The sequence below is a fragment of the Malus sylvestris genome, chromosome 4 (genome assembly GCF_916048215.2).
Source record: "Malus sylvestris chromosome 4, drMalSylv7.2, whole genome shotgun sequence".
Lineage (NCBI taxonomy): Eukaryota > Viridiplantae > Streptophyta > Magnoliopsida > Rosales > Rosaceae > Malus > Malus sylvestris.
This window is the reverse complement of record NC_062263.1, coordinates 24,044,935-24,189,113: the sequence shown is the minus strand read 5'-3', so window position 1 is coordinate 24,189,113 and position 144,179 is coordinate 24,044,935. Positions and strand designations below refer to the sequence as shown.

The following is a 144,179-nucleotide window of genomic DNA, read 5'->3' as shown; positions in this document are numbered from 1 at the left end:
TCATTATTCCGTCAACAGCAAAAGTATCCCATATCATCAAGGTCGAACGTACTCTAGATTTGATGGACTTGTTTTGACCCTCAAATTTTTAAGTCGGCCTTATACTCTGAAGGGCACCAGAACACCCTCCAGCACAGTTCAAGAATAAGCATGTGGAAAGTTACTTCTTCAAAAGCAAAAGTATCTCATATCATCTCTTATCCATTTGCTTCTCCTTATCCTGGCAGTTGAATGAGAGACAAGGAGAATGAGAACAATCAACCGGAAGCCGACGTCAAACCTCTGATCCTGGGTTGCTTACTTGGAAGTTTGACTGCTTACCTTGTCTGTCACCTCTTTCGGCAGATCTCCTAGCTCGGCGACTTGGGGGACTCCTACTATAGGGTTTGTATCACACTTGACTAAGCCCGAAACTACAACTAAGCTTCAAGTGAAATTGATACATTACCTTGTGCGTCAACATCAGCTAAATACACCATTCCCGGATGGAGGAAAGGTACTTCCAGAGAAGGGCAGATGAAGATCAGACCACACTTCGGTACTTAGAAGTTTCGTGATTACTCAAGGGATTGGATCTTGCAAGTCCCCAACCGAGGAGTTTCCCTCACTCGGGAACTTAGGGGAGCACTGTTTGTACCATACTTGACCAATCCCGAAACTACCGAGCACCGGCCAACGTTATACTGTCAAGGACCCAGAAGAGTTCCCCTCCGACCAGGAGGCCAATCACTACTCGACACGTGTCAAGATTAGAAGCCAATCAGAGCGCAGCACGTGTCAACATCAAGAACCAATCATAACATGACACATGTCAATGTGACAAAGCTACAAGTTTTTCTATAAATAGGGGTCATTCCCCCACAATATTTCCTAATGCCATTTTGTGTTAAATCATTCACAAGAACTCACTAAATTGAGAGCTTGATCCTTTGTACTTGTGTAAGCCCTTCACTACTAATAAGAACTCCTCTACTCCGTGGACGTAGCCAATCTGGGTGAACCACGTACATCCTGTGTTTGCTTCTCTGTCTCTATTCATTTACGTACTTATCCTCACTAGTGACTGAAGCAACCAAGCAACCAAGCGAAGGTCACAAAACCTGACACTTTCTGTTGTACCAAAGTCTTCGCTGATTTTGTGCATCAACAAACGCTTTTGATCAAAGACATAAGCCTCACGCGCCCACGAGGTATTCTCTACATGGGGGGGGGGGGCTAGGTCAACGGATCTCTGATGCCTAAGCGTTTAGGGCTTTTTTAGGGTTTGCAAAAGCTCTGAAAATTTGGTAAAATATGGGGCATTTATAGGGATAGGGCCGGCCATAGTGTTTAATGGAGAGATATTCTCTAAATATTCCCAAGATATTAAATAGTAAATAATATCTTGAGATAATGGATTAATTATCCCTAATTGATTTAAATTATGATTACTTACTTGATTGGAGTCAATCTTCAAATGAGAATGTATTAAAGATAGGATTTGGGTAATTAATCGTTATCTTTAATTCCTTGCTAAGGGCAGGTGAGTTGTGCGCAGTCATAATTCAGCTGCTGGGACCTCTAGGGATGTGAACTGCGCGTGGGAGCATCTGAGAAGCCTGCCCATTTATTGAGGGCAATCTTGTCTTTCTTGAATAAAAGTCCATGTGTCGCCTCTAGAATTTTTGGGATTATTTTAGGCTCCACAAATGTCACCACACCTACTGTGCTGCATGCATAGAAATGGCAGTAGGTGTAGAAATCACAAGCTGCTTGGGTTTGTAGAATTGTTTCCCAATTTGAACTTGATCTTCTTTCTTGATTTGGAGAGAGACTTCTTTTAAGAAAAGGAAACCAATTGCCCCCAATACCTATTTAATTCTGTCTTAAGCAGGGGATTAAATAAATTTGGAGAGCAATCTTTATTCCAACAAGGAAGAGAAGCCGGAGGAAAATTTTATTCCCCCACCCCTAGCGTTTTTCTTTTATTGCCCTTACAAAGAGTCATCTCTCGTTGTTATTCTTCTTCTCTGTGTCGTAGCAAGGTAAGAAAAATTTGAATTTTCTTCTTCTTGAATTTTTTGGGAGTCTTGGGACTTGAGAAATTGGCTCGGTGGGTGCCGAGGAGGTGTGAGTGGTGTGGCAAGGATGCCACTAGGCTACAGGTGGTGCGGCAAGAGGGTGGGCTCGGCTTGGCTGAGGTGTTGGCGATGCTGGGGCGTTAAAAGGTCTACTCGGGCCGGACCTTGAGAGCTGATGGGCAGGGGCCCATGCAAGTGAATGGTGAAAGGGAGAGAGACCAGCGTGGATTGATTCTTTGGGGTCTAAGACTTAGGCCGAGAGGCCTGGGCTTGCTTTGGGGTGCTCTAGGCATAGAAGAATGAGAGATGAATGAGGCGCGGACCTCTTCTCTCGTTGGGTTGAGTGGCATAGGTAGTATGCATAGGGGCCTGAAGCCTTCAGGCTGCGCTATGGAAGAGAAAGCTGGGCCTTTATGGCCTAGCCGTGGCGGTATGCTGGGTCGTGGGGCCTGGCGCTGAGGCGCTGGGCTCGGTGGTCATTTTTTTTATTTATTCTCTCTTTGCGAGCTGCCTTCTAAATATTTTTCCTCATACTTTTTGTAAAGATTTTGAGATGTCTTCCTCCGATTGCAAAAGTGACGAATATTCTCCACCTTTGTACCGTCAAGGTGGTTCTTCCGGTAAAGTGGGCTACTTCAAGGATGCACATATCAAGATTAATTCAGACGAATTGTTTTAGGATTTTCTTGAGGTGTACAAGCATGCTTTTCCGTCAGGGGTTCGCATTAAGCGGGTGAAAGATGATAACGGTCATGAGCCATGCGACGAGGGCGCCAATGCTAGGAAGAAGGCCACCAAATTCCATCCGTATTACTTTGTGTTGGGATTTACTTTTCCCATGTCGCGTCTTTTCCAGGCGGTGATTTTCTCCATGAAATGCGAGTCTGCTTAATGCTCCCCAAATGCAATTTGTGCGATAGTCGGACTCTCGAACTTAAACAGGTTATTTGATCTTGACTTGACCATAAATGAGTTTTGGTACTTCTTTGAGATCGGCCACAAAGAAGGTGTAGGGCAGCTGAGGTCTCGCCATAGGATGCTCGATGCTTCTAGCAAAGGTGATCATGAGTGGGTGAGATATACCTTGGAGGTGAGCGGAGAGTGGGAGTCTGACTCTTTTCCTGAGCTGCATGTCCCGACTACCTTTATCAGTGGTAAGTGAACTGCTTCATTCCTGTCCTACTTGAATTTTTGTTAAGCTACTCTATGACTTCAATTTATTGATCATCTTTCTTATTTTGTGTATATTCGGAGTTTGGCTCAACTCCAAAGACTTCGGCAAATATGAAGAAAGTGCACGTCGCCTTGGGCATTCCTGTTTAGTACTGCGAGTGGTGCTGGCTACTCAGCTCTCTTCATTGGGAGAAATGTAGTCTGCCTCCGAAGAAAGAGATAAAACGGATAAAGGATGAGGCGTTGGCTCTCCCAATCGTTGTTGTTAAGCCTGCTGTCAATGAGGGTGGAAAGAAGAGATCTTTCTTACCTACGTGTGAGCCTTCGACTGAGAAAAAGCCAAGGACTTCTTTTACTGCTCGTGGGAGCTCGTTTGCTACCGAGAAGCTTGTCATTGATCTAACTTCCCCCAAGAGGGTGAAGAAGACCGTTGAGCCTGAGCTTGTAAAACCTGCTACTCCGAAGGTGACCGCATCCATTGCAGAGAGTTTTGCTTAGCGGAAGGGTTTGGTGACGCCTCCAATGTCTGGGTTTGTATCGAAGAGTCCGTCGGGTGCAAAGTCTGGTTCCGCTTCTGAGAGGCTCGTCGCTATAAAGAGCGGGAATGTGGATTTTACTGCTAAGATGGTGCCTGGGCCTGCTCTTCATTTTGTTGTCACTGACTTGTCTGTTGAAAAGGGGAAATCTGCTTGCACGGGCAGTTGTGAATGAACCATAAAGTCTAAGGCTAGAGAGTTTCTCGAAGTTTATGCGTTGCTGAAGACTGACCTGCTTAATGACGTCGATGTATACGCCAAGTTTGTTGACGGTGTTGGGAAAGTTGTCATCCGCTCAGACTTTTTAGCGAAGCATCATGCCTACTCAAGGAGGTCATCCCTGATCGCTACTATGCATAAGATTTTGATCCTGACAGCTGAGTCTATGCGCATTGATCAGGATGCTGTCAATTGTGCTATGGAGGCTGAAGTGGCGTTGGTGGCTCAACTTCACTTGGCTGTTGAAAAGATGGAGAAGCCCGAATCTGAACTCGTCATTTTGAAGGGGTCTGATGTCTTTGCCTCCACTTCTGTGCAATTGAAGATCGTTCATCAAGAGATCGTTGACTTGAAGGCTAATCTTAGTACGACTCAAGCGATGTTGGAAGTTGCAGAGAAGGAAGTCAGTCGTGTTTCTCCGGTGGTCGAGGACCTTGAGCGTGTCAATTCGGAGCTATGATCTGCTTGTTTTGCCAAGGACGATAAGTACACGGTACGTTATTTGATAGCGAGAACCTGAAAAAAAGAATTGGATGAGCCCTATGATGCTCACACTGGGCATGTTGAAGAGAATGTGCAGCTGAAGAATGAGAAAACTGGTCATGAAGTGGCGCTTGTTTCTTGTCAGGCTGATTTCTACAAGCTTGGCTATGTAAACCATCTTCAAGGCAGGCCGTTGGATTATGAGTTTTCCGAGAATGACTTCGAGACCTTTTCCATTTCTCCAGTTAATCTTCTTAATTTCTCCTTTGAGGCTGCCTTTGGTAGAGCAGTTGAGGGTTACGCAATCCAAGCAGGGGCGGCTGAGGATGAGCTGATGGAAGCTTTGGTTGCTAAGAGCGATGCGGCTGCTGAAGGCGTGGCAGTTGAGGAACCAGTGGTTGCACAAGCTACCAAGAATTAGTCTTTTTGCTTAGACTTAGAATTTTTTTTTCTTCTTTTCCTTTTAGGTTCTACTTATTTAAACTTTATTGGCCTTCGAGCCGGTTTATCAATTTGCTAGAAATTTAATAAACATCTTACATTGCTTTGTTTCAATCCTTTTATTTCGCCATGTCTTTTGTGAAACTTTACTGTATGATGGGCGGCTGGGTGAGCTGCTTCAACGAAGCAGTTGATTTCACGTCGTCACTTAGGTTTTAGTTTCAGCTTTAGGGCTTCGGGAACTTTGTATGCTTGAGACGACTTGCAAAACTTTGCCGTAGGACGGGTGGTTGTGTTGGCTACTTCGACAGAGCAGTCGATCACACATCGTCACTTTAGGCTTTAGTCTTGGCTTTAGGGCTTTGGGAGCCTTGCTTGCTTGAGGTGACTTGCAAAACTTTGTCGTAGGATGTGCGGTTATGTTGGCCACTTTGACGGAGTAGTCGATCCCACATCATCACTTTAGGCTTTAGTCTTGGCTTCGGGGCTTTTAGAGCTTTACTTGCAAGAGGAAAAAATGCGAGATTTTTAACTTATAGAACCGTCGGTCGGACTCACGTTTTCGCAAGAAGTAAGCGAATTCGCGTAGCTACTATACTTGTGAATCTCAGCTTTAGGTGGCTTCATAAGCTTTAGTCCTCTCGGGGCGTATTACGAAATAGGGTCAGCGGCCGAACACGTGCTTCTCGTAGAAAGTAGAAGAGTCCGCATGACCACTATGGTTGTATTTCGGCTTTCAAGTGGCTTCTTGAGCCTAGGCCCTCCCAGGGCGTGTTGCGAAGTTTTAACTTATAGAGTCATCGGTTGGACTTATGCTTCTCGTAGGCAGCAGATGACGTCTGCGTAGCTGCTATAGTCGTACCTCAGCTTTGTCCCAGCAAAACTTAAATTGTAGACCGTCAGCCAGAAACGCTACTTTTGAGCAAATAGGCGAGTCCGCATAGTTATAGCAGGTGTAAGTCTTGGCTTACAGATTTCCTTAGACTGTTAGTCGTTGGGTCGTCAGCCGGGCATCTTACTTACAGAAGCAGACGACCCACGTAACCACTTCAGGCGTCATCCCTAGCTCTTAGAGGCATTTTAGGCGTGAAGTGTATGCGAAATCTTGCCTCAGAGGCCACATCCTTTCGAGTTATAACTTGATTCCGCAGGTCGCGTAACTAGTATTGCACACTTTAAAACCAAGCCACGTTCATAGAGACTTGCATGTCGAGGACAGACCATCTTGTCATGCGAACTCTTTCGTAGGCAGGGGTCCTGCACTTAATGTCTTTTTCGATTAGAGACCTAGGATCCTGCGAAATTAAAACCTTCAGTTGGCTAAGCCTATTATAGGGGAATGACTATCGTGGCCAATTCTGGGAGTCGTCCAGCCCAGGTAGTCACTGTATTTAAGGAAAACTGAGCAGTCGTACCACCCATCTACATCTGGATATGTTGTGGAAGTTTACCCTCTCGTATTGGAGAGTGGACCCTAGACGGGTGTCAAGGAATTAGTTTACCCTTTTGCACTGGATAGCTTACCTAGATGGGTGTCGGGGAATTAGTTTACCCTCTCGAGCTGGAGAGCTTACCCGGATGGGTGTCAGAGAATTAGTTTACCCTCTCACGCTGGAGAGCTTACGCTATGTCTGCAGGGCAGATGGTGTCTTTTGCTTGTCACAGGGTTTGTCAGCTTGTTTACGCATTTGGCCCAGGCTTGTGAATAATTCCTTCAATCTTCATTAAAAATATAGGCTTTTATTAACTTGTCGTAGTCAGTGATGGCATAACAACTGATAATTCTCGACATGTAAGGTCTTATTCGTCGAGTTGCTTGAGTCTTTGAACTTTTTCGTCTTGAACAAGGTCTAAAGAATGGTAGGAGGTCACACGTAGTACTTTATCAGGTTGTAGGCATTCCACTACTTGTCGATTTCTTTGTCACTCATAGTGATGAGGGTGTAGCTACTCTTTCCGCATACTCAGCTGATTTTGTACGGACATTCCCATATGGGAACCATCTTTTTGGAGTTTTCTCATCGGACGGTGATGAAGGTTTTTCTGATGACTAAGTCTCATGGCTGGAACTGTCGGATTTTTACCCTTTTGTTGTAGCTGGAGAGAAGCTGCTGCTGATAGGTTGCAATATGGGTGATAACATTCTCACGCTCTTCCTCTACCAGGTTTAAGTTGGTGGCTATCTCCTTCTTGTTCTGCTCTAAATTTGGCAGTACAGTGTTGATGTTTGGCATCACAACATTAGGATGAATGATCGCCTCAGAACCATATGCTAGGGAGAATGGAGTTTCGCCGATTGCTCATCTCTTGGTGGTGCGATGTGCCCATAGAACACTAGGGATCTCGTCTGGCCACTTGCCCTTCTTGTCTGAGAGGGTCTTCTTAAGGCAGTCGATGATGGTTTTGTTGGACTTCTTGGCCTGCCCGTTGCCCTGCAGATACCAGGGCGGGGACATGTGTTGCTTGATGCCATATTTTTTTAAAAACTTCCCCAAGTCTTTGCCCACGAACTATGGACCATTTTCTGTGACGATGAAGTGTGGGATGCCGAAGCGGCAGATGATATTCTTCCATATGAAGCGTTCTATGTCTGTTTGGGTAGTTGTAGTCATAGGTTTGGCTTCGACCAATTTTGTGAAGTAGTCGGTCGCTACGATTATCGTGTCTCTGCCCTCAGTAGTAGGTGGCATTAGTCCTACAAGGTTAATCACCCATTACATGAATGGCCAATGGCTCGTTTGCAGGTGAAGTTCACTGGCAAGTAGTGCAGGCACAGGCTTGAAGCGCTGGCAGCTGTCGCACATTTGAACATACTCATTAGCGTCTTGATGCATGGTTGGCTAGCAATAGCCAATGTTGAGAGCTTTTTTGCGCCAATGAGCGGCCTCTAGACTAATTTCCACAGACACCTTCGTGGATTGAGCTAAGAATCTTCAAGTCATCAGAAGGCGATAGGCAACGAAGATGTGTGTAAAATCTCGTCCCCAAAATTTCAATATTTTTTTACGTATCTCGTAGTTTAAATTCATATTTCACGATTACGTTATTTTTTATTATTATTAGTTAATTTTAATTCCGTTTATTTTAGGAATTTTAATCGTTTGGTTATCGAATTTGAAGTTTCATAACCAATCTTTAACATTCGTCGACCTTTCTAAGTTACAACTAGTGTTTTCAAATAGATCTTGAAACCACGAACGCATAGGCGGAAGCTGTTTGCGAGTTTAGATTATAACGGTATACTTACGGATGTTTGAAGTTGTGATACTATAGATTTTAGGAATTATTTAAACTCCCAATCAGATATTTGGGTTAAGGCACCAATTAGTTAAAAGAGGGAAGAGACCAATCAGATTTTAGAAAGGTTAGGCAGCAGCCAATCAAAAGGGAAGAAAAGAAAAAGAGGGATTTTTCCTCTTCCATTTTCGTTGACCATACACCCACGACAACACCTTGGACCGGTTCTAATTTCGGCCATTTCCACCATATTTTCAGGTGATCTTTAACCATCCCACACCTGCCACATCTTCCATTACCTCCCATCTACCATATCCACACAATTTTGAATGAACTTTAAGCCCAAAAACTGTATAAACCGTGTGGGTGCACGAAGGTTTTTCAAGACGATTTCGCTGTTCCGGCGATTTTCACTACTCACCACCACCCTTAATCAACTTCCCTTGGACCAAAGAACAAGACCCAACTGATTGTAGAGGCGTTGGAACACCAAGGAAGTTGAATCGAAGAACACCCACCTTAGGGTTTCCGACAGGTGCGAGTCAATTTGGAGCCTTTTCCGGCCAAATTGAACTTGGCCACATGTATAAAGTTTACTCTACTTATTGAGATCCTTATTCCTGTAAAATTTGGGAATTTTTGGAAAAAGTTTAGGGGCGGATCCTTTCCGGTCAATCACGAGCAGCGAACTCCCTAAACTGTAGAATCTCATAAATGTAGCGGAATGAGGTTGACCTTATCCCCACACTTTCTCTAATGCTTGGACTGGAAGACATCAGCTCAAGGCACTTTATTTACTAAAAGGGTCTTGCAAAGAAAAATCTTTGTCTAAAAAAGGAAAAGGCAATAATGCAACTTTTGATGTCCATTTTATTAGGGTTGCATTGAAAAATTTTCCAGCGAGTTGGGGTGGCCAATTGCCACGTGCGGCGGCGCGTGGGCTGAGGCACCCACTGACCATCCTAAGCTAAATTTGATGCCCCGATTCTATATTGGTCATCTGATTAATGAAATTTCGTCGGTTGAGTATATTTTCATTAAGGTCTACCACTTGGATATTTAGGCAAACGACGATCCGACCGTTGGATCGCTACCAAACGTTGAAGTATTATTGTACGTAAAATTTAAGGACCTTAGGAACTTACTAATCGAAAATCTAGTGGTTGGATCTTATGGAGCAAGTGGCGTGGGATCATGGACCCTATCTTTGAACAACGGTCCAACTTCTCTTAAAATGTTTTTATGAGAAACCTATTGAAGTTGGGGTTATATGAATTATGGAAGGAAATCTAAATGTGGACTTGTACTTTGTTTTAGGCGGTGATAGAGCGTGATGCCTTGATTTTCATGCTAGGGTGCATTAGCGCGTACTCCAGGTGAGTGACTTTAATATATGTGATATTGTTATTACCTTGAAAACTCCCATGCTAGTATACTTTGTGTATACCGCATGAATTTCTAAAATTAGGTTTTATGCTAAATAATTGTTTTTATAAAGTTACCATCGATCTATTTTATGAAATGTTATGTGACTTACTTATTAAAATGTTTATGAAATGTGTTTGAAAATATATATTTGAAATGTTTGTTAAATTGAGGGCTAGTAACAGACTATAACCCTGCTTGGTTAATCCGCGATAGGGGGTCACTAGTGGTCCTGCTTGGTTAATCTGCGATAGGGGACCATATTTTCTAAGGATCGTGCTTGGTTAATCCGCGATAGGCGATCCTTATGGCCATAAATACATAGAAGTGATCATGCTTGGTTAATCCGTGATAGGTGATCACTGCCTAACAGTTCCGTAGGTGTGACTCTGCTTGGTTAATTTGTGATAGGGGGTCACTACCTACTTGGTTAATCCGCGATAGGGGACTATGGTCCTGCTTAGTTAATTCGCGATAGGGGATCATACTATTTATGGATCGTGCCTGGTTAATCCACGATAGGCAATCCTTATATCTTTGGTATGGCCACACACACACACACTTAGGGGTGATCATGCTTGGTTAATCTGCAATAGGTGATCACTGCCTAACAGATGTGTATGAGTGACTCTACTTGGTTAATCCGCGATAGGGGGTCACTGCCTACTTGGTTACTACATAGGTGGTTTTTCTTAGTTAATCCGCGATAGGGGCCACTTTCTATTTGGTTACTTATGTAGGCTTCGGCCGAACCAGTGCCCCTCTAGCACTAATTTTTAATGTATTTATGAATGATGGTTTTGAGAATCTTGTGGTTGAATTAGAAAAGCTGTTGGATGTCTAGGTGACTCATTCGGAGATTTCAAAGGATTGGTATTGATTTCTTAAAAATGTTTTATATTCAAGGTATATAAATTGTGATTGATGTTTGGTGTTATTATTGTTATCACATACTTTGTATTATTATCACTTAGCTCATCCGGGTTGTTGTTTGCTGGTGCACCATTTCGATGGTGTAGGCACTGATCATACAGGTAACAGGTCTGAGTAGACTTCGATAAGTCCATAGGTGGGAGTAGCAGTGCAGTTATCAGAGATTTGGAGCGTTAGGTTACCCTTTATCTTTTCTTGTACTTTATCTTTTGGGACTTTCTTTTGAGCACCTCGAACTTGTTCTTAGTCTAGTGAAGGTGGTGTTTCTTTTTGGAATGTACAAATTTGTAAATATCTTGTGTTGATCTTAGCCACCTTTATATTTTTTTTGGTTTATCAGTTAAAGTATTTCATTCTGTAACTTATGCCGTATTTAACGAATGTTATTTTTCCCTTGTCATGTGTCGATCCTCAAAGTATGCCGGGATCGGGGCATGACAATGTGGTTCTGAGAATGATCTATGAACGAGGATGCCGTTCCACATGTAGTAGCGTGCTGCCTTCATCTGGAGCTTTCTGAACTCTAGTTTGTCTGCGGGGAGAGTTTCATTGACTATGTAGTCGATGATGGGATCTTGCCAACTCAGAGTTGTGTTGATTTACGCCATCTCGACTGCTGGTTCCTTATCTATGCTCGGCTCCTCCAAATATTTGACTGGGGTGGAGCGCTTGCAATGATGGTATAATGCGAAGCCTAGGTTTGCTAGTACGTCTGCGTGGGCATTTTCTGCTTTTGAAACCTGAGTGGGTGTGTACGCTTGGAACGTTGCTAGCTATTTTTGTACCTTCTTGAGGTATCAGGCCATACTTGGATGCTTTGCTGCCTACTCCCCCGAGGTTTGGTTGGTGATCAGATGGGAATCGGAATATATCACGATCTTTTTCACCGCTAGGTCTTTCGCCAATTGGAAACTTGCTTGTAAGGCTTCATATTCTAGTTCGTTGTTTGACGCCTTAGAGCTTAAAGGGATCACCTACTCGAGCATCGAACAGTCCGGAGTAGTAAGAACTAGGCCTGCTCCTGATCCCTGGTAATTGGATGATACATCGTCGTGCAAGTGCCGAAAATCACCTGCAGGTGGGGTTGGGCTGAGTTGCTGCGCTCGTTCGAACATCCGTAAGTTTTTGTGCCTTTAACATTGTGCATCTGGATTGTGCAGAATATTGCATCACGACAATGATTACGTATGCCTGAAGGTATAGTTTGTGTTTACGGGTTGCAACAACTAGCGCCAAAATCAATGTTTTGATTTTCAAGTATCTGGTTTTCTCATTGATGAGAGCTTTTGAACTATGGAATACAATTGGTCGTGCGCCCAACTCTTCTCATAGGAGGGTAAAGCTCATTGTTGTTTTAGATATTGCCATATAGATGCATAGATCCACCGCTGCTTCCAGCTTGGATTGCATCGGTCGATAGGTCGTGAGAGGAATCAGCTGAGTGCAGCTGCTTGTCAGGTCAGACCTTAGATCTCTTTCAGAGTGATGGGGGACTTCATATCCAGGATTACTCAGATCTTTTTTAGATGTGTGTTTTGCATGGTCTGACCGCTGCTTAGGGTCAAGGAAGATGTGCTCGGCGTCTTCTTCAAGTTTCCATCCTGATTCATCTGCCAAGGCATTGTCGACCTTAACGCCATCTTCTTAACCTATCTGCTGTGATTGTTATTTGGTGAAGGTAGAATCGTTTTTCTACACTTCAGCTGCTACTGCTGGGGCCAAAAACTTCTTCTTCGACTCCTTGAGAACTTGGTGTACGACTTGGGTGTTGTGCCTCCTTTCGTCAGGGATCGGTCCCTACATTTGCTTCCCAGCTTGTTTTTGTCATTGAGCGGTTTGTCACCTGCCTTCTTCTCAGTTGGCTCTACGTCTTTACACGGTTGCTCAGGTGACTTCTAGGACAACTTGGCCTCATCCCAAAGGGAATGCTTTTCTACCAAAGCATAAGAGTTTGCCAGGATCAAGTTCTCGCCTATAATCAATTCTTCGAAAAATGGGTGATCTGCTGGGAGCCCCTTTCAGAAAGCTAAGTATGCGATGCTGTCATCGCATCTGATGATCTTCGCCTTCTCTGCCTTGAATCTCTTGACATAAATGCGGAGTGACTCCTTTGGGTCCTTCATGTTAAAGAGGTGGTCAAACTTCTTCTTGATCGAGAGGTAGGATGAATATTCCTTAGTAAAAACCAAGGAAAGTTCGTTGAAGTTCTTGATTTAGAGTGGTTGCAAGGTGTGAAACCAGTCTTGCACCTCATCTTAGAGCGTAGTGGTAAATATTTTGCACATGAGAGCGTCATTGTTGGCGTAGAGGGTCATGGTGCTTCGGTAGTGCATCAGGTGCTTGTCTAGATCTTCATCTCCTTTAAACAAGGTGAAATGTTATGGGCTGAACTTCCGCGGTGGCTTCGTCTGCTCAATCTCGTATGTAAAAGGTGACCTACTCAGGTTGGCCATGTCTCTCTGAAAGGAATCGTCAGTAGTGTCAATGCGTTGAAATCCGCGTAGCTGTTCTGCTACAAGCCTTTGTACTTCATCTTGGATTTGTGCTTGGTGGGGCAGCGGAGCCTCCAGTTGCCATCGGCGTTGACCTGCCGATCTATGTTGCTCTTCAGCATATCTTGCTCATCTGTGCCGTGATTATAGTGCACGTGGTTCGCCATGTGCTGCCCGCCGTCGCTCTTGGTGGGGGTTGCAAGTGGAACTTAAGCTGGATTGTTCTCGTGCTCTCCTCAGGGCGTCACGTAACTACCAACTCTATTGTCTTATAGAATGATCACTTTGTGGGCCTAGCCTCATATGGACACTTCTCCTAGAATGTCCTAAGTGCTCGTTGGAGTATGGACCCAACCTTGAATGCACACTAACTAGTGAGCTGAATCGGAAAGGAACGCTTCTCTACACATCTAGGCGAGAGAAGACGTTTTCCTGAGGTCCCAAACAAGAGTGCACACTACCTGAACACTCCGTTTGTGGCGAGCTGAACAGCTCTTTGTCTGGACGACGCTAGAATGAGTCACGTTCTTCTGCCTTTGTCCTGCTTTGGGACACCTTGTCTGGGGCGCTTTGCATGTCGATGCACTTGAAGAGTTGGTTCACCAAAATGGTCTGCTGCGTGCGGGCGTTCGCCAAATTGACGACCTACTGGGGCAGGTGGTGCTCGCCATTTGGATTGGAAGAGCCTGGAAAATGGGTGTCTCCTTGTGTGGTAGAAGTATAATGGACTGCATATATAAAGCTTGAGCCCAAAACGGGTCTTCTTGGTCATTGGGCTGCCACATTATGGCCTGCTGGCTAAGTGGCTTGGGCTTGGGCCTGTTAAGCTGTCTGGCTGGTAGCAGCTGTTGCGTTCTGGGCTCGGGTTTGGGCCTGCTGTCGCAGTGGGCTGGACCTCCTAACCTGGGCCTACTAGGCAACTGCCAAGTTTTAGGCCTCCTACCTTTAAGCTTGGAAAAGGACCTGGGCCTCCTATTTAGGGTTTGGTTAGGTGCGGCATTGCAATGGCAGTGACGGTGGAAGTGATGTCGTGACCTGATGGCATTGCTGTGGCTGCTGGGTCACGGTGGTGGTGGTAGTGGCACGGCTTCGTAGCGGTAGGGCTCCTCCCTCCGTCGCATTGAGCCTTGAGGATCTTCGTCGTGGGGCTATGTCCTCATCTCCACTCTCCGATCCAAATCCTTACACGTACAGGGTTCTGTTCATCGTAGTTTCTGAATTTCCTACCATTGCATCATTTCTACAGGGATTGATCAAGAAACTTTTCTCAAAAAAATTAATTGATACGACGTGTGAGAAATTCAACGTAATAGAAAATTCAAGAAACAAATGCGAGAGGCTTCTTCGGGTATTTTGAATGAACTCTCTATGACAACACCAATTTGTCGATGTAAATTTCCGCCGTCTTCAGTCTTGACGAAAATGCACCTGTAAAACAATCAACATCTTTGATCGAAGACCTAAGCCTCACGCGCCCATGAGGTTAGGGGGTTAGGTCAACGGATCTCTAATGCCTAAGTTAGTTTCTCTGAGAGAGTAAAGCATTTAGGGCTTTTTTAGGGTTTGCAAAAGCTCTGAAAATTTGGTAGAATATGGGGTATTTATAGGGATAGGGCCGGCCATAGTGTTTAATGGAGAGATATTCTCTAAATATTCCCAAGATATTAAATAGGAAATAATATCTTGAGATAATGGAGTAATTATCCCTAATTGATTTAAATTAGGATTACTTACTTGATTAGAGTCAATTTTCAAATGGGAATGTATTAAAGATAGGATTTGGGTAATTAATCCTGATCTTTAATTCCTTGCCAAGGGCAGATGAGCTGTGCACAGTCGTATTCAGCTGCTGTGACCTCCAGGGATGTGAGTTGTGTGTGGGAGCATATGAGAAACCTGCTCATTTATTGAGGGCAATCTTGTCTTTCTTGAATAAAAATACATGTGTCGCCTCTAGAATTTTTGGGATATTTTAGGCTCCACATATATGTGGTTCCTTAAGATGAGACAAAAGAAAATTTATGCATAACTAGTCTCTAGTTGCGACCTATGGTTTTAAAGAGGCTATTCCTTTATAAAGTATTACTTTTGAGAGGTTTTATTGTATTATACATTTTACTATTCGCTCGGCAGATGTTGGTAGGGCTCGACATGTCATGCTCGACAAGCCTCAACAGATGAGGACATAATCCCCAAAAGCTTCATAAAATGCCTCACTAACAAAAACCAACTGAACTGAAAAAAAATTTGCATGCGACACACGTTGTTTCCTGTTAAAAAAGTTTGCATTTTTACACTAAAACACTTAGGATATTATTTAAGGGATCGCCACTATGGGTGATTTTCGGGTGGATTGAAATATGATTTTCAAATTCGGAATTTCAGAATTAGAGTAATCTAAAAAATTTAGGAACATAATTTGGAAATTTATATAATTTATTTGTTTTTGAATATTCTCAAACTTTTCTGTACATATAATTTATTATTCTTTCTTAATTTTTGGTATATGCTTATGTATAAATTCAATCAATTTTTTTAGTATACTAGTATGCTTATCCTTTTTAATATACAAGTGTGTGTTCAATATATGAACAAAAGGCACCAAAAATAACAATAAAATATGAAAGTTGATTATAAAATGCATAAGTTGAGTAAATAACTATAAAAATGAGAATATCATAACCTTTTTCGTCGGAATAAGTTTGAACTCTTGAGAACACTTTGAAAAAAATCGAATTGGAAATTTAGAATTATCATAATCTCTAAATGCATTCTTATTTCCCTTCCAAATTTTCTAAGGGAAAACTAATGAAAATGACTTGATAACTTTGAGTTTTAATGATAAGGACAAAATAAAAGGTAAAATGAATAGTACTGGGTTTGACTTTTTATTGTAAAAATATAATTTTTCGTTAAAGTAAACAGTACTGCGATTATTTCGTTAAAACTACATTTTTCTAAAGATACTTAGATTTTCGAGTTCAAATTAAAAAATTTATTTTCGGCATCAGAAATATCATTCCAACTTGCACCCCTTATCGCCACTGTTCACCACATCAACCGAACAATAATTTGAATGAAAGCAACGTTACCACAAAGTCAGTTAAGACATATCGTACAAGCATATAATATTTACCAAATGACAAAGGAAAAGAGAAGCAAAAAGCAGAGGAAACCTTGGCTAGGCTAAAGAACTCCTGGGCCTCCTGGCTAGGCTATATAGGACCCTAGCGTAGACACCCGAATCCTGCGCCAAAGATTGGCTGACTTACATGACGACATCTTTCTCCACCTCTCCTCCTCCTCCTTCATTCAAAACCATCAAATTAATAGAGAAATCCAGAGTCTATCTTTCCCTGTCTATAAATATGTACCCAAAAGCACTTATCCCTACCAAGTTCTAGCTAGCAACAAAAGCCCAGTTTTAAGCAACAAAAGCCCAGTTTTACTGTGCTTGCCTAGCTAAATGGACTACCTCACTGCCACTGACTCTAACTCAAATAATTTCGCCAACTCTTTTTCCGTGACAAAAAACAATCGTGGTGGTGGGAAGAACAAAAGTAATGGAGTGAGGCTGTCCACTGACCCACAGAGCGTGGCGGCTAGGGAGAGGAGGCACAGGATCAGCGACCGCTTCAAGATCTTGCAGAGCTTGGTTCCTGGCGGGACGAAGCTGGACACGGTGTCCATGCTGGAGGAGGCTATCCACTATGTGAAGTTCCTCAAGACTCAGATATGGCTTCACCAGACCATGATCAACTTTGCGGAGGATTACCATGATCCTTCGTCGTCATCATCACCACCGTCCATGTTGATGGATATTCCAGCTCATGATCATGATCTTCATCCAATTGGGTGTCTTGATCATGATCTTCTTCCAACTGGGTGCTTTGATCATCTTTCTCACCAGCTTCATCAGCAGACTCATGATTTGTACGCTCACGGCGATGTCATTAGTACTGATGCTTCAGTGCAACCACCGTCACCACCAGCAGTTAATATTCCAATAATGCCCGAGTACAATTGCTTCCAAAGGTCAAGGAACAATTGGTAAAGAGGGGACGGGCGAGCGGGTTCCCTTCGCATTGGTTCTTTTCTCATGGAAAACGGTTTGGTGCCTCACACGACCATTGACGAAGAACTAATTTCGCTTAATCTTAATTTGTTTTCATCAGAAAATAGCTAGCTTAAGTCTCTGTCTGTCTCTCTCTTAGGTTATGAATTAGTATGTTGGGGAGTTAGATGTGATTAGATGGTAGTAGTGGTGTGTTTCAATAACAAAAATGTTTCTTTTAACTAATGTTACTTTGTGTTGCTCTAAAAATGGAAAGGAATGTTCTCTGTGTTTGATTGGTTTCTGTCTTGACTGATTTAGATTAAGTGCAAACATGGTGTGCTGATGAACCTAGGAATGATCCTAAAAGTGTGGATTAGCTTAAATATCCAGTGGGTTTTAGGCTGAATCAGTAGATCATGTTGCTAAATATGCTTCTGGGTCAGTACTCATTAGTTTCCTCCGGTATTAAGGGGGTTCTCTTGTATCAAAATGCTGTTGCAAACTTGCAACCATTTCATATCCCCACCTACTATTTACAAGTTTTTAGTTTTATTTTTTATATTTTGCTAAGAAGTGTTTTTCTTACTAAAAGATCGATTTACGAGCATTGGGTTTAGTTTTTTTTTTTGTTTTTTTTTTTTTGCTAACTTAGTATTTTTCTTGCTAACTAGAATGATTGGACGGATAATAGAATTGTTGCACAATCCATATTCTATCATGCCATAAAATTAAACCTTACATTTATAAGGAAGCAAATGTAATGGAAAGTTGTTTTACTGTTTTTGAATTCGTTTGTACTTATTCTGCTAAAGAGAGAAAAAGGAATATACAAAAAGAGAAAAAGGAATATACAAAGAGTAAATTAGTCAAAATTATTAATCAAACAAAAATTAATCACTGATATGGTTTGTTTGGAACGTTTTCGGAAGAGTAAAAAGTGTGTTAACAAAAAAAAAATTTATGATTACGTTTATACAACCTAAAAGCGTTTTATAAAGAAACATATGCACTTCTTTGTGAAACACTAGAATTTTTAATTAATATTTGAGTTAATTAGGGTTCACCTTGCCCAGCCATATCTTTTTTACTAAACGTTGAATCCTTTATTTTCTAGTTAAAATTTGAGTTACATTTGTAATCATCTGCAATATCGATGTTTGTTAAATTTTTTTAATACAACGTTATATTTATACTAGAGGATAAAGTAATAAATTGTTAATGAACTAGGTTGTTATTAACGAGTATCGTTTACTTTTCCTTCAAATCCATGAATTAAAATTCTAGTCAAATAATAAAAGTGATAAAAAGTTCCCCAAAACTAACATGAATAAAATGAAATGCTTTGGTAGTGTGTAAAATCAATTTAGGCACTCGAGCTACTTAAAAAAAAAAAAATTAGCAAAACCTTTTATGAGCATAAATGCTTCTTATATAAGAAGTACTAAACGAAGAGTTTGTGTGGGAATTGGTAGCAATAAAGAGTTTGTGTGGGAATTGGTAGCAATAAAGAGTTTGTGTGGTTTGAAGAACCCTGTAATTTGCTTAGCAATATTTTGTACGAAAATGTTTTATAATTTGCCTATGTATTATCAGTTGAGGATAGGTTATATTGTTATGCAGAACACTCTTTTTCCTTCAATCGGGTTGAAATCTTCCAAAAAGATTTTATCAAAGTTTATTTTGCACGCTATTCTCAATTTGTACTTTCCTTAAAAAAAAAAAAGTAGTACTTAATGAGTCATCAACACATGAGAAAGCTAATTAAATGCACCAAGCACGTTGGAAAACTGGTTACCGTACCTTTTTAAATTTGTTGTTTTAATGTTTTCTCTTTTTAATTCTAGTTTGTCATACAATCATTTTTAGAATCTCTCTTACCAAAAGGATTTTTGAAATGTGGAAACTAGATTACCAAACTTCAAGCATCTCTAACCATGTTATTTGATTTTATAGGAAAGTTTTAGCTAAAATTATAAAAAGTTATTTTAAGAGCGCTCCAACATGTTGTACTCTAACGATCTAATTACATTCTATATTTTAGAGAATCATAATGACTATAAGTCAATAATAGGCCAATAAAAATTATGTATTTATTTAAAGTAATATTAAAACAACTAGCGCTAATTATGGGAAGCATGATTGGAGTTGATTGTTTGAAATCCTCCTTAAATTCTAGTTAAGAGCTCATTTAGGGAGTCCATTGGAGATCTCTTACCATTTACTTTCTAATGCCAATAAAAAAATGATGTTCATTTCCTCTAATGTTTTCGGGTGCATAAGTTTAATTTGTAGCTTCAATCATCTAAAAAGTAAAAAGAAAACATGTTCGATTCCTAATATCAAAAATATTTTTGACCTAGGCGAAGTTTTTCTATTTTGCATTCCGATGTCAAAACAAAGTGGCGTATATTTCATGTAATTTGCTTTTTGTGATTATGTGAATGAGTCAATTATAGTAAAAATAAATAAAAGACGCAATTGCAAGTGGTCATTTACCACAATGATGAAAATAAGTTAAGTTAAAAAACGCGATTGATTCCTAAACCGTAAATCCATTGGGCCTATAGTATGCCCAGATACCCACATATGGCCCATACAGTTGTTCGTTTTTTACGTCCACCAACCCCTTCCGTAAGAGCCACTGCCATGCTGCTGCCCTCCACATTTTGCAAAGAAGGGAGAGAGCGCATCAATGGCGCACTTCTGTTCAGGTACTTACCCAAAAAATTTCAACTGTTAAACCCTTATGTGGTGGTGTACATGTTTGATGGCTCACCACATGTTTGATGAAAGTCCTCACTGAACATCTGCATCATTCTGAGGGGCATTATATTTAGACCACGAAGATTACAACATTATATATATACATATACTTAGTCTCCGACGTTGTCACCGCCATTTCGCGGTTTATAATTATATGAAAGTATAACACCAACAAAAGTAAAAGTTCAGAAAAAGTAAAGAAGAAAGTTGAAAACAAAACAATTTGTGTCTATGGAGAAAATGAGTGCGAAGAGGAAGAAGAAGATGTAATAGGTGGAGAGAAATGGCATGTACAGTTTGGGTCATGGATGGCCCTCTTCCTACTCATATCAAGTTTTGAACAAAACACACAATATGGACCCCGAAACACTCTGTCTTCTGAAACAATCTCGTCTCTGCTATAGTCTTGCATGATATACGTGCTCTCTTCTTCCAAGTCTTCCTCCTCCTCATCGTCCCATTCGGCACGGGTTTTGTAAGAATATCCCATCATTGGAAGAATCGCCAGAAGAATTTTGTCAATGCTGTCCTCTAACCAGTTTCTTCCTTCTTCCCACACGATTAGGAGGATAACAACAACTCCTGCTCCCACTCCATAACCCACTCCAGTATATATGGACTGCCAATCAACTTTTGACACTTTGTTTTGATCTGTTCGTGAGGCGTTGTTATCACTGCATGTTAGACTCAAAGGTGCCCCACACAATCCTTTATTGCCAGTGAACGAATCTGGTGAAAAAGATTGAATCTGAGTGCCAGTTGGAATTCTCCCCTCCAGTTGATTGTTTGAGAGATTCAGGAAAGAGAGGAAATTAAGTTTGACAAGCTCTTGTGGAATTGTTCCGCTCAGTTTGTTGTCTGAAAGGTCCAAGGACTCAAGCTGTCGTAGGTTACCCAGTGATGATGGGATTGTACCTGTGAAAGCATTACTGGACAAGTTTAGGCCATAGAGTGATTTGAGCTCTCCCACTTCCTCAGGTATTGATCCAATGAAATTGTTGCAGGAGATGTCAATCGAGGTGAAGACTGTTAAGATCTTTACCAATTCCATCTCTAGACCTTTGGTGGTAACTGTTATAGCATCCTGATAATATACCTGACTGAACTGCAGCACTTGAAATCGGAGGTGATTAATCTTTGCCATGGCATAATCTTCGTCAGCCATCATTGCTGACCAGGTTATCAAACATGTTCCTGGTATTTCACCACTAAAATTGTTGCGAGCGATGTCAACAATTTGAAGCTTTGGCCAGGGGCCACTGGTCGTGTTACATCCAATTTGTCCATAAAAATGGTTGGATCGCAAAACAAGGACACGCAAGGAGGATATATTCTTCAACAAGCGAGGAAAGGTATCCATTATCTGATTGTTTCCCATGTTTAGAACCTCTAACATTGTGCAGTTGGCAAGAGATTTTGGAAATAGACCTGCTATCTGATTTCCACTGAGGTCGAGAGTTTTTAAACTACAATGCTGTGGAAATCTATTAGGGACAGAGCCACCAAGTCTGTTTCTCCTCAGATTAAGTACTGCCAGTGTCCTGCTTATCTCAGTCAAGCATCGGGGAATCGTTCCACCTAGAGAATTATTGGACAAATCAAGAACCTGAAGATATGGCGCCTTGCAGATTGATTCTGGAATGATCCCGTGGAAGTGATTGCTTGAAAGAGAGAAGAACACAGTGTAAAAAATGAAATCACCAATTTCAGGCGGAATGCTAGAGCTGAAATTATTGCTTGAGTAATCCACATAAGCGGCAGATGGTGTAAAAATTGCGATTTGTCCCTGAAGCTGGTTGGAATGAAGGTCAAGCATAGACAAACTAGAAGTGAGATTGAGTAAAGGACCTTGTAGGGTTACCAGAGAGTTGCAAGAAAGATTTAGTTGAACAAGATTACTGAGCCTCCAAATCCAGTTGGGTATCTCACCATGAATCTGGTTTTGTGATAGGTCCAAAGTGCTTAATTTTGATTGATTTCTCAAGAAACTTGGGATTCTTCTCAAATTGCCAGCAACTAACTTCAATGTGGTAATATTTGGAAATGAAGAATGAAAGGCATTGGTGTCAGTGTAATTAATAGACAAGCTATTGAATGAAAGATCAAGACTCGAAAGATTTTTTAGCTGCTGAATATCATTCAGAAGAAAAGAGCCAGTGAAGTTGTTTGAAGATAGTAAAAGAATCTTAAGCCCTCGGAATTTCAAGATAGACTTCGGAATTGGCCCTTCCAACTTGTTGCTACTCAAATCAAGTGTGTCCAGTAAAGATATAGCACCAAATTCAAGCAACTGACCAGAAAATTCATTGTTAGAAAGCTGTAGCTTCTGCAGCATGGGAAGAGAAAACACAGATGGTGGAATAGTCCCATTAAGTAGATTGTGTCGCAAGTCGAGATTCACCAGACTAGTTAGGTCTTCCCAGCGTGAGGAATTAATCTGACCCGTTAGCTGATTGTAAGAAACATCTATTAGGGTCAGATTCTTGGCCATACTGAAAGATGGAACTGAACCATTGAACTTGTTCATCGACAAGTCCAAATAAACCAACTTTGTAAGGTCTTCCATGGACTTTGGGATTGATCCAGTGAAATTGCAATATCCAATATCTATTTTGGACAGCAATTTGAGGTTCCCAATAGACTTCGGAAGCATCTGGCCTGAGAAATTTGCCCCATTGAGAACCAGCGATCGAAGAGAGCCATTCTTCGGAAATTCTGGTAAGGAACCTTGAAGCTGCGGATTACCGGATAAATCAATGGTCTGCAGTGTCCGCACCTGGAAGATATTCTTTGGGAATGCACCATATAATCCAGAATTCATGATTTGTAAGGAAGTCAAATTTGGGAAATTCGAGAAGAACTCCGGAACTTGAGTAGACAAATTGTTGCTGTCAATACGAATAACGGAGAGCGACTTAAGCTTCAGTAATGAAATATGAATAGGGCCTGAAAGGTTACAAGTGGACAAGCTCAACACCCTCAAGTTTGGCAATGAAGATGATATCGCTTGGCACCACTCAGTCCCCTGTGCTGATATATTCACCCCATCAAGATGAAGTTCAACAAGCTCAGAAAAGTTCCTAAGCAGCACATCCAATTTCGGATTCTCAAGATTCAACGAAGGAGTTCCGGGGAAATAAAAGGTAGACAAATCAAGAGTTACCAACCTTTTCAGGTGCGATATCTCAATCGGAACCTGCCCTGCAAAGCCAGCATTTGACAAGTTCAGATTACTCAAACCGGTTAGCTGCTTGAATTCCGATGGAATCTGAGTGTAGTTGAAGAAGTTGTAAGCCAAATTCAGGTACTCGATTGACTGCAGACGGAAAAGAGAACTCGAATTATCAAGTCCACCCGTAATCGCCTCACTGCTCAAGTCCAGGTTCGAAACACAACCCTTTTTGCAGGACACTCCTTCCCAAGAGCAGTGATCCGAGCCATTTTTCCACTTGGCAAGTTTCTTAGACGTTGCAGGGTCAAATGTGAGGCCGTTCTTCAATTGTAGCAGCAAAGATTGCTGATCGCCGGGACATTGGCCGTAGACGAGAACTACGTTGATGCTGATGGAACAGTAGTAAAAGGGTATTAAGAAAAGCCATGAAAACAGAGGAATTTTCATTGAAATCTCTGAGAAAAGGAAGCAGAGCGGGCTAGAACTTTCTCAATGGATACATGAAGGTAAAGATCCATGAAAAGACCCTTTTGGGCCTTGGATTCGGGTCCTTGGCCGGACGAAAATCCAGCGGAGTTAGCACGGAAGGACGAAGAATTCAGAGGAAGAAAAAACGGAGAGAATTGTTGGGATGGGGATCTGAAAGAAGAGTCCCTGAAACGCGTGTGCCCGTTTGTATAATGTTTGACTCGTACGCTCTTCCTCTGGGCGGCCTTAGATTACTTGCGGCAAGTTGCAAACATGGAATATTCAAAGCTCCCAAATGGTGTTCGTCTCTTCGCGGATTGGTTGTTGACTTTCTTGTTTTGTATTGTGGAAAAATAACCATTCCCTTTCTTGATCCAATCAATGCGTTTGGATAAATTTAAGGAAGTTATAACAAAAAACCCATCACACTGTTTAATTTAACGAAAAATCACATTTTTACACTAAAAAGTTAAATTTGATACTATTCACTTTACCCTTTATTTTGTCCTTATCGTTAAAACTCAAAGTTTTCAAACCATTTTCATTAGTTGTCCTTAAATTTAATTCTTTTTATTGAAAAAAATAAGAAGTTCATGGAGATATTATTGCAATGGTGGGGCTCTGTGTATTATAACGTTTTATCTCCGCGTTAGGAGAAGCTCACTTGTAGTCATGTTGGGAAAGATCGGTGAAACTAAAATTTTAATTTGCAAACTAAATGATGTGTCAATCATAGGAAATAAGCATATTGATTAACACTTATGTAATATAATCCAATCATCAGCCATTACATCATTTAGTTTAAGATGAATCACTTGGCTACTTAGTACTACAGTCTAGTGATATTCTTCTTCATTTGTAAGTGAGAGGTCTTAGGTTCGATTCTCAATAAAGACGAATTTGAATCACATTATTATTAGCCCATTATAAGGTTAAACCCATCATATTTCCCTTGTGTAGATAATATCGTTTGTTAAAAAAAAAAAGATGAATCACTTTAATTGGCCCAAAATTTGATACATAAAACTAAAAGGATTGTTTTATTGATGCAGAAAAAATTTCTTAATGACAATGGACCAACACATACTCAACAAAGTACATAATAATTAGGTATGTCATTAACCAACACATACGCAACAAATTACATAACAATCAGGTATTGAACTCATCACAAGTTAGTCGAACCCTCATGAAGTCAAGTGAAGACTACTACTATAGATCAAAAGCTAATTGATTTTTTAAAGTTTAAATAATTCTGGGAAACATAATCATAGAATCTCATGTATTACCCATTAACAAATATTAACAATAATATAGCATTGTAGCATAATTAGAAAAATAATTAGAAGAATCAGTCTTCAATTCCGGCTAACTGTGGCTGTCTCTCAAATAGTCTTCAATTCCGGCTAACTGTGGCTGTCTCTCAAATATTAATCAATTCTTGTAATCGTGGTTGTTGCAAAACCAGACCGTCATCATCGTTAAATAATTAGATTTTTAAAGTTTTTTTTAATAAAGAAATAGACTTCATTTTGGAGATAGGAAAGACTCACATAAAAATTTCAGCTTCTTTCTAGCTATCATTGTGTAATTTGCTAGCGGCAAGAATTGAACACATACTGTATGAAATACAAGACTGAAATTCGAACCCGTCTATTGAGCCACCCCATGATGGGTATTAGATTTTTAAAGTTAAGTAGGATTCGTTTGCATGTTTCAACAACAGTATTTTAGGGCTAAACTAATAAAATGTAATATGCTACCCTGAATCGTATTGCTGAAAAGTATGTACATACGTTATTTATACAAAATATCTTCACTCTTTTGGTTTTCAAATTGATGCTTTGCGCGTTAAACGATGAACATGCGAATTTCTAATTTGGAATGCATCATTTTCTTGGTAAGAAGTGTTGATTTCGGCACCCGACGGATTAAATAATTTAGAAAGTGTGAAGTTATTGACAAGTCGGCCATCTCGAATTGGATGTCAATTCTTCGAAGAGATGGATAAATTTTATTTTTGTTCTTGTAATTATGGATGATTGTGAAGCTGATTTCAGTGTCGTTGTTGGTAAAGAGCGAAAGTCATGCAATTTTGTCGGTATGAGAAACAAGTTGAAGTTTTTTTTTTATCACAACTCCAAGTGCTTCCTCAAAAAGTTTTTTAAAGTGTTTCACATTTGACAAGTTCTTCAAAAAAATGCTTTTATAGCTCATAAACACTTTTCAGAAGGAATTGTAAACACTTTTTTAACTTTTCTATCAAATACAATCAGAAACAATCCCAAACATGCCCGGACTCATATTTGCACCAAAACATACATCCAAAAATCAAAAAATAAGGTTAATGATTGGAGTTTCATACCAGTTTAGCAAGTACAAAGGATTAAAAGTAGCAGGTGACCCTCTGCCACAGTGAGGCAGATGAGTGAAGCTCTTGTATGATGATATGGATTCAAGTTCCGTCAGTGACAAATCTAATTTCTAACTTAACGACAATATCGTTCAACTAAAAAAAAAAAGGGATTAAAAGGAGTCGTTTGATATATGTGGTCCCCCATTCTTGGAGTCTATGTAGTTCCCCATTCTTGGAGTCTATGTAGTTGTTAAATATTCTGCCTAAAAGAGTCAAAAGGGTCCCATGCAATGCGATGTGTCCTACCCCAACTGCCCCGGTTTCCCTTTTAGACTAGCACACCCTGAGTCTTCCTGCCCGTTAGGCAAAGGTAGATAAGTTGTCACTACCAAGTAACAACGGACTTGAAATTTCAACTTATCAGTTAGCTCACTCATCTGCAAGTCCACTCTAAGCTGTACAATTTTCTTCAATTTTGATCCGGTTGGTTACGAGGGGTAATTGTCTTTAGAGCTCTGATTGTAGGTTTTAAGTATTAGATTGTGGCCGGTGAAGCGATTAACCGATCTAATGGCGAGAAAGTATAAGTTTTAAATTATGATTTTACGTCTTAAAACAATTAGTTATGCCAATAAATGAGATTAAAGTCGAAATAAATTCGGTAGAAGTTGAAGCTTCACATTCATTCAAACTTCACAAAAAACTTTTGGAAAGATGTAAATATTAACATTAAGATTACATGACAATATTCGACAATCGAGCAAGTCACCTACAATTTTGCCTCAAATTTACTTTATTTACGAGTTTGCCACCATGCTGATTTCGGTGGCTCAATTTCACTTTATTTACGAGTCTGCCACATGCTATCAGTTCTGCTGATCTTGATGCACACGCTTTGATGATCGCGGGAAGGGAAAAACGATGGTAAAGCCAGCCTTTTCCATCTGCTTCTCAAACCCTCCTTGCCTCCTCCGTCTCGCAGACCCACGACACAGACGGTCTCGCCTCTGTCCTATCCTCCTCTCGCCTCCGTCGTCTTACTCCTCCTTTCTCTGTCTCTGGAATCCTAGCGTCATCTTCCTCGCATGCAAGGCTCTGGCCTTCTCAATTGAAACCAAAACGTGTTTCAGGTGCCTAACACAATCTCTCACTACTCACTCACATCAGTTGGTTTTTGTAATTTGAACTTTTCTTTCTGATAAATTTGTATGCTTTCTGGATTTTTTATGGCAGTTTTGGACCTTTCCTTTTCTGAATTTGTATGCTTCTCCGGTTTTTTTATGGCAGTTCTGCGGAAGAGCACGAAAAAGAAAGAACTAGTATTAGAAGGTCTTCTCAAACAGTACTTCGATGATGTGAGTGCCTTTATCCTTTAACTTGCTCAAATTTCATGTTTTTCTGTGATTATATGAGTAAATTTTTGTATTTTGTCTTTGGGGTTTGCCAAATTCAATGGTGGTATTTATGGGTTTGGTATTGATTTTCAGTTAACAATAACTTTGGGGAAATTGATTGAGTCTGCATTCAATGTAACTTTTCATGCAGTATGCTGATGAAATAGAATTCGATTTTATCATTCCCTTGTTTTTTTTTAAATGCAGTTACATTTATATGATGATTTACATCATATATTCATCTTTTTGTTTTTAATTCTTCATGCAGTCTAAGCCATGAGGGATTTGTTAGACCCACAATTGATAACAATGTACAGCGGCACCAACGGTTTTGGACAAGGAAAAGTAAGTACCAGTTTGCTTCACTGTTCCAAAGTATTATGTAGAGATTGCTTTAATATCTTTGGCTTCTTGACTGTTTGTGGGGTGTCCGAGATAGGATTTAGGAGATTTGGTTTAGGGTTTGCAAAGAGATAGATAGGGGTGTCCGAGAGAGATGTGGGAGGATTTAGGCGAGGGATTTCATGGATTTGTTTAGGGTTTTTTTTCTGCGATTTGCAGAGCAAGAGATGGGACGATTTTCTGCGAGGGTAAAGGGAACGGGCAAGGGAGGTATGGGTATGGGTAGGGGATGGAAAAGCACTTCGTTTTCCATTTGCTTCCTGAAACCCGAGGGATTTTTGCAATTGCCGTTGCAGAGAGAGAGATGGGGGTGTCCGTTAGGTGCCCTTTAGTTGTCACGTTTGTGATTTGTCCACCCTTGATTGTTGTGTGATTCATTCTCACGAGCGTTCTATGCACACTGTTTCATATTATTCCTTCCGTTTAATTTTGATATTGTTGTGCTTAATTTCTTTTTTTTTTATTGGGTGATTGGATTACAATTTACAATCCCCGATTTTTTATTTTTACTTTTTATGGCTCACTGTTATTTCTTTTATTGTGTCACATAGAACAAATACTTTTTTGAATGTCATTACTGCTGCAGGTTCTATGCGTTCAATGTTGATATTGTTCTTTCCCACATGCGCTCTTTTCACAAGATTTCATATTTTTCACAGGGGATACTCACCCGCTTACCCTATGGGCACCGGCGCCGATGGGCTTGGCCCTTCCATCTCCTCCAACCGTAGGTGCATATATATATATATATATATGTGTGTGTGTGTGTGTGTGTGTGTGTGTGTGTGTCATATCTACTTATTTGCATATGTGTTTTTGTGTAGGGTTTATTCCTGATCAGTTTTCCTTCACTTTTACAATCTATGCAATTATATTGCTTGGGATTACTATTTCAAATTGAGGTTTTTAATGCATTTTGGAAATTTTGAGATTGTTGGAAATTTTAGGGTTTGATGATTTTTATTTCAAATATTCAGTTTTAAGTAGCATAATAACAATGCACAAGGAGGACAATCCAGAGCAAGTGTAGCCACTATGAACACTAAGGATTCCAGTATTGCTTCTGCGGAACATGGCGGTGTACAAAATGGAGCCCGTGTACAGCCCCAATTACATGGTACAGATTTCTAAGTAACAGTTCTCTTTCAGTCTAGAAAATTTAGGTGTTTGAAGGAGTTTGGGAATCTTAGATAAATTGTGTTCTCTTTTAACATCTGAGTTGCCCATTTTGTTTGATTTTCATTTCTTGGCAATGTTTTTCTGCGACTGATTTTATGTAGCAGGTTTTGATACACCCATTGCGACTGAGTTTAACGTGCTGGTATATGATATATAAATAAATGCGAATGATCAGGTATTAACTTTTTTCTGTTGATTTAGCCCCAGGAGATGCATTCAAGGGCTTTGCCTTTTAGTTTGGGTGTATAAGCCTTGGTTTCATGAATGGGATGCAGGTAATGTCATTCGCTTGCGAACACTTGATTAAAATTCTCTAATTTCCTGTATTTCTAAGTGCGGAACAAATTTATAGCATGTTTTTTAAAGCAAAAAGGTTGTATCCACCCTTTTCATCTCAATTTCTGATTATCCTAATTAGGGTTTTATTAATTAATTATGCTTAAATATTGCTCAGTTCTAAATTCAATTGTTATTTGTGTTTAGAATTATTGATGAGAGTACCAAAAAAGCAGCGGTTGTGGATTCAGTTGAACCTGAGAGGGTTCTGAAAGCAGCCCAAGAACATGGTGTCAGTATCAAGCTCATCCTCACCACTCGCCATTACTGGTATATTTAGACTTCCTCATCCAATCCCTCATATATATATATATATATATATATATATTTGTTTTGGGTATTTTAGTACTTTCCAGATATGGATTTATGGGGATTTATATCTTAGTTGGGTACATGATGCGGATTCATATTCAAGGAAAAATGATCCCCGCTCTTAAGGTCTCTTTCTTGTGTTGATTGATCATCTTGCTATGATTTCGAGTTGTTGCAATTAGATCTTGAAATTGTATTGTACAATTTAATTAGTATAGTGGTCCTCACAAATCACCACTGATGTAGCACCTAATTAATCGTATTCAATGTTGTGGTCTGAAAAGAAGCACTAATTAAGGGAGTAATATTTAAGGTTGGAGATAAAAGATTCGCTATAGCTAATAGCTCTAGATGTGTAATTAACTAAATATCATAAAAATTAGCTCTGTTGGTTAATCCAATTAGTTGAGGTAAGGAATATATTTTGACTGATGCAACTGTATGCTCTCATGGATTTCCCCCAAAGATTGGATTTTCAGTTTTTGGGAATGTTAACAATGTAGTTTTTTGATCTTTTCTTGAAATGATATGAAATTGGAAATCCAAAATATCACTTTTTGTTGAAATTATTTGATTTTTGGTTCAAAAATTTGAATCCAAGGGGTCCCGATGGTCCAATTTTGACCTTATTTTATATTTTATTTATTTATTACATTTTGTTGGTAGCAATGAATTTATGAATGTATGAAAACAGTGGATGCTAAATTTAGGGGGATATTGCTCAAATGAAGATATTTTTGTATGGATATTTAGTATTAGTGCGATTTTGCTTCTTGAATTGGGGCAAATGGCACTTTGATATTGCTCTTGGACTTCAGAAAAAGTTTCCCCTTTTATGAACACCTAGCCAAGTAATTTTAGGAAACATGTGAAATTGTAGAAGTTTCTATGTTGAATTCACTTTATTTCACTTTGAATCGTTGTCAGGGGACTGCTTTTGGGAACATGGTGGTGCATGAGGAAGTTCTTCGGGTTATCCAAACGTTCAGAGGTTAACTTTTCGTTTGGAGATTCTAGAAAATAAGTTGTAGTCATGAATTTTCAGCAAGAGAAGTTCGTCAGGTTAGTTTGACAATGAGTGCTTCCCAATATTTATTTGTTTCATTTAAAATGGTCTCCAACGACATCCATAATTCTGTGTTTAAGTTTTTTTGTTTTTGGTTTAGGGCACTTATATGGTAATGCCTGTTTTCTCTAGCTCCTCCTCTGACTCTCCTTTCTGTTTCTTCTTCTTTCCGCTCACTACAAGTTACAAATATGGCGGAATCGGTGGAGCTTCCCACTAGCCTCAACATCATTCATTTCTGAAACAAGGTCCTCTTACTTAGCGTCATCATTCAAATTCGCTGCACTTCACCCAACAGTTACCTTTGAGCCTTAATCTTTCTCATTTCATGCTTTATAGTGAAATATGTATTTGTGGATGGTTTTGTGGGATTTTTGAGTATCAATTCATTACTAGGTGCTGTTATCCAGATAATGTATCATTTTTCTGGAAATAGACGGTGGATGCATGATGTATGTGAAGCATCTTTCAATGAATTCAGCTTTTATATATCAAGTTAACCAAGTCGATGTTTTCTTAATCACTCAATTAATCAAGTTCTTAGTTTTCTTTCGTTTCCGATTAATTCACGGAGTTTAGGCAAAAAATGACAGTAGAGGAAGCTTACGATCACTACTTTCCGTTTTAGGTTTTTTTTTTCCTTTCAATTTCTCTTTTTATTAGATAAATTGTGGCGTTTAAAAGGGTGAATTTAACATGATTGGATTCCAACTTCCTTACATATTAAACTGTGAGAGGGGGAGTAGGGTTGCTATATTCAAGTTCTCTTTTTTATTTTTACTTGAATTTGATTTGATTTTTTTTTGCGACAGGTTGAGAATGTGAAAGCTCTGCTGGAGGTGGAGGTGAGAAGTTTTAATTTAATTCTTGATTTATTGTTGTTTTTTTACGACGGATTAAAGAAGATGAAGTTCACAATGATGACCGGAGACGAACAGATCCTCTCCTTAAACGTCGATCCTCACAAGAATGTAAAACCCTTACTTTTCACTTCAGCAGAAACCCTTAATTGATTTTATAGTTCTGTCAATTAATTTGGAAGTTGAAGATCTCCCTTTTTTAACTTGAATTTGATTTTATTTTTTTGTGATAGGTTGAGAATGTGAAAGCTCTACTGGAGGTGGAGGTGAGAAGTTTAATTTAATTATGGGATTGTGCTATTTTGGGGGAAATCAATATTAAATTGAAGTAATGTTTAGATATTTCTGTAATTGGGATTTAGAGTAAGAGATGAAGAACTGAGTGTGATTGCAGAATTAAAAGTTCAGAACTTTTTTGGTTTGGAAGCTAATTTTAAATTCAGTTAGTTGATTAGTTATTAGAGAAATGTATAATGAATGTGTGTTCTGAGATGCTGAGTGCTTTTGGTGTCAGAGATGAAGACTTTATAATGATCGTATTCAATGTCGCCTCGAGGTATACTTGATAATGTTGTACTTTATGTGCAATTCACTGTATGATGTTCGTGCGTTTAATGGGCCTGTGAATATATTTCAGTGCACCCACTAATTGGTTTTATCATCATACATCATCGTGAGAAGTGGGATGGTGAGTTTCTCAATACAATTATTTTTTGTGCAAATAATGTTTATAGAAATTGTATTTTTATTTAGTTCATTGCAGATTCTTATTCTTTTATTAAATTCACCATTCATGCTTTTAAAGATAAAAATTGCAATGCTCTCTCAGATGTTAGTTTTGGGAGGCAAAGTTTTAAGCTTTCTGCATTAAATGTCCTGTTTTCAGGACGAAATTTGGTGTTTTAAGATGTCATGAACGAATTGTTGCTGGTTGGGTTTTGTGTTGTTGCGAATTTACTTGAGATCCTCAATATCCCATTTATGCTTCCTATTATCATATTCTTTATGCAATTGTCACTCTTCTATAGCTTACATTTGGATTTGCATCTTTGCTGATGCGATGTTGTGATGGGGTTTAGTAATTTTCAATATTTTTCGACTCTTTTTAATTTGCAAAATCAAATTACCCATGGAATTTATAACATACAATCAGATTCTTTTTAGATGGGTTCAAATGATGTTGATTGCGCTGTTATAAAGCACCTTTATAGTTAGGTTGACAACCATTTCAATAGATTCTTTATTTGGTTGGTCCAATCTGTAACAGATGAGATTGTTTTGTTTGATGTTTCAATCAAAATTTGATCTTTTTTTTTGTGTGAAATTATAATGGAATCACAAATCAAGTATAACATAGATTCTTGGTTGCATGTCATTTATTTTTTTCATTCATGGAATTCATTATCTTGCTATCTTGGCAATTAGCAATGTCTTACAATTGGTAAAATGTAAGAATAAATGTGTTGAAGTTTGAATCATACACATGAAAGTGAATTTTAACAACTCTAGATTTCTTAATAATTTGATCCGTCTTTCTTTCATTTGTGTTCGACTATTTTACTTTTTTTCTATATAAGTACAACTATTGTTCGAAAGCCACAGAAAATACCCAACGGCTGAGAAATTGTTTTTGTTACAAGAATAGATTATGATGTAAAGCTTAAATTTTGGGCACTTAAATATATGTGTTTTGTTTGGCAATTACAACCACTCGCATGAAAATTCAATTGGATTTGTTCTGGTCTCCAAGAAATTTTCTTTGTTTGATTATTGATTAATTTATGTGGCGGGAGTTTAGGTTTTGCTTTTCTGCCCATGTAAATTTGATTTGAAATGGATAGTTCAATTTGCTATATATAAATTAGTAATCAAAAAGCTCCAAGGAGAGGTAAATTAGAAACAATGGTGGAAGAGTGATGAAGTTGAGGAGTTGATAGTTTACAAGGTTTACTTGAATTTTTGAAATACAGAGCTGAGGATGAGAGCAACCAGATGAGCTAGAATTGGGTTTGTATCATTCTAAATTATTCGTTTGGTTACCGATAGGAAATATGGTTGCCGAGTCCAGTTTTTTATTTTCATCATCTTAAACATTTTCCTTTGATAGCACTTTGTTTTGATTTGTGAACGAACTATATACTTTATCTTTATCTTAGGTCACAGTGTAATGTTTAATGATTGAATTTGTGATAGTTTAGCATTTTTTTTAGAAACTTACTATTCCTGCCAAATGCTCAAATATTATGTCTTCTACCTTTCTGCTTTCCCATTTCTGTGTTTTTCCCCATATAGTAAGTTGAGCACTTGAAACTATGAGTATAATACTGATGGCACAGTACGATCTACAAGTGAATGCTTTCTTATAGCATGCATATAGCAAGCAAAGTTTTACTTCATTGGTTCTTAGGTACTAAACCGTCGTTTTAGTTTGTGTGAAAATTATTCATGCTTGTCGCAACTAATATATTCAATTCCTGCAGCAACGCGCAGACATATCTTCTAGTGTATTCTGAAACTTTATCATGCATATATCTTACTAAGAACAGAATCAGCTCGTCGATTTCATCAGACGGCTTCTTATTCGCTGGGTATTGGAAATTTGAAACCAGAAAAGCTAGGGCTTTGATGAAGCCAAGCATAATGGCTATTGACCTTGGGATTGATCCAGTGAAATTGCAGCTGGAAATATCTATCTTGGACAACATTTTGAGGTTGCCAATAGAGTTCGGTAGTAACCCCGAAAAGTTAGCCCCGCGTAGAACCAAGGACCGAAGAGATGCATTCTTTGGAAATTCTGTTAAGGAACCCTGTAGCTGTTGATTGCGTGGTAAATCAATAGTCTGCAGTGTAGGTACCTGGAAGATCTTCTCTTGCAAATCAAGAGTTACCAACCTTGTCAAGTACGAAATCTCAATCGGAACCTGCCCCGCGAAGCCAGCATTCATCAAGTTCAGACTACTCAAACCGGTTAGCTGCCCAAACTCGGATGGAATCTGAGTGTAGTTGAAGTCATTGTAAGCCAAATTTAGGTCCTCGATGTACTGCAGATGGAAAAGAGCACTTGTTGAGTCCACCTGAAATTGACTCGCTGCTTAAGTCAAGATGAGAAACACAACCATCTTTGCGGGAGACACCTTCCCAAGAACAGTAATCTGAGCCATTATTCCACCGCACAAGTTTGTTAGATTGTGCAGGGTCAAATTCGAGGCTGTTGTTCAATTGCAACAACAATCATCGTTGATCGCTGGGATGACATTGGCTAGAGACCACAAATGTATGGAAGCTGAGTGAGGCATAGGAAATGAGCATCAAGAAAAGCCATGAAATTGGAGGAGTTTTCATCGATGCTCTTGTTGATATGGGACAGAAAATGTAGTAAAGAGTGTAGGCTCAGGGTATTAGGAATATCTTCAGCACTTGTCACAAATGAAAAATCAACGGTACGTAGTCATTCATGCATAGATTTCCTTTTTCATTTTCGTAATTTTACTTGTTCGTTGGCTACTAATTCGCATGCATTAATGTGTATAGTTGGATTGAGACTCTGATATTGTGGACAAATGAGATTGCATTAAGGGATTGACTTATTTATCATTGTATTCCTCTTTGAGAGGCTAAGGAAAACTGAGGACCTGTGGTGATGGTAAGGTATATGGTGGGTTTAACTTTGTGGAGAAGGTTTCTACGAGACTTGTTGCTTGCTTGACTTGTCGACGTCGAAGTCTTTCCCCATTTTCCTAGTGGGGTTTACAATCTACTACAAGTAAGCTGTTTTATTCGATGTCCACAGATTATTGATTAAGGTGATGAATTACGCAGGCAGCTGGAGAAGAGAGGGTGACATTTCGCCCGTACACCCCTCCCAACTCTCGCGTGAGGAGACGGACTGATTCTTAAATAGTTTAGATAGCTTTATGTAAGGCTCTTCAACTCACTTCATAGATGCCAAAGGCTCACAGCTAATCCAGAAAGAAGTGGAGATTCAACATGCTGTAAGTCACCGAAATACGAAGAAATTTCCCCGCTTTGCTAGTATTGTTGCGGTGGCGGCCTTACATTGTATCAAAGACTACCAAGTCTTCATCAGGAAAAATCAAAGCTAAAACAGAGTGAACGTTCATGATAACAAACAAACAGAAGAATACAAACAAGAGGAGAAACCACGAAAGAAAGAAAGCTAAGAACCAAAACCAAACAAGTGAAAACAGAGTCAAATGAAGCGCGATTTAAGTAAAACTATATTGATTCAATGTTGCTTGCATCGCCAATTTTGTTTATTTCTGTTTTTGGTTTGTGTTTTTATGTGTCAAATTCCATACTTCGAAAATTTAATCGCTAATATGTCGATCTTATAGCGAGCAATGCTGATTCCTGTACTGGAAAGACGACTGAAATATTGTTTAAAAACATTGATAATCCTGGCGTTCAAAAACAAGAATGGAATGCAGACAACTCTAATCCACATTTACTAATAAAGTTTCCAACATCAAAATATAAAAAAGTAACAGAACAAGCTCACACTACATCTCGTAATTTATAATTATGGGACAGCAGAAGCAAATATCTTATTTCTTACAGAACACAATCATGACAAGGAGGCCAGCTGCATTGCTCCTCAATCCTCATAATAATTTCAACGTCTCGGCCTTTGAGTTATGTGAACATGTCTTCGGTGAGGACCGATTCTTTCTTCAAGTTGAGGAAATACTTTAAAGAAGATGCTCTCCACAGTTTTGTAATACCATTTCCGCCATCTCTTGCAGAACAAGAGTGGCCCGATGACAGCTCCAAAGCCGAAGATACATCCAATCTCAGTACTTATAAGATCAAAATCAATCTCAGGTTGAGCATTAGAATGACCTTTTTCTAGTGGTGGTGGCAATCGTGAGGTGATATCAACTGTCAAAGGAGGCCCCCACAATCCTTTATTGCCAGCGAAAGAATCTGGTGCAAAAGATTGAATCTGAGTGCCAGTTGGAATCTTCCCATTCAGTTGATTGTTTGAGAGATTCAGGAACGAGAGGAAATTAAGTTTGACAAGCTCTTGGGGAATTTCTCCGCTCAATTTGTTGTCTGAAAGGTCCAAGGACTCAAGCTGTCGTAGGTTACCCAGTGATGATGGGATTGTACCTGTGAAAACATTACTAGACAAGTTTAGGCCATAGAGTGATTTGAGGTCTCCCACTTCCTCAGGTATTGATCCATTGAATTTGTTGCAGGAGAAGTCAATCGAGGTGAAGACTGTTAAGATCTTTACCAATTCCATCTCTAGACCTTTGGTGGTGACTGTTATAGCATCCTGATAATATACCTGACTGAACTGCAGAACTTGAAATCGGAGGTGATTAATCTTTGCCATGGCATCATCTTCGTCAGCCATCATTGCTGACCAGGTTATCAAACATGTTCCTGGTATTTCACCACTAAAATTGTTGCGAGCTATGTCAACAATTTGAAGCTTTCGCCAGGCGTCACTGGTTGTGTTACATCCAATTTGTCCATAAAATTGGTTGGATCTCAAATCAAGGACACGCAAGGAGGATATACTCTTCAACAAGCGAGGAAAGATATCCATTATCTGATTGTTTCCCATGTTTAGAACCTCTAACATTGTGCAGTTGGCAAGAGAATTTGGAAATAGACCTGCTATCTGATTTCCACTGAGGTCGAGAGTTTTTAAACTACAATGCTGTGGAAATCTATTAGGGACAGAGCCACCAAGTCTGTTTCTCCTCAGATTAAGTACTGCCAGTGTCCTGCTTATCTCAGTCAAGCATTGGGGAATTCTGCCACTTAAAGAATTATTGGACAAATCAAGAACCTGAAGATATGATGCCTTGCACACTGAGTCTGGAATGCTGCCTTGGAACTTATTGCTTGAAAGAGAGAAGAACATTGTGTACATAAGGAAATCACCAATGTCTGCCGGTATGCTAGAGCTGAAATTATTGCTTGAGTAATCCACATAAGCAGCAGATGGTGGAAAAATTGGGATTTGTCCCTGAAGCTGGTTGGAATGAAGGTCAAGCATAGACAAACTAGAAGTGAGATTGAGTAAAGGACCTTGTAGAGTTACCAGAGAGTTGCAAGAAAGATTTAGTTGAACAAGATTACTGAGCCTCCAAATCCAGTTGGGTATCTCACCATGAATCTGGTTTTTTGATAGGTCCAAAGTGCTTAATTTTGATTGATTTCTCAAGAAACTTGGGATTCTTCTCAAATTGCCAGCAACTAACTTCAATGTGGTAATATTTGGAAATGAAGAATGAGAGGAATTGGTGTCAGTGTAATTAATAGACAAGCTATTGAATGAAAGATCAAGACTCGAAAGATTTTTTAGCTGCTGAATATGATTCAGAAGAAAATAGCCATTGAAGTTGTTTGAAGATAGTAAAAGAATCTTAAGCCCTCGGAATTTCAAGATAGACTTGGGAATTGGCCCTTCCAACTTGTTGCTACTCAAATCAAGTGTGTCCAGTACAGATGTAGCACCAAATTCAGGTAACTGACCAGAAAATTCATTGTTAGAAAGCTGTAGCTTCTGCAGCATGGGAAGAGAAAACACAGATGATGGAATAGTCCCATTAAGTAGATTGTGTCGCAAGTCGAGATTCACCAGACTAGTTAGGTCTTCCCAGCGTGAGGAATTAATCTGACCCGTTAGCTGATTGTAAGAAACATCTATTAGGGTCAGATTCTTGGCCATACTGAAAGATGGAACTGAACCATTGAACTTGTTCATCGACAAGTCCAAATAAACCAACTTTGTAAGGTCTTCCATTGACTTTGGGATTGATCCAGTGAAATTGCAATTTCCAATATCTATTTTTGACAGCAATTTGAGGTTCCCAATAGAGTTCGGAAGCATCTGGCCTGAGAAATTTGCCCCATTGAGAACCAGCGATCGAAGAGAGCCATTCTTCGGAAATTCTGGTAAGGAACCTTGAAGCTGCGGATTACCAGATAAATCAATGGTCTGCAGTGTCGGCACCTGGAAGATATTCTTTGGGAATGCACCATATAATCCAGAATTCATGATTTGTAAGGAAGTCAAATTTGGGAAATTCGAGAAGAACTCCGGAACTTGAATAGACAAATTGTTGCTGTCAATACGAATAACTGAGAGCGACTTAAGCTTCAGTAATGAAATATGAATAGGGCCTGAAAGGTTACAAGTGGACAAGCTCAACACCCTCAAGTTAGGCAATGAAGATGATATCGCTTGGCACCACTCAGTCCCCTGTGCTGATATATTCACACCATCAAGATAAAGTTCAACAAGCTCAGAAAAGTTCCTAAGCAGCACATCCAATCTCGGATTCTCAAGATTCAACGAAGGAGTTCCGGGGAGATAAAAGGTAGACAAATCAAGAGTTACCAACCTCGTCAGGTGCGAAATCTCAATTGGAACCTGCCCCGCAAAGCCAGCATTCGACAAGTTCAGATTACTCAAACCGGCTAGCTGCTTGAACTCGGATGGAATCTGAGTATGGTTGAAGAAGTTGTAAGCCAAATTCAGGTTCTCGATTGACTTGAGACTGAAAAGAGAACTCGAATTATCAAGTCCACCTGTAATTTCCTCGCTGCTCAAGTCCAGATTCGAAACACAACCCTTTTTGCAGGACACACCATCCCAAGAGCAGTAATCCGATCCATTCTTCCACTTCACAAGTTTCTTAGATGTTGCAGGGTCAAATGTGAGGCTGTTCTTCAATTGTAGCAACAAAGATTGCTGATCCCCTGGACATTGGCCGGAGACAAGAAATATGTTTACGCTGAGTGAAAGGTAGTAAAGGGGGATTAAGAAAGGCCATGAAAACAGAGGAATTTTCATCGGAAGCTCTTGCTGATATATGACAGAAAATGCAGTAAAGAGCTTAGGCTCAGGGTATTAGGAATATATTCAGCAGTCATCACGGATGAAACATCAACGGCTCGTGGTCATTTATGCATAGATTTCCTTTCGCATGCATTAATGTGTATAGTTGGATTGAGACAGATATTGTGGAAGAATGATATTGCTACTGTATTAACTTTGTGGAGAAGGTTTCTACGAGACTTGTGGCTTGCTTGACTTGTCGACGTCGAAGTCCTTCCCCAATTTCCTAGTGGGGTTTACAGTCTGCTACAAGTATGGTCCTTATTCGATGTCGACATACTATTGATTAAGGTGCTGAAACAAGTAGGCAAGCGGAGAACAGAGGGTGACATTTCCGCCCGACATCCGGGCTAAAACTTACATGTACACCGCTCCTAATTGTCGCGTGAGGAGAGAGACTGATTCAGATACACGGGGAGTACAATTCCTAGTGCAAGAATTTTGTTTCTTAAATAGTTTAGATAGCATTATGTAAAGCTCTTCAACTCACTTCATAGATGCCAAAGGCTCACAGCTAATCTAGAGAGAAGTGGAGATTCAACATGCTGTAAGTCACCAAAATACGAAGAAATTTCCCCGCTTAGCTCGTATTGATGCGGTGGCGGGCCTTACGTTGTATCAAAGACTACCCAGTCTTCATCCGGAAAAATCAATGCTAAAACAGAGTATACGTTCATGATAACAAACAAACAGAAGAATACAAACAAGAGGAGAAACCACGAAAGAAAGAAAGCTAAGAACCAAGGCCAAACAAGAGAAAACAGGGTCGAATGAAGCGTGATTAAACATGGAATTTGATTCAATGTCGCTTGCATCGCCAATTTTGTTTAATTCTGTTTTTGGTTTGTGTTTTATGTGTCAAATTCCATACTTAGCAAATTTAATCGCAAATATGTCGATCTTGAACAGAAGTGCAGCAATCTTTTTTTTTTTTTTTTTTTTTTTTTAATAGCAAGACCATTATATATATGAATTATTTGACTTAGAAGTCTCCTACCATCTATTCTGGAAAAATGAGAAGGAAGGAAAAAGGAAGTGGGGCTGCAAAGATTTCTATTTCCATTTCGATCTTCTTTTTTTTTCGGAAAATTTTCCATTTCGATCTTTTTTGACTAATGTCACCATTGACTGACATGAGAGCCAAGTACGAAAAATAGGATGATCACAAGAATCTCACACCCCACGTCCATAGGATTGGATAACTCATGAATTTCGAGGCATGTTGAAGATTTAGGCACTAAAACGAAAATATCATTCGTCCTTGCCCTCAGCATATCTTGAATATAACGAGTTATACAATTTGATCTACCAAACGAGCTTCTTATAAAATCTAATCCATCAAACGAACTCGTTATAAGATTGAGTTTAACCAAAAGTCAAGAAATTGTATCAACTCAGACTGTTGATTTAGTAGCTTTTTAATATCGTGGAAAAATATCTCCACAAGACTTGTGGGTTGCTTGTTCAATTGATTTTGCAATTATTTCCCAATCTGTCTAGTGGGCAGCATTGTTGCTTTCCCAAATTTCAGTTTGTGGTGACTGTTGACTATGGACTAAACTAAAAAGATTAAAAAAAAAAAATCTCAACAGTTTAAGGAGAATTTTATTAATATCGAAAAAAAGTACACACATAAACCTAACTCCTCATAATACATGAAAAAAAAAATACATGAATATAAAGGAGGACATAAACCTTACCCATTTAGAAACAAAATCAACAAAGATATAGGGAAAATAGGGGGACATGAAACGTAACCCCTCCCCCCGCTAAAGCCAAACCTATAAATCTAAACCTGCAAAACAAAACAAGCAACATCACAAGGTTAAATAAAAAATCAAGAAGGTAAGATGAACATGTATGCCGAAATGCATATTAATTTGAGAAGCGGAAGCCAAGAAAGCTAATATAAATATAGTCTGAAAACAAGGAAAATCCATATAATTTATATAAAATATATAGTATTGTATAATATCATATATATATATATATATATATATACATATATGTATGTATATTCACTTAACCCATTACTTTGATTACAAAATTGCATTTTGTGGAAAAGTCCAAAAGTTTTGAATCAAAATCAATGAAAATTCAATGGTGCTTATGGGAGAGATCAAAAGATCAGCCAACATCATTAATGTATATATTATATTATAATGACGAATTAGTATTTATTATATTATAATACATCAATTGAACGAATATATTTAAAAAAAACGAATATATTTTTGATATTGACGAAGATGGATATAACTATTAACTGATAGGGAATTCGAACCCGGTAGACATGGTTATGGATAATTCCCGATGGTTAACTTACGGTTATGGATATGATTAATTTTTGTGATTATGAGGATTGATATAGCATTTTTGGCGGCCAAAGAGAATCGTTGCCATCCCTACACGAAATCTATTGCTATTTAGATGAGTTGTGATGATTTCATTTAACTAGCCAGTCCGTTAGAACGAAGCATGAGATTTTCTTTACAAAAAAAAAAAAAAAAAAAAAAAAAGAGGAAGCAGTGGAATAATTATCTAGTCAGTCCGGACAATACTTGGGTACTGACTATACAGTACCCTGTTAAAGTATTTGAAGTCACCTAGCCGTTAGGGTTAGGGTTCCTTATTTCTAGGGTTCAGTTTCTAGCCGTACAAATAATCTCTTCTATTCTTGAGGGACAAACTTATCTTTCTGTTTCTGACTTAGTCATGCACCACGATCTTAGTCCATGTAAATCACGGGTTGTTATTTCCTATTTCATTGCATTGTAAGGCTATTTAACAGCCACAAGTTTCATTCAATAAACAAGGACATTCTCTCAGGTTTCTAGTGTTATAAGACTATACACGTACAAAAGCTTTCTGCCATTTTCTCTGAGTTCCAACATCTGGTATCAGAGCCCCACCATGGGGCCTGATCAAAACCTACTACACAGGAACTAGTGTGGAGGAACAAAGATATGACGTCTGAAGGCAGCTTTGTACAACCTGCGATTCCGCGGTTTGATGGACACTACGATCACTGGAGTATGCTAATGGAAAACTTTCTACGTTCCAAAGAGTATTGGAACTTGGTGGAAACGGGAGTCATTGCAGCAGCAGAGGGAACTGACTCAAGTGAAGCACAGAAGAAGGTGATTGATGATCAGAAGCTGAAAGACTTAAAGTGCAAAAACTATTTGTTTCAAGCCATTGATCGTTCGATCTTAGAGACCATATTGAAGAAGGGCACTGCGAAGGACATCTGGGATTCCTTGAAGTAGAAATATCAAGGAACAGCACGTGTCAAACGTGCTCAACTGCAGGCTCTTCGAAAGAAGTTTGAAGTGTTGCACATGAAGGCTGGAGAATCTGTCAATGATTATTTTGGACGAACTCTCATCATTGCCAATAAGATGAGGATTCACGGAGAGCACATGGAGGATGTGGTGATCATAGAGAAGATCTTAAGGTCTATGGTTCCAAAATTTGATTATGTTGTATGTTCTATTGAGGAATCAAATGATCTGGATGCTTTGTCCATCGATGAGCTTCAAAGCAGTTTGTTGGTGCATGAACAACGGATTAGTCGCCATGTTGTAGTGGAGGAACAAGCGCTGCAAGTCACATCTGGGACTCAACAAGGAGGATGAGGTGGAGGTCGTAGTAACTATCGTGGAAGAGGAAGAGGAAGGGGCAGATCTGGGTTTGATAAATCAACCCTAGAATGTTACAACTGTCATGAGTTGGGACACTTTCAGTGGGAATGCCCAAAGAAAGCATGGGATCCAAAGGCAAACTATGCAGAAACAAAAGAGGAGATGCTGTTAATGGCGCATGTCGATTTCAAAAAAGCTGGAACTGAACACATCTGGTTTCTTGACTCTAGGTGTAGCAACCATATAAGCGGCAAGAGAGACATTTTTGTTGATCTTGATAGCAGTTTCAAGGAATCAGTAAAGATGGGAAATGACTTGAGTCTTATTGTTCAAGGCAAAGGCACGGTTCGAGTGGAGGTAAAAGGGATAGTTCATGTGATCACGGGAGTTTTCTTTGTACCCGAACTGAAGAACAATCTGTTAAGTATTGGGCAGTTGCAAGAAAAGGGGCTCACTGTGTTCATTCAACGAGACAAATGTAAGATATTTCACCTTGAAAGGGGGCTCATCATTGAAACTAAAATGACTCCCAACAGAATGTTTATCGTGGTTGCTCACTGCCCACCACCAAGTGAGACAAAGTGCTTCTCCTTTTTAACCACAGATCAGGCCACTCTTTGGCACCGTCGATATGGGCACCTGAGTTGGAATGGACTCAAAGTACTTCAACAAAAGAAGATGGTGGAAGGGTTACCCTAGTTCAAAGCCATTCAGCAAGTATGTGAAGGCTGTTTGGTAGGACTACAACATCGAGATCTATTCCCAAAAGAAAGCATATGGAGGGCTTCCAAAGTTCTTCAGTTGGTGCATGCTGACATCTGTGGTTCGATCAACCCAACCTCAAACAGCAACAAAAGGTATTTAATCACCTTTATTGATGATTATAGTAGAAAAACCTGGGTTTATTTTTTTATAGAGAAATCAGAAGCCTTTGCTACCTTCAAAACCTATAAAGCTAGGGTGGAGAAGGAAACTGGAACATTCATTCGAAGTCTGAAAACAGATCGAGGGGGTGAATTCACATCACAAGAGTTCACAAACTATTGCAATGAGAATGGGATACACAAACAATTAACTGTTGCATACACTCTGCAGTAAAACGGTGTCGCTCAGAGGAAAAATCGGACTATAATGAATATAGTACGAAGCATGCTGATAGAGAAGAAAATTCCTAAAACCTTTTGGCCTGAAGCTGTAAATTGGACAGTACATGTGCTAAACAGAAGTCCAACCATTGCCGTGAAAAACAAAACACCTGAAAAGGCGTGGCAGGGTCTCAAACCATCAGTGAAGCACTTTAGAGTCTTCGGTTGTATTTCACATGTTCATATACCTGACAACAAAAGAGTGAAGCTTAAAGCCAAAAGTCTTAAATGCATATTTCTGGGGGTAAGTGACGAATCTAAAGCTTATAGATTGTTTGATCTTATATCTTCCAAGATAATTGTTAACAGAGATGTGGTCTTTGAAGAAGACTAAGAATGGAGTTGGGATGAGGCTCACAAGCAAACCATATTGGCTGATTTAGAATGGGAAGTTGATGAAGAAGCAAGTACAGAAAAGGAAAATGATGAAAATGGTTCTGAGACAGCTGAAGAACTCGAAGAACATGGGTCAAACAGTAGTGGTTCTTTCGAAGAAGACACTTCAAATGTCACCTCACTCCCAGAAGGATGAACACGAAGGCCTCCTGCATGGATGAGAGATTATGAGACTAGTCAAGGTCTCTCTGATGAAGAAAATGTGAATATAGCTCATCTAGCCTTATTCACTAATGGTGATCCGATAACGTATGAGGAGGCAGTGAAAAGTGAGAAATGGAGGCAAGTAATGGATCAAGAAATCAAGGCAATAGAGAAAAATAAGACGTGGGAATTAACTAATCTACCACTAGGAGGAAGATCTGTTGAAGTGAAATGGATTTTCAAAACCAAACTCAATGAGCATGGGGAAGTAGACAAGTACAAGGCGCTGCTAGTGGCGAAAGGGTACAGTCAACAGTATGGAGTGGATTATGTAGAAGTATTTTCACCGGTGGCTCACTTGGACACAATTCGCATAATGTTCTCACTTGCTGCACAGAAAAGTTGGTTGATATACCAACTTGACGTCAAATCAGCATTCCTACATGGCGAAATCAGTGAAGAAGTGTTTGTTGATCAACCACCATGTTACTTACAGAAGGGAGAAGAATCAAAAGTCTATCGACTCAAGAAAGCACTGTATAGACTCAAACAAGCTCCCCGAGCTTGGTGCAATCGCATAGAATCATATTTTGTCAAAGAAGGCTTCAACAAATGTCCTCATGAGCACACGTTGTTCACTAAAAAAACAAATGGATGTAAAATATTAATGATTTGTTTGTATGTTAATGATCTTATATACACTGGGAACGATGGAGTTATGATTAAACAATTTAAGAAGTCCATGATTGTTGAATTTGACATGACTGACCTCGGAAAAATAAGATATTTTCTGGGGATTGAAGTGTTGTAGAAGGAAGATGGGGTTTTCATAAGCCAACGAAAATATGCTCACGAGGTCCTTGAAAGATTCAACATGGATCAATGCAACTCGGTTCAAAATCTAGTGATTCCTGGTTTCAAACTCACAAGGGATGAAGAAGGAGTAGGAGTCAATGGTACTCTTTGCAAGCAACTGGTAGGAAGTCTTATGTACCTTACAGCCACACGCCCTGACCTGATGTTTGTTGTAAGCTTAATCAGTAGGTATATGGAACGCCTCACTGAGACTCACTTGAAGGCAGCAAAAAGGATTCTAAGGTATGTGAAGGGAACATCCAGTTTTGGGGTGTTTTATAGGAAGAGAGGAGATGAAAAGCTTTTTGGCTACACGGACAGTGACTATGCAGGAGATCAGGATGCAGGAAAAGTACATCAGGATATGTCTTCATGGTGAATTCAAGTGCAGTATCTTGGTCCTCAAAGAAGTAACCAGTGGTTACTCTTTCCACTACCGAAGCTGAGTTTATCGCTGCAGCTTCAAGTGCTTGTCAAGTTGTTTGGCTAAAGAGGATTATGAAAAGTCTAACTTGTGAGCAGTCTGAACCTACTGTAGTGTACTGTGATAACATCTCAACCATCAAACTCTTGAAAAATCCAATAATGCATGGACGTAGCAAGCACATTAACGTTCGGTTTCATTTTCTTCGAAATTTGGTCAATGATGGAGTGGTGGAGCTCAAACAATGTTCAACCCAGGAGCAGATTGCAGATGTTATGACTAAACAATTGAAGTTATAAGTGTTTGCAAAGCTGGGAGAAGCAATGGGTGTCTGCAAATACCCAGGGATAAACTGATTATCAATGATATTCAATTTAAGGGAGGATGTTAAAGTATTTGAAGTCTCCTAGCCGTTAGGGTTAGGGTTCCTTATTTCTAGGGTTCCATTTCTAGCCGTGCAAATAATCTCTCCTATTCTTGAGGGACAAACTTATCTTTATGTTTCTGACTTAGTCATGCACCACGATCTTAGGCCATGTAAATTGTGGGTTGTTATTTCCTATTTCATTGCATTGTAAGGCTATTTAAGAACCACAAGTTTCATTCAATAAACAAGGACATTCTCTCAGGTTTCTAGTGTTATCAGACTTTACACGTACAAAAGTTTTCTGCCATTTTCTCTGAGTTCCAACATACCCAATATACTGATCCAATGACATGACCCAATAATATTAAAACACATATCATTTAAAACGCTTCCCGAATACATATTATCTTGTTAACCAAACACCCAACTTTATCTTCAACCCACATCCAAACATCCATCTTCTTCCTTGCTTATGTTCCAAACCAGGCACCCCAATCGCTTTCCGTTAATCTCATCCCCACACCTCCTCCCTCAACCTCTCCTCCGTCCATTGCAACTGCATCACCTTTCCCGTCGATCCCACTCTCACCCCCTCATTCGTCGTCTCTACCGTAATCCCTTCTTCGACTCTCCTCCGGACCTCTGTTAATCTCATTCCCAAACCACAAACATGGAGAAAAGAAGACCCATCCCCACGGATCTGGAATTATACGTTATTGATTGTGAATGAAAAATCTATAAGTAGTAAAGAGATCTAAGGCCATTGGGGTTGGTAAGAGAAGGATGGTGCATAAGGGCAACAAAGAGGAAGGTTCAAAACTTGCCTTATGGGAGGAAGGCCATTAAAGTGGTCTGTAAAAATGGGTATGTGCTTCTCTATGGTTGAAGTCAGAGAGATGATAGTTGTTTGGTTGCAAGAATAGTAGGTATTTTAAAAACATATACGTGTATGCTTGTTAGTGGGCCACGTCAAAGTCAGTATACTTGTGGTACTAAATAATCAGTGCCCATGTATTGTCGTTTTAATCCCTAGACTCTATTTAATGCAGGTATATTTATTTAATGTCTGTTTTTTATTTATAATTTTATGGTGTTCATAATAAAAATTTTAAAATTATATAAGAAAATTTAATTCTCATTATAATAAGTATCTTATATAAGAAAATATTTTCGTAGAGATTTTTCGATATACTTATATTTTTGCATATTGTCTTATGTGCCACTAATTCATTGTAATATATTTAGGTACGAACATTTCGGTACACTAGTTTAGTATAATATGTTTAGGTACGAACATTTCAATACACTAGTTTAGTATAATATATTTAGGTACATACATTTCAATACACTAGTTTAGTATAATATATTCAAGTACGGACATTCGGTACACTAATTTAGTATCATATATTTAGGTACGAAATTTTTGGTATACTTATGTTTTTGCATATTTTCTTATGTGTCACTAATTCACTACAATGTATTTAGGTACTACAATATATTTAGGTATAGAAATTTTGGTACACTAATTTAATAAAATATATTATGATGCAAATGTTTAGATACACTAATTAGAAGAAGTTAAATAAAATTAATGAATTAAAATGTGTATAATAATAACTTTAAAATTCAATGTAATGACATTAACTAAGATATCTATTAAATATTAATATGAATTTGAATTAAGTATAGAACGAAAATCAATATCCAATCTAACACCAAGTTTATATTAAATTTTAATCTTCTTCAAGAATTAAAGTTCAAAAACCCTTAGTTTTATTTTTCGTTCATTTTATTTCCTTGCTTTTATTTTTTATCACAAAATTAATTAAAACAAAAATCAGAAAATTGAAAAAAAAAAAAAAAAAAAAGCAATTTTTAATTCTTGTTATTTTTCGTTACTTATCTAATTGGATATATATATTTTTTAATTTGTGATTTCAGGATTGATTTGGCCCTGACATCCACAAGTGCACACTTTCAACTGAATCATGCATTCAGCAGCATTCATTCATTCTATTACATACAATTTTGTGGGCGGACCAAGCAACACAAAGGAAGGCCATCTGTCAACTCCAGTGCTCAGATCCAGGTTTATGCACAGTTTTGCGCTCATACATACATCAGGGGGTCCATGCAAGCAAACAAGCCAGATACATGAGCATTGATGAAAATTCACAGATCTATAGGTTCATGCATGACAAATTCATTCAGAGTTTACAGATTCAGACTTTCTAGAAAACAAAATCACAACTGAGCATGCACTGAGACAAATCTCTACATTTGGCTCACGGATCTGGAGATTTTAAGCGGTTTCGTTTGTCTCCCTTGGAGGCAAGGGTGAAGCTACCATGGGCCTAGGGGCCGGATGCCCCCATTGAGATTTTTCTGATTTAGCTCAAACTGATATGGTTCTGCAGCAGTAGAGCCCCCACTAAGATTTTTTTGGTTCTGCTCAAACCGATTTGGTTGTTGAGTTTTAAGTGTTTGTTTGTATATATCTTTTCATAGAGAAAAAACAACATAAGAATACAAGATATATATGGCAAGGTATGATCAACACACTGATCACCCTTGAATCACTCCTACACGGCAGCTCCATAAAACAGGGAGCAGAAAGAAGGTAAGGCAAAAAGCTTCTAACCACCCTAGAAGTATGGGAGATAAGATACAAGATCTAACTAGAAGTAAGGTGACAACTACACCCTAATCATCAACCTAACCAACAACTCCGGATACCCACTCTTGACTTTTATTAGACGATATGGGGTGATTGATGTTGCACTGCGCATACTGATGCTGCATATGGAATACCTACTCTTGACTTTCAATACTGGTTCTGCAACAGTAGAGCTGGGTAAAAAAAAAGTATGTATAGTGGGGGACCGCTTGTCCCCACGATCCACCCCCTTTCCATCCCTGTTTCATTTTTATTTGCCTTTGCCAATCAGAGAGCAACATGGTGCTGCTCTGCCCAAATTCCCAGCAACTTGAAATGGAACGGAACATGAGCGAAGGTGTTGTTCCCAACCAGTGCAGTGCAGCCATGCCAGCAGCCAACCACTCCAGTGAGCCACTCTCTAGCCGACATATATATATATATATATATATATATTTAGGTAAATTTGTTAATTCCTAAATCTATGATCCCTAACCCTAATTAATATTTAAGACGAATTTTTGTTTAATTGGTATAGAAATATAGAATCATATGGTAACGCACTAATATGGTTATTGGTTATTGATTATTGATATGAATTCTATGATTATTGATGAATGAAATTATGAAATTACGAATTCTATGAATATGGGTATACATTTATTCATATGATTAGTTGAATTAAATGTTTATTTGTTGAATAATTTGTATGCGGTATTGGTTAATTGAATTGTTGGTTGGATTAGTTATCAGGCAAATTAGTATAGTGTTTAGTAAATTCTTAGTAAATTCTTGAGCTTTTTAATTATGACTTTGTTGTTTGAAGATGCTCCTATTCACACAAATCTTAGGCTTCGTCCCTACTTGGAGGTGTAGATCGGCGTTGGGGTTTTAGATCCATGTTCACCTAGCACAGAAAGACCAACTGCATGTGTTAGTATTTTATTTTTCCTTCTGAAATCAAGAAATGGAGACAGCAAAGAAAAAGTTTGCGGGTTTTAACTTGGGATATTTGTGTGGTTTTGGTTCTGACTGAGATGCAAGAACGGATGAGAGGTTAGAGAGAAGAGAAGAGGTGAGGCAGCTATGGAGGAGCAGCTGGGGTTTCGACACCTCATGATGGTATTTTCTTTTTATGTACTCAGCATTTTCATCTCTTTTTGGTTCTGGGCTTGCTTCCGAGATTTGACTTCAACAAACAAATGGGCTGCTCAGGCTTGTAGCTGACTTTGATCTCTAATAGCCCAATAGTTCACATCAATCTCTCAAGCACGAGGTCATCCCTTCGAATGCAGGTCTGTCCAATTCCCTCTCTTTTATTTTATTTTCTGTTTTGTTTATTATTATTTTTTTCTTTTTCTAGTTTTCAAATTTGTATTTTCTTTTTCGTAAAATAGGGTCTTCGTTTATTTTTCTTTTTGTTCTTTTAAGTATATTATTACTTTTATTTTATTTTCCACACCTTGAGGACAAATGTGTGATTTAAGTTTGGGAGTGAGAAATAAGAATTTTTAGGTTTTTAATTTTTGTGTTAGTTTAAAAAATTTCTTTTGTTGTAGTATTGTGGTAAGTATTCCCGTCTGTCATGCGGGTGTCCCAGTTCAATCCCCGGCAACGGCATCAATTTCTAACAATCATAAACAAAATATTATTAAAAATAAGAATAGAAAGCACCTTGAAATACAAATTGTCAAAGCCTAGCAAAGTTTTCCAATATATTATGCATTCTTCTCCTCCCTCTATCTCTAAACCCTAATGGCTAAAAAAACCTTATTTATACTAGTAGAAAATAAAACCCTACCTAGAAAAGGTCCTAGAATAATACTAGGAAATCAAATAAATTAAAATAAATTTAGAAACATAATTCTAAATTGACTAGTAAAATTCGCCCAAAATCTGCACAGCCTCAAAACAGCCACGTTTTTGGACTTTTAGGGCTCCAAAACAGGCCTAAAATGACTAGAATTAAAGCTTGAGATGTCTCGAACATAATTGCAGAAAGCCTAGAACCCCAAAAGACATCGTCTTGGGCGGCAAAAAGTCCAAATAAGCCCAAAACGTCACTTTGACAGCATTACACACTGCTCCTTTATTTGATCGCCATGAATATCCGTTCAGTGGAAAAATGTGAAACTTTGACACGAACTAGCTGAGAGACACATGAACGTCCTCCAATTCAAATCACTCCGAAATTCATTCTTTTGACCACGTTTCACTCCAAAGAAAATCAAATGTTCTACATTGAAAATATAAATCAAAGTATCAAAATTCTCACAAAACAACTAATAAATTATTATTAAGATTAAGATAAAATATATAATATAATATTGACTCATCAATACACAATCTAAAAGGAATTTATTTTGGTGCATAACTTTTTAGTGACAACATAAAACAAAATTGCATCTATTAAAATGCTATCAAATCATCATTCCAAAAAAAAAAAAAATACTATCAAATCCACCCCCTAAAGATTGTTTAATCCATAACATTTGACATTTTGTATGTCTGAAATTGCATTGCCTTGCATTGGATGAAACTGTGACAAGCACGTATGGAGAAGAATGTTTGTCTTTCCCAATCCATCTCAAACAAAGAAAACAGGGTATTGAGATTGTAGATCTTAAAACTTGAAATTAATATTAATGGGTTTTTAGATTGAGTAAAGTATGAATTGATTGCATATTCTACGATCTGCGTCTCCAATTTTTCAAGCTTATTCTTACGATCTGCATTGCCGATTCTTCGAGCTTGATTCCACAATTTACCACAATCGTCATCGTCATTGGAAGCTAGGTATGCTAAAATTTTGATGAATTAATTTTCAGTTTTGGTTAGGGTTCTTGGCGAACCAGTTTCGGTAATCTAGCTTCGAGTTCTGATGAAGAATCTTGGTTTTGTGGCGTTTAATTGCATGGCTGAGGTCAATTTCACATTCGCATATTCAATTTTAAAGCGCAAGTCCAATTTCAGTCTGAATCGCAATTGCAGTCATCATTACAAGTAAACCCAGATCAGAAAATCGCTTTCCTCTCTTTTCCTCTGTAAATGTAAGATGAACTAGTATTGACATAGCTTGAAGTTTTCAATAAACATTTCCTGATTTAATTTGTATATCGGAAATGAGAAAACATATATTGTTGGAGAACAATTTAGAAATAAACAAAAATAACCAAAACTTGAAATTCTAATAATTTATTAACCAACAATACTTGCCGTGCAGAATGAATTACACAATAAATACAAAAATTAATATAAGAATATCAATGTTACTAATTTGATTACAAAAGGAAGAGGTTAGTGTAAAAGCTATGTCCTTCAAATAATATTTTCGTTCAACTCTTGTTCTTGTGGTTTGTTCTACAACGTCTGCTCGATCAAGATTCAACTACCTAATTCTACAACCCGCACTGGATTCTAGATTTCTAGCGAATTTGCTTTGTGTGTTTACTCTCTAGAAAATTCGTACGGAAGAAAAATAGTAAGAAAAGATGATCCATTTGGATACTGTGATTGCAAATATATAGGTTGTTTCACACCCCTTCAAATACCTGTTCAGTGTATTTGACAGTACACAACTCTTTCTAAGAGCTGTGTCTTTTAATCAAAACGTTTTTAATAATAAATTAATTAAAAACTTAATCCGAAAATTAAAATTAATGAATCAGATTAATTTTAAATTCCATCCAAGATCCCAAAGCCTAAGGCCCTTGTGTGTTTACTCTCTAGAAAATTCGTACGGATGAAAAAGAGTAAGAAAAGATGATCTACTTGGATACCGTGATTGCAAATATATAAGTTGTTTCACACCATTTCAAATAGTTGTTCAGTGTATTTGACAGTACACAATTGTTTCTAAGAGCTGTGTCTTTTAATCAAAACGTTTTTAATTAATAAATTAATTAAAAACTTAATCCGAAAATTAAAATTAATGAACCAGATTAATTTTAAATTCCATCAAAGGTCCCAAGGCCCTTGTGCGTTTACTCTCTAGAAAATTCGTACGGAAGAAAAAGAGTAAGAAAAGATGATCCACTTGGATACTGTGATTGCAAATATATAGGTTGTTTCACACCCCTTCAAATACATGTTCAGTGTATTTGACAGTACACAACTCTTTCTAAGAGCTGTGCCTTTTAATCAAAACGTTTTTAATTAATAAATTAATTAAAAACTTAATCCTAAAATTAAAATTAATGAATCAAATTAATTTTAAATTCCATCCAAGGTCCCGAGGCCCAAGGCCCTTGTGTGTTTACTCTCTAGAAAATTCGTACGGAAGAAAAAGAGTAAGAAAAGATGATCCACTTGGATACTGTGATTGCAAATATATAGGTTGTTTCACACCCTTTCAAATACCTGTTCAGTGTATTTGACAGTACACAACTGTTTCTAAGAGCTGTGAACATTTTTAATTAATAAATTAATTAAAAACTTAATCCGAAAATTAAAATTAATGAATCATATTAATTTTAAATTCCATCCAAGGTCCCAAGGCCTAAGGCCCTTGTGTGTTTACTCTCTAGAAAATTCATACGGAAGAAAAAGAGTAAGAAAAGATGATCCACTTGGATACCGTGATTGCAAATATATAGGTTGTTTCACACCCTTTCAAATACATGTTCAGTGTATTTGACAGTACACAACTGTTTCTAAGAGCTGTGTCTTTTAATCAAAACGTTTTTAATTAATAAATTAATTAAAAACTTAATCCGAAAATTAAAATTAATGAATCATATTAATTTTAAATTTCATCCAAGGTCCCAATGACACACCCCGACCGAGGTCAATGCATGCTGGCCGTCACGTGAGAGTGACGTAGCCATATGCACAGTGTGGAAGTGATAAAGTTAGCAAATATACGAATAATCAAAAATCAGAATTCTAGAATGCACTACTAAATAGAACGTGATGGGAGTTAATTACAACAGTAAATACTCCTAATTCAGAGCATAAGGTCTAAGTGCAGTCCAGTAGGACAAGTACTAATTATACAGTACCAGGGATGTCCTACTATAATATGGATAAGTCAAAACTGTTGACGTCCTCTAGCCACTAACAGCAATCTTACTTAAAACCTGGAGGGGCGCAAAACAGAAAACGTGAGTGGGCAAAAACAAATATTTTACAAAACCATTTCATTTATCAACATATCTAACCCCTCACTGTAAAACATGTATAATTTTCCCAAAATCAAGATATAAGCATACACACACACACACACACACACACACACACACATATATATATATATATATATATATATATATATATATATATCTCTCTCTCTCTCTCTCTCTCTGAAATCATAACTATCCAATTCATGCTTCACTATATCATTTTCATATGTATGCCATGCCACAATATAACAAAGTAAGCAATCCAGGTAAGAATAAATTCATAGAATTATGATGTGATAGCCGGAACCCCAGTGGTAGTCTGTACGGATGAATTTATAGCTCAAACTCAATCTAACCGGAGCCATTTTTATGACCTATACGGCAATAACTGCACATAAGTCGGAACCCCTAGTACGAGTCTGTACAACAAGGTTGGGTGTAATATAATTATGCTTAATTTACTCTTTCAATGCTAGCTGTGCGATGATATGTTAGTCACCTACGAGTTGGAACCACCTATAGTGGTCTGTACGACAAGACTATGCACCTAATTGGATCTGATGTGAGCATATGGTGCAGGAGGTGACATAATATACAGGCATGTGCCAACTCTCTATGGCTAAATCGAATCACCCAGGTACAGATTATGAGCTCAATGTTCATCAATACATTTATAGTCATTCTATTCACAACTAAGGCCTCTATCTCAATCACATCTCATATATTGAATGGTTGCATCTAACCTCTCGTTAGACTGCCTACGTACCCTAAATAGAGATCAAGCCGTTCGTAGTTCACCTAGACCAAACATAACTTACCTGTACTTACCTGTGCCTCCACAACACCACAATTATATATATATATATATATATATATATGCAACCATGAAATGCATATTCAGAATATAAGGCATTTGGCATATTATTTCAAAGCATCTTTTCATTTAAAACACATTTATGGGAAATATATCAAGTATATAACTGTATACTGAAAACAAAAGCCCACTCACTGATATGTCGAAGGGTCGTAGCCCTCGAGTCGCCCGTGGATACACTCGTCCTCGGGATAAGTCTCACCTATATGCGAATTAACTATAAAAACGTTATTTTAAAGCATATACGCAAAATTAGCTAATAACTTCTCTTACATTGCTCAAAATGGGTATATGAATATACCACAGTGATCTACACAACCTCAGGATCATCCCCCAATTTTTAGAATTATTTTTGGAGCTCTCATGCGCCACCACGCGCTGGCAAGGGCACGGCAACACGCGCCACCACGAGCGGATTCCCTAATTGCCGTTAGGAATATTCTTCGGAATATTCCGTTAAATCCCAACAGAATCAGTCAAAACTAACTGACGCCGTGAGAATATTCCTTCAAGTCTGACGGAATACTCCTCCATCCCCTACCTCCAGCTCTGGCGACCGTCGTCGGCTTCGGAAACTGGGCAAATTTTCAAACTCACTATTCTCACTCGTTTCTCAACCATTTTTCATGAAATTGGTACCAAAATGAAGCTACTAACATGTAGAATCACGTTATACTACTTTGAGGCTTTGAATTCCACTAGAATTTACCTGAGGAAGCTTGATAATCCGGCCAACTTTGAAACTAGCTATCATGACGTCCAAATTTATCCAACGAACCACCCCGAGCCTCCTTGGGACCTCCTAAAGCTTGCTATGAGTTTGAAATTCCTTGAAACGAACATATTTACGTCCACATGAATAGTGACCAAAATCGGGGCTAGGGTTTCCACGTGAAATCGAATGTTTCCCTACCTGAAATTGATACCTTTAGACTCGTAGGGTCCTCACGAACACAATGGTACCATTTTCTTCTTCGATCTGTGAGGTTTGGGGTGTTCTTGCCCTTGTCCGTACGAAGCAATGAGAGAGAGAGTTTGAGTGAAACCGAGAGAGAGTATGGGTTTGAAAGAGAGAAGGTGATGTGGATGTGTGTGTGTGTGTGTGGTCTAAGATTGGTCAACAACCTAAAAATACCATAACTTATTCCTAATTAGTTCCGAACAATTAGGATTTAAGACTATTGACCCAAAACCACACCTAAACCACATTACACAACTAACATCCAAGGGTATATTCGGCAATTCACGCCGTCGATAATTATTTATTGGGACGGGCTGTGACACCCAAGGCCTAAGGCCCTTGTGTGTTTACTCTCTAGAAAATTCATACGAAAGAAAAATAGTAAGAAAAGATAATCCACTTGGATACTGTGATTGCAAATATATAGGTTGTTTCACACCCCTTCAAATACATGTTCAGTGTATTTGACAATACACAACTCTTTCTAAGAGCTGTGTCTTTTAATCAAAACGTTTTTAATTAACAAATTAATTAAAAACTTAATCCAAAAATTAAAATTAATGAATCATATTAATTTTAAATTCCATCCAAGGTCCCAAGGCCTAAGGCCTTTGTGTGTTTACTCTCAAGAAAATTCGTACGGAAGAAAAAGAGTAAGAAAAGATGATCCACTTGGATACTGTGATTGCAAATATATAGGTTGTTTCACACCCCTTCAAATACATGTTCAGTGTATTTGACAGTACACAACTGTTTCTAAGAGCTGTGTCTTTTAATCAAAATGTTTTTAATTAATAAATTAATTAAAAACTTAGTCCGAAAATTAAAATTAATGAATCATATTAATTTTAAATTCCATCCAAGGTCCCAAGGCCTAAGGCCCTTGTGTGTTTACTCTCTAGAAAATTCGTATAGAAGAAAAGGAGTAAGAAAAGATGATCCACTTGGATACTGTGATTGCAGATATATATATTGTTTCACACCCTTTCAAATACCTGTTCAGTGTATTTGACAGTACACAACTGTTTCTAAGAGCTGTGTCTTTTAATCAAAACGTTTTTAATTAATAAATTAATTAAAAACTTAATCCGAAAATTAAAATTAATGAATCATATTAATTTTAAATTCCATCCAAGGTCCCAAGGCCTAAGGCCCTTGTGTGTTTACTCTCTAGAAAATTCGTACGGAAGAAAAAGAGTAAGAAAAGATGATCCATTTGGATACTGTGATTGCAAATATATAGGTTGTTTCACACCCCTTTAAATATATGTTCAGTGTATTTGATAGTACACAATTGTTTCTAAGAGCTGTGTCTTTTAATCAAAACGTTTTTAATTAATAAATTAATTTAAAACTTAATCCAAAAATTAAAATTAATGAATCAGATTAATTTTAAATTCCATCCAAGGTCCCAAGGTGTGACAGCCCGTCCCGAGAAACAATTATCGTAGATGTGAAAAGACCAAAATGTCCTTAGGCGTTGAGATGTGTTGTGTGTGACATGCTATTAGAAGTGGACTAATATGTTAAATTCCTAAGTTTTTGGGACCAATTGGAACTAAAGGAAATGGATGGTGATTGGTAGGTGACTTTTGGACCACACACACACTACACCTCACTTTCTCTCTCTCACCCTCCCGTACACACTCTCTCTCTAATACTCCCTCTCTCTCTCTTTTCTTCTCTCTTGTACGGACTATACCCAAAACTCATTGAAACGTGACAGATCGAGGGTGTGAAGCACACCATTATGTTCTTGAGGACCATACGAGTTCAAAGGTACCATTTTTAGGTAAGGAAACTCTCGAAAACTCGTGAAATCCGAACCCCGTTTTGAGGTATTGTTCATGCAAACGTTAAATCTTGTGTTTTTAGAAATTTAAAGCTCACAGGGAGCTTAAGAAGGTCCTTATGAGGCTCAGAGTACTTCGTTGGAGGTTTTTGGACGTCGGACATCGTAGAACGGAGGAGTTGTAGAGGTGGTCAGACTTTCAAGAGTTCTCCGGCGAGATCCAGCAATCTTTGGGACTCAAAATTGGTATAACTTGATCCTCATGTTATAAGATTTGAATTGGTTCAAGTTTCATGCAATTTGGTTGAGAAATGGTCGAGTTATAAGATTTAGAAAAATTCCCAGTTTTCCGGCGACGGCGACGGCGACGGTCGCCAGAGTCTGAGGTTGAAGACGACGGAATATTCTGACACCGTCAGTTAAGCTTAACGGAATCTGTTAGGATTTAATGGAATATTCCCTAACTGCCGTTATTGTTTCCATTAGGGCTCCTTGCGCGTGGCCGCGCGTCTTGCCGTGCACTCACCGACGAGTGGCGGTGCGTGAGTGGATGAAAAATTATTTTAAAAATATGGGGACGATCCTGAGATTGTGTAGGTCATTGTGGTATATTCATATACCCAATTTGAGCTATGTATGAAGAGTTATTACATAGTTTAGTATATGTGCATTAAAGTGACGTTATTTCAGTACTTCTCCTATAGGTGAGATCTATCCGGAGGACGAACGTAGCCAGGCTAGGCGTGGGGGTTATGACCCAGCTGCATATCTGTAAGTGGGCAGTTATTTTCAGTATATATTTATATACTTGACGTTTTTCCCAAAAACATATTTAAAGGAAATGTGATTTAAATGCCATGATATGCCAAATGCTTCTATATTTTGAATATGTTTTGCATGGTTGCATATATATATATATATATATATATATATATATATATATATATATATGTGGTGCTGTGGAGGCACATGTGAGTTCAGGTAAGCTATGCTTGGTTGTGTGAATCATCGATGATGTGATATGTGATATGTGATTAAGTAATGTTGAGCTCATAAAGCTGCAGCTAGGGTGATTGTGAATTAGCCAGAGATATGAGGCACAAGCCTGTTTATTATGTCACCTCCCGCACCATATGCTCACATTGGATCCAATTTAGGTGCATAGTCTTGTCGTACAAACCTTATTTATGGTTCCGACTCGTAGGTGACTAGTGAATTATCGCCCGACTATTATGTGAGAAGAGTTTAAGCATAATTATATTACACCCAATCTTGTTGTACAGACCTTTTTAGTGGTTCCAACTTATGTGCAATATATTGTTGTATAGGTCATTGTAGTGACTCCGGCTAGATTGACTTAGAGTTATGAATTTAGTCGTACAGACCATCACAGGGGTTCCGGCTAACATATCATATATCTATGAATTTATTCTTACCTGATTTGCTTACTTGATTATATCGTGGCATGGCATACATATGTTTATGATTATGTGAAGCATGATTGAAATGATATAATCACATATATATATATATATATATGTATATTCTTATATATTAATTCTGGGAAAAATTATATTTGTTTAACGACGAGGGGTTAGTATATTCAAAGGAAAATAAGGTTTTCATGTAAATGTGTTTTACTGACCCACTCAACTTTGTTTTTCACCCCTCCAAGTTTTAGTTAGCAAAGTGTGGTGGCCACGAGGAATTCAACGGTGTTCTGACAGATCCTGAAAAAGTAGGATTCACCCTCTGGTGTTGTATCTTAGTAATTGTCCTACTTAACTGCAACTAGACTTTCTTATTGCTCTCACTAGTATCCTTTCTTAACTGGAATTGCTAGTTGCTTGGTTTTAAATTGTTTGTTTTTCCTTATTCTTATCGCTTCCGCTTTGCGCTCATGGCTATGTCACTCTCACGTAACGGCCAACACGTCTCGACTCCGGTCGGGGTGTGTCACAAGGCCCTTGGCCCTTGTGTGGATTAATTAATATTAATTGTATTTAGGCTATATTATACAAGCCTAATCCACACAACCATAAGGTCCAAGCCTTCAATCCATTTCCAAATGGTCCATGTTCTAATTACTAGACTAAAGCACTAAATCTATATAAAGGCCCTAGGGAATCTTGTTTTCCCCAATGTGGGACAAGAGTCTCAAAACTTCCAATATATATGTATGTATGTATGTATTTTTCTTAATACATTACTGCGTAATATGCATGTAATTATGTATGGTGCATCGTCTCAGCAGACAACGTAATGTGCATGTGGGATTTTAGAACAATCATATGGCTGTTTTGGTACTACTAGCTGAGAGATATCATTAGGAAGACAACTACATCCTTAGCAAATCGAACATGTTCGAATCTGCTCGTCCTATGCTTTGTCTATTAAATCTCCTTAAGCTATGCCACATATTTGATATTTTCTTGTGTTGTTATAAGCTCAAATCTATGGTGGGTGTTTGTGTTTTCTGTTTCTTCTTTTCGATTTGCAATTTGATTTATTTCCTGCTAGTATGAATCAGTTATAATTGGGTTATCTGATATTTCTTTCATGTGAGTATGAACTAGTTGTGATTGGGTTATCTGTTTCTTCTGTCCGATGTTTATGCATGCAAGCATGTCTATCAAAAACATTTGTCACCAAGAAGGGTGATGTTTTCCAAATACCATTATTTTAAGGAAACATGAACAGCACCGCCATCTTTAATTGGACTAACTTGAGTGATCCAATTCCTCTAAAGTTGCATTGCTCTAGCCCATCACAGCTCACGGTCCACTCGGTGATTCTTTGTGTTTCTTCAATTTAAGACTCAAATTCCATGCTTTATTCACAACTTATCTTTTTTACATAACTCGCATAAAAAAAATTAAGTTCAGCAATTTAACATAAAATCATAGCTACTTTAATAGATAAAAAGAAATACAAAATATGCAACCCAACTTATCTTTTACTAGTCCTCAAGCAAAACATTAAACAAAAACAAGAAATTAACTAAAATAAAAAGTAAAAATCTAAGCTCACTTTCGCTAGCAAAACGATTACACTAAGCATGTGCAACAAGCCTTTAAACCCCTAGGTGTCCCTAGTAGTAGGAGTTGTGTCTCTTGAGGGTTTACCAGTTACGCTACCCCCAAACGCTTTATGTGAACATTTCAACTTCACCACCTCTAATTTATGTGAACATGCCTTATGTGAGGACCAATTCTTTCTTCAAGCTGAGGGAATATCTTAACAAGGATTTTATACATAGCCCTGTAATACCATTTACTCCATCTCTTGCACAACACAAGTGACCCAACGGCAACCGCAAAGCCAGACACAAATCCAATTTCGACACTGATAAGAGCCTAGTCAATCTCATGTCTAGAATTTGGATGGTTTCCATTTGCTTGTGGTGGTGACAATCCTGCCTTGTTATCCATCGTCAGCGGAGGCCCCCATAATCCTTTGTTACCCGTAAATGATTCTTTTGGAAATGTTGAAATTTGAGTACCAGTTGGGATCTTGCCGACAAGTTGATTATTTGAAAGATTCAAGGATGCAAGGAAATTAAGCTTCGCCGATTGTGGTGGAATTTCCCCGCTCAATTTGTTCTGTGAGAGGTCTAGCAACTCGAGTTGATGCATGTTGCCGAATGACGATGAGATTTTGCCTGTGAAAAAATTACTAAACAAGTTAAGGAAATGTAGCGACTTAAACTCTCCCATTTCCTTAGGTATTGGTCCACTGAAATTGTTGCCTAAGAAATCAACCAAGGTCAAGATAGTTAGAATCTTAACCATACCCATCCTTGAACCTTTTCCGGTAATTGTTATGACATCCTCAAAAGACAAAACCAACTCCCCCCCATCTCCCTGCTTCACTTGAAAATTCTAGGTGTTTGGCCTTGGCAAGGGAATCATCTGCATTAGCTCTCATTGCCAGCCATGTTGTCAAAGATCTTCTCGGTATTTAACCACTCAAATTGTTGTGAGCCAAGTCTATGATTTGAAGCATTGGCCAGGTGCCATTGGTTTTGGGACACGCAATGCTTCCATAAAATTTGTTGGACCGCAAAAGAAGAACATGCAAAGTGGATATCTTCTTCAAAAAATAAGGAAAGGCTTCTTTTATCTGATTGTTTCCAAGGTTTAAAAACTCTAATGATGTGCAGTTGGCTAGAGATTTTGGAAATTGACCTTTAATATGATTTTCCCCAAGGTCTAAAGTGTGCAATTCACATGGTTCTGAAAACTCAAAATTTGAAGTAGTTCCAGTGAGATTGTTTCTCCTCAAATTAAGTACTCTCAGACCCTTTTTGTAAACAGACATCGAGGAACCATGCCACTCAAGGAATTATTGGACAAATCAATAACCCTAAGACCTCCATTGCATATTGATGCTGGAATGATGCCACGTAAGTTATTGTTTGAAAGAGATAAGAATGAAGTGTCTGGATTAAAGAAATCGCCTATGTCAACTGGAATACTATAGCAGAAATGATTGTTGGAGTAATCTAGATAATGGGCAAATGGGAAGGTGTAAGGGATTTCTCCTGAGTTGGTTTGAATGAAGGTCAATCTCCCTCAAAGTAGAATTACTGAAAGGAGCTTCAATAGTTTCCAAGGAGTAACAAGAAAGATTTAGGGAAAGAACTGTGAAACTCCAAATCCAATGGGGTATCTCACCCTGAATATGATTTTCTGAAAGGTCCAAATCAAATAAATGGGATTGGTTTCTCAGGAAACCTGGTACCTCTCTCAACTTGTTAGAAGCCAAATTCAGTGTAGCAATTTGAGGAAATAAGGAGTATGAGGAATTGGTACCATTAAACAGAATCGGCAAGCTATTGTACGAAAGATCAATGAAGGTCAGATTTTTCAGATGCCGAGGATCGTTGAAAGGCTTCTTTTATCTGATTGTTTCAAGAAAGAGAGAGATCCTGAATGTCACATCTCAGACTCGACTCCACCGTAGTACGATATTGTCCGCTTTGGACCCCGACCACGTCCTCACGGTTTTGTTTATGAGAACTCACCCGAGAACTTCCCAGTAGGTCATCCATCCTGGGATTGCTCTCGCGCTAACTCGCTTAACTTCGAAGTTCCGATGGAACCCGAAGCCAATGAGCTCCCAAAATGCTTCGTGCTAGGTAGGGATGAGAATATACATATAAGGATCACTCCCATGGGCGATTTAGGATCTTGCAATCCATCCCCCTTAGGGCCGGACGTTCTCATCGGCACACTTCCGATCATGGATTGGCTCTGATACCAAATCGTCACATCCCAGCCTGGGGTCCACCATATCCCTCATGGTTTTGTTTATGGGAACTCACACGAGAACTTTCGAGTGGGTCACCCATTCTGGGATTGCACTCGCGCGAACTCACTTAACTTCGAAGTTCCGATGGAACCTGAAGCCAATGAGCTCCCAAAAGGCCTCGTGCTAAGTAAGGATGAAAATATACATATAAAGATCACTCCCCTGGACGATTTGAGATCTTATACTGATGGCCTCGAAAATTAAAGATAGACACAGGAATTGGACCTTCCAAATTATTAAAACTCAAATCAAGGGTAACCAAGTTGGAAGAGGCGTTAGAAAACTCACTGAGTTGACTAGAGAATCGATTTTGGGAAAGTCCTTATTATGACAACAAGGAAAGAGAAAAGAGAGACGGCAGAATACTCCCTTCAAGTAGATTGTCAGCCAAATGAAGCTCTGCTAGATTAATAAGGTTTTCCCATTGTATAGAACTAATTGCACCGTTGAACAGGTTTGAGAACATGTCCAAATAAACCAATTGTGTTAGATTCTCCATTGATTTTGGAAGTGATCCAGTGAAACTGTAGTTGAAAGGTTCAATTCTCTCCAAAGGTTTCCAATAGAGCCTGGCAGTAACCCAGAAAAATTTGTGGAGGGTAGAACCAAGGACCGAAGAGATCCATTGTTTGGAAATTCCGGCAAGGAACCAAAAAGTTCTTCATTACCTGAAAGGTCAATAATTTTCAGAGTAGGTACCTGAAAGATCTCTTTGGGAAATATACCTTGCAATGAACAATCGAAGAGACTCAAGGAAGTCAACTTTGAAAAATTCGCAAAGAATCCTGGAAACGGGGCGGAGATGTTGTTACCATCCCAGCTGAACTCCCTCAAGTTTGAAAAGTTAGCAAAGAATCTTGGAATTGGACCGGAGATTCCGTAAATATTATCCAATTTAATCACGGATAGAGACTGAAGCTTAGCCAGGGATTGATCAACAGGACCTGAAAGAAGAGTGTTAGACAAGCTCAACACCCTCAGGTCTGGGAGTGAAGATGATATCGCTTAACGCCACTCATTCCCCTGTGCTGATATATTCACACCATCAAGATATAGCTCTGTGAGATCTGTGAGGTTGTGAAAGAGCATGCTTAAATTAGGGCTCTCAAATGGCCTGTACCACAGATTGTAAGATTGAGAAATATCAAGGACAGCCAACCTTGCCAATTTTGAAATCTCAACTGGAATCTTCCCCTCGCCGTAATTATAGCTATTTGATAAATTTAGGTACCTCAAGTTTGTAAGCTTTCCAATTGCAGATGGAATGTGAGAGCCATAGCTAAATACATTATCGGCTAAATTGAGGCTTTGAAGCTGTTGAAGATCAAAGAGGCTATTCGAATTGTCAATCCCACCGGAGATAGATTGGCTCCTAATGTCAAGACCAACAACATGTCCATTAGTACTGCAAGTAACACCTAACCAAGAACAACAGTCGGTACTTGAATTCCATGATACGAACTGGGGTGAGGGAGTAGCTTGCAACTGGGGATCATCGAATGTAAGGGTTTTCTTGAGATTGAGCAACAACAGTTGCTAGTGTTGAATACATTGGTGGTGAACTGCAGGGATGGTATTAGCACATGTAGCAGTGATAGTGGAGATATTGAACAAGAATAGGAGGAAGAAATATTGGAGCAAAGTTTTCATTTTTCAGACACTGAATTTGCTAAGCTTAATTAGCAGAGAAAGTAACAAAAAACAATTGGACAACAGAGAACGGTTTGGGTGACTTTTATAGGCACGGCCATTGGCCAACGAATTGGATAAAAGGCCTCAGGTGTTGGTGGCTTGACTATGTGCTCTCTAGGGTTGGCATTAAATTCTTTGGGCCATTATAAATGTAGCGTAAGGCAGGGGCTAGAGGAGATGAGCCATTTTGTGGAATTGTGATATTTCTGGGTTGACTTGTTGACTTATAGACTTCGAAGTCTTGGTTTTTTTTCTCCATTTTTTTTCTTTTCTTTTTACAATGGTAAGTGAATATGAAAAAAAATAATTACACACTTTTTATCTCCTAGACATATGCCTTTTTATTTGAACTCATATAATAATCTCTTTCTACACTCATCTTGCTCTTTACACATATTATTTTTATAGAAAACTAGATTTTAATCCCTAAATAAGATGAAGTTCAGAAAAATGTCTTATACATGATTAAAAATTGATTTTAGTCCATAGATTCTATTAAATGCCAGCATATGTATTCAATGTCTCGGCACGAATGTATTGATACATAAGTTTCGATACGAATATTATAGTGGTACGATTGTATCGGTACATAAGTTTCGGTACGAATGTATCAATACATATGTTTTGGTACAAATGTGGGTCTCATGGCCAATCCATATAATTTACTTGATATGAAAAGGACAATTCAAATATTATAGTGTTAATAAGTTTCGGTACAAATGCATCGGTATATAAGTTTTGGTATGAATGCATCAGTACATAAGTTTCGGCACGAATGTATCAGTACATATGTTTCAGTACGAATGTATCAGTACATAAGTTTCGGTACGATTACATTGGTACATAAGTTTTAATACAAATGTATCGGTATATAAGTTTTGGTACAAAATGTCTCGGAACATAGATATAATACATACATAGGTACGTAATATGCATATACATACATATATATATATATATAGGGAGAGAGAAATTTACGCACAATGAAGAATATATGATATATATATATATAGCTTTTTTTATTGTGGGAACTTAATAATAATTGTCAAATAATATTTTTATTGTTTATGACGTATATATAACCTACATACAAAAGCTCAATAATTATTAGAACCTAATTAATATATTTAGATACGAACATTTAGGTATACTGAGTTAGTATAATATGTTTAGGTACGGACATTTAGGTGCACTAGTTTAGTATAACATATTTAGATATCGACATTTCAGTACACTAGTTTAGGATCATATAGTTAGGTATGGAATTTTCAATACACTTATATTTTTGCATATTTTCTTATGTGCCACTAATTTACTACAATATATTTAGGTACATACATTTCGGTATACTAAATTAGTAAAAATATATTATGATACAGACGTTTAGGTAAACTAATTCGAGGAAGTTCAATAAAAATAATGAATTAAAATGTGTATAATAATAAATTTAAAATTTAATGTAATGACATTAAATAAGATATCTATTAAATATTAAAAAAATATAATATAAATTTGAATTAAGTACTCATTAAGTGACTAAAATCAATATTCAATATAACACCAGGTTTTTATTAAATTTTAATCTTCTTGAAGGATTAAAGTTCAAAAACCCCTTATTTTTAATCAAATTATCAATATATCTTTAAAATTTTCTATCATTAAATTGAATAATTTCAATAAAATCAACAAAAAAGATTAAATAAGAGTGTAGGTAAGTCCCTTGACAACCCCTAATTACAAATTTACAATAGCCTCTAAGTTATTACAAAGCAAGTGAAAATTTATCACTTGAGACGATACTAATGATATAATTGGATTTATCCATGACATTGTGGAATTGTGAGATTGCTTTTATGGGTTGATGACTCGATGTTGATTTCGAAGTCTTCATTGGGTTGTCTAAATTTATGGATTTTGATGGAATTTAATTTTTAGATATTTTCATGTAAATTTTTGAGTGAAATTCTTCAAAATCTTAAAGGAATGTGAGATTTGTGAATGCTAAAAAATGCACTATGAAATCTCTCTGATTCAAGGGAATTGGACTAATTCATAGTGTATTTTAAGAATTCATAAATCTTACCTCTCCCATGTGATTTTGAGAGAATTCATCTAAAATATCTCGACATGTTACTAAGCTTGTTAGAAAACCAGGTTGGCTACCCTTAAAGATGTAAGCAATGGTATTTTTCTTAAAAATGGAGATAAAAGTCTCGATGCATTCTAATTATCCTTAAGAATTTAGCAAAAGTATGGATTTCATATAGTTAGAAAAAGTCCATATGATTATGATTTTTATAAAAACTTGTATTTCACTTTAAGTCCGGTTGAATATATATATATATATATATATATATATATATATATATATATATATATATATATATGAATATGCAGCAGTGCCTATGGCCTGCACAATAATAAATTTTTCGAAGTATGATTTTCCCTATTTTCCGCAAGTTAATCAGAATCGGCAAGATCCCGTCTTGTTCTTGTTACTTGGGTCTCCCTTGGTTTGCTAGAATAGATGAGTCAATACCACTCTTTGTTAGAACTAGTTAGATACGCCAATAATTAATAAACCATGATTAATAGAAACAATAATTAATAAGCTATAAACTTAATACAAACGACAATTAATAAACTACATATGTATTTATAGAATCTTTGGGTGAATTTTGAGTTAAATAATTGTTTTTAATTATTTTAGCAATTGAATTTAAATTTGGACCTTTAGATCTTTTGTTTTACTGTTAAATTCGATTATATTTGATCTCAACTGTTGGATTCAATAAATATATAAATATAAAACAAATAAATAAATTGAACATGGACAATTGGATCAACCAACGATCCATTTAAAATGTGGCCGTTGGATTAGAAAAAAGAGCCGGTATGCTCATTATGGCTGCCAACACGTGGGGGACATGCCCACGTGGGTGGGGTTCGTTGGTGATGAGGCTGGCACGTGCCAGCGCGTCCAAGAGTGAGACCTGGGTGACTGGGCTTCACATTCGGTTTTCCACTCTCACATGTGGGGCACACCACATGGGTAAAAAATGACGGACTTGGGAAAGGAGAGTGGGGGTAGGCCCGGTAGGGCCAGCACTGCACTGCGTTTACGTGGGGAAGAAAGCTGCGATAATTCAACCTCACAGTTCCGTATTCATGGCTTCGGCCTACAATTGTTATTGAACTTTAGGGTTGGAAGCCGAAGATTTTAAACCAGATATCATCAGTGCCTAAGTACCAATTAAAGCTAATCCAAAATTTTGAAAGATAATTGACTGTTAATAGCATATCTCACTTAAAAGAAAAACAAGTGTCACTGACGAAAACTGGTCTGAGCCTAAAGTCACACGAAATCTATTGTTGTTTAGACGAGTTTAGTTATAATTTCGTTTAACTAGTTATTATCATTACGTTAATGTCTCTCTGACTTCATAATTTTCTTTGTATCCAAACACTTTCAGTTTTTTTTTTTCTTTCTCTTTTCAAGGTATCATGCACGATTGTGCCCCGCAGCTGTTGATTACAATCTTCGTTGTCTTTATTTCTCTTCAGTTTTTTTCATTTATCTGTCTCTAATTTTGATGAGACTGAAAACTGCAGATAGCTATAGCTCCAAAAGACTTGTGCTTTGTTGACTTTCAAGTCTTTCCACATCTGTCTAGTGGGGCTAGGGCTGACTAAAGGTGCTCAAAGAAGGATTTGGATCCTCTGAGCCAATTGAGAGGATCTTCATGACCAACCATTATGGGCCGCTAGATTTTCATCCAACGGCTACAAACAGAACCGTTGGATGAAAATTCAACGGCCCACAATGGTTGGTCAGGAGGATCCTCTCCATTGGCTCAGGAGAGGATCCAAATCCCTCAAAGAAAGGAAGTGGGGAAAAGGGCTAGCTATATGCTCAATAGTCGACTTCTTCTCCTCACCGGAAAAGAGAACAAACTCAGGCACCTTATACCCCTTTCGCCCCCACAAATACCAGCATAGCCAAGTGGAAGATGAACGTAGATGACAAGTCACATTCACACTACCCCGTGCTCTTCGGATTCCCATTAGGATTTGGATCGCATCCGGATCCTTATATCTTATCCGTTCATCGTACATTGTGCGGTCATAAATTATTTTAAATTATTTTATTTAAAATTAAACACAAACCGTACCTAACGAAAACTAACCTCTCAATATGCAATGAATGGATAAAATGTGAGGGGATCCTCATCCTTCCCATTAAATGGCCATTGACCAGCAAAATGGCAAAAAGGCATCAGGTTTTGGTGGCTTGACTACGTGCTCTCTAGGGTTGCCATTAAATTCTTGGGAACTTTAACGAAAAGTTTCTGGTATTGTTCATTTTGACAAAAAACCACATTTTAACACTAAAATGTCAATCCTGGTACTATTCACTTTACCCTTAATTTTGTTCTTATCGTTAAAATTCAAAGTTTGCAAGTCTCTTTCATTAGTTTTCTTTAAATTCTTTGGGCCATTAATGTAGCGTAAGGCTGGAGTAGATGAGATAAGTCACGCTGTGGAATTGCGATATTGCTTGGTTGACTTGTTGATTTATAAACTTTGAAGTCTTAATCTTTTTCTTTTTTTTTCTCTTTTTCTTTTTGCATTGATTAGCGAATACGAAAATCCCACACATTTTTTATCTCTTAGACATATGCCTCTTTATTTTAGATCATTGAATTAAATAATTCTTGTAAAATCAACGAAAACGATTAAATAAGAGTCTAGAGAGAAAAAAAGTGTGTACAATTTATTATGTTCAGTTAAATTATTTTATTAGTAGAGATATATTATTGCATCGTGATTCGTGAGTGTAGGGAAGTCCCTTGACCAAACCCTAATCACAAATTTAGAAAAAGCCTATAAGGTTATACAACGCAAGTGGAAATTTGTAACATGAGAGATACTATTTGATTTTATTGGATTTATTCATAACGTTGTGGAATTGTGAGACTGCTTCTATGGATTGACGTTGATTTTTGAAGTCTTGATTGGTTTGTCTAAAGTTATGGATTTTGATGAGTGAAATTCTTAAAAATCATGGGGAGAAATGTGAGATTTATAAATGCTTAAAATGTATTATGAAATCTCTTCAATTCGAAGGAATTTGACATAATTCATAATGTATTTTAAGCATCACAAATCTCACCTCTCTTCCTGCGATTTTGAACAAATTCATTTAAAATAGCTATACACGTTACTATGCTTGTTAGGAAACCGGGTAGACTACCCATAAATATTTTACCAATGGTATTTTTGTAAAAAATGGAGATAAAAATCTCGATTCCTTCTGATAATCCTAACGAATTTAGCCAAAATGTAGATTTCATATCGTAAGAAAAATTCTATATAATTATGTTTTTAATAATAAAAAAAAAATTTGTATTTCACTTTAAGTTCGGTTGGATATGAATATGGGGCAACACCTATGGTCCACACAGTAATAAATGTTCAAGTATGGTTTTCCCTGTTTTTCACAAGTTAATCAGAATCGGCAAGATCCCCTCTTGTTCTTGATGCTTGGGTATTACCGCTCTTTGGTAGAATAGATGGGGTATTACCGCTCTTTGGTAGGACTAGTTAGATGCACCAATCCTGCCTTCTCCCACGAGAACAAAAAAAGTCAACAGACCACGAACATTGGTACGTATGAAAAAAGCTGCAAAAATCTTTCCTAGTCTTAAGAGTTTTGTTTTAAATTTGTAATGTCTTTATAATTTTCTCTTATAAGAATTCTACTACATTATCTAATTTTTCTAATAAAACATCTACTATGCCATTCTAGATCATTTGCATTTAATACGTGTTCGTACTCTAAATATTCTCATATAAATTATTGGCTTATTTTTAACTACACTTTCTGAAACTCGATTTTAATCTCACTCTGCTCCCTGTAACTCAAAAGTCGTCACTTTACTCCTTGAACTCATGCTTTGCTCCACTGTGCTCCTTGGAACTCTATTTTGATTCCATTTTGCCCCTTGAAACTAAAGTTGTCTCTATAAAACTCAAACTCGCCCCCCCCCCCATATTACCTTAAATCTGTTAGTTTCTTTCGTGGGTTTGATTTGAGTGTGTCAGGCTAATCAATTTTTTTTTATCTCTTAAATTTCTTTTAAACTTAATATTTACTGATTGTTGAATGTTAATGCATAATGAAGATTTATAATCAAATTTATTGCACCATGTGGCATAGTCTTATTGGGTGTTGGGTTATACATATGTTTGCGAAGACAACCTATAAGTTTTAAGGAGAAGAGAGTCCACAAGTCAAAGTTGAATAAATTTTGAGTTTAAGAAAGTAAAGTGAAACCAAAACGAGTTTCAGGAGATGTAGCTAAAAATAAGCCTAAATTATTTTCTTCTTTTTCTATTTATTTTGGATAGGAGTGGACATCTTACGGACCGAAGCGGCCGATGTGAACCATATTGGACGATTTGGTTTGGTTTTGACCTAGAAAAAGGTCAAACAATTTAAAAATGGGAACCACACTGATTTACTTTTTATTTGATTCGGTTTTGATACTTTTGAAACCTACCAAAACTAAACCGAACCGACCATGTATCTTTTAATTATTAATTTATTTATTTTACACATGTCAATTTATTATAGGTTATTTAGAGACCTTACTAATTTTGATTGGGACTGAAAATTGCACATATAAGGCACAATTGTGCAAGGGTTTTCCTTTCACCGATATGAGACTCTTTTGCCTTCACATTCTCGTATGCATAAGGCACAATTGTGCCTCGCAGCTGTTGATTACAATCTTCATTGTCTCTATTTCTCTTGTTTCTTCATTTATCTGTCTATAATTATGATTGAGACTGAAAATTGTAGATACCTACAGCTCCAGAAGACTTGTGCGTTACTTGGCTTTGAAGTCTTACCACATCTGCCTGACTAATTAACGTGCACAAAGAAAAAAAAACGGTGGGGAAGAGAGCGAGAAATTTCGCCCCTACAAACACCAGCATAGCCAAGTGGAAGATGAGCGTAGATGACAGTCACATTCACACTACCTCCGTGCTCTCAGGTTCCAATTAAATGACTTTGAATGTCGATTTTCCAAGGCTGGAAGAGGTAATGGTATAGCAGACATAACATAGCATTAATTTTTTCATATTTGAAGAAAAAACTACATGCATGCGGCAAGTACATAATCTAAAGCTTTCCATGTAGCTTAGGATCATATTGTTATGAAGCTTCTGTTCAAATTGATGGATTTTCATTTTATTGATATTTGCATTGCATCATGCACTTGCTTAGTCCCAAAATAGAATCTTAACCATATCCATCATTTTATCTGTTCATCATGTATCATGCGGTCATAAATTATTTAAATTTTTTATTTAAAATTAAACACAAACCGTGCCTAACGAAAAATGATCTCTCAATATACAATTAACGGATAAAATGTGAGGGGATCCTCATCCTTCCCACTAAATGGCCATTGGCCAGCGAAATGGAAAAAAAGTGTCAGGTTTTGGTGGCTTGACTACGTGCTTTCTGGGGTTGCCATTAAATTCTTTGGGTCATTAATGTAGCGTAAGGCTGGAGTAGATGAGATAAGTCATGATGTGGAATTGCAATATTGCTTGGTTGACTTGTTGATTTAGAGCAGTTCCAACGGGGAACCTTTAGGCCGGCACCTAGCCAATGCACTCCAGCCGAGCAGATAGGCTGGCACCCAGCCCAAGCTGGTCTCTAGGTTGGCTCAGAATGTGCTGAGCCCTTGCTCGGCCTACATGACGCCACGCGATACTGCCACGCCTCCCTAGACCCGAATTCGACTCCCTGGGTGTGGAGCACCTCCTTGGCGAGCTCCAATGAGGAGACGACGACGAGGTTGCACTGCCCCATGCGGAGGAGGAAGTAGTCACCGAATTTCCTGGCGAGGTCGGTGAGATTAAGGACTCCGAGAGTCTCACTCTCTCTTTAGATTTGCATTGGAGCACGAACGCGAAGGTAAAACCCCTTCAGATTTTGCTATCCTTGGTTCAATTCACTATTTGTTGATTTTTCTCATGGCTCTAAAGCTTTTGCTTGTTTAGATCTTGCGATTTAGGACTGACCCTTTTGGTGTTTTGCTTTGAATTTTTAATCGGTGCGTGAAAATCTGTGTGGTTGATATGGGGGTTTTGACAAAGATTTGATTTGTTCTAGAGTATGAAGTTTTCTGCTGATTTAATTTAGTTTTAATCTCAATGATTAGGGTTTAGCTCAATACCCAATTGTCAATTTTCTGCTTTGAGGCTGATAAAACTTAGGTTTTATGTAAATTTCGAAAAAAAAATAAGGGGTTTATTGTGCTTGGTGCAAAATGATGAAATTTTTGTGTGTTGGGTGGTGCTAAGATTACTTATTTTTGGTGAATTGTAGTTATTTTACTTAGTTTAGGGGGGTGATTAACTGATTATTGTATTGGGTAATTGGTTGTATTGTAACTTAGGATTGATTTGGGGATCAATGGCATCGAAGTTACGTCAGTTGCAATCTAAGGCTTGTCAAGCAAAACAATTTGTGTCCCAAAATCAGGGAAGAAAAAGAAGAAGGGAGTCTAGAGAGACCCTTTTGAGAAAAGTGGGAAGAAGAAGAAGAAGGGATCATGTTAGAAATTAAAAATTTAATTATTATTTTATAATAAAATTGACTAGGCTATTTAGTTTTAGGTGTGAAGATGCATTTGGCCTATTACTGTTCATTGAGGTCTATTACTGTTCACTGAGTTGATAAATATGCTGGGTATTGGCGCATTTTTGTTAGGGGTGGAACTGCTCTTATAGACTTTGAAGTCTTAGTTTTTTTCTTTTTTTTTCTTTTTGCATTCATTAGCAAATACAAAAATGAAAATCCCACACATTTTTTATCTCTTAGACATATGCCGCTTTATTTTAGATCATTGAATTAAATAATTCTTGTAAAATCACAGAAAACGATTAAATAAGAGTCTAGAGAGACAAAAAGAGTGTATGATTTATTATGTTCAGTAAAATAATTTTATTAGTAGCAATATATTATTGCATCGTGAGTGTAGGGAAGTCCCTTGACCAAACCCTAATCACAAATTTAGAAAAAACCTCTAAGTTTATACAACGTATGTCGAAATTTGTAACATGAGAGATACCAATTGATATTATTGGATTTATTCACAACGTTGTGGAATTGTGAGAATGCTTCTATGGATTGACGTTGATTTTTGAAGTCTTGATTGGTTTGTCTAAAGTTATGGATTTTGATGAGTGAAATTCTTCAAAATTATGGGGAAAAACCTAAGATTTGTAAATGCTTAATATGTACTATGAAATCTCTGCAATTTGTGGGAATTGGACATAATTCATAGCGTATATAAGCATGACAAATCGCACCTCTCTCCTTGCGATTTTGTGCAAATTCATTTAAAATATCTATACATGTTACTAAGCTTGTTAGGAAACCAGGTAGGCTACCCTTAAATATGTTACCAATGTATCTTTGTAAAAAAATGAAGATAAATGTCTCGATGCATTCTGATAATCCTAATGGATTTAGCCAAAATGTAGATTTCATATAGTAAGAGAAATTCTATATAATTATGTTTTTAATAAATAAAAAAACTTGTATTTCACTTTAATTATGGTCACACAGTAATAAATGCTTCAAGTATGGTTTTCCCTGTTTTCACAAGTAAATCGGAATCGGCAAAATCCCCTTGATTCTTGATGCTTGTGTCTTCCTTGGTTTGCTAGAATAGATGCGGCATTACCGCTCTTTGCTAGGACTAGTTAGATGCGCCAATCCCTCATTCCCCACGAGAATAGGAAAAACCAACAGACCTCAAAAAGCTGCAAAAATCTTTCTTCTAGCACGTTTACTAATCCGTAATCAAATTGAGAGGAATTGAATTGAGGATAAATTGGATTGAGGAGGAATTGAATTGAGGTGGAATCAGAATCAGATTCCCTGTCAAAGTTGTTTACTAAAACTGTCCAGAATCGGAATATAAATCAATATGATTACTAAAATGCCCTTGTCTCAAATCAAATATTTTATATACTTTTTTTTTATAAAATTTGATATAGTATATAATAGTAAGAAAAAAATTAAATTGCATTTTTATTTCATAGACATACTAAAATGATTTTGTTTATTTTTTTATAAATTTAATTATTGACTTTAATATCTAAATTTTCTTGCTCAAGTTGTATTTTTTTCTCTTCGACATATGTATGGAGTTGTGCATAATGTGAATGAGCATAAAATTATGCTTAATGAGCTAGAAGGATATGGAAAGAAATTGTTAGGAGTTGGGTGAAAAGAAAAATAAGTCTAGGGCTAAAAGGATAATCTTGGAAATAATGAAAGTAAGTGAGGGCATAAAGGGTAACAAAATTATCATTCCAATTGCTTGGGCAATCTGGAATCCAAATACCTTGTATATGTTGGGAATCCAAATCCTCCAATTTCACGAATTGGATTCCATTTTTTGTGTGGGCCCCATGCGCTTTTGATTCCTCTCAATTTTAGTAAACACAGGTATAATCCATAATCGGAATCGGATTCCTTATTCTCATTCCGATTACAGGTTAGTAAACGCGTTATTAGTCTTAAAGAGTTTTATTTTTAGATTTGTAATGTCTTTATAATTTTCTCTTATAAGAATTCTACCACATTATCTGATTTTTATAATGCAACATCTAATATGGCTTTCTAGATTATTTGCATTTAATACGTGTTCGTGCTCTAAATATTCCAATATAAATTATTGGCTTAGTTTTAGCTATGCTCCTTGAAACTAGATTTTAATCTCACTTTGCTTCCTATAATTCAAAAGTTGTCACTTTACTCATTGGAACTCAAACTTCACTCCTTTGTGCCACTTGGAACTTGGTTTTGATCTCATTTTGCCCCCTGAAACTTGAAAGTCGTATCTACAAAACTCCAAATTCGCTCCACATTACCTTAGATCTGTTAATTTATTGCACCATGTGGCATAGTCTTATTAGGTGTTGTGTCCCACATATGTTTGCAGAGGCGACTTATAAGTTTTATGGAGAAGAGAGAGTCCACAAGTCAATGTGGAAAGAATTTTGAGTTTTAAGGAGTAAAGTGACGACTTTTGAGTTACAGAGAGTAAAGTGAAACCTAAATGGAGTTTCAAGGGTGTAGCTAAAAATAAGCCTATATTATTTTCTTCTTTTTCTATATATTTTGGATAGGAGTGGACATCCAACTGATTGAAGTGACCGATATGACCATATTGGTCGGTTTGGTTTTGACCAACAAAAAGGCCAAACAATTTAAAATGGGAACCAAACCGATTTACTTTTAATTTGGTTCATTTTTGATACTTTGGAAACCTACCAGAACTAAATCGAACGGACCATGCATCTTTTAATTATTAATTTATTTATTTTACACATGTCAACTTATTATAAGTTATTTAGAGACCTTACTAATTTTGATTGAGACTAAAAATTGCAGATATAAGGCAAGATTGTGCAAGGTTTTTCCTTTCTTCGATGGGAGACTCTTTTACCTTCATATCCTTGCAGGTACAAGACACGATTGTGCCCCCACATCTGTTGATTACAATCTTTATTGTATCGATTTTTCTCGTTTCTTTCATTTATCTATCTCTAATTTTGATTGAGACTGAAAATTGCAGATAGCTACAGCTCTACAAGACTTGTGTGTTACTTAAATGTTACCTAAATACTCTACTGTCGCAGTTAGTTTTATGTAAAACCATGTAAGATGTCACCGTACAAAGGCTTATCTATGGCAAAAAGGAAAATCTCGCTTTGTTTTGAGTTATGACTCGGTTTTGCTAATATACTCTACTGTTGCAGTTATGACTCGGTTTTGCTAATATACTCTTTGTAGGAGCGAAACAAAAGAGAAATTTCGCCCCTACAAACACCAGCACAGCCAAGTGGAAGATGACTGACAGTCACATTCACACTACCCCCGTGCTCTTCGGGTTCCCATTAAATGACTCTGAACGTATATTTTTCAAGGCTGGAAGAGGTAATTGTATAGCAGACATATATAACATGGCATTAGTTTTTTCATATTTGAAGAAAAAACTACATGCATGCGGCAAGTACATAATCTAAAGCTTTCCATGTAGTTTCGGATCAAATGGCTATGAAGCTTCTGTTGAAATTGATGGATTTTCATTTTATTGATATTTGCATTGCATCATGCACTTGCTTAGTCCCAACAAAAAGAACTTTAAAGCAGAACACAATTTTAAGCCAAACTGAGCTAGAATTTAGATTAGTTTTGCACGTAGCTTCAACTCACTATTGCCGGAAAGATAAATAACCGCAATTCCTAATCCAAACGTAAATCCAATTTCAACACTGATTAGATCCCTGCCAATCTCATGTTCGGAATTCGAGTGGCATGCATTTGAATGCAGTTGTGTTCCTACTGCTTTTTGAATGTATTTTTCTGTGAATTATTCGTGGCGATTATAGTTTGAAAATCTGGAGCTGAGTGCGACAATTTTTCTAGTTACTTTAGGCTAAAGTCGAGGTTCAAATTGAATTATTTATCTTGATTATGAAATTGGGCTTCGAATTTGAAATATTTACAGTTATACCATTCCTCACACGTGTCCTGATTTGGGCTGTCGCCTTTGGGCCGTGTGTGGGCTTCGCCCTGGGTTTTGGAGGCCTGCCCTCGAAATGGCTCAGGGCCTGTGACTAGGGATTGCAGAGGTATAGAGAGAGGGGGAGTTGGGATGGCGGTCGAGTTCAGGTCTGGCTTGGACGACCCCTGGTACGACGTCCTGATAGGGGAAGGATGGCTGTGATCGACTGAGAGTGAAGTTCGTCGGCTACGGCGACGACCATGACGAGGTTTATGAAGTGAGCGAGTTGAGTTCGTTCAACGACATTGACGAGTTCAGGCGGAGGTTCAGGCAGGTGTCCGTACAAGTTCAGGACACGGAGTGCGTCTCTGCCGCCACTAATACGGCGCCGTTTTCTCAGCACCACCACCACCAATGTCTCAAAGAAATGGGCCGTGAAGGAAGTGACGAAGTCCAATTTGCCCGGGTCCCTGGAGGAGTTCAAGAACCACCTGTCCACTTCCGACTTCGTGCCCATCTCGCTTCGACACCGCCGACACGTCGTATTGCAAGGCTAAGCACGCCGCCGAGCAGTTCCAGCTTACATATATAAATTTATATGTATGTATGTATAGAATGTGATTTGATGATGTGTGTTTGTTGATTTTGGTGCAGATTCAACTTTGTATTGTTCCCAAGGGATGTATTGAAGATGAGGATGCCAACTTATAGATTTTCAGTTCAAACATCACATTTGACTTCCATGGCGGAAGAAGGTTTTGATTTCAATGCCTGCGTATATAATGGTAAGCCTCCCCTGTGAAGTTTTGGTCTTTAATCTCACTCCCCAATTTCTGATTTTGTGGAATATGATTTTACCCAAGTTAATATTTTTACGAAAGCTAGAGAAGTTACATTAGTTAAGAAATTTGTCTCGATGAATTTGGGATTCTGCAAGTCTGTAACTTTTGATGTTGTTCTGATATTTTGTGTTTTTTTTACTTCACCGTAGTTATGCTGGTCTCTCCTCACCTCTCCTTTTTGGCGTAGGAGCGTGGATTAGATTCTGCAGATTTGATTCCATTCCTGGTAGAACTTAATTTTCATGTTAATGGCGAGGTATTAGTTGTATGCTCTTTATACATGACTATTCTCTTGGAGTAGCATATGCTTCATTGAATTCCCCCGTATTTTTTTAGGAAAACTAATGAAAAGAGCTTGAAAACTTTGAGTTTTAACAATAAGGACAAAATAAAGGGTAAAGAGAATAGTTCCAGGATTGAATTTTTAATGTAAAAATATGGTTTTTCGTTAAAATAAATAGTACCAGAAGCTTTTCGTTAAAGTTCTCTATTTTTTTTGGCTTGTAGTTATTTCCGACTAAAATATGAATAGTGGTGCAGTAAATGTTGCCATAAGAACTTTTCATAGTATTCACCCTTTTATTTCTTAGGAAAACTAATGAAAAGGGTTTGAAAACTTTGAGTTTTAATGATAAGGACAAAATAAATGGTAAAGTGAATAGTACCAGGATTGACTTTTTAGTGTAAAAATGTGGTTTTTTGTTAAAGTGAACAGTACCGGGTGCTTTTCGTTAAAGTTCCCTTATTTCTTTTGTAGAAAAGTATTTTCTTCCACATGGAAAGTTTCTACCTGGAATTAATCACTCACCTCTTGATTCTATTCTCTTTTTTGTGTTTTAGGCATATAACATAAATACATTGAATGAGAGGCAAAAGAATATAGTCAAGGATCTTGCAGATTTGGGACTGATCAAACTTCAGCAGGTTATACTTTTGTGATTTATTCTTGGTATAACGTGCACTAAATTGGTAATAATTTCCCAGATGAAAGTTTAACCATTTCTTGACCTCAAGTTTTAAATTTCTATCTTTGTGTACTTATCCAAGGAAGGAAAGACAGTTGGTTTATACCTACTAACTTAGCTACTAATCTTTTAGTTAGCTTGACAGACTCATCATCGAGGAAACAAGTAGGTTATTTGTACTCATTCTAGCTTTGTCTCTAATCGTTTATTCCACAACTAATTCCTAATCTTCAAGACAGCTGATGTGCATCCATACATGCTACTTACGAGATTCTTTACTCACTTCTTTGTTCAGGGATTTGTTGTAGTAGAAACAAACTTCAGGCTCTATGCCTACTCAACATCTAAACTACGTTGTGAAATTTTATGTCTTCCTAGCTGCCCTCCCCTTTTAGGTACAATTGCATGTTTTAGTTTGATTTTAGGGAGCTGTTGCAATGGAATCTTCCCGTTTTGCAGTACATTGAACATAAGACATACCCCTACGCAGGGGCGGATCAACGGTGGGTCAAAGTTGGTCCATTGACCACATGGATGCTGGAAAGTTGGCTGGGAGGGCACCCAAATTGTTTCTCGCATCTTGGTTAAGGTCTGTACTAAATCTTGCTGCATTGGAACATTTCTTTTAGTTGTAAATAAGAAGTGTGTTAAATGTTTTCTTTCAGATGGGTGACCGAGGTTTCAAATAGGTTGTGCACTCTATGTGTGCAAGCCAAAATTGTAGTATGGTTTTCAAGTTGCATATTTATTCATATCTCATTAGTTTCTGGTTTTCTCTTTTATCCTCTCGACAAATTTCGATATCAAAATTTGAGATATTTTGGATGTTGAATGTTATTCAACGTTGGCCAACGAAGGTTATTCAGTTAATTCCCTTTGTTGTTTACTCTAATTATTTATTAGCAAATGGATGAGCAGTTTAAGACACTAGTTTTATCTCACTACCTGGAAGTATGTTTGTCTCTGTATCCAAACATTTGGCATGTTATTTGTTTAGGTCAGAGGAAATCATAGCCGCACATCTTACCAGCAACAAATAATTTTCATTTTAAGAAAAATTAATGGAGAGGGTTTTAAAACTTTGCATTTTAATAAAAAAATCATTTAATAACTTTATTTAATGATAAGGACAAAAAGAAAAAAAACATGAAATATAAACACGTGTGCCTAGCGCGCGTTATGTTTCATAAACAGTGCAGTACCGTCAAGGTTCTAAAAGATGCTAGGCTCTAGTCTGGCGGCAAGCTGGGGCTAAGCACCTAGACAGCTAGGCGGGGCCTAGGCGGACTAGGCAGATTTAAGTAAATTTATTATTTTTTTGTAAATAAGTGTTTGTTTATACTTAATATAATATATATATATATATATATATTTTTCATTATAAATTACAAAATAGAATGACATATATATTAGGAAGTATTGGAACATAATGAAAACATGAGGAACATGCATATAATGTGTATTCATTTAATTAATCAACAAGTTTCTTACAATTTATTGAAAAAAATAAAATGCAAAATGAAAAGTTATCTATTTTCTGTCTAAGTGAGTCGCAACCTAGGCGGGTTTGGGCGAGCTAGGCAAGTGCCTATGCGGTCTAGGCGGGCGTCTCAGCAGGTTTAGGCATATTTTCTTAATTTTCTAACGCCTAGGCATTAATCGGGACGGTGACCAACCGTCTAGTGCCTAGGTGGGGCCTAGGTGGCGCTAGGCGAGAACTTTTAGAACAGTGAGTACTGTTAAGTTTCATAAGCAGTGTAGTACTGTTAAGTTTGTTTCATAAGCAGTGTAGTACTGTTAAGTTTGTTTCATAAGCAGTGTAGTACTGTTAAGTTTCATAAACAGTTACCGTTAAGTTTTGTAAATAGTGTAGTACCGTTAATTTTATAAACAGTGTTGTAATAGATGCCAAAGGCTCACAGCCAATCTAGAAAGAAGTGGAGATTCAACATGCTAAGTCACCGAAATGCGAATAAATTTCCCCGCTTAGCTAGTATTGATGCGGTGGCGGCTGTACATTGTATCAACGACTACGAAGTCTTCATCCGGAAAAATCAAAGCTAAAACAGAGTAAGCGTTCATGATAACAAACGAACAGAAGAATAAAGGCAAGAGGAGAAACCACGAAAGAAAGAAAGCTAAGAACCAAAGCCAAACAAGAAAAAACAGAGTCGAATGAAGCGCGATTTAAGTAAAGCTATATTGATTCAATGTTGCTTGCATCGCCAATTTTGTTTTAACTGTGTTTTTGGATTTTGTTTTATATGTCAAATTCCGTACTTAGAAAATTTAATCACAAATATGTCGATCTTATAGCGAGCAATGATGATTCCTGTATCGAAAAGAAGATTTGAAATCCATTTTGAAAACATTGATAATCCTGGCATTCAAAAAGATTAAAAACTTGCAACAGCAATATATAATAAAGTAACAGAACAACTCGCACCACATCTCGTAATTCATAATTATGTGACAGCAGAAGCAAATATCTTATTTCTTACAGAACACAATCATAACAAGGAGGCCAGCTGCATTGCTCCTCATTACAATTTCAACGTCTTGGCCTTTGAGTCATGTGAACATGAGGACCAATTCTTTCTTCAAGTTGAGGGAATATCTTAACAAGGATTTTATACATAGCTTTGTAATACCATTTACTCCATCTTTTGTAGAACACAAGTGACCCGACTGCAATTCCAAAGCCAAATACAAATCCAATTTCGACACTGATAAGATCCCAATCAATCTTATCTCCAGAATTTTGCTGACTTTCATTTAATGTTGGTGGTGGTGGTGATCCTGCTTTGCTATCCACTGTCAAAGGAGGCCCCCATAATCCTTTGTTTCCAATGAAGGAGGCTTTGGGAAATGTCGTAAACTGAGTACTTGTTGGGATCCTGCCGACTAGTTGATTATTTGAGAGATTCAAGAACGAAAGGAAGTTAAGCTCTGCAAACTCTGGTGGAATTTGCCCGCTTAGCTTGTTCCTTGACAGGTCTAAGGACTCCAGCTTTTGCAAGTTACCCAAGGATGATGGGATTTCACCAGTGAAAGCATTACTTGACAAGTTGAGGACATACAAGGATTTGAGGTCTCCCAATTCCTTAGGTATTGATCCGCTGAGTTTGTTACCAGAGAAGTCAATCAAAGTGAAGATGGTTAGAATCTTTTGCAGATCCATCTCCAAACCTTTCCCAATAACTGTTATTGCAGCATAATATTCAAATTCAACCACAGCTCTCCCTGGATCATTTGGAAATTCTAGAGCCCTAGCCCTTGATCGGGAATCATCTTTGTTAGCCATCATTGCTTGCCATGTTGTCAAAGATCTTGCTGGTATTCCACCACTGAAATTGTTGTGAGCTAGGTCTATGATTTGAAGCTTTGGCCAGGTGCCATTGGTCTCTGAACAACCAATCCCTCCATATAAATTATTGGATCGCAAAAGCAGAATGCGCAAGGTGGAGATGTTTTTCAAAAAGCATGGAAAAGTGTCCGTTATCTGATTGATTCCAAGGTTTAGAATCTCTAGTTCTGTGCAGTTGGCTAGAGATTTTGGAACCTGACCTTCTATCTGATTTTCACCAAGGTCTAGAATCCTGAAACTACAGTATTCAAGAACTCCACCAGGAATTGTTCCGGTAAGGTTGTTTCTCCTTAAACTAAGTACTCGACTGCTCATTGCAGTCAAACATTGAGGAATCATGCCACTCAGAGAGTTATCGGACATATCAAGAAACTCCAAACTTGCATTGCATATGGAAACGGGAATGATCCCATGCAAGTTATTCCTTGAAAGAGACAAGTACCTAGTCATGCTAAGGAAATTACCAATGTTAGTTGGTATACTTGAGCTGAAATGATTTCTTGAGTAATCCAGATAACCGGCATAAGGTAGGAAAACTGGGATTTGTCCCTGAAGTTGATTTGAGTGAAGGTCAAGCTCAGACACGCCGGAAGAATTAGTTAATGGCCATTCTAGAGTCACGAAGGAGTTGCAAGAAAGATTGACATTAAGAAGTGAAATGAGCCCCCAAATCCAATTAGGAATCGTGCCTTGAATCTGGTTTTGTGAAAGGTCCAAAACAGCTAAGCCGGTGTGATTTCTAAAGAAATCCGGGAATGTTCTCAACTTGTTAGAAGCCAAGTTCAAATTCACAATTTGAGGAAATGAGGAATATGAGGAAGTTGTACCATTGTATAAAACCAACAAGCTATTGTTCGAAAGATTAATGACCGAAAGATTACTCAACTGTTGAGGACTGTTAAAATGAAAGCCGCTGAAATTGTTTGAAGAAAGATCAAGGGTTTCAAGCCCTCGAAAATTATATATAGACAAGGGTACTATTCCTTCCAAATCATTGAAACTTAGATCGAGGGTAACTAAGTAGGAGGAAACATCTGAAAATTCATGGAGTTGACCGGAGAATTGATTGTGGGAAAGCAGTAGTTCCTCCAAAAAGGGAGGAGAAACGATCGAGGATGGAATACTCCCGCTGAGTAAATTCGAGTCCAACACAATATTTAGCAGATTAACAAGTTTTTCCCAGTGAATAGAATCAATAGGACCACTGAACCTATTTGATGACATATACAAATGAACCAATTGTGTGAGTTTTTGAATTGACTTTGGGATTGATCCAGAGAAACTACAACCCGAAATATCTATCATCAACAACATTTTGAGATTGCCAATAGATTTTGGCAATATCCCTGAAAACTTTGTGTTGCTTAGAACCAAGGACCGAAGAGAATTATTCCTGGGAAATTCTGGAAAGGAACCATGAAGTTGTGGATTATCGGAAAGGTCAACAGTTTGTAGAGTGGGTACCTGGAAGAGCTCTTCAGGAAATGTTCCGCGCATCAAACATGAACGGAGACTCAAGGATGTCAAATTTGAGAAGTTGGCAAAGACTCCTGGAAGCGGGACAGGAAGATCATTGTCGTCCAATCGAATCACAGATAATGATTGAAGTTTAGCGAGGGACTGATCAATAGGACCTGAAAGATTGCAAGCTGACAAACTCAACACCCTCAGGTTTGGAAGTGAAGATGATATGGCTTGGCACCATTCAGTGTCCCATGCTGATACAGTTACACCATCAAGATATAACTCTCTAAGCTCCGTGAGGCTCTGAACCAGCGTGCTTAAATCCGGATTATAGAGTTTTAACTGAGTGTATCCGAAATTATAATTTCCGGAAAGATCAAGAGTAACCAACCTTGTCAAGCGTGTAATCGCAAATGGAACTTGCCCTGTATAACAAGTGATGGATAAGTTTAGGTACCTCAAATTCGTGAGCTTTCCGATTGCAGGTGGAATTGGAAAGCCATTGCCTACTTGGCAATTGCGGGACAAATTGAGGCTTTGGAGATGTTTAAGGTCGAAGAGACTGCTTGAATTGTCAATCCCGCCTTCGAGAAATTCACCGCTAACGTCAAGACCGATGACATGACCGTCAGTACTGCAAGTAACACCGTCCCAAGCACAGCAGTTGGTACTTGAATTCCATGACAGAAGCTTGGGGGGAACATAAGCTTCTGGTGGCGGGCTTATCTTCTTTAAGCGGAGCAATGCCGATAGGTCATCTGCATCACACCGGCCGTGAACTAACTTGATAATTATCAAGAACAGGAAGAAGTGCAGCAAACTTTTCATTTTTTTTTTTTTTTGAAAAACTTTAATGGGTGTGGTGGCTTAATTTCGAGGAACATAGCAAGACCATTATATATATGAATTATTTGACTTAGAAGTCTCCTCCCATCTATTCTGGAAAACTGAGAAGGAAGGAAAAAGGAAGTGGGGCTGCAAATATTCCGATTTCCATTTCGATCTTTGTTGACTAATGTCACCATTGACTGACATGAGAGCCAAGTAGGAAAAATAGGATGATCACAAGAATCTCACACCCCACGTTCATAGAATTGGATAACTCATGAATTTCGAGGCATGTTGAAGATTTAGGCACTAAACGGAAAAAATCATTCGCCCTTGCCCTCAACGTATCTTGAATGTAGTGAGTTATACAATGTAATCCATCAACATATCTTAAATGTAGCAAGTTATACAATCTAATCCAGCAAATGAGCTCGTTTTACAATTCAATCCACCAAATAAGACCGAGTTAAACAAAAAGTCAAGAAAGTGTATCAACTCAGACAATTGATTTAGTGGCTTTTTAATATGGTGGAAAAATACCTCCACAAGACTTGTGGGTTGCTTGTTCAATTGATTTTGCAATTATTTCCCAATCTGTCTAGTGGGGCAGCATTGTTGCTTTCCCAATTTCAGTTTGTGGTGACTGTTGACTATGGACTAAACTATAAAGATTTTTTATTTTATTTTTAATTTTAAGAAAACCTTGACAGTACGAGAGGAATTTTATTGATATAAAAAAAGAGTACACACATAAACCTAACCCCTCATAATACATTAAAAAAGGATAAAACAAATACATGAAAAGAAAGGGGGATGTAAACCTTACTCCTTTAGAAACAAAATCAACAATGATGCAGGGAAAAGAGAGGTACATGAAACCTAACCCCCCCTCTCCTAAGCTGAACCTAAAGGTCTAAACCTACAAAACAGAACAAGCAACATCACAAGGTTAAAGAAAAAAAAATCAAGAAAGTAAGACGAACCTATATGCCAAGATGCACATTAATTTGAGAAGCGGAAGCCAAACAAGCTAATATAGTCTGAAAACAAAGTAGCAAGAACCGCCATCGGAGGGGAATCAAGTCATACCAAAGTTGGAGAAGACAAGCCCATATTAGCAAAATTGTTCGTAACCACATTTCCTTCGCGATATATGTGAGAGGCATAGAAAGCCATCTTCTGAGTGCGGTCCAAACAAATAGATCATTGCGTATGAAGAGGCCAAGGAGGATGAATATTAGTCAACTAGAGAGCAGAAATTCACCTTCTAGCCAAAGACAATGCCAACCCACTGAGATGCGAACTCTACACCAGTAATAACTGCTGATAGTGGCATCAATTTTGCATGCAAGATAAGGACAACAATTTGTTGTTGAACAATTTGGATTAACTAAGTTCAGAGATCATATCAGACAACTGATTACATATTTAGAGAGGAGATAATATTACATAACACAAATTTCATTAGACAACCAACCTTTCAGAGAGATGTACGCCCTCTTCCCTTCCCACTACTTTGCAATTGTATGTTGGATAGTGGCCAAAATTAGTGGCTGATGCGATGTTAGTTAAGCACTCAAATTAAACCATCTTGTTGTCAAATTGTAGTAATAATGCAAGTAGGGATCGTTCTAAACCGGGGATTAGGAGGGCTTGCTAAAACCTCTAAACTAACTCAAAAACATAAAAACAAAGTTAAAAACGTTTTAATAGAGTTAAAGGACTCAAAACAGGTTCACAAGACTCAAAACAACTTAAAAACACTCAAAACTGCCTAAAAACACAAACTAGGTAGTTTCTGACTTTAACACAACTTTGGACGAAATTTGGGTTTTGACTTGACTCAAAACACTCTAAAACACAAACAAAACGGATTTTAAACACTTTCAAACAAGAAAGTAAAAGGGGGATTTTAGTTTTGATGAATTTGAAACAAACAAACAAGTTATAAAACTAGGCAAATTGTAAAACGAATTTAAGAAATAAGATGATGGATTAGTTAGAGGTCCGTTCTTCACACATGACACACTTGTACATGAATTGATTTCCAATTGCTTTTCAATAAACTATGATGCTCAACATCCCAGATTAACCGTGATGCACAAATTAACCCTCAGATTTTCCTTTACTCATTGAATTGGATGAATGCATGCGACAACCCAAATCATTCTCTAAAAGTCCCCTATATGAATGCATAATAGAGATACAATCAGAGATCATTACGTTCAATGAAAATCATAAGTGTTGACGAGGTTTTTTATAACTATGAATGCATGATACAATTGCCAAGAATTCAATTAACGCGATTGTAATAAACAACCTTCACTACTCATGAATATAAACTTGTAACGATTAGGTGAAACTCATTTATATTCTAGCATCTAATTCATGCATGAAAACTAAGTATGCATCCTTAATAAACATACAAGAATCAGTTATGAATAAAATAGATAATTGAATTGCAATCACAACTTATCAAATCACAATTGGAAGAAATCAATTCAAATCTCAAGCATGTTCATGGCTTCAAACTTCCCCCTAACTAAATAGGGGTTTAGCCACTCATAATTGCAACAAAATTAGAAAATAACAAAGTAGACATTGAAAGCAAGAACGAAGTACACCTAAAACACTCCAAAGTTCCAAGCTTGAAACGCCAAGGACCTTTGTTTTCACCACCTTGTTGTAGCACAAGTGTCTAGGATGTGTATGGATATATGGATGGAATGGATTTGCACGGCTAAGAGATGAAAGTGTATGAATTGGTGAGATGTAGTATGGCTAGATGAATGGATGAAGGTCACGGCAAGGAAATTGTGTTTGTGAATGAAGCTCTTTTGATGGATCAAGCTCTCTTTTAGGAAGGGGAATGGTGGATGCATTTATAGGCTAAGGAGAGGACCACTTCAATTCCTTGCATGTGCAGTTTGTATGGGTCTGTGATGTCCATGTTTCCCTTTACATTTGCACACACATGACCTCCATCATTTCAGCCACAAATCAACCCATTTTCCGCCCATGTGTGTGTGTTTCCTTTGCCCATGTGTGTGTGTTTTTCCTTTGCATTTGCACACACATGTTCTTCATTATTTCAGCCAACAATCCACCCATTTTCTACCCATGCCAAGCCCTCCATGCCGTGCCTTTCTTGTTGTGTGTGTGCTGTCCATGTAGAGTGTGTATGCCCTCCAACCTGTGCAATTTGCATGTGTGTAGCTGTCCATGTTTCTCTTTTGCATGTGCATTTCCATTTGCTCCAAAGCCAAATGAGTGCAATCATAACCCCATTTGTTGCTGAGTGTTGATGACAAAGCAAAACACAAAACAAGTGCCTTTACTTTCTCATTTTATTAGCCAAATCTGCTTAGCCCTTTTCTAAACCTTTCAGTGTTACAATGCCCATAACTTCTTCTAGAAAACTGATATTAACAATCCGTAAATTGCTCCAGAAAATAGACATCCGTAGCTTTCCAAGCATGTAAGGCTCATTCTCTCATTCATTCGGAGCTGTTCGTAACATGCTTCCAAAGTCAGCTAATCTGCACAGGCAGTTTTGACGAATTTGTTACTTAATATCTCACTTGTGCTACTTTTCTTTTCTTTTCTTGATAAATCACACAAAACACAAAAACATAGTAAATAGCTCAAAAATATAAGGAACTAACTAAGAAAAGACAAGTGAATTTTATGTAAAATATATATAAATATGAGCTTATCAATGGCCAACTTGCAAATACCTTTTGATTAAATAAAAGAAAAGAAAAGGTGGACAACATCATTGTGTCCCTTCCTTATTTTGGGGAAAAGAAAAAAGGCAACTTGTCTAAAGTCATTTTTATTTTGCTCTTTGTGAAAGACACGGGATAGTGGCTAGGTTTTAATTAGGGCAGCAGCTGCCATTTGGGAAGAGTAGCAGAAAAATAAAGGCAGCAGTAGAGAAGAGAAAGAAGAGGTAGTGCCGAAGCCCCTCTTTGAAGAGAAGAAGAAAGTGCTCCTCTCTTTGGTTAGTAATCACCCACCAAGGTAATTGTTGTTGTAATAGCTTTGAGCTTTGTATAGAGAGGAAATTATTCATTATATTTCTCTTTATTTGTTTCTTTGGTGTGTGAGAGCTATTGGTTGTATTGGGGTTTGGGTTGTGAGCTTGCCAACACTTTGTAAACTTCCATTTGGTTGATAGTGGATTATTGGGTGAGCTCCTATTGCTCCGAGGACGTACTCCAATTACACTGATTGTTGAGGAACCTCATTAAAATCTTGTTGTCTTTAATATTTTGTTCTTGCATTCCATTTGATATATTTCCTATGGGTTAGCTTGAGTTGGTTCCAACGGGTTTGGTGCTATCCTAGCACAACAATTGGTATCAGAGCACTGGTTGCCCTTGGGTACTGTCTAGTTGCCAAAGATGTCAGACGGGCAAGATGAGAATCCTTTTGGAAGCAACTCCGGGTTTGAAAGAACTACGACGCAAAATGCAAAGTTCGAAGTGGAAAAGTTTGATGGCACAAACAACTTCGGGATGTGGCAATGTGAGGTCAAAGATGTCTTGGCTCAAAAAGATCTACTTGCCGCTTTGGGAGAGAAGCTGGAAGCTATGTCGAAGCCAGAATGGGAGAAATTAAATTTGCGGGCTTGCTCTTCAATTCGGTTGTGCCTTGCAAAAACTCAGAAGTATTTTGTGATGCGGGAGACATTGGCAAGTGTGTTGTGGCAAAAATTGGAAGACAAGTATATGACGAAGAGTGCAGAGAACCGGCTACACTTGAAGAAAAAGCTTTACCGCTTCCAATACAAAAAAGGTACAAAAAATGATTAGGCACCTTGATACTTTTAATAAGTTGATTGCCGACTTGTTAAATTTAGATGAGGATATTAAGGATGAAGATAAGACCTTAATATTATTGAATTCCTTGCCGGACTCTTATGAGCATTTTGTTACCACTATTATGCATGGTAAAGAAACTGTGAAATTTGAAGATGTGTCATAGAGATAAAAATCATGATAGTACCTCTGAAGCTTTATTTGTTAGAGGTAGATTATCGGAGAGGAGATCATCTTCTAGTAGGAAAAAAATCACACTCTCGACCTAGAGGAAACTCTAAAGGTAGAAAAATCTTGGAAAGGGATGAATGTGCCTTTTGTCATAATAAGGGCCATTGGAAGAAAGATTGTCCTAGGTTGAAGACCAAAGGCAAAGAAAGTTCTGAAGCTAATGTTGCTGAGGTTGAAACTGATTTTTCTGATTTTGCTTTAACCACTTCCTCATCATTTAATTGTGCTACTAAGTGGGTATTGGATACGGGTTGTACTCATCATATGACTCCTCACAAGGATTGGTTTTCAAGCTTGAAAGAGTTTGATGGTGGTGTTGTGTTCATAGGAGATGACAATCCTTGCACAACAAAAGGGATTGGTACAGTTCGTTTGAAGTTGCATGATGGCATAGTTAAAGAGTTGATAGGTGTTCGGTATGTACCGCATTTGAAGAAAAATCTTATTTCTTTGGGAACTTTAGAAGCCAAGGGCTTCATGTTTCATTCAGATGGGTAGACATTGAAAGTTACCTATGGTGCACTTGTTGTGATGAAAGCTCATCGATGTGGTCATTTGTATCTATTGCAAGGAAGCACCGTGACAGGTAAAGCGTCTGTAGTCTCAGAAAATATGGGCACATTTGATTCAGATACTACTAGACTGTGGCATATGAGATTAGGCCATGCCGGTGAGAAAGCTCTATAAGGGCTTGTGAAAAAAGGTCTTCTAAAAGGTGCCACGACTTGTAAGCTTGATTTCTGCGAGCATTGTGTCTTGGGGAAGCAAACTAGAGTGAAGTTTGGTACTGCAGTACATCAGACAAAGGGCATTCTTGATTATGTGCATTCGGATGTTTGGGGTCCTACAAAGACTCCCTCTTTGAGTGGTAGACATTGGTTCGTGACCTTTGTTGATGATTATTCAAGAAGGTTTTGGGTCTACAATATGAAGCACAAGAGTGAGGTATTAAGCATTTTCTTGAGTTGGAAGAAAATGGTTGAGAACCAGACTGGGAGAAAGATTAAGATTTTGAGATCGGATAATGGTGGTGAATACACATCCGACCCTTTCTTTAAAGTTTGCAAAGAGGAAGGGATTGTGAGGCATTTTAGTGTTCGGGGAACTCCATAGCAAAATGGAATTGCAGAAAGATTGAATCAAACCTTGCTTGAGAAGGTTAGATGTATGTTGTCTCAGTCGGGTTTGAGCAAGTCATTTTGGGCAGAGGCAGTTACTTATGCATGTCACATCATCAACCGGTTACCCTCAACTGTTATTCAGGGTAAGACACCAATGGAGGTATGGACTAGGAAACCTTCTACTGATTATGGTTATATTTATATTTTTGGTTCACCTGCTTATTTTCATGTAACTGAAAAAAAAACTTGATCCTAGAGCCAAAAAGGCTATCTTTCTTGGTTTTAGTAGTGATGTCAAAGGTTACCGTTTGTGGTGCCCAGAATTGAAGAAACTTGTAATCAGCAGAGATGTGACATTTGATGAAGAAAATATGTACAAAGACTCTGAGAAGAATGTGAATGATGTCCAACAGGTGGAGCTTGAGAAAGTTGTCTCTGGTACTTCAAATCCTATTTCCGCTGATGTCGAAGCCACTACATGTGAAGAAGTTGGAGACCATGAGGATGTTGAAGAAGTTGAACTTGAAGATTCTATTCAAATTTAAGAGCAAGTTTCACCTTAAGAGTCTATTGCCAAGAACAGAGGAAAGAGACAAATTACCAAGCCAGCTCGGTATAGTGACTATGTTGCTTTTGCTCTTCCTATTATCATTGATGATATTTCATCCAATTTCGAGGAAGCCATTGAGAGTGAGGAGAATGAGAGGTGGTGTAATGTCTTGGGTGATGAGATGAATTCTCTCTTGAAGAACAAGACTTGGGAATTAGCTAAATTGCCTAAGGGCAAGAAAGCTAAATTGCCTAAGAACAAGACTTGGGAGTTTACCCAGTTTCCGGCGAGTTTTCCAGTTTTCTCTCGGACCAATCAACTTTGAGGTTATTTTACGGCCATCTCCGGCAACCATTGGGCTTCCAAATAGGTATAATCTTATTCTACTCTTTCATATCTTCATTTTGATATATTATGGGTTGAATTTGGTTAATAAACTATTGAGTTACGAAGCTTTGAAAATTGCCCAAACTTCCGGCCAAGAGCTATGGGACACTTAACGGAGTTTTTAACGGAATGACCAAAATGATGGATGATGGACAATCTCAGGGACCACTTTGATTGATTTGAAATGTTAGGGACCAAAGTGATGAGTTATGCAAATCTCAGGGACCATTTTGGCTATTTACCCTAACTTTTTAGTGACAACATAAAACAAAATTGCATCTATTAAAATACTATCAAATCATCATTCCAAAAATAAATAAATAAAATACTATTAAATCCTAATTTAACTACACCCCCTAAAAATTGTTTAACCATAACTTTTGACATTTTTTATGTCTGAAATTGCATTGCCTTGCATTGGACGAAACCGTGACAAGCACGTATGGAGAAGAATGTTTGTCTTTCCCAATCCATCTCAAACAAAGAAAACAGGATATTGAGATTGTAGATCTTAAAACTTGAAATTAAGTTCATATTAATGGGTTTTTAGATTGAGTAAAGTATGAATTGATTACTTATTCTACGATCTGCATCTCAAATTTTTCAAGCTTATTCTTACGATCTGCATCGCCGATTCTTCGAGCTTGATTCCACAATCTACCGCAATCGTAATCGTCATTGGAAGCTAGGTATGCTAAAATTTTGATGAATTAATTTTCAGTTTTGGTTAGGGTTCTTGGCGAACTAGTTTCGGTAATCTAGCTTTGAGTTCTGATGAAGAATCTTGGTATTGTGGCGTTTAAATGCATGTCTGAGGTCAGTTTCGCATTCACATATTCAATTTTAAAGCGCAAGTTCAATTTCAGTCTGAATCGCAATTGCAGTCATCATTACAAGTAAAGTCAGATCAGAAAATCGCTTTCCTCTCTTTTCCTATGTAAATGTAAGATGAAAGGCCTGGCCCAGACCCAGTGCCACTAGGGCAACTGTCCAAGGCCTAAAAATGAAAATGGCACAAAAAACAAAATCCCAAGTAACTAGGTATTAAAAAAAATGATTGGAGCCCAAATAGGGGTTGGAGGGCAAAGCCCAAGTTTGACAAAAGATGAAAAAAAAGGCCCACGTTTTGGGCATTACAAAAAATAAGAAAAAAAATCATAACAAGGACCACTCGGTCCCATTAACCCTAACTTCCAACAAATACATTCACCCTTTCCCGATCCCCCCCCCTCGTTCCCCACTTCCCCCACTGTCCTGCCATCCCAGTCCCACCCTGACTCCCTTTTCTTTTCTCTCAATACTCAATTCCTTAACGGAAGAAAATATCGTTGGTGCCGATGGAACACGAAGACAAGCCTATTAGCCACTATGACTCAAGATATGCTAAATGGATTATCAATCTTATGCATTGAAAATGATGAGATTGAAGACTTGGAGTATGATGGTATAATTAATGATTTTGCTTCAAAAAATGCTAGAAGACAATTTCTTGCAGGTTGAAATTTCAAGGAGCTTTGCTAGGAGTGGTTGTATATGATTGTATTTTTTATTGTTGGGGTTTAGGTACTATGCCCCTCCCGTTGTATATTTTCTCAAGTAATATAATTTGGGCGTGAGGGCCTAGCCCCCCAGCTTCAACTAAGTTCCAGCCCTCGTTAAATATTTTTTTTAAACATATGTTTCCGTATTAAAAAAGGGCACATTTTGAGTTTTCTCACTGGACACCCAAAAACTCAGGACCGGCTCAACTAGTATTGACATAGCTTGAAGTTTCAATAAACATTTCCCAATTTAATTTGTATATCAGAAATGAGAAAACATATATGTATGTATGTATGTATGTATGTATGTATGTATGTATGTATGTATGTATGTATTTTTCTTAATGGACTACTGCATAATGTGCATGTAATTATGTATAGTGCATTGTCTCAGCAGACAGCGTAATGTGCATGTAGGATCTTAGAACAGTCATATGGCTGTTTTGGTACTACTAGCTCAGAGATATCAGTAGGAAGACAATAACATCCTCTGCAAATCGAACATGTTTGAATCTACTCGTCCTATGCTTTGTCTATTAAATCTCGTTAAGCTATGCCACATATTTGATACTTTCTTGTGTTGTTATAAGCTTAAATTTATGGTGGATGTTTGTGTTTTTTGTATCTTATGTCCGATTTGAAATTTCATTTCTTTCCTGCGAGTATGAACCAGTTGTGATTGGGTTTATATTTCTTTCCTGTGGGTATGAACTAGTTGTGATTGGGTTATTTGTTTCTTCTGTCCGATGTTTATGCATGCATGCATGTCTATCAAAAACATTTGTCACCAAGAAGGGTGATGTTTTCTCTTGATATTGAATGAATTAATAGTCAGTTTTTTGTTTGTGTTATTAATGATTTGAGTGATCCAAATCCCATTAGTTTTAGGAAACTTGAACAGCACCGCCATCTTTAATTGGGCTAAACTTGAGTGATCCAATTCCTCTAAAGTTGCACCACTTCATGTTGAATTGCTCCAGCCCATCACAGCTCACTGTCCACTCGGTGATTCATTGTGTTTCTCCAATTTAAGGCTCAAATTCCATGCTTTGTTCACAAATTATCTTTTCTACATAACTCATATAAAACAAATTATTTCAGCAATTTAACATAAAATCAGAGCTACTTTTATGGATAAAAAGAAATACAAATTATACAACCCAACTTATCTTTTATTAGTCCTTGAGCAAAACATTGAACAAAAATTGTTAAAGAAGGAAAGGATCAACATGATTCAAGTAACAAATCAATCCAGCAGATATCAAATTAATTGTAATATATTTTCCTATTATGTTGTATGCTAGCTTAATTGAAGGGGTTAGTTTAGCATCAATTACGTCATAGCTATTGTATATAACCTTATACTTTGTGTTGAATAATATTACAAGAGAAAGTATTTTACTCAAACAAGATTTCCTTGATGGTATCCAAAGCAGAACGCTCTTGGTGACCTAAAACAACATCCAAATACACAAACCCTAGCCGCTACCCATGGGTGACAACAAAGAGACGAAATCAAGCTCTAGGTCCAGTATGTCGGAATGGACGAAGTATGATCCTAATCATCCATTCTACCTACACCACTAAGACCAACCTGGAGTGTCCCTCGTGACGCAACCACTAAGTGAGAACAACTATAGCACATGGAGCCTTGCCATGACTATGGCACTGCAAGCCAAGAACAAGATAGGCTTCGTCGATGGCTTTATCAAGAAACTAGTTGAAGGTTCACATGAATATATGCAACAGTGGGGACGATGCAACGTGTTAATAAAAACATGGTTGCTCAGTTCCATCTCTAAGGAGATATCAGCCAGCGTGATATATTGTGAACTAGCATCTCAAATTTGGGCAGAACTTAAGGAGCGTTTTTCCTAGGCTAATAGCATGCAACTATTCCACATAGAGAGTGAGATCTTTGATTGTGTTCAAGGGACCATGACAATTGGTTCTTATTTTACCAAGCTCAAGGGACTTTGGGATGAGAGCGACGCTCTTCTTGCCATTCCCACATGCAATTGCGGGGCCATGAAGAACATTAGTGACTACATGCAAACTCAGAAAACTATCAAGTTTCTAATGTCATTAAATGCGAATTTTGGAGCAGTTAAGGGGTAGATCTTGTTGATGGATCCCTTGCCCACAGTAAACAAAATATACTCTTTAATCCTTCGTTAAGAACGACAACAAGACGTATCTGTTGGGAAGGTAGTAATAGAGGCAGCGACATTTGCTGTGAAAGGGAGTAACCGTGACCAAAGGAAGGGGGCATAAAAAAGAAACCCAAATGCTAAGTGTGAAAAATGCGACAAGACGGGACACATAACTGAAAAGTGTCGTTCTCATTTGAAATGTGATTTTTGTGGTTGGACGGGTCATACAATTGACTATTGCTGCAAATACAAGAAATTTTGTGAGGATGAGCAACGCAACAACACACGAGCAGATACTTCCAGAGGTAACAATGTCTTCTCCTCTGCCTCGAACAAACCAAAACTATCTAGCTCATTCCCGTTCACTCCGGAGCAATGCAAACAAATCCTAAGCATGCTGAACACTAACAAATCAAATGCGATGGCACATAATGTTGGTAATTCTACAACTTTTAGTGACTTGTCAGGTAAAGCATTTTGTTTTTCTTCACATGGAAAAATGATGCCTTGATTTGTTCACATACCTTGTTAACTTCTTGCATACCTATCCATAATAGAAATGTACAACTCCTAGATGGGTCTTATGCCAAAGTTACACATGTTGGGAAAATGGTATTTTTAGCCCAGTTGATTCTTGCATATGTTCTCTGCGTCCATCCTTTAGTCTGAATCTCATTTCAATAAGCACTCACACTCACTTCCTTTTGTATAACCATATTCCTTCATCGTTATTGTGTCATACAGGACCTACGTTCGGGGAAGATGATTGGGACGAGAATTGAGAAGGAGTGACATTACTACCTTGATAATTGCAAGCCTGCAACCTACTATGCCGTCTAAACACCATCTCCTGCTTCTTGGCATCAATGCCTTGGTCACCCTTTGCATAAATTTTTACGTTTCCTTCCGAATTTTGTTAGTTCAATCAAGCCTTATGATGCTAGTGATTGCCTTGTTTGTCCACTGGCAAAGCAAACAAGAACTCTTTTTCCTTTAAGCTCAATTTCCACCGTTAAACCTTTTGAATTATTGCATATGGATATTTGGGGTGGTTACCACATCCCTTCTTTTTCTGGCGCTCGTTATTTCCTTATAATCGTCGACAATTACACTCGTTGCACATGGGTGTATCTTATGCATCATAAATCTGACGCACGCACATTTTTGATACATTTCATTGCTCTTGTTGAGACACAATATATGTCTACTGTTAAAATTATTCGTAGTGACAGTGGTCCAGAGTTTAACCTTGACTCCTTTTATTCATCAAAGGGAATGTCCATCAAACAAGTTGTGTTGCAACACTTTAACAGAACGGGGTTGTTGAAAGAAAGCACCGCCATTTGTTGAACGTTGCACAAACACTACTTTTCCAAGCCAAATTACCTAAACAATTTTGGGGGAAGCCATTCTAACCGCCGCCTACCTCATCAATCGCACACCCACACTGGTTCTCAATGGTAAAACTCCATATGAACAATTGTTTCATACTCCACCTCAATACACACACCTTAGGGTTTTTGGATGTTTGTGTTTTGCCTCCACACACGTACATCGACCTTCCAAATTTGATGCTTGTGCCACTCGTTGCATATTTCTTGGTTATCCATATGGCCAAAAAGGATACAAGGTTTAGGACATTGAACTCAGAAAAATGGTCACATTGTTCACATCTCGATATGTAACTTTTCATGAACATGAATTCCCATATGCTCACATCTCCACTGCCACTGAACCAATTATTACACCAGCCCATGTACCTCATTTCCATGGACATGATGATGATTTTGATCCCATAAATCATACCACTCAATAAACACAAGCAACAACCACCAATTCCCTTTCATCTTTACCAATGACACCAACCATAATCACTTCCCCAAAGCCACCTTCTCCAATTATCAAATTACCACCATCTGATCCTATCTCGCCCCTATCTGATCCTATATCACCACCACTCAATCCTATCTCACCACTTCCAGAACCAATTCTTCGTTGTTCTACCCGTCCGACACATACACCTCCGCACCTTAATGATTACCAGGTTGATGTTGAGCTCCATTCTCGTCCCGCATCTGTCTCCAACGTGGTTCGCAAGTCAAGTACATCTCACCCTATCTCTCATTATCTTGCACATGACCAATTATCCACTAACCATCGTGCCTTTACTACCTCACTTACCCATGTCAAAGAACCCAAAACATTTTCTCAAGCCATGTAGGATGAACATTGGAGAGCTGCCATAAGACATGAAATTGATGCCCTCCAAACCAACAAGACTTGGATGCTCTGTTCATTACCACTTAACAAGAAGGCCATTGGGGGTAAATGGGTTTACAAGGTTAAACTCAATCCTGATGGTATTATCGAATGTTATAAGGCCCGATTGGTGGTGAAGGCTTAGAACCAAGTAGAAGGTATCGACTATCGTGAAACCTTTGCCCCTGTTGCCAAGCTAGGTACAGTTCGTCTTCTCCTTGCCATTGCTGCTGTCCAAGGGTGGCATTTACACCAACTCGATGTTAATAACGCATTTCTTCATGGCAACCTTCATAAGGATGTATACATGTCACTCCCACTTGGTTTTGGACAAAAGAGGGAGACTCGAGTGTGCAAATTACACAAATCGTTGTGTGGACTTAAGCAAGCATCTAGACAATGGTTCTTGAAGTTGTTAACAACTCTTAAATTTGCTGGTTATCATCAATCACGAGCAGATTATTCATTGTTCGTCCAAACACGAGGTGCTCCATTCACAGCACTGCTTGTTTATGTAGATGATATCATTCTGGCCGGTAAGGATTTGCTTCAAATCGAAGCAACAAAGAGCTTCTTATCTGAAAGGTTCAAGCTTAAGGATCTTGGAAAGTTAAAATATTTCTTGGGCTTAGAAGTTGCACAATCAGATAAAGGCATTACAATCTCACAGCGGAAATATGCTCTAGAAATTTTGGAGGATACAGGCTTTCTTGGTGCAAAGCCTACGAAATTTCCAATGGAGCCGAATCTCACACTCACGCAAACTGATGGTGCACTACTAAATAATGCCTCTGTGTATAGAAGACTTGTTGGAAGATTAATATACTTGACGATTACAAGACCTGACTTGGTGTATGCGGTACACGTTCTTAGCCAATTCATGGACAAACCTCGTATTCCACACCTTGCTGCTGCACATAAAGTTCTGCGGTACATCAAACAAACACAAGGACAAGGGCTGTTTCTTTCGGCCTCCAGCTTACTTCATTTAAGAGCCTTTTGTGATGCTGACTAGGCACGCTGCAAAGACACTAGAAGATTAGTCACTGGATATTGCATCTTGCTTGGTCATTCACTAATTTCTTGGAAGACTAAGAAACAAACCATAATTTCTCGTTCAACAGTGGAAACCGAGTATCGCTCCATGGCATCCACTTGTTGCGAGATCACCTGGTTGAGATATATACTTGCTGATTTAAATGTCAAACAGTTGCAGCCTGTTATGCTCCATTGTGACAATCAGGCGCCCCTACACATAACTTCAAATCCAGTTTTTCAAGAACGCATGAAACACATCGAAATCGACTATCACTTAGTTCGTGAAAAGCTCCAAGAAGGAATGATCAAGACTGCTTATGTTTGAACACATCATCAACTAGCAGACTTGTTTACCAAAGCCCTGGGTTCCCCATAATTTGCGGTATTACTCAGCAAGTTATGAGTGATTAATATACACTCTAACTTGTGGGGGAGTGTTAAAGAAGGAAAAGATCAGCACGATTCAAGTAACAAATCAATCCAGCAAATATCAAATTAATTGTAATATATTTTTCTATTCTGTTGTATGCTAGCTTAATTGTAGGAGTTAGTTTAGCATCAATTACGTCATAGCTATTGTATATAACCTTATACATTGTGTTGAATAATATTACAAGAGAAAGTATTTTACTCAAACAAGATTTCTTTGAAAAACAAGAAATTAACTAAAACAAAAAGCAAAAAGCAAAAATCAAGGCTCACTTTCACTGGCGAAACGATTACACTGAGCATGTGCAACAAGCCTTTAAACCCCTAGGTGTCCCTAGTAGGAGGAGTTGTGTCTCCTGACGGTTTACCAGTTATGCTACCCCCAAACGCTTTATGTGAACATTCCAGCTTCACCACCTCTGATTTATGTGAACATGCCTTATGTGAGGACCAATTCTTTCTTCAAGCTGAGGGAATATCTTAACAAGGATTTTATACATAGTCATGTAATACCATTTACTCCATCTCTTGCACAACACAAGTGACCCAACGGCAACTGCAAAGCCAGACACAAATCCGATTTCCATAATGATAAGATCCCAGTCAATCTCATGTCTAGAATTTGGATGGTTTCCATTTGCTTGTGGTGGTGACAATCCTGCCTTGTTATCCATTATCAGCGGAGGCCCCCATAATCCTTTGTTACCCGTAAATGATTCTTTTGGAAATGTTGAAATTTGAGTACCAGTTGGGATCTTGCCGAGAAGTTGATTATTTAAAAGATTCAAGAATACAAGGAAATTAAACTTTGCCAACTGCAGTGGAATTTCCCTGCTTAGTTTGTTCTGTGAGAGTTCTAATGACTCGAGTTGATGCATGTTGCCGAATGACGTTGGGATTTTGCCTGTGAAAGAATTACTAGACAAGTTAAGGAAATATAGTGACTTAAACTCTCTCATTTCCTTAGGTGTTGGTGTTTGGATTAAAATTTGATTTTTGGCCCAAAGATGGAGTCGGCCCAAAAAGAGGCCTGGAGGAATAGAAGATCAAAGCCCAGCCGAGACTTGGGAAGGCAGGAAAGGGCCTTTTCTGACTTGATACAATTCACAAAGGCCACTTGCCTACCTACCCAAGGACCAAGTGGTGTAGACTGATCAGACTGCACAGCCCATAAAGTACTTTATGGTGGCATTACATGTAATAAAGCTGATGAGTCATCACCCTCAGACCGCATTCGGGCAAAGCTGTTGCTACAGGAGCCAAACCGAGTAGTCTATAAAATGAGGAAGAGAAGACAGGAATAAAGACACTCAATCAAACAAACAAAAGCACAAACTCTGCTCAAAAAGCCAGATTTGCCTTCAAACGAAGCTGTAGTCAGCCCAAGCTTTCATCCCCCTCGGGATAATCTTTTCTCCTAAACTTTGTAATAGCTCTGCTACCTTGTTCAAACTTGTTGTAGTATCGATTCACCCTTTTGTATTCTCCTTTCCCCTCTCCACCTAAGCTTTCAGACCTTTGACAGAACCACAAAGATAGGGACCTCCAAGACGATCAGCCTTAATTGATAAGGTTTAATCTTGCCCGACCTGCTTTGTTCTGTCTTTGTCTTTTCTTTCTTTAAAGTCTAGCGATATGTTGTATGTTTTTAGTTATATACAAGTTGTCTCTAGCAAAATCACGATGACAAAGCTTTCTCAACACTTGGATCTGATTTAAATATATCTTCAATGCTTAAATTAGATCCAAGTCCTAAGCCCGCAGGCATGTAAATCTGATTAGTTTAAAAGTCCTTGGCCTCAAGGCATAAAAAAGAACTTTCTGTGGACTTAACCCATCCACGACAATCCTTGATAAACGAGAAGTCCGAAGTTACTTGGGGCGCAAGTAATCGACCTACCTTCTAGTTTTCTTTCTATTATATCATGATTATCATAGAACGCTTAAGCATGGGATGGACTATAATGGAAAGCCTCAAGGCCTACACTTAAGGCCCCACAAAGGCATCCATTTGGATTCATCCTGTTCAGCGATCTTAAGAGTCTAAGCATAAGAATGAACTCTGATGGGAAGCCTCAAAGCCTACACCTAAGGCCCCATAAAGGCACTCATTTGGGTTCGTTCTATTCCTTGGATTCGGGTAATCAGAAATATAATAGTTAGAAGACTCCTACAATCACAAGAATACATATGATGCGTTCGAGTACTGGTTTAGTCATGTATGGGAAGCCTCAAGGCCTACATTTAAGGCCACACAAAGGCACCTGTTATAACTAAACACGGTTTCTTGGATACATATATATATATACAATGAAAGAACGACAACCATTTTACATCTGCCATGCTAAAGATGGCAGTGGCACGCCTGAGCACCTAAATGTTAACCTTGATTGTGAGCCTCAAGGCCTATACCTAAGGCCCCACAAAGGCACCTCTCAAAGTTAACTCTGTCCTTTTCTTTCAGCCTTGCCCGAAGAGCCTTGCCCGAAGAGTCTTGCCCGACGAGACTTGCCCGACGAGACTTGCTCGACGAGACTTGCCCGACAACGCCCAGAAACGAAGCAGAAGCCCGACAGCAGCCCTCAACCGGCGCCAACCTCCAGGGGAGCTGTGTGCTCGTCGGCCAGGAAACATCCCCAGCGGAAATTCCTGCCACGAACATAGTTTTGGCACGCCCGGTGGGATTTACCAATCAGAAGATAGAGAAACGGATATGCCAGAAGACTTGCAGAACACGCTATTTCAAATGTTGCAACGTTGGAGAAAGCCTCCACGAGCTCTAGAAGTGATATTGATGTGGTTCCTCCCAGAGGAAAAAGACGTAAAAACAACCAGCCAGACGGGATGGACGTGATAATCAACCCTGCATGTCCCTTTCCAGAGGCCCCTATAAATATGCTAAATATAACATGGGCGGAGAAGGGAAAAGGGAAGATTACAAGGGAAGAAGAAGAAAGACTGGCCAAGAAACCTACGGAGAAAATAAACAAACTACCCGTGTATCCAAAGGCTGCCATAATCAAGGGGATGGTTATGTGCAGTAAATGCCAGTGTGAGTGTGAGCTCGAGATTCCTTCGGCTGGAGTCCTCATTGATCACGAGTGAATCAGGAGGAAGGAAGAAGATGCAAGAAGAGAGGCCCGCGAGAGAAATAAGCAGGCGACAAGGAAGGATACCTCCCGAAGTGTTTTTCAACGCTTAGGAGGTGATTCCCAGCCCAAAGCTTTGTCAGAAGTGTTTCGAAACCATGAAGCTTCTGACGAGGCAGAAAAAATGGAGGCCACAATCCAAAGAGGTGCAGATCATCCTCAGAATGGCCAGATGAGGAGAGAAGTCAAGAGAACTGATGGGATAGCTAATCCCGACAGAAAAGGGAATTCTGCCCACCTCGGGCGGAAATGGTATGTAGTCGGAAAGAACAGACAGCCAACCAAACCAATGGGAGCCTCTATGATCAGGAGGGTTCAAAGGCAGCACAAGGCCTACATGAATTCCTTAAAAACCCCCACTACCTCTGAAACCTCAAAAACTCAAAAGTTGGAAATAGCAACATCTGGAGGTAGTAGCCAGCTCCATTAGTGAAATAAGAAGGAGGTAGAGAAAGCCAACAGCAAAGCAGAAGGGGTAGGGGATCATGTGCCGCAGAGCTAACATCCTGGGAAGTATAGGATCTTGAGAAGAGCTCAAGAAGATCCAATCATGGTACCAACTCCTGGATGGAAGCCGGAGCCTATTCACATGGGAACCGTTGCAAGACCACTTTCTCTGCCATTGGTGGATCCCTTTGGTGAAGTTCCAAAACAAACGCTGTACGAGGGCATGGGTCAACTACAACAGGAGGGGATACCAGAACCTCTGGTCCCAGCCGATGCGATGGCCTGGTTAGATGAATTCATGGACCATATTGGGAGCAAGAAGGAGGATGTACTCGAGCCCAGTAATTTCCACATCAACATGGCATATATATTATCCGCCACTTTTGGTGCCAGACCTGATCAACCTACTACTATGGAGGGTGATTACTTAACAACAGAGCCAATGATGGCACAAGTCAATGTGGATATAGCGGAAGAAGAAGACTTGGGCAGAGCTGAGCCCTCAGAAACATCCAAAGGTGGTCCTCTAAGGATTTACACAAATGAGATGGTGTTTAGCCGTCCGAGTATTTCGTTGGCCAACCATCTGAAGCCTATATATGTTTCAGCTCACCTAGAAGGTGTGCCCTTCAAAAGAATTTTGATTGATGGAGGAGCAGTGGTTAAAGTGTTACCGGCCAAGCAGATGAGGAAGATGGGGAGAGGTACAGAAGATCTTATTCCCACGGACCTTACGGTCTCTAGCTTTTCAGGTGCCATCACTAAGACTCATGGCATATTACCTTTGGAGGTGGACTTGGGATCCAAAAAGATAATGCTGGCATTCTTTGTGGTGGACTGCACTTCCACTTACGGAGCCTTACTCGGAAGAGATTGGATCCATCAAAGTTTAGCCATACCTTCCACTCTTCATCAACAAGTGGCGGTATATCATGAGGCGGGTGTTGAAGGACCAGGCTTTTGGGAGATAGTAGAGGCCGAAACACGGCCGTTCCTCCCCTCGGCCAATGTTGCGGAAGCAGGTTTCTACAATCCCAACGTAGGAATCTTGAAATGTTCAGGAGCTGATAAGAACGGCCGCCCTACCAAGGTGACGGCCCAAAAGCTTTTGGAACAAGGAATGCTCCTTACTAAGGAGGAGTGGGATAGACCCTGTCTTATACCAATTTCCCTACATCATCAATGACTGAACAAAAGAAGAAAGATCAGGTTATGGCAGTCAGATCCCTGATTAAAAGGCTGTTGGTATATGGGAAAGGAAGAAGACAAGAGAGGGAGCAGGAAGAGCAAGAATGGCAGGAAGAAGCTTCGACCAGCCAGCATGAAAATGAAGAGGAATCTTGCAGTGAAGAACTGGATAGGGCTATTCAGATGGCCGAGTGCATATATGATCTAGATGGGCCAGACGACTTGCCCGAGAGCCTAGAATTGGTCGAATTTTTATGTGCAGAACCTGATAAACCATCACCCGAAGTTCAGGATCCTTTGGAAGTTATTGATCTAGGCACAGAGAAGGATCTAAGACCAATACAGATCAGTGGTTTATTAGGGGCCAAGGATCGGGCCAGGATTATTTGTCTCCTGCAAGAATTCAAAGACTGTTTTGCTTGGCATTACACCGAGATGCCAGGGTTAGATCCAACCTTGGTGGAACATAGAATGCCCATCAAGGAAGGATATAAACCGGTCAAGCAAGCACCACGGAGGATGTCAAAGGAGATAGAAGAAAAGGTCAAAGAAGAGATTGAGAGGCTAGTGAAAGCTGGCTTTATCAGACCAGCCAAATATGTGGAGTGGTTAGCCAACATCGTACCCGTTTTAAAAGCTGTAACAAAAGCAGTACGATGTTGTGTTGATTACAGAAATATTAATGGCGCTACACCAAAAGATGAGTACCCCATGCCTATGGCTGATTTGTCCATAGATGCAGTAGCAAAGCATAAAGTTTTATCTTTTATGGATGGAAATGCCGGATATAACCAGATAAAGATGGCTCCAGATGATATTCATAAAACAGCTTTTAGGTGTCCTGGTCATGTGGGGGCATATGAATATCTGGTCATGCCATTCGGGCTCAAGAATGCTGGCTCAACATATCAAAGAGCAATGAATGCCATTTTTCATGATCTAATCGGCCAGAGCATGGAGGTCTATATCGACGACATCGTGGTGAAATCTAAAACAGAAGAACAGCATCTAGTAGATCTCAGGCAAGCATTGATAAGGATGCGGATCCACAAATTGAAGATGAATCCAAAGAAGTGTGCATTTGGAGTAAGAGCGGGCAACTTCTTGGGATTCTTGGTGCATCAGAGAGGTGTGGAAGTGGACAAAAACAAGTCTCGGGCAATATTGGAGTCACCCCCACCCACCAACAAAGTGCAGCTTCAGAGACTACTAGGCAAGATCAACTTCTTGAGGAGATTCATTGCCAATTTAGCAGGCAAAATCCAACCGCTGACTCCTTTACTAAGGTTGAAAGATAAAGAGAATTTTGAGTGGGGGCCGACCCACCAACAGGCATTTGACAGCATCAAGGCCTACCTAACTTCTCCACCAGTGCTGGTACCATCTCAAAGGGGAAAGCCCTTGAAACTATATATTTCTACTTCGGAAAAGTCAATTGGGAGTTTGCTAGCTCAAAATAATGAAGGTGGAAAGGAGCAGGCCGTATACTACCTCAGCAGAATTTTGACCGAAGTAGAAACAAGATATTCTCCGGTGGAGAAATTGTGTTTGGCTCTATATTTTACTGCCAGCAAGCTAAGACATTATATGTTACCTTGTCACGTACACATCATTGCCAAAACAGATGTGATAAAGTACATGTTGTCAAAGCCTATGCTAGCAGGAAGGATTGGGAAGTGGATTCTAGCACTGTCAGAATTCAGCTTTCAGTATGTACCTCAAAGGGCAGTCAAAGGCCAGGCAATAGCTGATTTCTTGACCGAGCATCAGGAACATCAAAGTGAGGTAATCAATATCCCAGGAAGTTTGGAGGTTACTAGCGTTTGGATCCCACCAAGAAGTGATGTTTCGGGCAAAGAAGATTGGATCCAGCAAGAGATAAGAAGAGTAACGGGCCTATGGATTACTCATTGGAAGCTATATTTCGATGGATCCCACACTCAGAAGGCTGCAGGAGCTGGGATTGTGATTATAAATCCTCAGGGGGTTTATCATTATTACTCATTCCTGCTCGATTACCAAGAAAATACTAATAATCGGGCAGAGTATGAGGCATTGATTATTGGTCTGGAAATCCTGTTGGATTTGGGGGCAGCAGAGGTAGAAGTCTTTGGTGATTCAGAGTTGGTAGTAAACCAGCTAAATGGCGAGTTCAAGTGCAGACATATCACTATGGCGGGGTACTATATGGCAGCAACACAATTGTTGAGTTTCTGGGAATCCGAGATATCGGTCAATCATATTCCTAGGGGATCTAACTTAGCAGCCAATGAAATGGCGCAACTCGCCTCAGGAGTGCCAATACAGGAAAGAAAGTATGGAGTAAATGTCGAGATTCAAACAAGAAACCTTCCTTCCATCTTGGATCGGGAATTTAGTTTGGATGTAATGGTTCTAGAAGCCAAGATGGAAGATTGGAGGGCACCCATCATTTATCACCTGAAGGATCCTTCTTCACCTACAAGTAAGAAGAATAGACAGCAAGCAACCAAATATGTCTTATGGGCGAAGAACCTTCTGAGAAAAACCCCGGATGGATTACTGTTAAAATGCTTAGGCCAGGAAGAATCCATGAGAGTGATGGCCGAAGTACATGAGGGAATATGTGGAGCACATCAAGCGGAGACAAAGATGAGATGGCTACTCAGAAGGTACGGTTATTTCTGGCCCGACATGGAAAAAGACTGCAAGTCTTATGCCCGCGGTTGTGAAGAATGTCAGAGGCATGGACCTCTCCAACACGTGCCTTCAGTACCTTTGAATCCAGTGGTCAAGCCTTGGCTGTTCCGAGGATGGGCGATGGACTTCATCGGGCAAATTTATCCAGCTTCCAGTAAAGGGCATACTTTTATAATTGTGGCGACGGATTACTTCACCAAGTGGGTGGAAACATCAGCAGTAAAATCCGTAACTTCCACCGTAGTCAAGAATTTTATCGAGACCAAGATCCTGCACAGATATGGGGTGCCCGAGACTATAGTGACGGACCGTGGGCCATCTTTCATTTCAAAAGAAGTCGAGGAGTTTGCAAGCAAGTATAAGATAAAGATGATCCAATCCAGTCCGTACTACCCTCAGTCAAATGGGCAGGCCGAAGCTAGCAACAAGATCTTGGTCAACATTATTAAAAGAATGGTGACAGATAGTCCAGAAAAGTGGCATGAGATGTTGGGGAACACGTTGTGGGCATACAGGACTTCTAAAAGAGCGGGGACCGGCACAACTCCTTATGCTTTGACGTTCGGGCAAGATGCAGTGCTCCCCATGGAGATCAACGTTAGTTCCATAAGAATTCAAAACCAATTTGGGTTACATAGTACAGAATATATCGAAGCTATGTGTCAAGGTATTGAAGATCTGGATGCAGCCCGAATTGAAGCCTTGAACCAGATTCAGGAAGGAAAGATAGTTGTTGCCCGAGCTTATAACAAGAAGGTGAAGGTAAAGTCTTTCAAAGAGGGAGATTTAGTATGGAAAACAGTCCTCCCGCTGGGAGCTCAGCTTCGGGGTTTTGGAAAGTGGAGCCCGACATGGGAAGGTCATTTCATTATTAGTCAAGTCTTGAATAAAGGAGGATACTACCTAGCGGACCTCGAAGGAAATAGGCAGAAACATCCCATTAATGTTAGATTCTTAAAGAAATATTGTCCTACATTATGGGATGTTAGGGATTGTTACATTGAAGAGGGGGCAGAGTGAAGCAAGCTTCGGGAATCCCATATGCAGTGTTTTTGTTCATCAAACATTCAAAGAGGGCAGAAAGACAGAAATTGCTAAAATAGTATTTATTTCATGTCGACAAATTGATGAAATTTACAAAGTTCCAATCCTATGTATTACATTTAATTCTCTCTGAGTATAGTGGTGTCTTCAACTGGTTTCCCGACGTCTTCATGGATGGAACCCAATCGGGTGATCGGGTTGTGCGGCCAACATGGGCCTGGTAGAGGATCCTCCAACGGGGCTGTCACCATATGTGATGGTGAAGTCCGATTTATCACCGCAACTTGCGGGAGGACAAACCATCAGGAGGAAGCCGCCTGACCAGGGGTGTTGGAGATAGAGGGGCGGTCGACCAAGGGTGTTGGAGATAGCAGTCATCAGTTAAAACCTCATTTTCTCGCGAAAAGGGAGTTTTAGGAAACTCCACTCAAAACCTAAGGAACCCATTTCTCAGTTGCTAAGAGAAAACAAGAACGCTCAAGATGGATGGAAGTTGAAGGCCAGAGCCAAAGGAAAGTTGGTGGTTTTGTAAGAGAAGTCTCGAGCTAGATTTTATAGAGCTCAAAGGACAGTTCAAGGGTCATGAAAAGAGCAAGGGGCACCGGAAGCACCAATTTCCAAGGACGGATATGCATGCATACGGGTATTCAATCAATGTCGACGCTTGAGATTCCAACCTTCACATTAATTGAAGGGGGCACTGTTTGGATTAAAACTTGATTTTTGGCCCAAAGATGGAGTCGGCCCAAGGAGGCCTGGAGGAATAGAAGATCAAAGCCCAGCCGAGACTTGGGAAGGCAGGAAATGGCCTTTTCTGACTTGATACAATTCACAAAGGCCACTTGCCTACCTACCCAAGGACCAATTGGTGTAGACTGATCAGACTGCACAGCCCATAAAGTACTTTATGGTGGCATTACATGTAATAAAGCTGATGAGTCATCACCCTCAGACCGCATTCGGGCAAAGCTGTTGCTACAGGAGCCAAACCGAGTAGTCTATAAAATGAGGAAGAGAAGACAGGAATAAAGACACTCAATCAAACAAACAAAAGCACAAACTCTGCTCAAAAAGCCAGATTTGCCTTCAAACGAAGCTGTAGTCAGCCCAAGCTTTCATCCCCCTCGGGATAATCTTTTCTCCTAAACTTTGTAATAGCTCTGCTACCTTGTTCAAACTTGTTGTAGTATCGATTCACCCTTTTGTATTCTCCTTTCCCCTCTCCACCTAAGCTTTCAGACCTTTGACAGAACCACAAAGATAGGGACCTCCAAGACGATCAGCCTTAATTGATAAGGTTTAATCTTGCCCGACCTGCTTTGTTCTGTCTTTGTCTTTTCTTTCTTTAAAGTCTAGCGATATGTTGTATGTTTTTAGTTATATACAAGTTGTCTCTAGCAAAATCACGATGACAAAGCTTTCTCAACACTTGGATCTGATTTAAATATATCTTCAATGCTTAAATTAGATCCAAGTCCTAAGCCCGCAGGCATGTAAATCTGATTAGTTTAAAAGTCCTTGGCCTCAAGGCATAAAAAAGAACTTTCTGTGGACTTAACCCATCCACGACAATCCTTGATAAACGAGAAGTCCGAAGTTACTTGGGGCGCAAGTAATCGACCTACCTTCTAGTTTTCTTTCTATTATATCATGATTATCATAGAACGCTTAAGCATGGGATGGACTATAATGGAAAGCCTCAAGGCCTACACTTAAGGCCCCACAAAGGCATCCATTTGGATTCATCCTGTTCAGCGATCTTAAGAGTCTAAGCATAAGAATGAACTCTGATGGGAAGCCTCAAGGCCTACACCTAAGGCCCCACAAAGGCACCCATTTGGGTTCGTTCTATTCCTTGGATTCGGGTAATCAGAAATATAATAGTTAGAAGACTCCTACAATCACAAGAATACATATGATGCGTTCGAGTACTGGTTTAGTCATGTATGGGAAGCCTCAAGGCCTACATTTAAGGCCCCACAAAGGCACATGTTATAACTAAACACGGTTTCTTGGATACATATATATATATACAATGAAAGAACGACAACCATTTTACATCTGCCATGCTAAAGATGGCAGTGGCACGCCTGAGCACCTAAATGTTAACCTTGATTGTGAGCCTCAAGGCCTATACCTAAGGCCCCACAAAGGCACCTCTCAAAGTTAACTCTGTCCTTCTCTTTCAGCCTTGCCCGAAGAGCCTTGCCCGAAGAGTCTTGCCCGACGAGACTTGCCCGACAACGCCCAGAAACGAAGCAGAAGCCCGACAGCAGCCCTCAACCGGCGCCAACCTCCAGGGGAGCTGTGTGCTCGTCGGCCAGGAAACATTCCCAGCGGAAATTCCTGCCACGAACAGTTGGTCCATTGAAATTGTTGCCTGAGAAATCAACCAAGGTCAAGATAGTTAGAATCTTAACCATATCCATCCTTGAACTTTTCTGGTAATTGTTATACCATCATGAGACGAAAAACCAACTCCCGCTCTCCCTCTTTTACCTGAAAATTCTAGGTGTCTGGCATTGCCAAGGAAATCATTTGCATTAGCCCTCATTGCCAGCCATGTTGTCAAAGATCTTCTCGGTATTTCACCACTCAAATTCTTGTGAGCTAGGTCTATGACTTGAAGCATTGGCCAGGGTGCCATTGGTTTTGGGACATGCAATGCCTCCATAAAATTTGTTGGACCGCAAAAGAAGAACACGCAAAGTGGATATCTTCTTCAAAAAACAAGGAAAGGCATCTTTTATCTGATTGTTTCCAAGGTTTAAAACCTCTAATGATGTGCAGTTGGCTAGAGATTTTGGAAACTCACCTTTAATCCGATTTTCCCCAAGGTCTAAAGTGTGCAATTCACATGAATCTGAAAACTCAAAATTTGAAATAGTTATAGTGAGGTTGTTTCTCCTCAAATTAAGTACTCCCAAACTCATTTCTGTAAACAAACATTGAGGAATCCTGCCACTCAAGGAATTATTGGACAGATTAATAATGTCAAGAACTCCATTGCATATTGATTCTGGAATGATGCCACGCAAGTTATTGTTTGAAAGAGATAAGAACTTAATGTCCCAAAAGAAAAGGCCTATGTTAGCTGGAATACTACGAGAGAAATGATTGCTGGAGCAATCTAGGTAATAGACATTTCCGAAGGTATAAGGGATTTCTCCTTGGAGTTGGTTTGAATGAAGGACAATCTCCCTCATAGTAGGATCATTGAAAGGAGCTTCAAGAGTTACCAGGGAGTTACAAGAAAGATTTAGGGAAAAAAGATATTTGAACCAAATCCAATTGGGTATCTCACCTTGAATATGATTTTTCGAAAGGTCTAAATAAGATAATTCGGATTGGTTTCTCAGGAAACCTGGTATTTCTGTCAACTTGTTAGAAGCCAAATTCAGTGCACCAATTTGAGGAAATAAGGAGTATGAGGAATTGGTACCATTGTACAAAATTTGCAAGCTATTGTACGAAGGATCAATACTGGTCAGATTTTTCAGATGCTGAGGACCGTTGAAAGGAAAGGCACTGAAATTGTTTGACGACAAAGAGAGCTGCTCAAGCCCCCGAAAATTAAAGATAGACACAGGAATTGGACCTTCCAAATTATTAAAACTCAAATCAAGGGTAACTAAGTTGGACGAGGTGTTAGAAAACTCACTGAGTTGACTAGAGAAATGATTACTGAAAAGCACAATTTCTTGTACCAAGGGGAAAGAAAACAGAGATGATGAAATTGGACCTTCCAAATTATTATAACTCAAATCAAGGGTAACCAAGTTGGAAGAGGCGTTAGAGAACTCACTGAGTTGACCAAAGAATCAATTTTGGTAAAGTACTAATTCTTGCAACAAGGGAAGAGAAAAGAGAGACGGCGGAATACTCCCTTCAAGTAGATTTTCGGCCAAATGAAGCTCTGCTAGATTAATAACGTTTTCCCATTGTATAGAACTAATTGCACCGTTGAACAGGTTTGAGGACATTTCCAAATAAACAAATTGTGTTAGATTCTCCATTGATTTTGGAATTGATCCAGTGAAACTGCAATTGAAAAGATCAATTCTCTCTAAATGCTTGAGGTTTCCAATAGAGCCCGGCAATAACCCTGAAAAATTTGTGAAGCTTATAACCAAGGACCGAAAGGATCCATTGTTTGGAAATTCCGGCAAGGAACCATGAAGTTCTTCATTACTTGAAAGGTTAATAATTTTCAGAGTAGTTACCTGAAAGATCTCTTTGGGGAATGTACCTTGCAACGAACAATAGGAGAGACTCAAGGAAGTCAACTTTGAAAAATTCGCAAAGAATCCTGGAAACGGAGCGAAGACGTTGTTAGCATTCCAGCTGAACTCCCTTAGGTTTGAATATCAAAGAGGTTGTAATAATTATTGAGTTTTTTGCTTGTAGGTTATACATTGATTTCCCATAGATAATAAAAATGTTATTTGTCATATATTATCATATATTTTTTTTATGTATATGCATATTACATACATTTGTATGTTTAGATACTATAATTACCTTTCGATACATTTGTACCAACACAATTGTATCAATACATTTGTACCGAAGGTTATGTGCTGATACAATTGTACTAAAACTTACGTACCGATACTTCTATAGCTATGAATAAAATAACGTACCTAAAGTTATGTACTGATACATTCGTACCGAAACTTATGTACCGATGCTTCCGTACTTATGAATAAAATAAGGTACTGAAAGTTATGTATAAATTATTTTTGTTTTGTTGTTGAATTTTTTAATAATAAGAATTTGTTTTTTTATTAAATTTTTATCTATTAATATGATTGGAGCATAAAAAAATACATTTATTATGGATGGGTAAAGAATTTCAAATGGTAATAGATATAACAAATGTGTTATAATTACTCATAGGTTTCGGAAGTATCAGTACATAAGTTTCGGTACGAATGTATCAGTACATAACTTTAGGTACCTTATTTTACTCATAGGTATAGAAGTATTGGTACGTAATTTTCGATACAAATGTATCAGTACATAACTTTCGGTACGAATGTATCGATACAAATGTGTTGGTACAAATGTATCGATAAGTAATTATAGTATCTAAACATACAAATGTATGTAATATGCATATACATAAAAAAATATATGATAAATAACATTTTTATTATTTATGGGAAATCAATGTATAACCTACAAACAAAAAACTCAACAATTATTACAACCTCTTTGATATTAAAAAATTACAATTAAATGCCAAGGATTAGAATTAATTTTTAATCTTCGACAAGGATTAAAATAGAATTTTCCGATTATACTATCAGCTAAATTGAGGCTTTGAAGCTGTTGAAGATCAAAGAGGCGGCTCGAATTGTCAATCCCACCGGATATAGATTCGCTGCTAATGTCAAGACCAACAACATGTCCATTAGTACTGCAAGTAACACCGAACCAAGAACAACAGTCGGTACTTGAATTTCATGATATGAACTTGGGTGGGGGAGTAGCTTCCAACTGGGGATCAGAGAATGTAAGGGCTTTCTTGAGATTGAGTAACAATAGATGCTGGTGTTGAATACATTGGTGGTGAACTGCAGGGATGGTATTAGCACAGGTAGTAGTGATGGTGGAGATATTGAACAAGAATAGGAGGAAGAAATATTGGAGCAAAGTTTTCATTTTTCAAACACTTAATTTGCTAAGCTTAATTAGCAAAGAAAGTAATAAAAAACAATTGGACAACTGAGAACGGTTTGGGTGGCTTTTATAGGCACGACCATTGGCCAGCGAATTGGAAAAAAGGCATCAGGTGTTGGTGGCTTGACTATTTGCTCTCTGGGATTGGCATTATAATCTTCGGGCCATTATAAATGTAGCGTAAGCAGGGGCTAAAGGAGATGAGCCACGTTGTGGAATTATGATATTTCTGGGTTGACTTGTTGATTTATAGATTTAGGAATCTTGGTTTTTTTCTCCATTTTTTTTCTTTTCTTTTTATAGTGATGTGAATATGAAAAAGATAAATACACACTTTCTATCTCCTAGACATATTCCTTTTTATTTGAACTCATGTAATAATCTCTTTCTACATCCATTTTACTCTCTACACATATGAAGTTTAATTAAACTATCAATGTCTTATTAAAATTTCCTATCATTCAATTGAATAATTTCAATAAAATCAACAAAAAAAATTAAATAAGAGTGTAGGTAAGTCCCTTGACAATCCCTAATCACAAATTTACAATAGCCTAGAGGCTATTACAAAGCAAGTGGAAATTTATCACTTGAGACGATACTAATGATATAATTGGATTTATCCATGACATTGTGGAATTGTGAGATTGCTTTTATGGGTTGATGACTCGATGTTGATTTTGAAGTCTTCATTGGTTTGTCTAAATTTATGGATTTTGATGGAGTTTAATTTTTAGATATTTTCATGTAAAATTTTGAGTGAAATTCTTCAAAATCTCAAAGGAATGTGAGATTTGTGAATGCTGAAAAATCCACTACGAAATCTCTCTGATTCGAGGGAATTGGACTAATTTGTAGTGTATTTTAAGCATTTACAAATTTTACCTCTCCCCTGTGATTTTGAGAGAATTCATCTAAAATATCTCGACATGTTACTAAGCTTGTTAGAAAGCTAGGTTGACTACCCTTAAAGATGTAAGCAATTGTATTTTTCTAAAAAATGGAGATAAAAGTCTCGATGCATTCTAATGATCCTAAAGAATTTAGCGAAAGTATGGATTTCATATGGTTAGAAAAAGTTCATATGATCTCATGATTTTTATAAAAACTTGTATTTCACATTAAGTCCGGTTGAATATATATGAATATGCAGCAATGCCTATGGCCTGCACAATAATAATTGTTTCGAAGTATGGTTTTCCCAGTTTTCCGCAGGTTAATCAGGATCGGCAAGATCCCCTCTTGTTCTTGCTGCTTGGGTCTCCCTTGGTTTGCTAGAATAGATGGGTCAATACCGCTCTTTGCTAGGACTAGTTAGATATGCCAATCCCGCCTTCCCACACGAGAACAGAAAAACCAATAGACCGTGAACACGGGCATGTACGAACCGACCATGTATCTTTTAATTATGAATTTATTTATTTTACACATGTCAATTTATTATAGGTTATTTAGAGACCTTACTAATTTTGATTGGGACTGAAAATTGCACATATAAGGCACAATTGTGCAAGGGTTCTACTGTCACCCATACGAGACTCTTTTGCTTTCACATTCTCGTATGTATAAGCCACAATTGTGCCCCGCATCTGTTGATTACAATCTTCATAGTATTTCTCTTGTTTCTTCATTTATCTGTCTATAATTATGATTCAGACTGAAAATTATAGATAGCTACAACTCCAGAAGACTTGTGCGTTACTTGGCTTTGAAGTCTTACGACATCTGCCTGACTAATTAACGTGCACAAATAAAAAAAATGGTGGGGAAGAGAGCGAGAAATTTCGCCCCTACAAACACCAGCACAACCAAGTGGAAGATGAGCGTAGATGACAGTCACATTCACACTACCCCCTTGCTCTTCAGGTTCCCATTAAATGACTGTGAATGTTGATTTTCCAAGGCTGGAAGAGGTAATGGTATAGCAGACATAACATGGCATTAATTTTTTCATATTTGAAGAAATAACAACATGCATGCGGCAAGTACATAATCTAAAGCTTTCCATGTAGTTTGGGATAATATTGTTACGAAGCTTCTGTTCAAATCGATGGATTTTCATTTTACTGGTATTTTCATTGCATCATGCACTTGCTTAGTCCCAAAACCAGAATTTTCAAGCAGAACACAACTTTAAGCCAAACTAAGCTAGAATTTAGATTAGTTTTACACGTAGCTTCAACTCACTTATTCCCGGAAAGATAATAAGCGCAACTTCTAAGCCAAACGTAAATCCAATTTCAACACTGATAAGATCGCTACCAATCTTGCGGCAGGATTTCGAATGGCTTCCATTTGCTTGTGGTGGTGGTGACAATCCCGCTTTCTTGTCGGCAGACAAAGGAGGCCCCCATAGTCCTTTGTTACCTATAAATGAGGCTTTCAGAAGTGTTGAAATCTGAGTTCAACTTGGGATCCTGCCAACAAGTTGATTATTTGAGAGATTAAAGAATTCAAGGAAATTAAAGTTTGCCAACTGCGGTGGAATTTGCCCGCTCAGCTTGTTCTGTGAGAGGTCTAATGACTCGAGTTGATGCATGTAGGCAAATGACGATGGGATTTTGCTTGTGAAAGAACTACTAGACAAATTAAGGAAATATAGTGACTTAAACTCTCCCATTTCCTCAGGTATTGGTCCACTGGTTGCATGAGAAATCAACCAAGGTCAAGATAGAATCTTAACCATATCCATCCTTGAACCTTTCATGGTAATTGTTATAACATCTTCAAAAGAAAAATCAATTCTGCCTCTTCCTATTTAATGTGAAAATTCTAGGAGTTTGATCTTGGCAAGGGAATCATCTTCATTAGCCCTCTTTGCCATTGGTTTTGAGACATGCAATGTGTCCATAAATTTTGTTGGATCGAAAAACAGGGACACACAAAGTGGATTTGTTCTTTAACAAACAAGGCAAGGCATATTTTTTCTGATTTCTCCGCTCAATTCTGGTAAGGAATCCTGAAGCTGTTGATTGCCTGATAAATCAATGGTCTGCAGTGTAGGTGTAGACATTGAAATTTCGGTGGCATAAATGTTAGCCATTGCATTAAGATTACATTTGTAAACATTGAAATTTTGGTGAAATAAATGTTGACCATTGTATTAAAATTACAACCTTCATTCACTTCACCTACATCATACACTAAGTTCACCTACAACATCCACCCAAGTTTCACCTACAAACATCCACCAAGTTTCACCTACAACATCCACCAAGTTTCACCTACAAACATCCACCAAGTTTCACCTACAACATCCACCAAAATTCACCTACAACATCCACCAAAACAAATGGATGGTGGTGATTCATTCCCAAAGCCTATAAATAGGCTCATCCATCAAAGAATCATGAGAGGATTTGACATACACTTTCTCTACTCCCAAATTGGAAGAGAATTCACACCACACCAAAGCCTTGAAGCCTCGAAACTCTAAAGCTTTCAAGCAAATTCCAAAGAATCAAGAAAGCCCTCTTCGTTCTTCGTCAAAATCCTCCTTCAAGATCAAGCCCCAACGGCCCTTGAAGAAACTTCCACTAATTCAAAATCAAGCCCCGACGGCTCTTGAAGAAAGTGTTTATCATTCATCATTCGTTCATCCTAAAGATCAAGCCCCGACGGCCCTTTGGATCAACAACATCAACAAATCTACCCATTACAAAGATAGAATCAGAGGCTAAATTTGTAGAAGAGATTGTAACCCTACAAATCCATTAACACCAAAATATTTCTTTGTACACGTTGTTCTTGTTTCAGAAATTTCCGTGTTTACAAATTTGGCACGCCCGGTGGGACAGTCTTTACCTCTCATCTCTATCTTTAAATCCGCAACAAGCACAAATGGCGTCAAAGAAGGCCCAAGTTGTTCTCGCTGCCGATGCAAGAAACAAGAGCGTCATCACGGCAGGAGGCGTCACTTCAGGCATCATAACTCGAAGCAAGGCAAAAGCTCTTTCTGCCGCCTCTTCCGCCCTTGCATCAACTCCACCGAAGGCACAAGAGCACCCGAGGCATGAACCGGTGATCACCCTGGCCTCGTTCAGGGCGCCAAGAGAGGAAAGCCAGAGGAAGTACTCTGAATCCTTACTTTCCGATGCCGACTCAAGCAGCGGCATAGCTATGCAAGTCATGGTTACTTGAGCGACTTCAATTGAGGAGCAGCTGGCTCAGATGAATGAAGCGATCGGAAAACTCACAAGGACTATGGAGGACAACAACCTGCAAATCGTAGCACTCGTTAACCAACTAGATGCAAAGCCCGATGGGAAAGTCAGGCAAGGGGATAATCCAGTAAAGAAGGAAAACGACGAGGATGAGGAGCCTCCAGTGGAGAATGTCGAAGAGAAGCTGAAGCCAGACCAAGCGGCGACGCTCATGGGATCTCTCTCTATCCAGCAGCTGCAGGAGATGATCGCCAACACCATCAAGGCGCAGTATGAAGGAAGCTCACATGATTCCGTACTATACTCAAAGCCCTACTCCAAGAAGATTGACGCTTTGAAGATGCCGATGGGTTATCAGCCACCAAAGTTCATGCAGTTCGATGGGAAGGGGAACCCGAAGGAACATGTCGCCCACTTCATTGAAACCTGCAGTAATGCTGGAACAGAGGGAGACTACTTCATCAAGCAGTTCGTGCGCTCACTGAAAAGCAACACCTTTGACTGGTACACCGACCTCGAGCCCGAGTCTATCAACAGTTGGGATCAGCTAGAAAGGGAATTCCTCAACCGCTTCTACAGCACGCGCTGCATCGTAAGCATGCTGGAGCTGACCAGTACGAAACAGTGGAAGGAGGAACCTGTCATCGACTACATCAATAGATGGCGTTCATTAAGTCTGGATTGCAAAGATCGGCTTTTTGAAACCTCTGCCATTGAGATGTGTGTTCAAGGCATGCACTGGGGGTTACATTACATTCTCCAAGGCATAAAACCAAGAACGTTTAAGGAGCTGGCAACTCGTTCCCACGACATGGAGCTGAGTATCGCCAATCACGGAAAGAATGAGCCGATCACCCACTTCAAGAAAGATAAGGTGTTCGCCCCGAGTGTAGACAAGACTGGAAAAAAGCCCGCCAAGGAAACTTTTACTGTCAACACTACCCCCATCAAAAACCTCATCCGCGCCTATCAAGACATCCTCTGCGCCTATCAAGATTTCCTCCAAGACCAAGGCAAAGGAGACAAAGAGAAGTGAGCCTCCTCGCACCCAAGACAAGTATAAAAACACCTTGAGAGAGTTGGAGCAAAAGACGTACCCTTTTCCCAACTCAGACGTGGATGCAATGTTAGATGACTTGCTGGAAAAGAAGGTGATTGAGTTACCAGAGTGCAAGCGCCCTGAAGAAATGAATCGAACGAACGATCCTAGGTACTGCAAGTACCATCGTATTGTGAGCCATCATGTGGGCAAGTGCTTCGTCCTTAAAGAACTCATTATGAAGCTAGCGCAACAAGGGAGAATCGAGCTCGACCTTGAAGACACATCCACAACACATACTACTACAGTGGCGTTTGGATATTTCGATCCCGTGCCTCTCCAAGCGACACCCGACCATTCCTATCAATGCGCAAGCTACACGGTGCCTTCTACACAACCATCGCCGAGGGTAAACGAACAAGATGCACATACCGATGATGATGAAGGATGGACATTGGTGACCTACAAAAAAACAAGGAAACCAAAACCACAAGCCACAAGACCAAAGGTGGAACAAGTGAGAAAACACCGTCACCGCAATAGTAGGAAGCCCAAAAGAAACGTAAAAGTTGATAAGCCAATGTATGTTAGGGAACTTATGGAGCAAGAGCCACGCATTCCTGTCTCCTTGCACGAGTACTTCCCGAATGACTTCTTCCAACAGTGCACTATCGTTGCATGCCACATGGTCGAAGTAGAAATGGAAGAACCTTCAAAAGGAAAAGATATCACCATTGAGGGAGAAAAAACTCTTACGCTCGAAGAAGGTCTGCCAACACACTTTAGCATTGAGGAAGCACTACGATTACCAAAGAAGATGCGAATAGCATTAGCAGCGGTCTTGGAAAGTCCCAATGACCACGAAGTGCAAGAAAGCAAGAACGAAGGCTTGACGCAAGAACGAGGACGCAATCCATTTCACCGACGAAGACTTACTGCTAAGATCCAAGCCTCACAACCGTCCTCTATTCGTCTCTGGGTACGTAAGGGAACACAAAGTCAACCGCATGCTTATGGATGGTGGATCAGCCATAAACATCATGCCAAAGTCAACAATGACTACAATCGGCATCAAAGCGGATGAACTGTCCCTAAGTCGTCTACTAATCCAAGGTTTTAATCAAGGAGGACAAAGAGCGATGGGTATGATCCGAGTGGAGATGACTATTGGTGAACTCAAGTCAAGCACGATATTCCACGTGATTGATGCAAGAACATCCTACAGCTTGCTTTTAGGAAGGCCTTGGATCCATACGAATGGAGTAGTACCGTCCACCCTTCACCAATGCTTAAAATTCTACCGAGAATGAGTGAAGGTGATCTATGGCGACACCAAACCATTCACTGAAGTCGAATCACATTTCTCAGACGCCAAGTTCTACATGGATGAAGACATGGTGCCCAAAACTCTTCCAAAAGAGATCAAATCCATGGGCAAAGCAACACCTAAAAAGCAGGAGCGGCAAGCCATGCCCAAGAAGCAAGAAGAAGAAGTTATGCAGTCTTCAAGCAAGGACGATAATGAGCTGGCTAAACATGCAATAACCAAAGGGAGTAGGACGCCCTTAAATGGACCAAACACACCCGTCTTTCGATACATTCCGATGTCGAGAAGAAAGAATGGTCAATCTCCATTCGAAACTGGAGCAAACAAAGCCGATGCACAACGGCATATGGATAACGTAAAGTTACTCAAGACGAATGCAGTTTTGCCTCTGACACAGCTAGGCGACACTAAGGTTGCAAGACTACCACAAGGCTTCATAAAAGCTCTACCAAAGGGGGTGGAACCAAGCTTCCTCCCAACCTAGAGGACCGAAGAAGGTTTTGATCCAAACGCCTACAAACTCATGTCGAAAGCTGGGTACGACTTCGCTTCTTCTTCGAATCCTGGAAAGAAGGTTTCAGACACCGTCAACAATAAAGAACGCGACTTCACCAAGACTCAAAAGAAGTTGAAGAAGCATGGTTACGGAGTGGACAACAACAAAGCTGGACTTGGCTTCACACCAAATGCACCCGTGAAGATTTCAAGCAAAGCGAAAAATGCTAGCACTCAACACATCAGCGTGAACATTGAACCAGATCAAGAAGAGCCTAATCCGCCATTCGGACGTCAGTCTTCAATAGGATGAATCATTCAAGACCCAGAACGTCAGCACTTAATCGCATTGGTGGTCAAAACCGAACCTCCGCCTTTAAGAGACTTAACATGCCAGCATCCCAAAACTCTATTTTTGAAAGGTTGTCAAAACCTAAGAAGCAAAGCAACACGGCTAGCTCCCTTCTTCGTCAGTCAGCTTTGGAAAGACTTGAAGACAATAAGAAGTTTTCTAAAAATAGGGAGACAACGTCAAAGGAAGAAAAGCTCGACATGCTAGCAGAAAAAGGTGACATTCGAAGCTCAATTCCTTCAAGGATGAAGCGCCAAACAATCTTGGAGGTGGACACAAATGGACCACTGAAAGTAAGAAGGCGCACCATCATCCACACTGGACAATCTTCATGCCAACCAGCCTAAGAGGACTACACTGAAGGGGAGGTCCAAGACATCTTCCCCGTCACGATCCAAAAAGACAAAGGAGATGAAACCCCTAAGGAAGACGTCGCTTTTGGCTCTTTTGACTCAAAGTCGTCGCCTCAACCGCTAGGGGCATGCTCTAAGTCAAGCAAGGTTGAATGAAGGACTCATGTCACTTCAAAGAAATTACACGTGAAGCCTACGTCGCATTCACAAATGCACCAGTCGAAAAGGGGGCAAGAAACCATTATTAATACACTTTTAAGCCTGGATGAGGCTGAGATCGACAACATGATCGAAGGTGATCTAATTCAAGGGGTCATGGACGTAGGACGGAACTTAAACGTTACCTTTAAAAAATCAGGGGAACTTTGCGCTTGCATAGATTTTCATAACTACAACACCCAGAAAGACGACACCGAAGAAGAATCCCAAGATGTCTTCCACATCACGATCCAAGAAAGTAAAGAAGATGAGATCCCCGAAGAAGATGTCACTGCTGCACCACCGCAACTCGAGGATGGGGGGCAATCCACGGTTGATGATCTCAAGGAGCTCAACTTAGGCACAAAAGACGAGCAGAAACCTATCTTCGTGAGTGCGCTGCTAAGTGCGGACGAGGTAGAAGAGTATTACCAATAGTTATCAGAGTACAAAGACGTCTTTGCTTGGACTTACAAGGAAATGCCCGGCCTTGACCCTGTCATCGCTGTGCATCATCTTGCAGCTAAGCCTGGAACGCGACCGATAAAGCAAACTCAAAGGCGCTATCGATCCGAGCTCATTCCACAAATCGAGGTAGAGATTGACAAGCTAATCGAAGCAGGCTTCATTCGAGATGTGCAATACCCCAAGTGGATCTCCAACATCGTCATTGTCCTTAAGAAATCTGGACAAATACGTGTTTGTGTAGACTTCCGGGACCTCAATGACGCTTGCCGATCATTGAAATCATGGTGGACGCAACCACTGGCCACGAGGCACTGTCATTCATAGACGGCTCTTCTGGATACAATCAAATTCGTATGGCTCTCGAAGATGAGGAACTAACAACATTTTGCACTCCAAAAGGTATCTACTGCTACAAGGTGATGCCCTTTGGTCTAAAGAACGTTGGAGCCACATATCAGCGAGCAATGCAGAAAATCTTCAATGACATGCTGCACAAAAACGTAGAATGTTATGTGGACGACGTGGTGGTCAAAATAAAGAAAAAAGCAGATCACTTAAAGGATTTGCGAGTAGTGTTCGAAAGGCTGCGAAAATACAACCTCAAGATGAACCCGTTAAAATGTGCGTTTGGCGTCACCTCAGGAAAGTTCCTCGGCTTCATTGTTAAGCATCGTGGCATTGAAGTGGACCAATAAAGATCAAGGCCATTCAAAGCATGCCCGAGCCAAGAAACCTACACGAGCTGAAAAGTCTACAAGGACGACTAGCCTTCATCAGACGCTTCATCTCCAACCTTGCAGGGCGTTGTCAACCGTTCAGTCGACTCATGAAAAAGGATGTTCCATTCGTATGGGACGAAGCGTGCCACAATGCTTTTGAAAGCATAAAAAAATATTTATCAAGTCCACCTGTCCTGGGGGTGCCTGTGCCCGGGAAACCACTCATATTGTACATCGCCGTTCAGGAAAGTTCAGTGGGAGCACTCTTGGCACAGGAAAACGAATTCCAGAAAGAATGAGCGCTTTACTACCTGAGTCGAACGCTCACTGGCGCTGAGTTGAACTACTCCCCAATAGAAAAAATGTGCCTTGCCTTGGTGTTTGCCATCCAGAAGCTCAGACATTACATGCATGCTTACACCATCCACTTGGTTGCTAAAGTTGACCCGGTCAAATACGTTATGTCCAAGCCAGTTTTGACAGGGCGACTAGCTAAATGGGCGTTGCTTCTTAATCAATATGAGATCATCTACGTCCCAGCTAAAGTCGTCAAGGGACAAGCATTAGTAGACTTCCTTGCCGATCATCCAATCCCAGCCGATTGGAAAATCTCAGACGACTTGCCTGACGATGAGGTATTCTACATCGACATATTCCCGACATGGACGATGTTCTTCGACGGATCCGCACGAGCAGACGGAGCGGGGGCAGGAGTAGTATTCATGTCGCCACAAAGGCAAATACTACATTATTCATTCCAACTAAGCGAATTATGCTTCAACAACGTCGCTGAGTACCAAGCACTAATCATCGGGCTCCAAATGGCGATCAACATGGAAATCACAACCCTTGGGGTATATGGCGACTCCAAGCTCATAATTAGTCAACTCTTAACTGAATATGAGGTGAGGAAAGATGATCTCGTTCTGTACTTCCGACTGGCAACTTTGCTGCTACAAAAGTTCAAGGCCATAACACTAGAACATGTGCCGAGAAAAGAAAATCAAATGGTAGACGCTCTCGCCAACCTAGCCTCGAGTATGACACTAGGAGAAGACGAAACTGCAGACGTGCCAGTTTGCCAAAGATGGGTTATCCCCCTCGTCACCGAAATGCTACTAGATGATACAAATGTCATCTCAGTACTTCTAGTCGATGTTGAAGAATGGAGACAACCGCTGATTGACTACTTAGAGCATGGAAAACTTCCAAATGATTCTAGACACCGCTCTGAAATACGTCAACGAGCACCTCACTTCCTCTACTACAAAGAAACACTCTGCCGGCGCTCTTTCGAATGAGTACTTCTGAGATGCCTAGGTGAGAAAGAAGCCAATCAAGCCATGGAAGAAGCACACTCAGGCGTGTGCGGGGCGCATCAATTTGGACCAAAGCTACATTTCCAGCTCAAAAGAATGGGTTACTACTGGCCAAGCATGGTGAAGGATTGCCTAGAACATGCTAAAAGGTGCCAAGCCTGCCAATTCCACGCCAACTTCATACATCAACCACCTGAACCATTACACCCTATAGCTGTTTCATGGCCATTCGATGCATGGGGATTGGACGTCGTAGGACCAATTACTCCAAAGTCATCTGCAGGAGAAGCTTACATCCTAGCTGCAACAAATTACTTCTCCAAGTGGGCTGAAGCCATACCCCTAAGGGAAGTAAAAAAGGAAACCATTGTCTGTTTCATCAAAGAGCATATCATCCACATATATGGTGTTCCTCGCTACATTATCACTGACAATGGAAAACAGTTCTCCAACCGACTTGTAGACGAGCTCTGTGAGAAATACAAGTTCAAGCAGCACAAGTCTTCCATGTATCATGCTCCGGCCAACGGTCTTGTAGAAGCATTCAACAAAACATTGTGTAGCCTTTTAAAGAAGGTGATCGGCCGAACAAAGAGAGACTGGCACGAAAGAATAAGCGAAGCACTTTGGGCATATAGGACGACGCATATGACTCCTACCCAAGCTACCCCTTATTCTTTCGTATATGGCATGGAAGCTGTTCTACCGCTAGAAAGTCAAATCCCCTCACTAAGGATGGCTATACAAGAAGGCTTGACTGATGAAGAGAATGCAAAGTTGTGCATTCAAGAGTTAGAAGCACTCGACGAAAGAAGGCTCGAAGCTCAACAACACTTGGAATGCTACCAAGCATGGCTATCCAAGGCATTCAACAAGAAGGTCCACCCAAGGTCTTTCCAAACTGGAGATCTCGTCCTTGCATTACGAAGGCCTATCATCACAACTCACAAGACAAAAAGCAAGTTCACATCAAAGTGGGATGGACCGTACGTAATACAAGAGGTCTACACAAACGGCGCCTACTTAATCATGGCAGAAGACGGCTTGAAGATCGGCCCCATCAACGGCAAATTCTTGAAGCGCTACTACCCCTAAAAGGCTACGACCAAGGCTCCTAGCCTGCATAAGCCTAAACTGCACACGGCACAAAGCTCCTGGCCCGCAAGAGCATAAACTGTGTACGGAAAAATCATCATCAAAATCACCACTAAAACCATAAAAATAAAAAAATAAAAAAAAATTTCATCGCTCATTTGAACTACGTTATGACTTGATCTCTTCTTTGGAAAGGTACGTAGGCAACTTGAAACTTCAAAACTTCAAGTACAGTCTCATCAAAATAAAAAAAATTAATTAAGGACTTTATTAAAGTCAATTTTATTACAAAGGCAACAAATATTTGTTCGTAAAAAAAAATTAAAAAAAATTAAAAAAATAAAAAAATAAAAAAATTACAGTATCCTTATTGTAAACAAAATAAAAATAAATAAATGTCATTGGGCCTTTCTCTGCTTGGTCTGCGACACCGAGCATCCAGCCTTGGTCTGCATCGCCAAAGTCCAAGACCCGGCCCAGGCCATAGCTCGCATCAGCATCAGATATCCCTACAACAGTCCACACCATTTTGAGTTCTTTATAGGGCTTTCTGAAGATCAGCCTATTTGTGCTTGTACAGCCTGGGCCTATGGAAACGCTGGTGGCCGAATCTCCCATGCTTTATCAGCATATAGCTGTCAACATAGCAACCACCAATACAGCAGCCTCCCAACTTCATCTCCACGACTCGATGACCTCTCTGTGCAATTCCATTCTTCCCTGTGACTTCAAGAGGCGGCGGTTGATTGAGGCGGAGCAGAAGCTTTGAAAGCTGCAGTCGGATAGCCTCATGCGGCAGCAGAACCTTTTTCACTAGGGAATGAGCTTGATGGGTCTTAGGTAAAACACATGGTACCCTCTGTTGCAGCCACGACCGTCATACCCAAGAGGAAACCTCGCCACTAAAGCAACAACCTTCGCTGCCTCGCCCAGCACCGTCCCCAATCTGAGCAAGCTCACCAATGCCGAGCTTGTCTCGATCTCCTACTACTTCCAAGGCAAGCCCACGACGATAGATTGACAAGGAGGAACGAGCCCACGACCAAACACAACGGCATCTCTGTCTCTCGGCTTCATCATCATCACCTACCTTCAGCCTTTGCGGTTTGAAGAATCGATTGTCACCTACGACCGCTCCCTTGAGACACGAGCGCCGGTTCACCCTCGCACCTCCATCGCCAAAACCATCACCAAATTCAGTCCAAGCTCGAGCCCTCTAATCAAAGCAACCACCTTCAGATTATAAACTTATCCAGCAAACATCTTCAAATAGAACAACCCCATCCCAAGCTTGCTCATCCGTTCCATTGCCGCGCTGCAGCAGGAGTTTCTTTACGGTGGTTTCCTAAAAAGGACGAGGAAGATGGGCTTTTGACGTTGTTGAGGAACGGCCGGTCAAATTTGCCCTCTGGGTGTTGATCTGGGCATCTGTGTCGCTTGCCTGGTTTGCGGCTTCCAGGGATGTGAACGCTGCTACTGCGGCAGCGGCTAATTTCATTAAAGCCTCCAGCTGTGGCTCGAGGATTGTGACAGTGCTTCGAAACTTCGTCTGACCTGATGAGGCTGTATTGTTTGCTTTCGCCACACTTTTGGTCATTGAGCTTCGAGGGGCTTAGAAGGATCAACGGGGACTTATGGCGCCAGCTGTGAATGGCGGACTTAAGAATGAGGTTGGTGACCGCTGTCAAACGACTAGTCGGTCATGAAGCTTAACACCTTACACTTTGCCTCAAGCTCTAGCTGCTTCTACACCTCCACCATGGCTGCTGCCTTTGAATGTTATTGACAAAGCCAAAGTTTGTCAACTCACACCTACTTACATCCTTGCTCCGTGCCTCTCCAAGCTCCTCTGCATTTCTCCCTGTACCATGTAGGGGTATATATAGAACAAAAAAAAGGAAGGTGTTGGTCGACAAAAACAAAAAAAATATATATATATGAAGATTTCAGGAATGATGCACGGCACCATGAGAAGGGTTCTAGGTGGGATTAAGTTGCAGGACAAAGGCGCATGTTCAAAAGTGACCCATCAACACATTTGATTTGAGTTCCCGCATGCCAATTCAAATGTGGAGCTCACATTTTTCTAAAAAGGAATGATGTCCTATGACAATTCAAGCGCCCACCAAGAAACCCAATCGTGTTATCGTCAAGCCACTCATAAGTGTATACTATTATTAGCAAGTCAAAAGGGGTGATGGCAACAGAATAATTGAAAAGTAGAAAGTAAGGGGATGGTGCATCAGGCACTATCTAAAAAAAAAAAAAAAGGAAAAGGAAGAGGGGAAGTAACACATCTTAGTGAGATATGCGTTTCAACACAACATACTGAATAAAATAAAGCATGTCCATTAATATCTCTAAGAAATTACAAGTGCATAAAAAAAAATAAAAAAAAAAGAGAAAAACAAAAAGGGAAAAGACGGAGACTTCACAAAGGTTGCTCACGTGAAGCCTCAACGCTCGGCTGAACCCTAGAAGAAGAAGGCACTAAAGATTGATCATGTGGCGCCTCAATGATTGGTCGAACGCCAGAAAGCGAAGGCAAAAGGTGCCTCTGGAAGAAAGCCTTAAACTTCTAATGGTCGCTTTGAATCCGACCTTCAGACGCCTGCAGATGATCAAGCTTTCTCTTCATGCTCGTCGAATAATCATTTGCAAGCATGCGCAACTCTCGATTCTCGCGCTTGAGACGTTTGATCTCTTGTCTAAGGCTTTCAACCTCGGCCATCAATGATTCAACTTGGCGAGTTCGAGCAAGTAGACGCTAGCCCATGTTGGACACAGAGCCCGCGCATTGAACACTAAAAGCCAGGGAGTCTTGGACAGCCAACTCATCGGACCGCCTCGAAAGCAACCTATTATCTCTAGGAGTGAGGAGGTTCCTAGCTACAACCGTAGCTGTTGTTGCATCCCTCATCACGGAGTCTTCAACTGTAAGATGGCCATTAGAAGATATGAAGGACGGGCGCTATATATCACCCTGACGCGGCACGCCCGCATCGCTCCTAAGACTTAAATCTAAGCAAATGTTGAAAGGAGAAGCCATTTTCAGAAATGATAAAAGAAAAAGGTTAGATGAAGCAAAATCTCAGAAATGCAGCAGGGATAATTTTTCATGGGCATTCAATCTTCAAAGTGTGCACGTTGAATACAATTGACACCTCTTTAAAAAGAAGAGGCAGCACAACCACTTGTTCAAAAATCAAAGAGACACCACTCTCCGAATTTCAAAACCCGGATTTTCTTGCGTAAATTCCGTCGACACTTTTCAGACACAATCTCAGCTTTCGGCTATCACGTGCAACCTTGTCAGAGATCACTGACAAAGTTGAAAATGTGTGAAGTCCATTATGTCAACTACCGCACTTCTGCCGATAAGCATGGGTGACAAGGCCACATCTGCACCACTACCTGCTGTTGGAAAACCCCTATATAGGTCGACCTTCACCCTCTATGGCAAGGCACACATCCAAAACGCCTAACTCTTCTTCTTCCTTGCCAAGAATGCATTTGCAACCAAACCTCTCACCATACTCAGCTTTATTCCTCCCTGAAAATACAAACGCCTGACTCTTCTTCCTTGCCAAGAACACATCTGCAACTAAAACCTCTCAACATACTCGGTTTTCTTCCTCCCTGGAAACACCTCTTCAACCCAGTCGCACCAAAGCAAAGGTATCTCATATCACTAGGGTTGAGAGCAAGAGTATCTCATAGCATGTTTTATCCCTATCTTTTTCTTTGTCCTTCTTCTTCATTGCAGGACAAGGAGAAAGAGAGCAATCAGCCGGCACTTGGCATCAACCTTTCGACTTGGAACCGACTGCCTGGAACCCCTTCCCTGATTGCTCACCTAGCCGTGCTCTCGAATACTCATCTTCAACATCTTATGCTTTCTTTTCGTCTACCACATCTGCTTGGAAAACAGATGATGCAGGTGAATATGATGTTTCGAAGCATGTGGAGACAAGCACAACGAATACATGTGCTGATCGTCTGCTACTTCTTCAAAAGCAAAAGTATCTCATATCATCGGGGTCGAAAGCAAAGGTATCTCATATCATGCTCTTCCCCTATCTTCTTCTCTGCCCTTGCTCTTACCTTTAAGACAAGGAGAAAGAAAGCAATCAGTCAGAACCTGAAATCAAACTTCCGATCTGGAACTAATTGCCTGGAAGCTTTGCCTGGTTGCTTACCTAGCATTGCTCTCGAGTGCTCATCTTCAACTGCTGATATGTCTCGAATTCCCTCAACGAATGCTTTAGGAGTGTGGATCTGTTGACGTCGGCTCTTTGCACTGAAGCTGCCAAGCATGAGTGAGTCGCTAAGAGGTGGTGCTCCGAAGAACCATTTAAAGGCAAATGGTTGTACACCACTTCAGCTATGCAAAAGAAACAAGCAGAAAACAATGCAACACAACGAGCTGGAACAAATCATGTAGCACGAAGCCTTTCCCCACATAATCGCATAATCCAGACGGAGGAGTTCAAGTAAAGATCCAAGTTGGACATCGTTGCTCTAACCAAAGAGCTCGAGAAGCTTCAACAACCTTTCGCTGGCACCGTCACCAAAGAGCAAAGTCTCGATAATCCTTAAAGATCAAGTCACCAAGTGGAAGAAGAGCCCATCAATCTTGAAGATCATACCGTTGACCAAACTGCTCAGAGTTCATATGAAAATGTTGCGAACTTCCTTGATCTTTCAAAGCATGCGTGTCCTGAAACTGCTCATGGTCATGTTTAAGTTCGACATCAAGCCTCAACGGCCCTTAAAGAAATCACAAGTCTGATTCAAGATCAAGTGTCCACCACCCTTGAATCAAATCCAGTTCAAGATTAAGTCTATGGAAAGTCCTTTGGAGGAAACCAGAAAACTCCTCCAGCCTAGTTCAAGATCAAAGATGTGGAAAGTTAACAAGCGCAACAAAATACGTGCCAATTCATTCACTACCAAAGCCAAAGATCATCTACCACGTAAAGCTCCTTGTGGTCCAAATTCAAAGTTCAAGATCAAGCCTCGACGGCCCTTGAAGAAATTTCAAACAAAATTCAAGAACAAGCCTCAACGGCACTTAAAGAAATTACCAGCCCAGTTCAAGATCAAGCTTCAACGGCCCTTGGATCGACAACTACATTAAGGGACTTCAAAACGCATCTTCTACATGTAACAAGCACATGTATACAACGCGCCTTAAAGTGGGGGCATTTGTAGACATTGAAATTTCGGTGGCATAAATGTTAGCCATTGCATTAAGATTACATTTGTAAACATTGAAATTTTGGTGAAATAAATGTTGACCATTGTATTAAAATTACAACCTTCATTCACTTCACCTACATCATACACTAAGTTCACCTACAACATCCACCCAAGTTTCTCCTACAAACATCCACCAAGTTTCACCTACAACATCCACCCAAGTTTCACTTACAAACATCCACCAAGTTTCACCTACAACATCCACCCAAGTTCACATACAACATCCACCAAGTTTCACCTACAAACATCCACCAAGTTTCACCTACAACATCCACCAAAATTCACCTACAACATCCACAAAAACAAATGGATGGTGGTGATTCATTCCCAAAGCCTATAAATAGGCTCCTCCATCAAAGAATCATGAGAGGATTTGACATACACTTTCTCTACTCCCAAATTGGAAGAGAATTCACACCACACCAAAGCCTTGAAGCCTCGAAACTCTAAAGCTTTCAAGCAAATTCCGAAGAATCAAGAAAACCCTCTTCGTTCTTCGTCAAAATCCTCCTTCAAGATCAAACCCCAACGGCCCTTGAAGAAACTTCCACTAATTCAAGATCAAGCCCCGATGGCCCTTGAAGAAAGTGTTTGTCATTCATCATCCGTTCATCCTAAAGATCAAGCCCCGACGGCCCTTTGGATCAACAACATCAACAAATCTATCCATTACAAAGATAGAATCAGAGGCTAAATTTGTAGAAGAGATTGTAACCCTACAAATCCATTAACACCAAAATCTTTCTTTGTACACGTTGTTCTTGTTTCAAGAATTTCCGTGTTTACAGTAGGTACCTGGAAGATCTTCTCTTGCAAATCAAGAGTTACCAACTTTGTCAAGTATGAAATCTCAATCGGAACCTGCCCCGCGAAGCCATCATTCATCAAGTTCAGACTACTCAAACCGGTTAGCTGCCCAAATTCAGATGGAATCTGAGTGTAGTTGAAGTCATTGTAAGCCAAATTTAAGTCCTTGATGTACTGCAGATGGAAAAGAGCACTTGATAAGTGCACCTAAAATTGACTCGCTGCTTAAGTCAAGATGAGAAACACAACCATCTTTGCAGGAGACACCTTCCCAAGAACAGTAATCTGATCCATTATTCCACTGCACAAGTTTGTTAGATTGTGCAGGGTCAAATTCGAGGCTGTTGTTCAATTGCAACAACAATGATCATTGATCGCTGGGATGACTTTGGCTAGAGACCACAAATGTATGGAAGCTGAGTGAGGCATAGGTAATGAGCATCAAGAAAAGCCATGAAAGCAGAGGAGTTTTCATCGGAAGCTCTTACTGATATGGGACAGAAAACGTAGTAAAGAGCTTAGGCTTAGGGTATTAGGAATATCTTCAACAGTTGTCACAAATGAAAGATCAACGGTACGTAGTCATTTATGCATAGATTTCCTTTTTCATTTTCGTAATTTTACTTGTTCATTGGCTACTAATTCGCATGCATTAATGTGTATAGTTGGATTGAGACTCTGATATTGTGGACAAATGAGATTGCATTAAGGGATTAACTTGTTTATCATTGTATTCCTCTTTGAGAGGCTAAAGAAAACTATGGTGATGGTAAGGTATATGGTGGGTTTAACTTTGTGGAGAAGGTTTCTACGAGACTTGTTGCTTGCTTGACTTGTTGACGTCGAAGAGGGTGACATTTCGCCCCTACAACCAGGCTAAAACTTACACGTACACCCCTCCTAACTCTCGCGTGAGGAGACAGACTGATTCCAATACATGGAGAATACACAGTGTGCAAGAATTTTGCTTTTTAAATAGTTTAGATAGCATTATGTAAAGCTCTTCAACTCACTTCATAGATACCAAAGGCTCACAGCTAATCTAGAAAGACGTGGAGATTCAACATGCTGCAAGTCACCAAAATACGAAGAAAATTTGCCCGCTTAGCTCTAGTATTGATGCGTTGGTGGTCTTATGTTGGTTGTATCAAAGACTGCAAGTCTTCATCTGGAAAAATCAAAGCTAAAACAGAGTAAACATTCATGATAACAAACAGAAGAATACCGACAAGAGGAGAAACCACGAAAGAAAGAAAGCTAAGAACCAAAGGCAAACAAGTGAAAACAGAGTCAAATGAAGCGTGATTTAAGTAAAACTATTTTGATTCAATGTCGCTTGCATTGCCAATTTTGTATAATTCTGTTTTTGGTTTGTGTTTTCAAGCCCTCAAAAATTATATATAGACAAGGGTACTAGTCCTTCCAAATTATTGAAACTTAGACCGAGGGTAACAAAGTAGGAGGAAACATCTAAACATTCATGGAGTTGACCGAAGAATTGATTGTGGGAAAGCAGTAATTCCTCCAAAAAGGGTGGAGAAACGATTGAAGATGGAATACTCCCGCTGAGTAAATTCGAGTCCAACACAATATTTAGCAGATTAACAAGTTTTTCCCAGTGAATAGAATCAATAGGACCACTGAACAGAAGAAAGAGTGCTTTTCAATGATATTCTATTTCATCTCAAAACAAAGGTATATATACAACCCTATACAACCACATACAATCCTATCAGAATAAAGGAAAGAATAATTACATCCTAAACTAGGAAACCAAATATGGTAGGAATCCCACAATTATAGGAAACCTAATACAAGTCAACACTCCCCCTCAAGTTGGTGCATAGATGTTGCACATGCCCAACTTGTCTAGAAACTTGGAGAACTTGTCACTAGAAACCGCCTTAGTGAGAATATCTGCTACTTGGTCGTTCATTCCTATGGGAGGAACCTCAATTACTTTGCTATCTAGCTTCTCTTTAATAAAGAACCTGTCAACCTCTACATGCTTGGTCCTATCATGTTACACTGGATTATGAGCAATATCACGAGCAGCTTTATTGTCATACCGAGTGCAATACCTCTAAATTCGGCTTCTGCGCTTGATCTTGATACAACATTCTTCTTCTTGCTTCTCCACATTACTAGATTTCCCCCAACAAAGGTAAAGTACCCGGATGTCGAGCGCCTATCATCTGATGATCCTGCCCAATCAGCATTCGTATAGCACTCAATTCTGAAATGCCCATTTTTTCGAAATAAAATTCCTTTACCAGGGCTTCCTTTCAAGTAACTTAATATTCTCATAACTGCACTCATATGTTGTTCTCCTGGATTGTGCATATATTGAGTAATTACACTTAAGGCATGAGCAAGATCTGGCCTAGTGTGAGCCAAGTACATCAATCTTCCTACTAACCTTTGATACCTCCATTTATCAACCAGTACTTGGTTCTGATCGATACCCAACTTCATTCCTTCGGCCAACGGAGTAGACACCGGTTTGCACGTCGTCCAAGGAAATATTTCAAAGAACCAAGATCCTTCATTTCAAATTCTGTGGACAAATATTTTTTCAAGGCTGCTTGCTCAACCGGATCATCACCAGTAACCACCATATCATCCACATATACGATGAGAGCTGTAACCTTTCCATTCCGACGTTTCAGGAATAATGTGTGATCCCAATTACTTTGCCTATACCCGAATGCTTTCATGGACTTGGTAAATCTACCAAACCAGGTTCTTGGAGACTGCTTCAACCCATACAATGATTTCTTGAGCCTACATACCTTTTGTTTCCGTATGTCCGGATCACTCCACCCTGGTGGAAGGTCTATGTAAATCTCCTCAATTAGATCTCCATGGAGGAATGCATTTTTTACATCGAACTGTTGCAAAGGCCAATCTAGATTCGCTGCTAATGACAGTAGAACACGAACTATATTGATCTTTGCCACTTTTGCGAATGTATCAGTGTAGTCGATGCCCCTTTGCCACCAATCTTGCCTTAAAGCGATTTACCGTTCCATCCGCTTTGTATTTCACTGTATAAACCCATTTGCATCCCACATGTTTCTTTCCGGCTGGCAAGTCAGTTATTTCCCAAGTAGCATTATTCTTCAACGATCTCAATTCCTCGTTCATTGCATCTTTCCAGCAGGAATATGCTAAGGCCTCCTGCGCATTGTTAGGAATAGATACAGTAGATAATTGATATACAAATGACTTATTTGATTTTGACAGGTGACGGGTAGACACATAATTGTTTAATGGGTATCTCACAGAATACTTGTGTTTACACTTAGGATCTGCCTCATAAGTGGGTTTGTGAATACCTCGATTAATACGCTCTGGAAGGTGATGGAGTGGAGGTGCATCCGGTGTAGGAGACGATTGGTTATGAGAATTATCAGAAGGCGACTTCAAACTTGGACCTGATATAACACCGGGAGGAAAATCCCGTGACACTTGCTGCAATTGCTGCTCGGTTCCATTCCAACTAGTGGGCTGCAGTTCATCATCAAGCCCAAACCTCATGGGACCCGTGGACTGATCATCCACCTGCAATGTTTGCTACCCTTCGTCAGTGAGCTGCTCAGTGGGCTGATGACCAAAGCACACGGGCTGCTGCCCGTCTTCAAATGTCATAGGCTGCTGCTCTTCTCCAGGTGCCGTGTATGTTTGCTCTTCATACAGCTCATCAAAGCTCAAAACTTTACTATTATCTCGAGTCAGAACTTCACTATTTCAGTACTCCCCCTGAAGTGAGGACGCGGGGGATCCAAAAAACATTTCATTCTCATGGAAATTCACATCCTGTGTAATAAACATTTTTTTACTTGAAGGATGATAACAATGATATTCTTTCTGGGTAGTAGCATAACTCAAAAAAACACAACGAATGGCTCGAGGCTCAAATTTATTATGTCGTTGAGGGGGATGAAGGTGAACAAAAGCAACACACCCCAAGACCCGTGGGGGAAGATTGGGAGTCGGTGAGCTGCTAGTCTGAGATGTGAGAGCCTGAAATGGTGTATGGAAGTTGAGAGTACGAGAAGGAAGACGATTAATAAGATAGGCGGCGGACGTAAGTGCCTCTCCCCAATAATGTAAAGGCAGATGTGCCGCAATGAGTGAAGCACGGACCATTTCTAACAGGTGTCTATTTTTGCGTTCAGCAACCCCATTCTGTTAAGGAGTATACGGGCACGTGGTCTGATGAACAATACCATGCAGTTCCAGGAAGGAATGAAGTTCCATATTAACATATTCACCACCATTGTCACTTCGAAAAACCTGGATATTCCTGTTGTATTGCACTGTAACTATTTTATGGAACCGTTGAAAGGCCGAACTAACTTCGCTTTTCCACTTTAACAAAATAACCCAAGTCATTCTGGTACAATCGTCAATAAAAGTAACAAACCAATGAGCACCACCAAGATTAGCTATTTTTTATGGTCCCCAAACATCAGAATGCACAATCATAAAAGGAACGGTACTTTTATTGAAACTGGGAGGAAAAGAAGTTCGATGGCTCTTAGCCATTTCACAAACATCACACTTAAACTAAGAAACATCAGTCTTGACAAACAAACTAGGAAATAACTTATGTAGATAACTAAAGGAAGCATGCCCAAGGCGCTTGTGCCACATCCAGATGTCCGACACTTCATTAATATCCCTTTGAGAATCATCAATGGAGAGAGCTTCAGTCAGCAAGCTAGAACTACTGGTGGTCAACTCCAAGTAATAAAGTTTTCCTCTTCTAATACCATAACCAATCGTCTTCCGCGTCCGGATGTCCTTAAAAACACAAAAATGAGGCCAAAAAATAACCAAACAATGTAAGGCAAGGGTTATTTGAGCAACGGACAACAAATTATAATTTAGAGAGTGAACCACAAGAACAGTGTCAAGTTTCATGGTATCAGAAAGGGAAACAGTGCCTTCCCCAATAACAGGGACGACATTACCATTAGCAACGTTGACCTCTGTTTGGGTGAATTTTTTAGTGATGGAACTTGTCTAGAATCATAAGTCATATGTTCAGTAGCTCCGGAATCAATTATCCATGTATTATTCATAACAGAAGTAGAAGTACTTAGTGCCTTACCATCACTACCTGCCGCAGCAATCATGGCAGATGCTTTGTCTGTTATCTGGTTTGAGTCGTTCTTGGTTTCTACAACGGAGGCTCAAGATTCGTTCCATCGAGGATAACGGGTCATATCCCAATTCTCGAGATATCCAATCAGCTCAAAACAGCGACTCTTGGAGTGTCCTGTCATGCCATAGTGTGGGCACTTACCTTGGGGACGATCCCGGCTTGTCTGACTAGGCCGAGTTTGTCCTGGCTGATTTTGTGACCCTTCGCGGTTAGACCCAAAAGATGACCCACAGGCCTTTGTTGCCAGGGCAGCGGGTTCACTCTTGTCAACCTCCATCTTCATTACTTCCTTTCGATCGGCTTCTCGACGAACATATGCATAAGAAGCCTGAAGGCCAAGTGGGGGATCCTTCCGTAGCACTTCTTCACACACCTGATCAAACCCATCATCGAGACCACCAAGAAAAACATAGACTCGTTGTCTCTCAGTGGATTTTTGGAACACTTTGATGTCGTTTTCACACTTCATGGATACTTTATTAAAGTGATCCAATTCTTGGAAAATCTCAGTTAGCTCCCCAAAATAGGTAGGCAAAGGTCAGCCATTCTGACGAAGACGTGATGCCTTCTGATTTAACGAATAAATTCTAGCCTTGTCATTCTCATCAAAGTATGCAGCCTTAAGGGAGTCCCAAATTTCCTTTGATGTAGACAACCGAATGTACCGTTTCATAATCTCAGGCTTCATGGAAGACAAAAGCCAACTCTTAATTTTTTGATCTTCAGAGAACCAATCATCATATTTAGGATCGTCTTCGTTAGGTGCCTTGATAGACCCACGAAGATATCCCATCTTCTTCCTTCCAGCAATATGGATTTGAATGAGAGGAGCCCATAAATCATAGTTCTTTTCATCCAAAACCATACCAATATTAAAACTGGAATTCTCTGACTGCACCATAATTGGAACAATAGCTGGAACAATCTTAGAACCGGTCCCCTTTTCTTTAGCCATCTCTCTTGTTGTCGGTATAGCCTAAAACCTGTAGAGTTGATGGGATTTTGGAACTTGGGAATTGACTAACAAAACTGGGTAGAAACAGGGGGCAGCAGCGTTGATGAGACCCTTCAAACAAAACAGGGAGCAACAGCGAAGCGTTGATGGGACCCTTCTGACAAAACAGAGGGCAGCAGCAACTTCACAATTGTTCGCTGCAATCGATCAGGAACACAGGCAGCAACAACTCCTCTAAGTTGCTCGCTGCAATTGATTAGGGACATGGCAGGAAAAAAAACAGTTAGGGTTCAGTGTTTTTCTTTTCTAACCCGGCTCTGGTGCCAAGAAGAAAGAGTGTTTTTCAATGATATTATATTTCATCTCAAAACAAAGGTATATATACAACCCTATACGACCACATACAATCCTATCAGAATAAAGGAAAGAATAATTACATCCTAAACTAGGAAACCAAATATGGTAGGAATCCCACAATTATAGGAAACCTAATACAAGTCAACATGAACCTATTTGATGACATATACAAATGAACCAATTGTGTGAGTTTTTGAATCGACTTTGGGATTGATCCTGAGAAACTAGAACCCGAAATATCTATCGTTGACAACATTTTGAGATTGCCAATAGATTCTGGCAATATCCCTGAAAACTTTGTGTTGCTTAGAACCATGGTCTAAAATATCCATAATATCCTGATATTTCCATCGAAATTTCCGTGTTTTTGGACTACTGATATTTTTTTGAACTACCGATATTTCCAATATCATAGATATTTTAGACCTTGCTAAGTCACTCATGTATCTTACCATGCAATGTATAAAGCGTAAAATATTGTAATAATTCATTATATATAAATGATTATGGTGTGTTTAAACTTCTTTCATTAATTACTACATATTTTCTACACTCACAATGTTTGTCAGCTCGCTATATAATCAACTTAAATCAGTTATATTTATCATGCAATGCATTTCCTTCCAATTTTTTTGTGATAAACTAATAGATAATTGACTAAATAAACATCCTGCAAAGTTTCAATAAAAATTTCTAAGTTTTTTTTACAATTTCCGTGGTTTTTATTCAATTTTTATCGATATCGATAATATCCCAATATTTCCATCGAAATTTCCGTGTTTTTGGACTACCGATATTTCCGATATCATCGATATTTTATACTTGCTTAGAACCAAGGACTGAAGAGAATTATTCTGGGAAATTCTGGAAAGGAACCATGAAGTTGTGGATTATCGGAAAGGTCAACAGTTTGTAGAGTGGGTACCCGGAAGAGCTCTTCAGGAAATGTTCCGCGCATCAAACATGAACTGAGACTCAAGGATGACAAATTTGAGAAGTTGGCAAAGACTCCTGGAAGTGGCACAGGAAGATCATTGTCGTCCAATCGAATCACCGATAATGATTGAAGTTTAGCGAGGGACTGATCAATAGGACCTGAAAGATTGCAAGCTGACAAGCTCAACACCCTCAGGTTTCGAAGTGAAGATGATATGGCTTGGCACCATTCAGTGTCCCATGCTGATACAGTTACACCATCAAGATATAACTCTCTAAACTCCGTGAGGCTCTGAACCAGCGTGCTTAAATCCGGATTATAGAGTTTTAACTGAGTGTATCCGAAATTATAATTTCCGGAAAGATCAAGAGCAACCAACCTTGTCAAGCGTGTAATCGCATATGGTACTTGTCCCGAATAACAAGTGATAGATAAGTTTAGGTACCTCAAATTCGTGAGCTTTCCGATTGCAGGTGGAATTGGAAAGCCATTGCCTACTTGGCAATTGCAGGACAAATTGAGGCTTTGGAGATGTTGAAGGTCGAAGAGACTGCTTGAATTGTCAATCCCGCCTTCGAGAAATTCACCGCTAACGTCAAGACCGATGACATGACCGTCAGTACTGCAAGTAACACCGTCCCAAGCACAGCGGTTGATACTTGAATTCCATGACAGAAGCTTGGGGGGAACATAAGCTTCTGGTGGCGGGCTTATCTTCTTTAAGCGGAGCAATGCCGATAGGTCATCTGCATCACACCGGCCGTGAACTAACTTAATAATTATCAAGAACAGGAAGAAGTGCAGCAAACTTTTCATTTTTTTTTTTTTTTGAAAAACGTTAATGGGTGTGGTGGCTTAATTTTGAGGAACATTGCAAGACCATTATATTTATGAATTATTTGACTTAGAAGTCTCCTCCCATCTATTCTGGAAAAATGAGAAGGAAGGAAAAAGGAAGTGGGGCTGCAAAGATTGCTATTTCCATTTAGATCTTTGTTGGCTAATGTCATCATTGACTGACATGAGAGCCAAGTAGGAAAAATAGGATGATCACAAGAATCTCACACCCCACGCTCATAGGATTGGATAACTCATGAATTTCGAGGCATGTTGAAGATTTAGGCACTAAACGGAAAAAATCATTCGCCCTTGCCCTCAACATATCTTTGAATGTAGCAAGTTATACAATCTAATCCACCAACATATCTTGAATGTAGAGAGTTATACAATCTAATCCACCAAATGAGCTCGTTATACAATTCAATCCACCAAATGAGATCGAGTTAAACCAAAAGTCAAGAAAATGTATCAGCTCAGGCAGTTGATTTAGTGGCTTTTTAATATGGTGGAAATATACCTAAGACTTGTGGGTTGCTTGTTCAATTGATTTTGCAATTATTTCCCAATCTGTCTAGTGGGGCAGCATTGTTGCTTTCCCAATTTCAGTTTGTGGTGATTGTTGACTATGGACTAAACTATAAAGATTTTTTATTTTATTTTTAATTTTAAGAAAACCTTGACAGCACGAGGGGAATTTTATTGATATAAAAAAAGAGTACACACATAAACCTAACCCCTCATAATACATGAAAAAAGGATAAAACAAATACATGAAAAGAAAGGGGGACGTAAACCTTACTCCTTTAGAAACAAAATCAACAAAGATACAGGGAAAAGAGGGGGACGTGAAACCTAACCCCCCCCTCCTAAGCTGAACCTAAAGGTCTAAACCTACAAAACAGAACAAGCAACATCACAAGGTTAAAGAAAAAATCAAGAAAGTAAGACGAAGCTATATGCCGAGATGCACATTAATTTGAGAAGCGGAAGCCAAGAAAGCTAATATAAGCCAAGAAAGCTAATATAGTTTGAAAACAAAGTAGCAAGAACCATCATCGGAGGGGAATCAAGTCATACCAAAGTTGGAGAAGATAAGCCCATATTAGCAAAATTATCCGCAACCACATATCCTTCGTGATATATGTGAGAGGCATAGAAAGCCATCTTCCGAGTGCGGTCAAAACAAATAGACCATTGCGTTCGAAGAGGCCAAGGAGGATCAAATTTAGTCGACTGGAGAGCAGAAATTCACCTTCCAACCAAAGACAAAGCCAACACACTAATATGCGAACTCTACACCAATAATAATTGCTGATAATGAAAGCAATTTTGCATGCAAGATAAGGACAACAATTTGGATTACCTAAGTTCAGAGATCATATCAGACAACTGATTACATATTTAGAGAGGAGATAATATTACGAAACACAAATTTCATTAGACAATCAACCTTTTAGAGAGAGGTACGCCCTCTTCCCTTCCCACTACTTTGCAATTGTATTGTTCTGGCTTGTTGCAATATTTGATGATCGAATAAATTTATACCCTTTCAACTTACCAAAATCTTTGATCTGAAAAATCAACACTTTTATAGCGATTTGATAATTAGATTACAACGGTATTCGGAATACGACACTCTTTTTTCAAGTTCTTGTTCAAAAGCATTCTTTGTGGATTGATAAAGATTACTTTTAAGCACCATGAAACCTGAAGCGAAAGAAGAACGAAGGTCACATTACATAATATTTTACATAAATGGCTAGGAGACACTTAAAACTAAAATGTTACAGTGAAGAAAGTTCTTATTTCTTGGGCCTTGGTCTTGAAATAAAGAAAAAAAAAGAGAGGATGCGCCTGGGAATAACATGGAGTCCAGCTGCGTTGCTCGTCGTAATCATTTCAATGCCTCCACCTTTAGTTTATGTGAACATGTCTTTGATGAATACCAGTTCTTTCCTCAAGCTGAGGGAATTTCTTCACTACCATGTTGTGCACAGCTTTGTAATACCATTTCCTCCATCTCTTGCAGAACACAAGTGACCCGATTGCAACTCTTAAGCCAAAGGTAAATCCAATTTTGACACTGATATGATCCCAATCAATCTCATGTCCATAATTTGGAAGGGGTTCATTCAATGTTGGTGGTGATGACAATCTTGCTTTGTTATTCACCGTCAAAGAAGGCCCCCATAATCCTTTGTTCCCTATAAGCAGGCCAGGCCCAGGCCCAGTGCCACCAGGGCCTGATCGGATCATATTTATATATATTTTTACTTTAAATTCACTCGTCTTTTCTTGGTTAGTTCCTTATATTTTTGAGCTATTTACGTTATTTTTGTGTTTATAGGATTTGTTATGCAAAGAAAATAAAAATAGAACAAGTGAAATTTTATTCGTGAAAAGCAAATTTAAATTACAATATTGCTAACCCATTGTGACGCTAAATGATAAACCAATATTTAAACTATATATGTCATCATTTTATATTTCTTTTCTTGTCTAATTATTTGGAAGCTTTAAGTATTTATGATACTTTTGATATATTGTGTTTGTAGGAGTAACATGATCCAAAGAACTTATTTTTCTGCTATGTGGGGCTGCTAGAAACTAAATGAAAATAAAAGGAGAGCATCGGGAGGAGAATATAGAGGAAAGCAAGCTGCCTTTGCAGCTGGAGGAAAGCAGGTCAGCGACAAAGGGATCCAAGGAAGTCAGAAGAATTAGGGGACAGCAACTGGCAAAGCAGAGGAAATGGAGGAGTCCACACGGGGGACGGAAAAAGAATCCAAAGAAGGGGAAAAAGACTGACAGCTCGCAGAAGAAGGGGGGCCTCGGTGAGAAAGGATAATAAGACGCAGGAGAAGAGAGAGAGAAGTGGGCGGTCTGGGGAGCTGGAAAGAAGCTGCCTTTGGGCAGCGTGAGAAGGTTAGGCGCGGAACAGAAAAATAAGTGGGGAGAAGAGAGGAACGCGGAAAGGGGGCGAGAGGGAAACGGAGAGGAGGGAGTCCAAAGGAAAGCTGCCATTTGGCAGCTTGATGAGGGGGGATAAGAAAAAGGTCAGGGAGAGCAGAAAGAGGACAGAGGGATAGACACGGGAAGAAGAAGCAGAAAGCTGCCTTGCAGCAGAACACGCGGGCAGAGGAGAGCATGGGCGCAGGGGCGTAGACAAACAGAAGCACAGTGAGGGCAGAGAGCAAAGCTTCACTTCCTTTTCTTTCGGTTTAATCTTTCCAAACTCCTATTTTATTTCTATTTTTAATAATGTGTAAATAAATTGATTTTGGCTAGAGGTTAATTCAAAGCCATGATTATATTTGTAATATGAATTGATTACCTTCGGTTGTGATTTCATAAGTTGTGATTTCAATTTACTTATCCGTTCGTATAAAAACTGATTTGTGTATGTTGGTTGAGAGTGCACGCTTAATTTACATGCATGAATTTGATGCTAGAATATAAGTGAATTTCACCTAATCGTTATGAACTTATTTTCACAAGTAGTAAAGGTTGCTAGTCACAATCACGTTAAGTAAATTCTTGGCAAGAGTATCATGCTTTTCATAGTTACGAATGCCTCGTCAATGCTTATAGTTTTCACAAAGTTTAATGATCTTTGATTGTATCTCTATTGTGCTTTCCACGTAGGGGACTTTTGAAGAATGTTTTGAATTGTTGTATGCGTTTTCCCGTCCAATTCAATAACTTAAGGAAAACTTGAAGATTAAAAAAGTGCTGTTCACGGTTAATCTGGAGTATTGAGATTCACAACTTATTGAAAGAACAACTGAAAATTAATTTAGGTTGCATATGTGTCATGTGTGGAGAAGAACCCTCTAGCTAGTCTGTCATTTATCATTTTACCTTAATTTTATGTTTTTGTCAATTCTGTAATTTAATTAAGTTTAATTTACTTTTCATCAAAACCAAACACCCATCCATTATTAAATTATATTATTTAGTTAGTTTTCTTTATTGTTAGTCTTTTAATTCAATTTCCGTCCATTTCAGTTCTTAGTGTTTAATCAGATCATTTTCATTATTTTGAGTCATCCTAAGTGTGTTTCGAGTTATTAGAGTTTTTAGCCTAGTTTTGTATCATTGAGTCTTGTTTAATATTTTTAAATTAATTTAGAATAGATTAGCAATCCCTCCTAATCCCCGGCCTAGAACGATACCCTACTTACATCTATACTACAATTGTCAAAAAGAGGGTTTAATTTTGTGTGTTAACTTATTTTTCACATCAGGGCCCAAGATTGAGAGGGGCACAAAAAGTTAAAAATCCACATAACTAGGTATAAAAAAATAAAAAATAAAAAAATCTAGAGCCCAAATTGAACGGCCCAATTTTTCTACACATAACCCGTTTCTTAAGTTGAACGGCCCAAGTTTTGGGTCATTAAAAAAAAAAAAAACATAAGAGGGACCACTTGTCCATAATTAACCCTAAGTTCCTAACATAACCTCATTTTTCCCGATTCCCCACCTCCCCTTGTTCCCACTTCCCCACTGCCCTGCCTGCCGTCTTTGTCCTTTTCTTCCATCCATTGGCTGCAAGTGCAGCAATTTCTCTCAAAACTCACTCACTACAAGCTGTGCGCTGCAGAGCTTCTAAGCCGGCAAGCCGACATGTCCTTCTCATTCAGTGCATTCACCAACCCTTTTAAGTTTTGAGGTAAACGAATTTTTAAAATTTGAATTATTAATTCATAATTTAATATAAAATTTTGCAAGTGACATAGAATTATTGAATTCTTGATTAATTGAATTATTTGATTTCATTTCAAACCCAATTTTTAGGTTCAATTTTATCAATTTTTCTAATATGTTAGACTATGTGTTATTGTATTTATAATATATAATAGATGTTAGGGTTTTTACACTATATAATATGTGTTG

General features: G+C 39.1%; 4 protein-coding genes and 4 pseudogenes across 6 annotated transcripts; 2 read left to right on the top strand and 6 right to left on the bottom strand.

Moving 5' to 3' along the window:
• The first annotated feature begins 16,214 nt into the window (after window positions 1-16,214).
• Window positions 16,215-17,346, top strand: LOC126617986 (transcription factor LAX PANICLE 1-like). Its single transcript, XM_050286062.1, has one exon. It carries the CDS (start codon window positions 16,466-16,468, stop codon window positions 17,051-17,053), a length of 588 nt encoding a protein of 195 aa, XP_050142019.1. The 5' UTR covers window positions 16,215-16,465; the 3' UTR covers window positions 17,054-17,346.
• A 2,522-nt stretch (window positions 17,347-19,868) lies between these two features.
• LOC126618594 (receptor-like protein 7) lies at window positions 19,869-39,288 on the bottom strand. 3 transcript variants are annotated; one of them, XM_050286705.1, is made up of 2 exons: window positions 38,755-39,288; window positions 19,869-22,994 (listed from the first exon to the last, which is right to left on the bottom strand). In XM_050286705.1, exons 1-2 carry the CDS (start codon window positions 39,196-39,198, stop codon window positions 20,049-20,051), a joined length of 3,390 nt encoding a protein of 1,129 aa, XP_050142662.1. In that variant the 5' UTR covers window positions 39,199-39,288; the 3' UTR covers window positions 19,869-20,048. The 3 variants fall into 3 exon arrangements, with proteins under 3 accessions (XP_050142662.1, XP_050142664.1, XP_050142663.1); XM_050286707.1 differs by lacking the exon at window positions 38,755-39,288 and adding an exon at window positions 37,186-38,748 and having other exon boundaries at window positions 19,869-21,425; XM_050286706.1 differs by lacking the exon at window positions 38,755-39,288 and adding an exon at window positions 38,209-38,748 and having other exon boundaries at window positions 19,904-22,448.
• Window positions 35,759-36,925, bottom strand: LOC126618611 (putative receptor like protein 25). Its single transcript, XM_050286727.1, has one exon. The coding sequence runs from the start codon at window positions 36,745-36,747 to the stop codon at window positions 35,998-36,000; it is 750 nt and encodes a 249-aa protein (XP_050142684.1). The 5' UTR covers window positions 36,748-36,925; the 3' UTR covers window positions 35,759-35,997.
• Window positions 39,289-60,413: 21,125 nt separating the features above from the next.
• Window positions 60,414-62,508, bottom strand: LOC126618606 (receptor-like protein 33; annotated as a pseudogene).
• Window positions 62,509-63,420: 912 nt separating this feature from the next.
• Window positions 63,421-64,599, bottom strand: LOC126618249 (receptor-like protein 7; annotated as a pseudogene).
• A 12,655-nt stretch (window positions 64,600-77,254) lies between these two features.
• LOC126618616 (general transcription and DNA repair factor IIH subunit TFB2-like) lies at window positions 77,255-79,908 on the top strand (annotated as a pseudogene).
• Window positions 79,909-81,398: 1,490 nt separating this feature from the next.
• On the bottom strand, window positions 81,399-139,282 carry LOC126618597 (receptor-like protein 7). Its single transcript, XM_050286711.1, has 2 exons — window positions 138,886-139,282; window positions 81,399-84,326 (listed from the first exon to the last, which is right to left on the bottom strand). The coding sequence occupies exons 1-2, from the start codon at window positions 139,254-139,256 to the stop codon at window positions 81,590-81,592; spliced, it is 3,108 nt and encodes a 1,035-aa protein (XP_050142668.1). The 5' UTR covers window positions 139,257-139,282; the 3' UTR covers window positions 81,399-81,589.
• A 1,912-nt stretch (window positions 139,283-141,194) lies between these two features.
• The window catches only part of LOC126618248 (receptor-like protein 52), a 4,382-nt pseudogene continuing 1,397 nt past the window's right edge, over window positions 141,195-144,179 (bottom strand).

Bases quoted from the DNA above. Each gene is read 5' to 3' on its own strand.
- LOC126618611 (XM_050286727.1), bottom strand. From the start codon at position 36,747: ATGATGGCTGACGAAGATGATGCCATGGCAAAGATTAATCACCTCCGA.
- LOC126618597 (XM_050286711.1), bottom strand. From the start codon at position 139,256: ATGAAAAGTTTGCTGCACTTCTTCCTGTTCTTGATAATTATTAAGTTA. The intron at 84,327-138,885 runs GTACCTAAACTT...CACGAATTTGAG, and splicing joins GGAAAGCTCACGAATTTGAG to GTACCTAAACTTATCCATCA.
- LOC126618594 (XM_050286705.1), bottom strand. From the start codon at position 39,198: ATGAAAATTCCTCTGTTTTCATGGCCTTTCTTAATCCCCCTTTACTAC. The intron at 22,995-38,754 runs CTGACGAGGTTG...GAGATATCGCAC, and splicing joins TTCCAATTGAGATTTCGCAC to CTGAAAAGGTTGGTAACTCT.
- LOC126617986 (XM_050286062.1), top strand. From the start codon at position 16,466: ATGGACTACCTCACTGCCACTGACTCTAACTCAAATAATTTCGCCAAC.